Raw genomic sequence first — 144179 nt, 5'->3', positions numbered from 1 at the left:
AATAAGCTAAAATAAAGGTAAAAACCAATAAAAAACTAAAAAAAAAACTGAAAAAACTAAAAAAAGGCAAAAACTACAAAAAAACTAAAAACTAATAAAAAAAGTAAAAAAGCTAAAAAACTAAAAAAAAATAAAAAAACTAAAAAAACTAAAAAAAGGTAAAAAACTAAAAAAATAAAAAATAAAAGAAAACTAAAAAAAAGGAAAAAACTGAAAAATAAGCTAGCATAAAGGTAAAAACCAATAAAAAACTAAAAAGAAAAAAAGGAAAAAACTAAAAAAAATTTTCATCTAAAAAACTAAAAAAAACTAAAAAAGGTAAAAACTAAAAGAACTAAAAAAGAAAAAAATAAATGACGACACTCAAAGAGAAAGCGACCAGGACAAAAGGAATGTTCGATTAGCAATCAACAAAGCACCGGGACACAGGGAGTATAAATGACGACCAGGACATAAGTAAAAAAAAAAATTAACTAAAAAAACTAAAAACTAATAAAAAAAAGTAAAAAAGCTAAAAAACTAAAAAAAAATAAAAAAACTAAAAAAACTAAAAAAAGGTAAAAAACTAAAAAAAATAAAAAATAAAAAAAAACTAAAAAAAAAGGAAAAAACTGAAAAATAAGCTAACATAAAGGTAAAAACCAATAAAAAACTAAAAAGAAAAAAAAGAAAAAACTAAAAAAAATTTTCATCTAAAAAACTAAAAAAAACTAAAAAAGGTAAAAACTAAAAGAACTAAAAAAGAAAAAAATAAATGACGACACTCAAAGAGAAAGCGACCAGGACAAAAGGAATGTTCGATTAGCAATCAACAAAGCACCGGGACACAGGGAGTATAAATGACGACCAGGACATAAGTAAAAAAAAAATTAACAAAACTAAAAAGAAGGTAAAAACTACAAAAAAACTAAAAAGAAAAAAAAACTAAAAACTAATAAAAAAACTAAAAAATCTAAAAATCTAAATAAACTAAAAAAGAAAAAAAAGGAAAAAAATAAAGGAGAAAAACAAAACTAAAAAACGAATGTATATACAGACCGGTACACCGGGATACAAATGACGACCGGGACACAGGGAATATAAATGACGACCGGGACACAGGGACACAACTACAACGGGGACACCGGGGGAAACAGGGGGATATAAATGACGACCGGGACAAAAAAACTAAAAAGAAAAAAAAACTAAAAACTAATAAAAAAACTAAAATATCTAAAAATCTAAATAAGCTAAAAAAGAAAAAAAAGGAAAAAAATAAAGGAGAAAAGCAAAACTAAAAAACGAATGTATATACAAACCGGGACACCGGGATACAAATGACGACCGGGACACAGGGAATATAAATGACGACCGGGACACAGGGACACAACTACAACGGGGACACCGGGGGAAACAGGATGGCGCGTAACGACTTACGCGCGCGGGGGGGCTTGGGGGGGGGCGCGAAGCGCCCCCACCAACTAGGTGTTGGGGTGGCGCGAAGCGCCACCCCAACAGCTAGTATATATATATATATATATATATATATATATATATATATATATATATATATATATATATATATATATATATATATTCACAGGTGGGACATAGGGACACAACTACAATGGCGCGTAACTAATATGGCGCGTAACGACTTACGCGCGCGGGGGGGCTTGGGGGGGGGTTGCGCGAAGCGCCACCCAACAGCTAGTATATATATAAATATATATCTATCTATATTCACAGGTGAGACATAGGGACACAACTACAATGGCGCGTAACTAATATGGCGCGTAACGACTTACGCGCGCGGGGAGGCTTGTTTCATTGTTTCACTAATGAAACAATGAGGTATTGTAAACTGCTTCATTGTTTCACTTATCGTTTGTACCCGTTGCGTAACACTTAATTCTATGTTACAGTGAGTATGGGTTGGCTATACCAACTAGCAAAAGCTACAAACCGCTCTTTACTGAATTTTATTGTACCCTAACAGACGATTATTACTTACAAGTCCCCTGCATGTTTTACCACTGGAACCAAATTGGTCTTACCGTCAAATACACCGGAAACAAATTATAGGTACATCAACTAGCCAAAGTTGCAAACCCTTATTGCCGAAGATAATTACGGTCTAACAGCCAACTGTTGCTTACAAGTCCTCTACTTGTCTCACAATTGGTATCGGCCTATTTTGGTTTCAGTGTGTACCCTACTACTGAAGTTGTCAACCCCTTGAAATTTCAAACTAGCATATCATGATGAAATTTTTTCACTAAAAAATGGATGACATATACTTTGATCAGCTCATCAAGAGCTTTCGATTGCCGTCGAAAAATAAATTCTATCTATCTTAGTTCAAAATTGATTTTTTTTTTTGCCGTAGACCAACTTTCTAACGTCACCACTTAGAAAGGAGCAAAGGATAAGCTCCAATTTCTTTAGCAATGACAGAACTTTTAAAGTTTAAGAGGTACATCTGATAAAATTTCCCTACCTCAATCCCAAGTCCGAAAAAAAAGGATAAACCCAGCCAAAATCACGAACAGAAATGGGTAGAAACAATAGATGGTAACACTTTCGGACCCGTGGGAAAATGCCGCTGTTTTGCTTCTGTCAATTTTTCTGTTTATCACTCAAAGAAGATATATTGGCTGTGGGGCCGGGTAACTGCCGCATATATTTAACACTTATAGATTTTAGCCCATCTTCAATTTGAAAGTGGTGCCTACCTGCTTGCCTGCTAGAACGGAGCTTTCCACTCGAAAGCAGAAACAAGTTTTGATGAAACGAAAGCCCGGCTGCACAACTTCAGATACTCCTTTCTAACATAGGCTATATAACTCCACTTCACTTCGCACACCATAGTCTCTGGCTCGTGGACAAGCAAAAACCATCCTATTTGGCCCAAGGCAAGAGTTCTGCGGAGCTTTCCAAAACGTAATGCCACAGTCATCAATCCGGCCTGAGATCCACACTTTCTGTAAAAACTGCACAGGTTAGACCCTTACCAGTTTCCAGGAATAAGCCGAGATCGGCGGCATAGGAAAAAAAAAACAGGACAAAACCAAAATGTTGCTCTCGCAACACAATAATTAACCCTAAATCTAATCCTAAAGTAAATAATTCTTGGTGTCAATAATTGAAAAGGGCAGCAATAATTGAAAAAATTGACAAATTATTTTTTTATAAAAAGATTGGAAAACAGAAAAAAGGAATGAGAGTGCCAGAAAAAATATTTGGAGCCCGAGGTCCTCCTGACCCCCTTGGATCTGCCAGTTATATGCTACAAGATGCTGATGATTCACTATTAGGCTCATGCGAAGGAGTAGTAGTGCTGCGCTATATCTAATCCTAAAGCAAATAATTCCTGACGCCAGTAACTGAAAAGGTTGCCAATAATTAAAAGACATTGACAAATTTATCTTTAAAATTGAGTAAAAAAAGGAAATGAGGACACCAGAAAAATATTGAAGGCCTGGGTTCCCTCCGGTCCACTTGGATCCGCCAGTGATATGCTACAAGATTTTGGTGACTCACTATTAGGTTCATGCGAAAGGGTAGTGGTCATGCACTCTCTCTCTAATCCTAAAGCGAATAGTTCTTGACGTCTAACATTATGACTCGCATGTTTTGATTGTTTTGGAGTTTCTCCCTACGTGGTAGAGCATGAAATATGTCGCAGTGTAAACAATGGGGAAAGTCGGTATGAAGCCTTTGCTTGCCTGCTCGTATAGGAAGCATCACGGTCACTGCATCTTTTAAAAGATTCAAGTTTGTCCCCTCCCTTAGAAAAGACCTCGACCCAGATTTACTTCAGCGGTTGACAAAACCCCCGACAGCCCAGGGGAAAGGGTTGTAATTTATGTAAGTTTCCCATTGTTAACACATGGTTTTTCTGGAATGGTTGGCCCTAAAAACTCCGGAAGAGGCTAATTAAATTTGAAATCAAAAGTTTTAGCTCCATTTTTAAGGGTCAAAAAAGATCGGAAGGCAATCAGCCCCCCCCCCCTCATAACCGTTTCCCCTAAATGCTTTCGATCAACATTTTGAGACAACCATTTTTTCTAAAATAATATAAAGGTCAAAAGTGTCCTATTTAAGAGTCAAAAGTGATCCCAGACGGTAACTGGCCCACGCTCTTTTTTCCCCAAGTGTATCCGATCAAAGTTTTTAGTTAGACTTTTTTTTTTAAATATTTCAAAGGGGAAGTAACTATCCCTCCAGGATTGACACCACTCTTCATTCTCTGGAGCAAGGGCTCTAAGTTATGAATACTGCCCATTGTTAACATATTAATTATTAACTACACATTTGATAGAAAAGACAGCATGTTTGATCCTGGGTCTCCAGAATAGCTTAGGTTATAAGATGAAACTTTAAGGAAATGGTGAGAGACTGAACGCCATCAAAACATACTATTTAATTGCTTTATGTGACCAAGGGAATATCAGCAATATCGGAAGAACAACTGAGGGTATTGAGTTGAAATTTTCGAGGAATATTGAGGAGAGATGAGACGGCAACCATCCCCCTTGCCCTTTTTGGGTGATTGATCGAAATTTTTGAATTGTCATTTTTGTTGACAAAAGGCCTAATAGCTATACTTACAGGGATGCCATGCCCCCCACCCTGGGGACGGGGGGGGGGCTTCGTTAATAATGCAATTTGCCCATTTGCAGGATTTATCATTAGAAATAGAAAATATATTTGATTCTTTTTGCTGTAGATCTTTTCTATGATTTGGGTATTGTTTAAAGATCTTTTCAGTGAAAATACTCTGGACATAATGATTGGGTACCTGTTTTTTTTTAATTGGAATAAGATTAGCTTGACAATACGGTGGGTACATTTCCCAAGGAGGGGTTTCAGTATAAAGATAAGTATAAGGTGTTCGTTGACATCTTTTCGAGGCCTGCAATTCTAAGATGATTGGACGTTGGGGCTGAAAGGCTTCATTGCAAAAGTTAGTTAATATGCAAATACTTGCTGCCATATGTTCGGGTTTTTGAGAAATATTTATTTCTTTTGAGAGGAGGCTCTTTTTCTTGACAGGAGACAACCCCTTAAGCTTAGACAGAGAAGTGTGCTTGTGCAGTCCTATAGCTATTCAACTGGCAGAAATATGTATCGATTTAAGGATTTTAAAAGTAGGTGAGGGACAATTGGAGAAAAATTAATCCCGTATTCTAATTTGGATCGGTTAGAGCTTTTAAAAATTTGACATGGTCGTCGGATGGCTACCCTTTTTATTTCCAGCTGTTATTTTAGGTATACAGTCTCTGAATGACACTAGATTTCATAGAGTTGCTTTGTTCATGCCAAGACTTTTTGAATCTATCCTTATACCAAGTAAACTTCACATAACTTCAATATGGAATCTCACCAGAGAATATATACCTGTATCAAGTTATACAGGTTTCAAAGCTGCCATCCAGCCAAAGATTTTATTCAAAATGTATATTGTACGGTGTTTTTTCAGCTAAAACAGGCTAAATAATCGTAAACCCAGTAAATTCATAAATGACTCCGTATAGCTGCTGACATAGGGACAAGGTGAAGACACTAGCCTATTTCAAGCCTTTTTTGAGCTCCTTCCAAATATAATAATCATTTCATTTTGAAATTCACTCCCCTCTATGATGGTGGCATATATTGTGATCTAGGATAGACATGTGTTCAAACTTTAAAAAGCACTGAAGCCGGGGGGTTTTACAAAAAAAAACTCTAAAATCACATCACAAATTTGTTTATATTCATTTTTGTTACGTTTTTACGAGTCAGAATAATATTGGGGGGAGGGGGGGTAAAAATTGGATGCATTAACAATTTGAATTAACCTGACGACATTGTTGTGTTAGATACTTGTCCACTACACTTAGTATGTTAGTCAAGATTTTTGAGAGATATAATAGTGATCATGACACTCTGTTCAACTTTGTAAAGAGCAAGTATGTTAAATTCTGCCCAATACACTCGTGGGCCCTCCTTATGATTTGAGGTTAGATGTGAGGTTTGGGGTATGTGAGGGCATTATTTTACCTTAGCTTTATTTTCAAGGAGCTTTTCCTTGACGATGCTCATTCTCCCATGCTTTGTGGTCTGTTTATCTCAGAAGGAATCTGCTACTTCCTTGGTTTAGTCTTTACGAGACAACCATTTTCTTGTTTGTTCTTCATTGGTTTAGCCTTTGCTCCATTTTCTTGTTCGTTCTTCCTTGGTTTCGCCTTTGCTCCATTTTTCAATTTGCTCTTTTTCGATCTTCATTGGTTTAGTCTTTGCTCCATTTTCTTTTTCGTTCTTAATTGATTTAGCCTTTGCTCCATTTTCTTGTTTGTTCTGTAATGCTCTTAGGTCACTCGATTCGCTGTGCCTGAAGGCTGTACTAGCCCAACGGTCAACTGCCTGGCGTGAATCTTTTTCAGGGGTCCTTAACGCTTTTTAAGGCGAGCCCGCCGGCTTCGAAACACCCAGTGCTAGCAGCTGCAGACGTAGATAACTGCAACACCACAGTCGATGCCAAATGCCTAGACAAGTATGCGTTGGTCCTGACTGAGTTCAAACTAAGGAAATCCAAGGTTGTCTTTCAACTACTGTATTAACTGAAAATGCAGTGCAAACACGAGACAAGCAATAATATTTATAAAAACGCTCAACAAAACGTAGAACCTATATCACCTTACTTATGCTATATCCTTTTTAGACGACAAAATGACTTAAGAAAAACAAGCGCTAAGGCTAGAAAACTACTTTTTATACTTTCCCAAGAAACCACATTTTTCCAGCCAGGTACTTTTCTGTGGTTAAATGACGTGCGCCGAATCGGCTAAAACTCGATAAAGATTTATTAATTAGATTTTTGGAAAGGAATGTTTTTTAAGATTTAATCAATAATAGTTTATATTCATTTAGTTATACTTATGACAATACTCCCTCCATACGGAAAAGCCGTCCCTGACTTTTATTCTAAGCATCAATATTATCATTATAGATTTTTTTTTCCAGGGTTATTCGTTTTGTTCGATCTTTTGATCATATGGGTCAATAGATCTCTAATGCTGGAACTATCTCGCAGACAAGTTGGTCTTTTGGTTGATTAGAGATTGGCGAAATAATTAGCAGTTAATCCACAAGTTCATACCATGGATTTATTAGTACCAGTGTCTGCCCAACACTATATGATTTGTTCTCCGTGTATTTGTCTTATGAAATTCGCATGCCCCTTTTGATTGAAATGTCTTTATGGGACACTACCGATGGGGTTTGGTTTGGTTAAATAGCCCTTACAAGACAAATCCACACTTACTCTTGTCTGCGGAAAAAAATCTCTGTTTTCCATACCTAATGTAAAATGAAGGGTACCCGTATATCTTAGTACATATTCCCTAGAAACTATAAAGAAAGAAATTTCAATTTTAGTAAAACAAAATTTAATTGATTTTAGTCTCTTATCCCCATTTACATCTCTTTTTTTCCAAATGAGATCACCACAGAAAAATAGATAGCCTTCTGAATTTATGAATGAATAAGAAAAAGTTACCACAGCAAGGAGATTTCTTAAATTTTACATTAACTTTTAAAGAAATGTATTGTTACATTTGTCCTTTTTATATTCACACTGACTTTACTAGTGTAAAATACTGAACTAAGGAATATCACATTGGAAGTGCGTGACCCGTATTGCCTTTTCCCCGCAATTTAAGAGAACAGGAAACCCCCGCGGGTACCAATACGGCTCTTCTGAATACGTCCACGCTTTCTTCTGCAATGTATTACCAACGGTGAATCTAGTTCCTCTAGTGTATCTCAATAGTTTGACCTAATATTTCTTGTGTCCTTTCCACAAGTTAATCCACAAGTTCATACCATGGATTTATTAGTACCAGTGTCTGCTCAACACTATATGATTTGTTCTCCGCGTATTTGTCTTATGAAATTCGCATGCCCCTTTCGATTGAATCGGATTACTTTTTCAAGTTAAAGGGATTAAATTTGATATTGTTTTGGACTTTTTATTGCGTAATTTGATGCAATAATAGACTTCTACGTGCGGATTATAGCAATTATTATGGCGATCACTCAAGCAAAGTTTGATGAAGGAATGAAACGGCTTCAGGTGTCACTGGATAAAATATTAGCAGAACAGAAAAGTTTTTCGGTCTCAATAGTTGCTCTTCAAGACGAAGTTAGGAAAATATCAGCAGAAAATGCTAATCTACAAGATGAAGCAAAAAAGCTTCGAAATGATTTAGTGCAAGAAAAATTGCGGAATAACAATTTGGAGACTAGGCTTTTGGAAATCGAAGTGAGAGAAAGGAGATTAAATTTTATTGTTCATGGTCTGCCTGCTGAAAAGCATAATCAATCAGTGACTAGCAACGTATTGTCTCTTCTTTCTGACAAATTGCAAGTTACCGAGGACATTTCTCTTACAAAGTGTTATCGCCTTAAGAGAAATAGCAGTTCAAACATTACTAGTAGGAAAACTAGTGTTTGACCGGCCCCTGTTTTTATATCGCTAGACACGGATCGTAGCATTCAGTCGATTCTCAGTGAGGTAAATAAGTTGAAGGGTAGTGGAATTCACATTTGCAGTGATCTCCCACCAAAGCTAAATTTTCTACGGAATGAGTTATTGTCTAAGGGAAAGGAGATGCGTGATTCAGGTTAGGTTCATCTTACACGTATTAAACAAAAAGGGAGCAAATTATCGCTAGAATGTAAAAAGTCTCCGTCTTCACAGTGGATTAAGATTGACTAGTTACGGTGATTAATAATGACATTTCATTTGGTGAGATTACTTTTATTATTTTACAGTATGTAATGTTTCTCTGTTCATACGATTGCATTTTTTTTTCCTCTGTAGGGAAAAAACGTTCCATTTTTTGTCCCTCTGTAGCTTATTATGTGTTTATTTTATGTCCTTTTCTTTCTTTTTTTGTGTGTATTTCTATTTATATGAAGTAATTGAGTGCAATAATTTTTCAGTGTCCGCATTTCATCTTACAATGAATATGTTCCATTTCTCTCTCCTGTTTCTATTTATTTTCAAGCAGTTTCTTTTTCTTTCATTATTTTCGAGTTCTCACTGGTTCAGCTGTTTTTGCTACTTTAAGACTCAGACGGTATGCATTTTGCGAAAGTTTCTGCTAGTTCGGATCATAATTCTGATTTTGTACATTGGATGATAATTGTATTGGGGATAGACTGAGATACCTTGAGTCTAACCCTTTTGATTTTTCCATATTCCAGAGCCAAGATAAATTTTCAGGAAATAAGATAAATGACGGTGGGCTAATTAACTTTCCAAATTGTAAATATAAATTACCTTACTAAGTTTCTGATCTTCCCAGTACCGGTGTTGTGAGAACAGGATTTTTAAATTGTAGGGTTTTTTTTTAGTTCACAGGATGATCTTGTCGATGTAGTTCATAAACTATCTTGTCATGTCGTTGGATTCTGTGAGACTTTTCTTACAGACCTGACTCCTCAGGCTGTTTTTCCTGGATATCAATTTATTTTTAAAAACCGATTGACTAGCCGCCAGGGTGGTTTAGCAGTACTAGTTAAAGAAGGTATCTGTTTTCGACGCATTGCAAATCTGGAAGGTTCTCATGAGGAAATGCTTTTTGAAGTAATGGTGACTGAAATTAGTCTTGGAAAAAAAGATGTTTTTTTTTGCCTAGTATACCGACCGCCTTCTTCTCCAGTCAAATCTTTCCTCTCTAAACTCCATGATTTTTTGCATCAACCCCATTTTCAAAATAAAGATGTAATCCTTTCCGGAGATTTCAATATTGACCTTCTAGAAGCTTCAAATGAATCCTCTGTTGAGTTATTGTCTTCTTGCTTTTCTGCGTGTCTGCTTCCTACTTGCCTGATACCTACAAGAATTTCACCTAGTTCTGCTTCTCTCATTGATAATATTTTTACATCTTTACCTATTCAAGAGAATTTTGCTGTTTTAAGTGATATATCGGATCATTTCCTGCTGGTTTCAGATTTAGCTCTTACTTATAAAATACCACAGGTAAGTAAGGAACGTCAAGGACGGTTAATAAATAAAATAACATTAAAGCACCTGAATGAAAGCCTTGGACTATTGGATTGGCAGGAGGTAATATCCACGGAGGATACAGATATGGCAACTGATAATTTTCTAAGAAATTTCAATTGCTGCCTTGATTCTAGTTGCCCATTTGTTACGATTAAAATTTGCAGAGAAAAATTTCCTATAAGGCCATGGATAACGTCTGGAATTTTGATATCAGTTAAGAAAAAAAATCAGTAATTTAAAAAGCAGTTAAAGAATCCAACTGATTATAATATTAAAAATTTTAGAATTTTCAAAAATAAATTAACCACATTGGTACGTTTGTCGAAACATAGGTATTATAAAGGGTCTTTCGAAGAAGCTCAAAATTCTCCTCGCAAAACGTGGTCTTTAATTAATTATTTTATAAAAAAAGAAAGTAAGTCGAATATTCCTGAAGTTATTAGTTTAGAAGATGGTTCGACTACTAATAAATCGGAGAAAGTGGCTGATATTTTGAATACTTATTTTGCTAAAATAGGAGAGAAAATTGTTTCATCAGTAATGAACCAGTTTGATTCACGTAGTAATAAGCATTTTTCTTCATACTTTCCATCTCCTCAAAGTAATTCAATTTTTCTCGGGCCTATTTCTCATTCTGAAATAACAAAAATAGTTTGTGATCTAAATCCAGGTAATTCAGCGGGAATTGACGGGTCTAGTTATAAAATTGTTAAAGAAATACTGTCTGCAATAATATTACCATTACAGCATATAATTAATCTTTCATTTAAAACTGGAGTTTTCCCATCTGCTTTTAAAGAAGCGCGGATAGTTCCGCTTCACAAAGGTGACTCTCCTGAAAATCCATCAAATTACCGCCCTATTTCTATTCTGTCAGCATTTTCTAAAATACTTGAGAAGGCAATTTATAAGAGGTTTTATGACTTTCTTAAATCGTATAATTTCTTCACAAATTCCCAGTGTGGTTTCCAGTCTGGACACAACACTGAACATGCTATCGTTGCTCTCATCCAATATATTCATGAATGCTTAGATAGAGGTGAAATTCCAGCAACAATATATTTAGATTTTAAAAAAGCATTCGATACAATATCCCATTGTATTCTTTTTAGTAAATTGGATAATTGTGGTGTGCGTGGACCGGCGTTGGATCTAGTTAAATCTTATCTTGATAAGAGAAAGCAACGATTAGATGGAGGCAATTTCCTCTCTTCACCTGTACCTCAGTCTTCGAAGGTTGGGGTACCTCAGGGCTCTGTCCTAGGTCCTCTCCTTTTTTTAATTTATATAAATGATTTTCACCGCGCTTTTACATCCCCGTGTCTCAACACACATTTTGCTGATGATACGGCAGTTTCAATTTCTGAACAGAATGACGAGGAGCTGGAGGCAAAACTGAATACTGTATTTTCCAATGTTCTTGATTGGTGTTCTTCAAATTTTATTGCTTTGAATTTATCAAAAACTAATTTCATAATTTACGGCAGAAAGTCAAATATCTGCCCTCGTATTACCCGAGTTACTTCTTCAAAGTATCTATTATCAATATCTTGTGTGAAAATGATGAAGTACCTTGGACTTGTGATTGACGAAAGCTTATCTTTTAAAACACACATTCAAAATCTACGATTAAAGATGTCAAGGTATGTTGGTTTAATGCGAAGGTTGAAGCTTTGTTTGCCCTACTCTGCTTTACGAAGTATTTATTTTGCTCTGATTCAGACTAATATTAATTATTGTTCTCTGGTATATTTATCTACATTTAAAAGCCATATCAAACCAATACAGATTTTACAAAATAAAGCCCTAAGAATCCTTAAACTTTTTATTCCATCACCTATTGAACTTCCAAATAAGTCTTCTACTGCATCTTTATATACTTATCTAGATATACTTCCAGTCTCTCAACAATTTGCTTTGGGAGCAATTCTTTTCAAAATCAATTATGATATTAAGAAATTACCGCCATATTACCTCCATCAAAGTTTGTTCTCCCAATCACAAGATTTACATAATTATAACACTCGACAAAAAAAGGATATCTACATTGACAAGTATAATACTGAGAGATCTAAATTCGCTCCGTTTGTGTCAATAGCTCGGTGCTGGGATGCTCACAAGACTCTTATTGATAATTTTTCCTCTATCCATTTAATAAAAAGGAAACTTAAATTTCATTTAATTCAGGATTATTTTTAATTAAGTATCTTTTTAGTAAGGCAAAATTTTTGTATGGTTCGTTGCTCTGGGTGATTATGGGCCTCTCAGCTATCTTACAGTATTAATTTATATTTAATAATATGGACATTTTTAATTTCTTCAATAGTATTGAATGATCCTGGGCTAGCTGCTACTTTCATATTATTGTTGTGTTATTGTATCTTTGCCGTCATGTTTATCTTTGTATTGTAGTGTGTTATTATTTTATCTTTGTCTAGGCCTAGTTTTTCGAGCTTGTCTCCCCATGGGCCTATGTCATTTATATATACATGTATGTGCGATTAATAAATAAATGAACTTGAACTTGAAACTTGAACTTGAACTTGAATCCTTGCTTGGAGCGTGCCGGATTATAGCTATGCTGCATCCTTCTTATGTATTTGTATAGCTTTGATAAATAAGTGTCCTACATCTCTATGATCTGAAAAATAGCATGGTTTATATATGATTAAAAGAACAAAAAAATAATAAGTTTATACAAAGAGCTTTCAGATGTTATTATAGCGTAATCTTCCTTACATAATCTTACATAACACATCACATGAAGCGGTAGCCACAAGGTAAAGATTACTCGATACATTAAATATTATTGGATATTTTAAAACATTATTTTTGAACAATACACAAACTTATATATTATTTATGGTATCATCAACCAACCTATCAAGAAACACACAATCTTTGGTTTCTGATTCACCCATTTCATTTTGACACATATTTTTGATTGATGACTCCCCTCCAAATGTTCTTTTCCATACCTGCTCCATAATCATTTTGTCGACTATTCTTTCTAATTTCAGGTGACCTACTTCAGTAATTTTTCCTTCTATCCTACTAAAATTGCAACAACATTATCACTTCGAATGGTGGTTAGCTGTATCTCTCCTTTCTTCGTTTGTTATTGTTAATGATCTACAACGATCTTCCCTAGCATTAAATTAAAAAAAAAAAAAAGTTTTTCAACTGAAAGTAAGGAGCGACATTAAAACTTAAAACGAACAGAAATTACTCCGTGTATGAAAGGGACTGTTCCCTCCTCAATGTCCCGCTCTTTACGCTAAAGTTTGACTCTTTCTCTCAATTCTACTTTGTAACACAGCAAATATCTTTAGCTTAAAGAGCGGGACGTTGAGGAGGGAACAGCCCCTTTCATACACGGAGTAATTTCTATTCGTTTTAAGTTTTAATGTCGCTCCTTACTTTCAGCTGGAAAACTTGTTTTTCAATTTAATTTCCGAACATTTTTGAATTAATGCATGTTTGATTTGGCTCTCTGCAAATGAATAATTAAAACGAAATTTGCATATTAATTTTTTTTTGCCAAATGGCTTTCTCTTAGTTTTGATCAGAAGATTTTGAGAAAAAGGGTGGGGGATAAGGCCTAGTTGACCTCTAATTTTTCGGTTACTTAAAAAGGCAACTAGAATTTCAATTTTTAACGAACTTTTTTATTAGTAAAAAATATACGTTACTTACAAATTAACTTACGTAACGAACTTCTATATTCGTAAATTTTTATTATGTATATGAGGGGGTTTGCCCCCTCCTTAATACCTCGCTCTTTACACTAAAGCTTTAATTTTGTCCCAATACTTTAAGATTGACCCTTGAATCACAAAGGCTGTAGAATAAATAGTTGAAATTACTAAAAATACTTTAGAGTAAAGAGCAAGGTATTTAGGAAAAGATGAGCCCCCCATATGCCTAATAATCCTAATCACCCCAACATCTAGTTGGTGGAGGCGCTTCGTGCCCCCCACCCATGTGCGTAAGTCGTTACGTGCTATATTAGTTACGCGCCATTGTAGTTGTGTCCCTGTGTCCCACCTGTGAATATATATATATATATATATATATATATATATATATATATATATATATATATATATATATATATATATATATATATGTTTTAACTACGTAAAACTTGCGAATATACATACCTCATTATTCTAATGATTGCCCTTGAGCTTTGTTGATGGTGATTGCTAATCGAACATTCCCTGTGTCTCCGTCGTCATTTATATATCCCCCTGTGCCCCCCGGCGTCCCCGTTGTAGTTGTGTCCCTGTGTCCCGGTCGTCATTTATATTCCCTGTGTCCCGGTCGTCATTTGTGTCCCGGTGTCCCAGTCTGTAATTTCTCTTTGTGTGTCCCGGTCGTCATTTATATTCCTTGTGTCCCGGTGTCCCGGTCGTCATTTGTGTCCCGGTGTTCCGGTCTGTAATTTCATCAGTTGACAAATATGACGTCAGTCGACAAACAACTTTATGACGACATACAGCTCAATCCTTATAATGACGTCAGTCGGCAGACACACAAACAAACAACTTATTTTTATATATATAGATTACAATCAATCGTCCGCCCTTGAAATCATTGCAAACGGATCCACTATTGTCTTGAATTTTATTTGCCAAATTTAGATAGCGATCTAATTTTTTTTAGCTCTTCATCTATTCATAAAAAGTCGGTTGTTACCCACACTATAATGTTAGAAAATTGCAAGGAAGGAATTGTTGAAATAAAATCAATGCTATCCCTTCGTACCCCCATACCTTCACTATCAGTAAATACTAATGGAACAGCTGAACTACTTTAAAAAAAACTGATCATAAGTGCATTAGTTAATGCTAAGATGTACTCATTAATTGGTATCACTGGCGATATATGAATCCCCAATGTTGTTGTTTTTGTACTTATACCTCCCTGAAGAAACATTTCATCATTACCCGATATTATGGATGCAATGGTGGATTTTCCAGATCCACGGAGTCCCAAAATAGCAGCAAGTACTGGTGGTTCAGAAAACTTTGCTAGCTCATCCAATCTATTAATCCCATCTTTATGCAGTTCTCCAATTGTTTTATCATATGTAACATTACCCATTATGATTTGGTCGATTGTAATTTCATTTGGGAGGCTGCTTCTCAATGTTAAAATACCACGGGGGTTGTTGGCGTTGAAGAAACTCCATGTCTCGTTTTTACAGATTGGATCTGAAAGCGGAGTGCTTTTGAAGTTATCGTCTAAGGTTATACGAAAGCACACGATGATTTCAACAGAAGGTATTTGAAATCCTTGTTTACTATTTGCTTTGCTGAAGAGTCTTTATACAGAAGCAAATACTGACGCCGTCCTCCTGATTTGACCTAAAATAAAATATTATATGAAAAAAAAAATTCTTTTTTACAATTTGGACTAGCTACTTTCTCCTGGATATTCTAAATGCATCCTTGATACATGTCTTCTTTTTGTATCTTAACAAATAATTATTCTGTCTTGAATTAAGTGTATTGGAATGAGTTGTATCTTAATAGGTGATAGACATGCAAAGTTTGGATTCAACATAATAATTTCATGACTATAATTTGAATTTTAAAACATAAGCTATTTAATGCCTACCCTTTTTTTGACGTTATCCTTGATATATATCTTCTCTTTTGTATCTTCATAAGTGATTATTCTATTTTGTTTTGAATTGAAGTGACTTTGAATGAGTTGCGTCTTAATAGTTTATAGACATGTATAATTTTGTATCAATAAATCCTGTAACCATCTTTGGAATCCTGCTCAGCATGGTTTTCGATAAAATAGGTCTTGTAGTACTCAGCTTCTTGAGGTTATTATGGATTTTGAACGTTTTGCCGATTTAGCTATATCCTTTGACTGCATTTACATCGACTTCTCGAAGGCATTCGACAAAGTCTCAATACCCATCCTTCTTAAAAAATGTGCAGATTATAAATTGGGTAAAAAAAACAATAGCCTTTATTGCTGATTATCTAAATGGATGAACTCAGCAGGTTGTTGCTGGTGAAGCTATGTCATTTTCAATTGATATGTTAAGCGGAGTCCCCTAGGGTAGCTGCCTGGGTCCAATTTTATTTTGTTTATTTATTAATAATCTGACTTCCTCTGTTCAGGATTCTACTGGCAAGATGTTCTCGGATTATGTATAACTTTATCTACCAGAACGAGACCAAAACGATGCGCAACTTTTACAGGGGAATCTTGACTCTCTAACTTATTGGTGCGAATCTAATTCCATGTTCATAAACCCTTCTAAGTGTGTTGTTCTACACTATGCTCGTAAACTCCCACCTGTGCATACTTACCAGCTGTCTGGCATACGAATCCCTTCTAACGAAATAGTGCGTGACCTTGGCGTTTACTTTGATACCCAATTGAAATTTGATAAGCATGTTTCGAAAATTGTAAAGAATGCAAATTATCGTTTATCGTCTATAAGGAGAAGCTTTAGTAGGTTCAACCTTCGTAATTTCTTACTACTATACAAATCAATGGTCCGCCCTCTTCTTGAGTATAATTTTTCTGATTGGTTTCCATTAAGTCTAACGGATGAGCATAGGATAGAAAAGGTTCAGAGAAGGGCCACTTGATTGGTCCCATACCTTCAGCGCCTTTCCTATCCACAGAGACTTTCACTCCCGTCGTTGAAGTTTCGTAGACGTCGCAATGACCTTGTAAATGTGTTTCGTATAATTAAAGCATGGGATGATGTGATCCAAATTTATTTTTTAAATTTAGCCATTATCACTCTACTCGTCAGCATGATTATAAATTATATCCCCCAAAACCACTGAAAAAAATTGGTCAATTATCTTTCGTTAGTAGAGTTGCCGGACCATGGAATGGTTAGCCTTTGGAGGTTGTCGAGGCAGAGAGTGTTCGAATTTTTAAGAGTGCATTAGTAAATACGCATTTTTATTTAGACGCTTTTGTTGTGCAGTTCCGTAATATTTATAAGTTTTTGCTGTTTAGTTTGTCGTTGCCAATTTACTTTAGATTAGTATTATGATTTTGTGTTTTTGTGTTTTTGCGACAAGCATTGATGCTTACCGCTATTTGTAATAATAAATAAAAAATAAATAAATAAACGAAGTTTCATCAGTGCTTTAAGGTTTTGAGTTGCCATTTAGTTTTTGTTATCGTTGAGAGACATCTATATTTCTCATGTATGCTTCATTCACAAAAAGCTCTATTCTGATTTTTGGAGCTTCTGAGGTAAGGAAAATACATATTACGTAAATACGTAAAGAATATCCGCCAGCGTTAATTATTATCCCCAAGTTTGTACAATAACAGCGTTTTAAATGCCCCGGCATGTGTCAATGTTTCTTGTATCTCCAAGAATATAAATGTGTCGCTACTTACATACGCGGACGATCTATTAAATCTAAGTCGGTTTATTAGGGGTCTGCAATCGAATTTCTCGATCCTACGTGATGAATACCGAATAATCGGCCAAGCTCTCAATACTTCTAAATCTGCAGTTCTTTTTTTCAACGATAGTTCTTCTCAGCCTGAACACCTCTTGCTAGGTAGCGAGTCAATTACCAATTCATCTCACGTCGTATATTTGGGTCTGCCCATAGGCCGCAAGCTTAACGAAACTCGTCTACTGCTCGTCAAACACGTCGAGAAAAAGCTCCGCACCGCGTATGGGTCTATTGTCGCCAACAGACTCCTCTTATACAGAAAGTATCTCGCGAATATTATAACGCTGTCGCACTGCTGCATATTCTATATAACACGCCATTTTGCAATTTATTAACTGACACCCAAAAACGCAAGCTCCGGTCCCTTTATTATAGGTTCGCGAAGTTCCTGCTGCGATTCCCCTTGTGGACGAGAAATACTTATATGATAGATAAACACAGGATTGCACACCTTAGTATCGTGGTAAACTGGTTGATTTCTAATTTCTAGGCAAAATGGAACCACCACTGGCTTAAACATTTGTACAATTTTTGATTGTGTATTTTCCATGTTGTGTTTTAAATTTCTCTCCGAATTCTTCTCTTTTTCTTTTATTTTTTTCCTTGTACTCCGTTTTTTTCCATGGGAAAAATACGGGTAGTAAATATTTTACTTACCTACATACTTACTTATATTGGTATATACAAATTTTATTATATTACTACAGGGGTGGATCTAGAACAAAATCCTAAAGGGGGGATTTGACAAGGAAGCCGATAATTGACAAAATTGATAAATTTGTTTAAAAAAAGAGTAAAAAAACACAAAAAAAGGATTAAGGGCACCAGAAAAAATATTGGGAACCCGAGGTCCTCCTGGCCTCTTGGATCCGCCAATTATATGGTACAAGATGCTCATGACTCACTATTAGCCTGATTTGAAGGGGTAGTAGTCCTGCGCCCTATCTAATCCTAAAGCAAATAATTTTGATAAAGCTTAATTTCGTCACAATGTTTCGAAAATGCATATTACTCCATATAGCAAGATTCCCATGATTGCATATTGTTCCTTTGTCATTATCAAATAAAAAAAAAACAAGTTTTTTTTAACTGAAAGTAAGGAGCAAAATTAAAACTTAAAACGAACAGAAATTACTTCGTATATGAAAGGGGCTGCTTCCTCACCAACATCCCGCTCTTGACGCTAAAGTTTGACTCTTTCTCTCAACTCTCCTTTTTAAAACAGTAAAAAACTTTAGCGTAAAGAGCGGGATGTTGGTGAGGAAGCAGCCCCTTGCATATACGAAGTAATTTCTGTTCGTTCTAAGTTTTAATTTTGCTCCTTACTTTCAGTTAAAAAAAACTTGTTTTTTTTTATTTAATTTCTGAACGTTTTTCAATCAATGCATGTTTTGATTTTGGCTCTCCGCAGAGGAATAATTAAAACGAAATTTGCATATTAATTTTTTGTTTTGCTAAATGACTTTCTCATAATTTTGATTGAATGATTTTGAGAAAAAATAGCGGGGGAGGAAGCCTAGTTGCCCTCCGATTTTTTGGTTAATTAAGATAAAGGCAACTAGAACTTTTAATTTTTTACGAATCTTTTTTTTAGTAAAAGATATACGTAACTTATAAATTAGCTTACGTAAAGAAGTTTTGTATTCTCATGTTTTTATTACATATATGAGGGGGTTCGCCCCCTCGTCAGTACCTCGCTCTTTCTACTAAAGCTTAGATTTTGTCCCAATTCATTAAGAATGATCCCTGAATCACCAAAGCCGTAAAATAAATAGTTAAAATTACTAAAAATACTTTAGCGTAAAGAGCAGGGTATTAGGAGAAGGTGAGCTCCTCATATGGGTAATAATTTCTGTTCGTTTTAAGTTTTAATGCTGCTCTTTACTTCCAGCTGAAAAAAACTTTTCAATATTTCTTTTTTCATTGTTTTTTTTTTAATAATGCTAGTAAATCCTGCGCTCCCTTTATGGAAATTATCTTCTACCATGACAAATTCCTCGATGAAAAGCTCCTCCAGCCTATCCCCCTATTCTCAACCCCTCCCCCCAGCCAAAAAATCCTACTGAAAACGCCTACACACTTCCCAATAACCATTACTATATGTAAGTACTGGTCAAATTTTGTAATTTGTAGCCCCTCCCCCAGGGACTGTGGGGGAGTAAGTCATCCCAAAGACATAGTTTTTATGGTTTTCGACTACGCCGAAAACCATAAGGTTTTTCGACTACGCCGAGTGAAATGGCTATCTCAGAATTTTGATCCGTTGACTTTAGGAAAAAATGAGCGTGGGAGGGGGCCTAGATGCCCTCCAATTTTTTGGTCACTTAAAAAGGGCACTAGAACTTTTCATTTCCGTTAGAATGAGCCCTCTTACGACATTCTAGGACCACTTGGTCGATACGATGACCCCTGGGGAAAAAAAAAACAAAAAAAAAACAAACAAATAAACACGCACCCGTGATTTGTCTTCTGGCAAAAAATACAAAAACTCCACATTTTTGTAGATAGGAGCTTGAAACTTCTACAATAGGGTTCTTTGAGACGCTAAATCTGATGGTGTCATTTTCGTTAAGATCCTATGACTTTTAGGGGGTGTTTCCCCCTATTTTCCTAAATAAGGCAAATTTTCTCAGGCTCGTAACTTTTGATGGGTAAGACTAAACTTGATGAAAGTTATATATTTAAAATCAGCATTTAAATGCGATTCTTTTGATGTAGCTATTGATATCAAAACTCAATTTTTTAGAGTTTGGTTACTATTGAGCCGGATCGCTCCTTACTACAGTTCGTTACCACGAACTGTTTGATTACAGAAGCACGTCCATTTTGGTTTTCTAAAATCACCCTTCAGCGAAACTAATAATACTTAAAGTGGGCAGGGTTTTGAAGCCGAGGGAAATGTTGGGGTTGGGCAATATGAATGAATAATGGCATGAAAACAATATGCAATCATCAGAATCCAGCTATATGCAGTAATTCAAAAAAAATAAAAATAAAACTCACAAAAAACTAAAATATCCTCCTTTAGAACATTTAACACAACAGAGATTCTTGCCCTTGACTATCCAAAATTTCTGGCGAAAATAGGGTTGCAATGATGAAACATCATAAAGATAACAAATAAGGCTTAACCAATCAGCAAAAAGTACGCCATAAACATTAACTAACAATGCAACCAATCAGAATACAGACCTCCCCCCGCTGCCCGCGGGGCTCATGGACTAATGCGCTTCGCTCTATAGTAATATTATCTGTAAGCAAAATCGAACGTTTGTTTTGTTCAGAAACAGCTGACTAGTTCAAACTCGAAAATGAAATTGAACCATCTTGAATTTAACATCAATGCATGCGTGAGTTTTGTAATTATCTTTCGACTTCCTACTATACAGAAATTACCAGTGATGACTGGAATTAGTATTTAAAATATAATTTCATTCATATTGTACAACCCCAACCTTTCCCTCGGCTTCAAAACCCTGCCTACTTTACGCATTTTTAGTTTGCCCCATGGAGGAGGCGGGTCAACCAGAAATGGATGCACTTCTAGAATCCACATTTCTAATTGCTGTAGTATGGAAACTGCTGCTTCGCAGCAGAGTTTCCACTTTACACCGCTCCTGACAAAACCAAAGCTTTACCATAATTTTTGACGCCAGTAATTGAAAAGGGCGCCAGTAATTGAAAATATTGACAAATTTATAAAAAAAGAGTGAAAAATAGAAAAAAAGAAATGAGGGTTTCAGAGAAAATATTGGAGCCCGAAGTCCTCCTGGCCCCCTTGGATCTGCCAATTATATGCTACAAGATGCTGATGATTCACTATTAGGCTCATGCGAAGGAGTAGTAGTCCTGCGCTCTGTCTAATCCTAAAGCAAATAATTCTTGACACCAATAATTGAAAAAATTGACAAATTTATTTAATAAAAAAAGTAAAAACAAAAAAAGAATGAGGGCGCTAGAAAAAATATTTGGAGCCCGAGGTCCTCCTGGCCCCCTTGGATCCACCAGTGATATGCTACAAGATGCACATGACTCACTATTAGGCTATTGCAAAGGAGTAGCAGTCCTGCGCTTTATCTAATCCTAAAGCAAGTAATTCTTGACGCCAATAACTGAAAAGGTTGCCAATAATTGAAAAAATTGACAAATTTATCTTTAAAATTGAGTTAAAAAAAAGGAATGAGGACACCAGAAAAATCGTGATGGCCTGGGTTCCTTCCGGTCCCCTTGGATCCGCCAGTGATATGCTACAAGATTTTGATGACTCACTATTAGGTTCATGCGAAAGGGTAGTGGTCATGCACTCTCCGTCTCTCTCTAATCCTAAAGCAAATATTTCTTGATGTCTAACATTATGACTCGCATATTTTGACTGTTCTGGAGCTTCTCCCTACGCGGTAGAGCATGAAATATGTCGGCGGTTACTTCAGCGGTTGACACAACCCCCGACAGGCCAGGGTAAAGGGTTGTAATCTATGTAAGTTTCCCATTGTTAAGGTCAATCTCCTAGGTTGAAAGCTAATTCTATTAAGATAGCATTGAAATACGTACCAAGATTTCCTCCTTTCTCATTGGCTTAATTGCTCTCTTGAGGGTTGTACCAGAATATTTAAACTCTGTTGACTTCCTTGAGATATTACGACCGGATTTAAAGGGAATTTAAATTTTTCACATGTCTAATTGGTAACAGCTGACCATTGGAATTTGGTTGGTTACAAGTCAGATAACCGTTTAGCATTTGAATTTTTGCAATGGGCAGAAAAAAAAACAAGAACAAATAAGGGACAGGAAAACCTGAGACATTGGTAAGTTCTATCTCAACGTTATAGTAGAATATATTACTTTTATTCATTTACAAGTTACATTTTCAAACAGTTCGTGGTAACAAACTGTAGTAAGGAGCGACCAGGCTCAATAGTAACCAAAACTCTAAAAACCGAAGTTTTGGTACAAATAGTTACATCAAAAGAATTGCATTTTAATGCTGATTTTAAATATATAAGTTTCATCAACTTTAGTCTTACCGGTCAAAAGTTACGAGCCTGAGAAACTGTGCATTATTTTAGAAAATAGGCGGAAATACCCTCTAAAAGTCACGGAATATTAACAAAATCACACCATCAGAGTCAGCGTATCCGAGAACCCTACTGTAGAAGTTTCAAGCCCCTATCATAAAAAAGATGAAATTTTGTATTTTTGCCAGAAGACAGAAAACAGGTGCGTATTTGTTTGTTTTGTTGTTGTTTTTTTTCCTCAGGGGTGATCGTATCGACCTAGTTGTCCTAGTATGTCACAAGAGGGTTCATTCTAACATAAATTAAAAGTTCTAGTGTCCTTTTTAAGTGCCCAAAAAATTGGAGGGCACCGAGGCCCCCTCCAACGCACATTTTTCTCCAAGGTCACCGGATCAAAATTTTTAGACAGCCATACTGTTTAACTTAGTCAAAGACCTAATAATTATGTCTTTGGGGATGACTAAATCCACCACAGTTCTCAGGGGAAGGGTGGCAACTTATAAGCTTTGACCATTGTTTACCCATAGTAGTTAATTATGAAGTGTACAGACGTTTTCAGGGGGACTTTTTTGTGTTGGGCTTAGGGTGGGTCGGGGGGGGGGAGGGCAGGTTACGTGGGAGGATCTTTCCATGGAGCAATTTTTCATAAGGGAAAAGAATTCCCATGAAGGGGTCGCAGGATTTTCTAGCATCATTTAAAAAAAGACAATGAGAATTTTTTTTCAACTGGAAGTAATGATCAACATTAAAACTTAAAAACAAACATAAAATATTACTTATATAAGGGGGTTCGTCTCTTCCACAATACCTTGCTCTTTACGCTAAAGTATTTTTAGTAACTCTAACTAGTTATTCTACGGCCTTTGTGATTCAAGGGTCATTCTGAAAGATTTGGGACAAAATTCAAGCTTTAGTATAAAGAACGAGGTATTGACGAGGGGACAAACCCCCTCATATACGTAATAAAAATAAACAAATATATAAGTTCGTTACATAAGTTAATTCGTAAGGTACGTATGTTTGTTACTAACAAAAACGTTTGTAAAAAAAATAAAACAAATCTAGTTGTCTTTTTAAGTAACCAAACATTGGGAGGTAACTAGGCCTCCTCTCCCACCCCCCCCCCCCCCCTTTTTTTTAGCGAAATCGTCCTATCAAAACTATGAGAAAGCCATTTAGCTTGTAATTAACATAAAAATTGCTTCTCCAGACTAAATATCCGTATGATATATGGGTAGGTTATTGCAAAATATATCGTGCGAAGAATACTTTCCGGCAGAATATGCTTCAATCTTTTGAGGATGCCAACTCCACGTGCAACTTTGGTGGAGATAATGTCGCTATGATGCTTCTACGATAGATTAGAAGCATTATGGAAACCGAGGTACCGCAGTGATATAACTTGTAAAAGAGGCTTTTCACCAAATAGAACTTTACTACTTACATCAACAGAATCACCCACTCTACAGAATGTCAGTAAAAATTTGTCTTTACATTCACACTCAGCAAACTTACACTTGTAAACATCTCTAATCTTTTGAGAGTAATAAGAGCTTTTGCAATCAAATTATCTGCGGATTTTGGAAATTTTGTTAGCAATAATGTTAGTAATATATGTATTCTTTAGATAAACGCGCATCATGTTCACTTAAACTAAATAAAGTAAAGGGCCCAGCACAGACATTTTGCTATTTAAAATGTTAGATATTGTCGTATGAGTGTCTACACCCGGAAACTACTTTACCCCATGAAATACAAGGCTATCAAGCATGGACTTTTGATCATAATTATCAAGCTTTTTTTCTATTTGACTAATTCTCTCCTCCAAATTTTAAATATGAAATCTTAGACTACCTAGTAGAGCCTGCTCAATTTTTGCAAACTTTGGATTAAACTCGAGCGTGATTGAATCATAAACCTGGCTGATTATCAGTTCAGTACCTTCTTTATTCAATGAATTTGGGTCATTGAACTTTTCAGAAACTGAAAGTAAATGAAAGTAAGGAGCAGCATTAAAACTTAAAACGAACAGAAATTACTCCGTACATGAAAGGGGCTTTTCCTCCTCAACGCCCCGCTCTTTACGCTAAAGTTCGACTCTTTCTCTTAACTCTTTTTTAAAACAGTAAAAAACTTTAGCGTAAGGAGCGGGGTGTTGAGGAGGAAAAGCTCCTTTCATATACGGAGTAATTTCTGTTCGTTTTAAGTTTTAATGTTGCTCCTTACTTTCATTTAAAAAAACTTTTTTATTTATTTAATTTCTGGACGTTTTTGAATTAATACATGTTTTGATCTTGGCTCTCCGCACATAAATAATTAAAACGAAATTTGTATATTAATTAATTGCAATTAATCGGAAGATTTTGAGAAAAAGGAGCGAGGGAGGAGGTCTAGTTGCCCTCCAAGTTTTTGATTGCTTAAAAAAGCAACTAGAACTTTTATTTTTTACAAACGTCTTCATTGGTAAAAGATATATGTAACTTACGAATTAACTTACGTAACGAACTTCTATATTAGTATGTTTTTATTGTGTATATTAGGGGGTTAAACCCTCGTCGATACCTCACTCTTTACACTAAAGCTCAGATTTTGTCCCAATTCCTTAAGAATGACCTCTGAATCACAAAGGCCGTAGAATAAATAGTTGAAATTACTAAAAATACTTTAGCATAAAGAGTGAGGTATAACGAGAAGGTAAACCCCTCGTATGCCTAATAATTTTTGCTCGTTTTAAGTTTTAATGCTGCTCCTTACTTTCAGTAGAAAAAAACTTATTATATTTATTTTTTCGTTGTTTTTTCAAATAATGCTAGAAAATCCTGCGTCCCCTTCATTGAAATTCTCTTCCCCCATGAGAAGTTTCTTCATGGAAATAGGTGCCCTGGTGCCAACATGGCCTAAGTGCCCTCCAATTTTTTTGGTCACTTAAAAAGGGCACTAGAACTTTTAATTTCCGTTGGAATGAGCCTTTTTGCGACATTCTAGGACCACTCAGTCGATAAGATCACCCTTGGGAAAAACAAAACAAAAAAAACAAATAAACACGCATCCCCGATCTGTCTTCTGGCAAAAAATGTGAAATTCCACATATTTTTAGATAGGAGCTTGAAACTTCTACAATAAGGTAACGGGAACAATAAGGTAACAATAAGGTTCTACGTTAAGATTCTATGACTTTTAGGGGGTGTTTTCCCCTATTTTCTAAGATGAGGCAAATTTTCTCAGACACGTAACTTTCGATGGGTATAACTGGTCTTGATGAAACTTATATATTTAAAATCAGCATTAAAATGCAATTATTTTGATGTAACTACTGGTATCAAAATTCCACTTTATAGAGTTTCGGTTACTATTGAGCCCGGTCGCTTCTTACTACTGTTCGTTACCACGAACTGTTTGATTGGTTATATTTTCCAGAAGATGACTTTTTATTTTCTCCAGCTGGGCTTCAGTTGTAGCTAATTGTTCGTAAATCGGGGCGATACTTGAAGACACCGAGCTAGACCTAATTTATCTCTTGCTTTCAGGGCTTAAAAGGTCTTAGAAAAAGTTTCGTAAATTTCTGTGGTAGTAAAAAGTTTTTGTGGCCCTTTGTATTTACGAAGTGACATATAGTGATTATAAAATCTGTCGGTCTGTCTGTCTGTCTTTACCTGTTTTACTAGTTTAGGCACTTCCAGATAAGCTAGGACGATGAGATTTGGTATCAGGAACCAGACTAGATTAAATTAGAAATAGTCGTTTCCCCAATTCGATCATCTGGGGGAGTGGGGAGAAGGTTAATTCGAAAAATAAGACCGGGATGAAACTTGGTGGTAAAAATGAGCACAAATCCTAGATACGTGATTGACATATTCGGAACGGGTCCGCTCTCTTTAGAGAAGTTGGGGGGAGAGTTTATTCTGAAAAATGAGAAAAATCAGTACCAGACAAGATTAAATTAGAAATAGTCATTTATCCGATTAGACCTTCTGTGGGGGGGGAGTGGAGTGACAGTTAATTCGAAAAAATGAGGTGTTTTTAAGTTACGAAGGAGTGATCGAATCTTAATGAAATCTCATATTTAGAAGGATCTTGCAACTCAGATCTTTTATTTTAGATCTGGCTGAATCCAGTTTCATTGGGGAGAGTTGTGGGGGGGGGGTATCAGAAATCTTGGAAAACGCTCAGAGTGGAGAGGTCAGAATGAAATTTGGTGGCAAGAATAAGCACACATCCAAGATACGTGACTGACATAACTGGACCGGATCCGCACTCTTTGGGAGATTTGGAGGAGGGGGGTAATTCGGAAAAATCAAAAAACGAGGTATTTGTAATTTATGGACGGGTAATCAGCACTCTTATTACAAATCCCAACCAGATCCGGTGAGAGTAGGTGGAGGTGGAGGAGGGAACCGAAAATCTTGGAAAATGATTAGAGTGAAGAGATTGGGATGAAACTTGGTGGGTAGAATAAGCAAATATGGCAGATACGTGATTGACGTAACCGCGGACTGGATTCACTTTCTTTGGGGGAGTTGGGGGGGGGTTAACTCTGAAAAATTAGAAAAAATGAGGCATTTTTAACTTAGGAAAGAGTCATCAGATATCAATGAAATTTGATATTTGGAAGGATATCGTGTCTCATAGTTCTTATTTTAAATTTCGACCGGATCCGGTGACATTGAGGGGAAAATGGGAGGTGAAACCTAAAATCATGGAAAACACTTAGAGCGGGGGGATCGGAATGAAACTTGGTGGTAAAAATAATTGTAAGTCCTAGACGTAACTGGAACGGATCTGCTCTCCTCGGGGGAGTTGGGAGGAGGAGGGTTAATTCTGAAAAATTAAAAAAATAAGGTATTTTCAACTTACGAAGGAGAGATTGGATCTTATTGAAATTTGGTATTTGGAAGGATATCATGTCTCGGAGCTCTTATTTTAAATCTCGACCGGATCCAGTGAAGAGGAAGTTTGGGGGGGGCGACCTAAAATCTTGGAAAACGCTTGGAGTATAGGGGTCGGGATGAAACTTGGTGGTAAAAATAAGTACAAGTCCTAGAAATGGGATTGACATAGCCGGAACGGATCTGCTCTCTTTGGGGGAGTTGGGGGGGGGGTTATTCTATAAAAATATACAAAATTAGGTATTTTAACTTATGAAAGAGTGATCGTACCTTAATGAAATTTCATATTTAGAAGGATCTCAAAATCCAGATCTCTCATTTTAAATCCCTACCAGATCCAGTGTCATTTGGGGGGGGGGACAGGAAATATTGGAAAACGCTTAAAGCGGAGAGATCAGGATGAAACTTGGTGGAAAGAATAAGCACAAGTCCAAGATAGGTGAATGACATAACCGGCTCGGATCCGCTGTCTTTGGTGGAGTTGGGGGGGGGGGGGTAATATGGTAAAATTAGAAAAAATGAGGTATTTGTAACTTGCGAACGGGTGTTCAGATCTTAATGAAATTTGATATCTAGAAGGATCTTGTGCTTTAAAACTCTCATTTTGAATCCTGAGCTGGAGTTGGATCCTGGAGCTGGAGGGGGAAACTGGAATTCTTGGAAAACGTGAAAATCGAGGTATCTTACGAATGGGTGATTGGATCTTAATGAAACTTAATATGCAGAAGAATCTTATGTCTCAGATAATCCATTTTTAATTAGAATTGGATCCAAGGACATAGAGGGCTGGAGGGAAAAACAGAAACCTTGGAAACCGGAAATCTTGGAAAACACTTAGAGTGGAGAGATCGAGGTGAAACTTGATGGGAAGAATAAGCACGAGCTAGAGATACCAGATTGACATTATTGGTACGGATCCGTTCTTTTTGGGGGAGCTGGAAGTTGTTAATTTGGAAAAATTAGGAAAATTGAGGTGTTTTTAACTTAAGAATGGGTGACCAGATCTTAATAAAATTTGATAATTAGGAGAAACTCATGTCTCAGAGCTCTTCTTTCAAATCCCGACCAGATCTGTTGACATTGGGGGGAGTTGGAGGGGGAAACCAGAAATCTTGGAAAACGCTTATAAACGCAGTAGATACGTAATTGACGTAACCGGACTGGATCCGCTTTCTTTGGGGGAGTTAGGTGGTGTGGTTCAGTGCTTTGGTGAGTTTAGTGTTTCTGGACGTGCTAGGATGATGAAAATTGGTAGCCATGTCAGGGAGCTGCACTAATTGACTCGTTACAGTTGTTTTCCCCGATTCTACCATCTGGGGGGCTGAAGGGAAAGGAAAAATTAGAAAAATTGAGGTATTTTTAACTTACGAGTGGGTGATCGGATCTTAATGAATTTTGATATTTAGAAGGACCTCGTGACTCAGAGCTGTTATTTTAAATCCCGACTGGCATTAAGCCTCTTATTTTCCTTTTAAAGCAATCTATTGATTCTTAAAATGTTACTACAGGTCATATCATATGAGATCTTAGCTCTTGTATTTGACGAATAGTATATAAATATAAGTAGTTTCAAAAATTTATTAAATACCCCTAGGGGTTTTCTTCCTCCCTTACCTGTATTTATGACCCCAGGGCAAGGGTGCCCAATGTTTATTATGTACCTTCACGAATATATTACTTTAAATGACATAAATTTAATAGTATATGCATTGCTCCATAAAGCAGAGTATATGATTACCCCGGTTCCAAACCGGGGCAATCAATCATTTATGAACGAGCCTATAAATCATCAACTGTATGAGATGATGGGGAAAAACCAAAATATTCTAAGATACGGCACTATTAGGAATGAAATGAGACCCCGTGGAACTAAAATAGACGAATATCCTACAACTTTAGATTAAAAAAAAATAATGTTCGTATATTTTATAGGCCTACAATCGGCGTTTCCTTACATTTAAGAGCCAATAATGTTTAAAATAATGTATTTTTAAAGAATAACGTTCTTTTTAAAAATAACATTCATACATTTTAAAGGCCTACAATCGATGTTTCTTTACTTTTAAAGGCCAATAATGTTTAAAATAATGTGTTTTTAAGAATAATATTCTTTTTAAGAATAATATTCATTTTTAAAATAATGTTCATACATTTTATAGGCCTACAATCAGTGTTACTTTACTTTTAAAGGCCAATAATGTTTAAAATAATGTGTCTTTAAGGTTATTGTTCTTTTTAAAAATAACGTTCATACATTTTATAGGCGTGCAATCGGTGTTTCTTTACTTTTAAAGGCCAATAATGTTTAAAATGATGTGTTTTTAAGAATAATATTCTTTTTTAAAATAAGGTTCACACATTTTATAGGTCTACAAAGGTGTTTCTTTACTTTTAAAGTCCAATAATGTTATCTGCTTTGTAACAGCTTTGTAACCTAAAAAAGGCAATTCGTATGAAGTGTTAAAAATGATATTGCCTCAAGGTATTGTTGCCAATTATATATGTTTTCAACTTCCTTTTAAATCTGGTCAAAATGCTTAGGAGATGTCAACATTCTTAATGATAATCTGGCAAACCCCTCAAGGAGTGGTTAATCCAATGAGAAAGGAGGAAATCTTGAATACTAAGAATTATTGCTAAAAATCATCCCACATAACTACAAACTAGAGAATCTTTGGGATTATTTATCGGTATAAGATCTACAAAACGACACGAAAATCAAGGCTGTATGATTAGTACAACCCTTTTAAATAGTAAAGGAAGAATATCTTAAATGGCAAATTTTAAAGGAAACTGATGATAAAAAAAAAAATTCACGGCCAAAAATTTTGAAATCTCGTGGCAAATCGAGAGGCTCCTTTACAATTCTCTACGTCTTTTAAAATTAATTTTATTACTACTTTTAAAAATTAGAGGTGTCCCCACTAATTAATTTTTTATGAAGCTCTAAAGAATAAAAATGCAAATTTGCTCGGCCTAATCATGTTAAAGCTTTCAATGAAGCCACAGGAATTTTTTCATCAAAGAATATGCTCGTGTCTGTTGTTAATACGCATTTCACTGCTATAGGAAAATAGCATTGGCTTCAAACATCGGAGATTGACCTTAACATATAGTTTTTCTGGAATGGGTGGCCCTAAAAACTTCGGAGGAGGCTAATTAAATTTGAAATCAAAATTTTTAGCTCCATTTTTTAGGTTCAAAAGTGATCGCAAGGCAATCAGCCCCCCCCTCATAACCTTTTCCACTAAATGCTTTTGATCAAGATTTTGAGACAACCATTTTGTCTAAAATAATATAAACTTTTTCTGGTAGTAGCGGGCACCAAATTAAAAAAAAGAAGGAAAGAAAGAAAAAATGTAGCCTAACAATTATCAAAATTGACTTAAAAGCACGTGGCACCAAAAGGTTTAGGAAAGTTTGGCTTTTCTTTGAAAGGATGGTTGGTTTCGGGAACCAACAAATTCTTATTATTTAAGTTTTTTACGGATGAAAGCGTTGTCAAATTCTACGAGTTTGCTTTTTATCTACTAATGATAAAACTACCACAAATCATCATTAATAAGTAAATAAAATCAAAAATGAACAGAGATTGCAACAGATAGCCTAATCAAAGAGCTAAAATCAAAAGAGTAAAGCTGACAACTACCACGTCTCCTCAAGATTATAACATAATTTTTACTTTATAAAAAAACAAATGAATAACATGCCTACTTTTATGTGTATTCCCTATAGTCTTAAAACTACTTTTTTTTTATTACAATCAAAAAAGTGAAAATATTTAGAGTGTATATTGTTTTTAGGAAAGTGCAAATTATATTCCGGAAAAACAAAATTGTTCTGGATATTTATTCTTTTGAAAAGCATTCTACATGAACTTATACATTTTTAGGCAGTAGTGGGCACCAAATTAAAAAAAGACGAAGGAAAGAGAGAAAAATGTAGCTGAACAATTATCAAAATTGACTTAAAAGCATATATCCCCAAAAACTTTCAGAAAGTTTAGCTTTTCTTCGAAATGATAGTTGGCTTTGGGAACCAACAAATTCTTATTGTTTAAGTTTTGTATGGACGAAAGCGTTGTCAAATTCTCCAAGTTTGCTTTTTATCTACCAAGGATAAAACTACCACAAATCACCATTAAAAAGTAAATGAAACCAAAAACGAACACAAATTGCAATAGATAGCCTAATCAAAGAGCAAAAAATCAAAGGAGTAAAGTTGACAACAACCATGTCTCCTCAAAATTATGACATAATTTGCACTTTACTAAAACAAAACGAATAACAATGTATTACCTACTTTTACATTTACTCTCTATAGTACTAACACTTCTTTATTCATTAAAGTCAAAAAAGTGAAACATTTAAAGTTTATATTTTTTTTGGTGAAGTGCAAATTATTTCCCGGAAAACATAAATGTTTTGGAAATTTAATCCTTTTGAGAAGACTTCCACGTGAACTTATTAAAGTCAAGAAGTGAAAACATCTAAAGGGTGTTTTGTTTTCAGTTTAGTGTAAATTATGTTCTGATCTTGAAAGGGTGTACCAGTTTTCCCATTAACAGATATTATCTTTAAATAATAATAAAAAAAAACAAGTTTCCAGCCAAAATTAAGGAGCAACATCAAACATTAAAACGAACAGATATTATTACGCAAATAAAAGGGGTTGTCTCCTCCTCAAGACCTCGCTCTTTACGCTAAAGTTTTTTATTATTTAATTGTAAAACAAAGCTTATTATTTTAATTAAACGGCCATTGTGTTTCAGGAATCCTTCTTAAAGAATTAGAACAAAAAGTTAAAACATTAGCTTTAAAATTCTTATGGAGGGGGGAACTTATATACGCAATCATTTTTGTTCGTTTTAAGTTTTGATGTGGAGCCTCATTTCCAGTTAAAAAATCTGCTTTTTAATTTAATTTCTGATTGTTTTAAATAATACAGGGAAATCCGGTTCTCTCACATTAGACCTATATTCTTGCAGGTGTGTCAACCCTGCGCATTTCGTGAAAATTTAGGAGAAACTAGAAGAAATAGATTACCCGAGATTCTAATTTTGAAATGGCAGAAGCTCGGACTATTTTGGCGTCAATTGTTGCTCTATTAGTTGCCTTTTCAATAAAGGATTTCTTAACTTCAACACCAGCAAGTGAGCTGTCTAATCTTGATAAGGATTTACCATCTCTGTCTTTAACATCAAGAAGTAGGCCTGCACTCAGATTCCTTTATTGGTAAGCTGTTTAGATTTGATGTGTTAGTAGGCTTCTTGCTACAAGATATGGTGAGATTTCTAAATTTTAGGCTTTTCTATATCTTGAAGGAAGGTAGAGTGAGGAGAATAAGACTTTCAGGAAGAAATGTATATTTAAGTGCACATTATGCCCAGGAAATTGTTTTCAAGCTCCTAGTCTATCTTTATTCTCTCCTTATTTTATGGTTTAGAGCTTGGTCATCTCCCATGTTATGTTTTTGAAGAAAATTAATTAATTTTGGTTTGAGTCTGCTGTTCTTTGATCCTAGGTTTTGAAATAAAAATTCCATTGACCCAGGAAGGATTTTTGGTCAATGTTCCTATTACCTGAAACAATTGTTTAGGGTCATGAAACTATTGTTAATAGATGCTTTTTGACTTTTGGAACATTTTTTCTCTCTTGAAAAACTACTACAAACTCACCATTATAGAGTTATTCCAGCCCAAATATCCTGTATTTACACATATAGAATTGTAATCATTTCCATTTTCTTTGATTGGATATTTGAAATTATGAATCTGTAATAGTTTAGAAACAAATTTGGGCTATATATTTTCACATTAAGGGGGGGGGGGCATAAAGCATAGTGTATATTAAATACATAAACTAACCATTGCTGTATTTAATATATGCTATGCTTTACCCCCCCCCCCTTAATGTGCAAATATATAATAACTCCATAGTGATGAGTTTGCAGTAATTTTGTAAGTTACTTTGTTTACTGTTTACTTTGTAAACAATAGTTTCATGACCCTAAACAATTGTTCAGGTACCTAATATGAACATTGACCAGAATTTCAACCATAATAGGATTAAGCAATGCTGTACCAGATCTTTAAAGGGAAACATAATAAGAAAAAATAACAGTAGACTGCCATCAATTTCCTATCAACTTTGTTTTATATTGGCTAATCTTTGTGTTATAAAAGTGAAATCTTAAGAGATAAATTCTTGCTCAAACAAGGCACAAGGTAAGTATCTTGTGTCTAACACCTATGCTCAGTCCTGACCTATAAGGCTATTAATATTTATAACTTCACATGGCTTAAAATCTTGGCCAAAATAATTTGAATTGTAGGCCTATTTCTAAAACCTTGAGCCAAAGATAAAGAGACTAAATACCCAAAAACTAAGATATAATATTTTTCTTTGTTGGAATTTTGATAGGTATATGTCTGTAATGTATGCATTGTTCTATGCCCATGAGCCCTATAGATAGATATAAACAGCAGAAACATCCCTTATCTCAACCATTAGACAAAGCTGGACTGGGATGCAACTATAATCAGGGTAAAAACAAATTTATTTGAACAATGCCATAACAAGATGATATTTGTTTAGGAAATTTGGTGCTTTGCATTAAAATCAGGTTATTTCAAATATCCTCCTGACCACATACTGTTAGCCATTTGGTTGCCCTAGAAAATCAAATGTAAAACTTAGCAGCAGAAATCCTTGAAATATGTCACTAAAAAGGTATTATTCTTTGTAGTTCCTCTTTTGAAAAAAATTTATAGAAATATTTTAGAAATTCTGCTATAAAAGGTCTAAAATTTCAGCAGTAAAAAATGCCATTTTATTTATTTGCTGGTAAACAAGCAGAAATGGTTTATATTAACAGACTAGTCAGATAGATAAAAAAACTTACCACTAGCATCAGAATTTCATCTTGAATCCAAATATGATTTCATTTCTTGGTAGAATTATGACAGTTCATATGACTGATTTACCAATAAAGCAAACATACCACATGATGCCTTTTTATGTCTTTACAAATATAATAATTGCTTCTACTGCAGCTTCAAATTTAAGCACTTTTGAGCTCTTAAAAATGATGAATTTTCAATTAAAGTATGAGCTATTGCTTATTTTTGACAAAATAATACTATATTTTCTCAGTGTGATGTTTTCTCAGTCATTTCAAAAAAAAATAATAATGACTTTCTAGCACAAACCCCATAAGATTTTGGATCCACCACTTATTTGTGTATTTGTCTTTCAGTTTGCCTCTCAAGCATCTTTGCTGGAAAAAAGACTACTAATAATTTTTAGTATGACATATTTTATAGGAGAGAAGGTGGGTTTAATGAAAAAAAAAAACATAGGACCCTAGTATATAGAGATGATCATTTTTCACAAATTTGCTTCTTGTTTTTAAAAGAAAGTCCACTGTTGCAAGAAAGCCTTCTTTTGGGCTAATAGGACACCCTACTCTTTGAAAAAATAGAAGTAGCAACACCTATATTTATCAATGGCTAAGAAAAAATCCCAATTGCACAACTTTTTCTAGAGGTTATAGGATCTTTCATAGTGTTTTGAACAAAACTTTTTTCTTTTTGTGCAATTTGTGAGAAACCAAGAGGATTCCAATCCTTACAACTGAGAATCTATTCCAAGGTATCCAACTTATACTTTTATTTTTATTTATCTGATTAGTCTGATAAAATGAATCTTATCCAAACAAACTAGATACATATTCTAGAACAGGATGTTCTAGCACAAAACCCATAAGATTTTGGATCCACCACTAATTTGTGTATTTGTCTTTCAATTTGCCTCTCATGCATCTTTGCTGGAAAAAAGACTACTAATAATTTTTAGTATGACATATTTTATAGGAGAGAAGGTGGGTTTAATGAAAAAAAAAATAACATAAGGACCCTAGTATATAGAGATGATCATTTTTCACAAATTTGCTTCTTGTTTTTAAAAGAAAGTCCACTGTTGCAAGAAAGCCTACTTTTGGGCTAATAGGAAACCCTACTCTTTGAAAAAATAGAAGTAGCAACACCTATATTTATCAATGGCTAAGAAAAAATCCCAATTGCACAACTTTTTCCAGAGGTTATAGGATCTTTCATAGTGTTTTGAACAAAACTTTATTCTTTTTGTGCACCATGTGAGAAACCAAGAGGATTCCAATCCTTACAACTGAGAATCTATTCCCAGGTATCCAACTCTTGTTTGTTGTCCTTTTTATTCATTGTGAAGTTAGTTTTATTAGTTTTTATCAGGTTTCTTGTTTTTATTTCTGTAATGTGAAAATCCAGTGGGGCTGTAATATCTATGGTTTTGTTGCAATGAATCAGGTGTTATCTTTATTTTTGTTATATTGTTGTTGTTATTTTGTAGTGGCTATCACTGTTCAATTTATGGTTATTAACTCTAAACTTCTGCTTTTGTACTACATCACATGCTGCCTTGAGTTTCATTGCTACATTATTCTATCATTTTTGTAACAAGACAGGCCTTTGGCTTACTCTATTATTGTTTAAAATAAAAAATAATAATAAACCAATTATTTGTAAGCAAAATTAGATAGTGCAGCTAGGGCTTTGGGTTTGAGGGGAATAAAGAATGTGCTGACAAAATCGGCCAGTGGACCATCAAATGTGGGTACACAAGATAAATGAAGATGTCCAAAGTTCCAAGATGTCTAAGCACTGTGTGTTGACACCTTGCATTTTTTTTGGAGGGGGGGGGGCAGGTCTCCCCTCCTCTTAGCTGCATCCCTGGTGACTGGCACACTGAAAGTATTGTGACTAGTATAGGAGTGTATCACTTCAGTCTCTTTAGTCTTTCTTCAGTCTCTGACCTGTTAAGACAAGTTAAGGCCTTTGAATTAAGTAAGGCTTAAACCTGTGTTGCAAGACTAAATGACGAAATCGAAACAATTTTGTCCTGAATGCAGATTACGGGTTACTTCAAACGCAGTCAAATGTGTTAATTGCAGTTCTTGGTTCCATGCAGGGACTGAAAAGTGTGCTAGGATAGAAATCACTAGTTGGAATAACTCCTGGATGTGCCTAGATTGCTATACTAAGTCTAAGGTAAATTGTACTTCTTCTCCAGTGCTTTCTATCCCCCCATCCAGAACTTCTCAGACACCCCGTACCCCTGTTGAAAGAAGAAGGATTCTTAGCATTCTAAGTGACCTCAGCAGCCCTAAACATTTTCCAGACACTCTGCTCAGCCAGTTTCCTCTATTGACTGAAGAACCAACCGTTTCTAACAAAGCTGGTACTAGTTTGTGTGATCCTACATTTCTCTTCTCCCTCCCCAGCGCCAAGGCTGTTCTGAAGGGAAAACAAATGCATCTTGCCAAACAATTGACTGTAGCATTGATAAATCAGTTCAAATGGTCAATGTCCCTACGCCCCCATCTTACAACAAGATATTACCAAAATCTTGGTTTTACAAGAAAATTTAATGGATGTATTAACTTTCATCTCCTATTTTTGACAATTCACCAAAGCGATCTAGCAAATCAACCTACATATAATTCCATTTTGAATGAGGTTAATAACACTTTCATCTCTGACCATAAAAAAGTGCAATGTCCATAAACCAAATGAATATTGATGAAGGACTTAGAGGATTAAATCCAATTATACCTGTCACAACAAGTGACATAAATGCGGAAATTTTCATTGTACCTCAATCCACCCTTGATACAGCCTAATTATAATGGTAACCTTGATGACCATGTTACAGATGCCCAAAAACGTATGGACATTAACAAGTTGAATAGCCTGCATAATAAGACTGTCTCTTCTGATAATAAACTAAAATGTGCTAATATAATCTTGGCAGGTTCTTGCCAATTAGGAGACAATTGTGTATTTGAACACATTTTTTCTTCAACCAAGCTCCAGCCAAAAAGTGTTTTCGAAAATAGAGTTAGTGTTTTCGAAAATAGAGAAATTACACACAAAAAAAATGAGCTCAGTGATTTTCAACCAAGTGCATCAGCCAAGTTCAAGCAAAAAAGTTCCTACAAAAAAATGTGATATGCAAACATGTTAATCATAATCATTGTAAATTTAGTAAGCAGTGCAAATTTTTACATATATGTCATAATTTTATTTCAGGTAATTGTGGTTCTGTTAAGTGTAGTTTTGACCATGTGAAGCTTTGTCCAGTTTTAGCTTGTAATAACAAATATTGTAGTTTTGCCCATGCACCAAAAGTAGATGATGTTAATTCTCCTCCCTGGGGCCCTGTCCAAAGATAAAAATTGTAAGAGCCACTCATCTTCCTTCCGCCATCCTTTTTTAGTGCACTGCAATCAAGCAAAAATTTCTCATCAAAGTTTATCAGGCACAGCTCAAAAATTGACAAACCCTTCCCAATCCCGAACTCTCCTCCCTTATCCTTTGTTACCTACTCCCCCTCCCCGCATACAGAAGTCCTATTTCCTCCCCTCTCAGTATGCTGCCCTATACCCTCCCTACTCTGCCACAAACCGGCAATTTCTTGACGGACATGAATCACTATTCCCAACCAGCCCCCCTTTCCCAGCACCATACGAAACCCCACCCCCAGCCCATTCGTTTTATCCCTCGTGCCTATTCTGTCAATGTGACTCAAGTCTGAGACTTTTGGCATTCAATAATTGTCTTGTAATGAATCCTAATTGTTCTCCTCGTGGTTCATCCATATCATTGCCTGTCCCCCCATCCCCAAATCTCCAAGAAAAATCCTTCTCTTACTCTAATAATTCATCTATTGATGTTGACTCTAATAATCATCCCATAAAAGTCAAATGTGCTCCATTGTTCTGACTACATTAATCTGGCCCCCACTAAGAATCCCACCACACCCCCTGTACCCATTTGTAACTTAAATAAAGTTAAGTGTAAAAATGGTACATTTGCAGGTTGTTTTAAATTTCCCACACTTTTGTTAAGCATTGCTGAAAGTCTTAATTTTGAAAAAAACTTGATGAATTAGACTCCTTTTCTAAAATATATAGATCAGACATAATCGCTATTACTGAAGTACACGCTCAAAATACACACATGTTAAAAATGAATAATTTCTCCCAGTTTATTAAACTCAGACCCAAAACCAACCCTCTGGGTAAGAAAGGAGGTGGAATTCTTTTCTTTGTCTGTTATGATTTTTATCCTTCAGAAATATTAGTTCCTTGTCTTACTTCCTTTGATGAAATTTTATGGGTTTGTATTCGATCTAAGGTCTTACCATGTCCTTTCAATTTGATTGTCCTATGTTGTTTTTACTACTCTCCTTGGCAGAGAGCAGCTGAAAAAATTAATTTTATTAAAAAATTGCATGGCAGTGCTGACTATGTACTATCTAAGTACCCAAATGCTGGAATTTTCCTCTTAGGTGATGCAAATGAATTAAAACTTGAGTCTACATGTAATACTTTTAGTCTAAAGCAAATTGTAAAAGTCCCTACTACCAAAGGCAATTCTACTCTTGATTTAATATGCACCAATATGTCAAATTTCTACAGACCCGTCACTATTCTTCCCCCTCTTGGAGGTAGTTACCACTTTAGCCTACTCCTATCTCCACCAGCTACAGTCAAACATTCCTTTACAATCACTGAAACCGTCTTTAGACCTCTAATTGACTCAGGACTACAATTTTGGCTCTTGGATCACTAGTGAAAATTGGTCCCCTGTGTACCAAACAAATGTTGTCGACTTCAAAGCTTTGTCCCTCCAAAATTTATTGAGGAGTAATTATGAAGCCCATTTTCTGGTGAAAAAATTAAAATATGCTCTACCAATAAACCTTACATTACTGCGACTTTTAAAAAACTAATAAGGAAAAAAATCAATTTGTTCAAGCAAGGACATATCACACAGGCTAATGATCTAAGAAAGTTCCTGAAGAGAAAATTGAGAAAGGCAGCTTCTGAGTATCACAATAGTAAAGTTAAGGATCTGTATTCTAACAAGCCCAAACAATGGTACAGGAAAATTAAAGAGATTTGCGAAAAAAAAACTGCTGAAGTTAATTTTCATCTCCCTGAGCCCCCTTACAAGATAGCCAACGATTTGAACCTGCATCTTGCGTCCATAGTACAAAGTCTCCCCCCTTTCACTGGCTCAGGTCAGACTATTCCTCCCTCCACCTCTTTCCCCCAAATTTCTCCCTCTGATGTTATAATAACATCCAAAAGCTCAAAAAATCAAGTACTTGCCCATTAGACATCCCAATTGACTTGATTAAAGCCTTTTCAGACACAATTGCTGGACCTTTATATGATACTTTTAACCAAATTACAAAATCTGGTAAATTCCCAAGTTGCTGGAAACTAGGTTTTATAACACCCATCCCTAAGAAATCTTCCAGTCTGACTATAACCGACATGCGTCCTATTACACTCACTCCAGTTTTTTCTAAGCTTTACGAAGGGTTCCTTTGTGACTGGCTTAAAATTAAAATTATACCACGGATTGACATCTGACAGTTTGGTAATTTAAGAAAAACCTCCACCACCCATTACCTTGTACACTTGATTCACACCATCCTAAGTGAACTAGAGAAACCAAATGTTTGGCTAAACCTGGTTTTAGTCGATTTCCTTTGACTTAGATGACCACAATATCCTAATCCGTTTACTACATGAAAACTTTGAAATTGACCCACTTTTAGTAAATATTGTTATATCGTTCCTTTCAAACAGATCACAAGTTGTAAAATACAAAAGTACTTACTCTAACCCCCTCCCTAGGTACTGTGGAATACCTCAAGGAACCTTATTGGGACCACTCTTATTTCCTGTCATGATTAACTAAATTGGCAAGGAATTCTCCCAAAGATGGAAATATGTAGATGACTTGTCGATCCTTGAAGTATTTCATAGGAATATTAAAAGATGTAAAATCCTAAAATAATGTTCGGATTAATCTAAGAATCTAAATATGACAGTAAATCCCACTAAATCACAGATAATGATGATCAACTTCTTGAAATCTACTCCTGTTTTTTTGTGACCCAATCCCATGCGAAATGCTAGTGAAACATGTTAAGCTTCTTGGTGTCACAATTTCTAATGATCTTAAGTGGGACACACATGTTTCCAACATTGTTAAACAAGCAAATGTTTCAGTATCCATTTTTAAGCTGCTAAACAAATTTAATTATCCTAAGATACATTCCCTCCGTGTTTACTTATCCTTTATCAGGCTGTTATTGGAATATGCATGTCCGGTCTGGCAGTCGGAACTTTCAAATGAACTTAGTGACAAAATCGAGTCAGTCCAAAAGCGTTCGCTCAGGATCATTTACAAAGAAGGCAAAATTCCATACTCCTTCCTCCTTTAAGCTGCACGTATTACCACCTTAAGAGAAAGGAGGGAAAAAATTTGCCTGCTTTTCGCTAAATCAGTCATTTCCAATCCCCGTACTGAGGACTTACTCCCTGATTTTCACAATCTCATTAGACTCCAACTCCCCCGGTCAGCCTCCTTAGCAATCCCAACTTACTCTCCGATCCATGCTGTTACAGAGAGGTTTCATAAAAGTTTTATCCCCTTTATTCTGGGACACCTTAAAAATAATAATTCGTAAAAAAAATGATACAAAAAAAAATATTTCGTGATTATGTACTTGCCAAATTCCCCTTTTCCTCTATTGCCGTTTTTGTTTTTGATTTACTGCAATGTTTTTGTAATTTAATTGTTAAGTTTACTGATTTGCCCTTTATTTTTGATGATTTTACTTTTTTAATTTCTTTTTAATTTTAAATGTTTGACTTAATGTACTCATTTGAATTTTTTCTTTTTTTCTAGCTTTTACTGACATATAAAGCGAATTCGGCTCTATAGAGCTTGTGATAGTCTTTTGAAAATAAATATTATCTAATATTATCTTATTGTATCAATATAGTCACTGGAATGCATCCATTGATGAGCTTTATTCGACATTTGGGATCCACCCCAATCTATTGTCCGTAGCATGCTGTAAAACATTCTCTGTAGGATTAATGGATAATTCTGGAAATTATTCTCCAACCAATTTAGCTGATATTTGCCCACCAGAATGATTTGATATGTGAAACTAAAACATGCAGATATAGGCAAAGCTACATCATAGTGACAAAACAGTGTAGCCCATTATAATGAAAAAATTAAAAACATGCTGTAGAATATGCCTTTTAAGTATCAAACGGTTCCCAGTGGACACTAATCCATGAATGATCCACACAATTTAATAGCTATTTATAGAATATACTGAGGATTAGACCTATTTTTGGTAAATAGAAAGTGGAAAGTGATTACTACATTCACTTCTGGCTCTTAAATTTGTTTTTTAAAGATATATTGTGGTTTTATTTTTGTTTTCAGTTACTCCTGAGGTTACAGAAAGGTCTTTGAGCAGTATGCCAACATCCTAGGAGAGAAATACCCTGATATTGTTCTGGAAGGAGATAATTATCCCCCTCCAAACTTCAGGCTTCAAATAGTTAAAATCTTGGTGAGTATCAGTCATGATATTGAAGTATTCAAGTTTCTTAAAAGTAATTATCTCAAAACCATGTTTCTGGTTTACAAATTTTTTCAGTTGAGTGCTCTGATTTTTCTGCGATTTAGTGATTGCTTTGATTAAATTCTATTTGTGTATTTTGAAGCCTGCTGAAACTTGTAAAATTGAACAAATAGGACCTGTAATCAAGCAGATGTGAAAGAAAATAATGAAACAGTAAATTATGTTCTTGAGTATTCTGACTTTGTATTGAGTGCATGCTCGCTTGAACTACTGTTGCTTTTTTAGAAGATGAACAAGAACACCATCAAAGATATGCAATCTTCAAAAACACAATTCCTTGTCTTCCTACAAGATCTAGCCCTTTAGTTGCTATGGCAACTAAAGCCCTTTTCTGACTTCCTATTGAGTCCATGCTCTCTTGAACAACTGTTGCTTTTTTAGAGGAAGTACAAGAACACCACCAAAGAAATAAAATCTTGAAAAATACAGTTCCTTGTCTTCCCACAAGATCTATCTAACAAGAAGAAATGAGAAATTGCTCATTTAGTGTATATTTTCAAAAATATCATTTTCTGCACCCTCAGACAGAATAGTACCCTGTAAAATTGTTTTATATCTTGTTCAGATGCATTCATTGAATGCTGTTTTGCCATTTAATGAAAACAAGAGTGCTGTGGCTTCTCTGGCTCATCCTAGACACCTTTCTAGATTTAGAATTAAGTTGCTCTTAATTGATGGTACACTAATTTGGGAATTTTTTTAAGTTGTGAAATAGGTTGAAGGGTATTTTTTAAAGTTGCAAAATCCTTATAAGGTGATTCTTAAATCTTGCTCAAATGTTAAAAAGATAGGCAATAGCACCTCCCTTTTTTGTAAAATTTTCATCTTTTAGTTTTGTCTGTTATACAATGATCGCCTACCTTCAAACATGTTATGGTGTGAAATCAGGAAGTAAAACACTGTGTAAAGGAAATAGCTGGGTGCCTATATATTTTTGTAAATGAAGGGGAGAAAAATAATGAAATTTACAAGAAATAAAAAATCAAGATAAATTCCATTGATATAAAATATTTGTAAACCTAGCCATTATTAGAAAAAAAGAACAAGTCAGAATTTATTTAATCAGATATGGACAAGCCAGTGCAGTGTTTTCTGATAAACAATCATGGCAATGGGCTCAATATTACAGCAGTGGTTGTGCAGACCAACATTTGAGATTCCTTTGGAGTATCTAATCCTTGGAATTGCTATGGAAATAGCAGTGGTCAAAGACTTTCATATCATAGGTATGGGGAACATATGCGTTCTTATTTTTTTCATATTTCTACTTAAAGCTACAAATGCAAAGTGGCTCAGGAACATGAGAGTTGTAGTGGGAATGCAAAAGTTAGTGATTTGAGCTGCAGTTCGAGAACAATTTCTTGTAAAAATTTATCAGGTTTCCTACACCAATGAAAACAAGTCATGTCAAGTCTCACGTTTAATGAGATCAGTCATTCAAAACTAAGGTAAATAATAGATATTATGCTAATACATGTTATTCATTGAGTCTATGCATTCAAATAGTTGTGAAACAAAGGTACCAGTAAATAGTATTACTCCAGCACATCTGCATAGAACAGGAGACACAGATTCTGGGATTTGAAAAGGAAGTTGTTTGGGGCGACGGCGGGTGCTGAAAAGTGAAAATATTTACGTGAATTATATCACAAATGTAAGATTAGTCTGTGCAATCATGAAACAGTATGAAACTTTCGAGAAAAGGGCTAGGGCATAGACTGGAAAAACATCAGCAAACTCTGGGATACTACTTAAAAATTTATCTTAGGTCTATATATCTGTAGATACAATTACCCCCCCCCCCAAAAAAAAAAATAATTTTGCACTTCAGCCAGTCATCTTAACCAGTCTTGAATATTTGCATTAGTTTCACTTTCAGCTATGATTTCTAATTGTAGTATTTCTGGTCATAACCTTTGTTTATTTACGATCCTGATATTCTTGCAGCTTGCAGCTGTAATTCTTGCAGCTTGCAGCTGTAATTCTTGCAGCTTGCAGCTGTAATTCTTGCAGCTTGCAGCTGTAATTCTTGCATCTTGCAGCTCTAATTCTTGCAGCTGTAATTCTTGCAGCTTGCAGCTGTAATTCTTGCAGCTTGCAGCTGTAATTCTTGCATCTTCCAGCTGTAATTCTTGCAGCTTGCAGCTGTAATTCGTGCAGCTTGGAGCTGTAATTCTTGCAGCTTGCAGCTGTAGTTCTTGCAGCTTGCAGCTGTAATTCTTGCAGCTTGCAGCTGTAATTCTTGCAGCTTGTTTCCCTCAAGGAACTTATTTAATGGCTAATAATATTTTTTTATTCAGGGTTGTCAGAGAAATTGTTCTATTGGGCAATTTTTCCCAAATTTTTCAGGGAGAGACAAAGTTAGAAATATATTTTTACCTGAAAATGGTTTTTTAGTATTTCCAAGTTTTATGACCAAGACTTGTTTGAAAATTTATTTGAACCACTCAATTATAGGAGCATTTTACAATTTTAAAGCTAATTTAGACCGTTTTCTACTTATAATCGAAATAAATATCAATATTCTGGCTAAGTGAATGAATGTATTGGAAAATAATGAACTCAAAATTACAAGCATCTTGTCATTGCGGTGGTAATTATGGCTGACTAGCCATAACTAGTCAGAATATTTGCTAAGTGAAACTAATGCAAATATTCAAGACTGGTTGAGATGACTGGTTTAAGTGCAAAAAACGAATTAAAAAAAATCTAAAATTCTTTTCTTTAATACTGGGTATTCCTCAGCTAGAGGCTACTAAAAGTAAGTTCAAAGCTGTATGCTGGACCAGGCTATGTTTTAGCCATTGGTGACTGTGGAAAATTTTGGGTTATTCCTTGTCTAAGTAGAATGTGAAAAAAACGATTTGATGCATCTTTTAATGTTTTTTTTTGGCAAATTTGCAAATATTATACAAATTTATCGTTTAAAACTACATATATTTTTTTGAGACGAGAAGTTAACTCAATATTAAAGTTGCATTCCCAGTTTCAGTAATAAAGACTAAGGGTTGCCCCCTCTTTGCTATATAATTTGAAATGAAAAAATGGGGTGCAATCAACGACTCGTTCTCTCTAGACCTTATAATAGACAAAGTTAGAAATACATTCTTACCAGAAAAGGGTTTTTTAGTATTTCAAAATTTTATGACTAAGACAAAGATAATTAATTTTTTTTTTGTGTTCTAGGGATTCGGAAAGATGCTGCTCATAATGGCCATTTTAGCAAGTTTGAACCCTTTTGAGTTTTTAGGTGTACAAACACCTAGTTTTTATCAATGGGCTTGTGATAATAAGTTTTATTCATGTTTGATGACCTTTTTTGTATCAAATGCTGTGGAAAGTCAACTCGTTTCAACTGGTGCTTTCGAAATATTTTTGAATGGTAAGAAACCTTCCATATTTACATTTTTAGTAAACAATTGGTGTTGTAACTATGCTTATTTATAACATACGCACTTTAGGAAATACCTTTCTATAAATATCCTGCTTGAGGGGATCCAAAAAGAGCAGCTTTCTATAGCCTTTCCCTATTGGAGTGGGAAATGTCAGGAAGTGGCAACAATTCGACAAGTCAACTGTGATTTATACTTCCAATATATGCTCCACCATACCTTTCAGGTATGGTGGTTCAAAAACGACTCGGTTCAAAAACGAGCTACTGTAAGTCCAAGTTACGGAATGACTTCATTCAAAAATAAGTGTCTAAGCGTCAAAAATAAGTGAGCTATTTCTAAATGCAGCAGTTTTAAAATGCACCATATATACAAGCTAATGATGATTTGCTTTGTCCCAAAATCTAAAACTGGACACAGTTTATGTTGTTATTTCTAAAATAAGTATTAGCTAAGGCTTTTTTACTTAGCCTTGAAATATAAACCCTATTAATTGTTCCCTACGTATTTGACAAAACAACAGTTGGATTCTATGTCCTGAAGGAGAACAAGTCTTACGATTCTTGCTTGTAAGTTATTCTTTGTTGTACAAGAGAAATTGCTGTGGAAATGTAAAGCATGCTAGCGCCTGGGCTATAAAGTTCCGTTGTATTAAATTTATTGATTACTGTTTCCTTGCTATAGGCACTCTCCTACCAAATTTTAAGTGAATGTGGCCACTTCAGTGCTGAAGATTGACGGGGTTTGGAATTTGAGAATGCTTTAAGTATATTCCTTTATGTCCCTTTGGCTCACAATTACTTTCCTCCTAAGTTTGGAAGTGGTCTCAGGGTCTAAGGTCCACTTCGTTCCTACGATTATGCAGATAAAAATTCTTGTAGTCAAAAGGAAAGTATCTTTGAGGGACCACAGGACTATTTTGTTCCTGATACCATACAGATTGAAAAGAAATTTCATGTTTCGTTTCAATCAGTATGCAACCTTTCTAAGAACTTAGAGGCAAGATTGATGGGGATGGTGTTGAAGGGGCAACTGTCCCATTTTGGTTCTCTCAGGGTTGCAACAAAGTCCCTAAAATCAAGTGAACTTCCCTATTGGTTCCTTAAATTGATAAAAATCAATTTTCTTGCTTTGGCTTAAAGCTCATGTCATGAATGCTACCAATACCTGTGAATATGCGGTTTTCCGTATTTTTGTTTCGATTGAGATTCTTGGAGCCTGTTTTGGCCTGTCTAAGAAAGATAAAACTTGTTGTTATGTATGCTACAGCGTTACTGTCTGGACAGAGCAGACAGACTAGTCACGAAGAGGAGTGAATCCCTTTGCCTCTGGAGTCAACAGGCTAATAGGCGACAAGGTTTGGTTGGCTTTGTTAATTACTTAGAAAACTCTTTTCTGAGTGTCTTTTTGTTTCACACAGAGGAAAAATAGAAAATTTAAAAGAATGGATCGAAGTACGAAAATACAGAGGAGGCGGCGTTATAACCAGTTTTTTTTTATGACATTTTGAGCTTATATACATTTCTTGAACTATTAGACTACTTCCTAGCGTATTTTTTTATTTGAATACATTTCTGGTAATAGCCTATATATTTTTCTACTAATTTCTTTTCTTTTTTCAAAGCCTAAGGTTTGCAGTTTCAGTTGGATTAGAATTGAAAAGCGCAATTTCTGGGAGACCTGGCTGGAAGAGAAAGATGCGATTGGATACCAAATGAAAGAGTGGTGTAGAGCCGTTGTTGGAGATCTGTTCTCTTTCTACTGTTCTATCTGTAATTCATCACTTGTCTGCCATAAGGGCTCCTACGCTTTACTGCCTAATACCAGAACAGTTGAACTTAAGAAGAATGTTAATATGAAGCTAACACCAACTCAGCTTCATCTCTCCGCAGCATCCTCCATGGAGAGCGGCAAACCGGAAAAAAGCTACCCATGCACCTAGGTGCTTATGAAGTACAGGATGAAACAACAGTTGCAGAAATTGCGTAAACTCTGAAGAAGATTGAGTCTGATTAGTCTGGGAAGATGACCCTTGATAAAGTTGGCAGAAAGCAGTTGTTGAAAGCGTTAACTTTTATGCATCCCAATAAAGTTTCAAAGCCAGTTTCTGCTCACAGTTTATTATATGTTTCCAGGAAGTTATCCATCGTGACGCAAAAAGACATGTTAGATAATGAGTTTAAGCCAGTCCAGTTATCTGGACTTCTATCGTACCGAGGAAGGATCAACGAATAGTGGAACAACGTGATCCAGGGAAAAAAAAATATCCAAACTTGTCGGAAATTCTGAAGACACTCTGACCATTTCACACGAGTCTGCCAGCCCTCAGTGAATTTCTCCCTTTCTGGACGAGTTCTCAGCGAAGAAAGAGCTTCAATGAATGAGCGAACTTCGAATGAAAAACTGTTTGTGATAGATAGGTTGGGTATTTTGGAGGACGTGCGCAAAATGTTGCTGTCACTGAAGACTTGATAAAACTGGTCAAATCCGCTAGAAAGAGATATGATTTGTACCTAGAGTAGGAAAAAGCCTGGAACGAAAAAACTGAGAAAGAGTGGCATGATTTGGAGGCAAGATAATGGCTGAGAGAGTAGCAGTTCGCTAAAACTTCTTTGAAAAGACAAACAATAGAGACTCTTGAAAAACCTCTCAAAGAAAAAAAGAAGAAGAAGCGTTTGGTTTCAAGGAACAGGTAACAGAGGAGTTACTGAAGAAGCTCATAACTGGATCTAAAAAGGCACTGAAAAGAAGGATAGGGTCGAGATACAGCTAGCGCAGACTATGATGGATGGGATCCAAAGAACCAGCAGCAGTTAGAGTCAAAGAAACAGTTACTGACCACATCTGTGTTCCAGCAGAAGGCAGTGAAAAAAAAATGGAAACAAATAGGTTTTTGCGTGTTCTAGCTACCGTACCTTTATCTCTTTCATCATATTTTGTATCTGATTTTTTTTTTTATTCGAAAGTAAAGCGTTCAGGGAAAAAGAAGGAAAAAGCTCCTCCCATGACATTATGATTCTCAGGTGGTCTCTTTCTTAATTATCATTTGGTCTCTGATCATGGAGAGATGTCTGCAAACGATTATTCCCATTTTCTTTTCTTGGTCAAGTGTCATTTGCTGCTGTGTCACTTGCTTTTTCTTTCAAAGGCTTTCTGAAAACTGAGTTTTGGGGTCCATTTTGCGTCCAGAGTGGTCCCTAGGAAGGTCCCTCTTTTGACTAAAAAAAAGGTTCCTAAGTCCCTATTTTCCACCACTTGAACCTATAGCAGCCTGTGTGCAAGGAGCGAGGAAGAAGGTATTGAAGCATTTAAGGACCAAGTTTGTAATTCTATCAATACGAAGCGAAACTCCTTGTAGGATTCTGCCACAAACAATGTGTAGCATTTCTGCCTCTCTGCCCTAAAATTTTTTGGGGAGTGGGTGTGAGTCAGTTAAAAAGAGAAGAAGAAGAAAAATGTCATGTTTATTAATCTGTAGAGTGAAGTCGGTATCGGCGCTTTAAATTCCTTGCACATCTACATCCCTAATTGGCCAGACTAATATACCTAGTATCTTGAAATTTCTGGGTCAGAGGAATCCAATGCGTTAATAGAAATATTTAATGGTGTTGGAAGCTCTACTTACAAGTTGCAATGGGTACAGAATGGTACTTACTATGCGGAAATTTATTCTCAGAAGTGAAAATTGATCAAGTGCGCAAAAACGAAAAACAGAGATAATTCACAAAGAATATACGTTGCTGTGGTTTATTTTAATTCATTCAGTCATCCGAAAGGAAAAACCATCTAATTTAATGCTTACGATGATGTTTACCACACTATTTGTCCATGCTAAATTAGGTGTATTCTCTTCATAGGAGTTGTGGTCTAGAAAATCCTCACTAAATTTACTTTTCCATAGAACGCTCATTCTAGGAAAGACCTTCTATCCTTGTTAAAGACGAAATTTGGTTTTCCGAACAAAAAACAGTCTTCAACACTCAACTTTTTAACAGATACTAACAAATAACACTTTTTTCGCCTTTCTTAACAAAAGCCTGTTCGAGATTGCGTCACTTAAAAGAAATTAAGAAAAGGTAGAAAGTAATGAATAAATATAAGTAAAAAAATTGGTGAAAACCATTAAGTAATATTTTCTTTTTTCACAGATGTACCTCTGTGGTCCAAGTTACAAACTGGAAGAATTCCACAGCCACCTGAATTATTTCAGATAATTGAAAGTCAGCTAAAGCTTAGCTTTTCCAATGAACAGTTGAGTCCCCCAATGGATCCACCAATTGTGTCGTAATTTACTAAGGTAAAAGTTTTTATATATACTTTTTCAACACTTAATGCTATCGTATCATTGGGTTACTCCCAAGTTTGTATTAACCTGAAAGAAAGCATAAAAACAAACAGTTTTCTTTACTGGTTGTATGGGGGATAAGTACAGGCAGCAGGTGAAAACTTTTCAGCGACTGCTTTGCTTGATGGGATAACGGACGACCAATGAAAGCCGCTGATGGAATAAAAATTTAGGAATACCTTTGCTAACAACTTACGGAATCCCTAATTAACGTTAGCCCTTGCCCAACTAGTGATTTTTTCAGTTAACAAATCATTGACATTGCTAAGAAACAAACTTACTTTTCGAATTAAAGTTTTATCCTGAATTCAAATATAACATTCATTTCCGTCGCAAATTCTTTGTCCCCTCCTCCTTTAATGGTCAGGTTTAATCCGAATTTTATGTATGAAATGAATTTTGCATGTGCTTATTGCTGTTTAATTACTCGTCGGCCCCTCAATCAGTTTGAAGAAAAAAAACCTTGTATAGAAAATTGATTGTGTATCTACAACTTGGATCATAGATTAAACCATTAGGAGGGAGAGGCAAAAGAATTTGCGACGAAAATTGAATGCTATGTTTCGTCTTAGGATGAAATTATAATACTAACAGGAAGTCTGTTTCCAGCTATCTCAATAATCTATGAATTAAAAAAATTATCCAACAACCTTTCGCTATTGAAGCTTCACCATTAGCTTCGTCTCTTACTATCTACTTTAGCCTTAGTTTTTCTTCCAACGTATTTTTACCCTTTTTTGAGGACGTATTACCTTTCTGGGCTGTATTTCCTACCAATATGTGCATCTTCTGCTGGATTGCTAAAAAGCACAATCTTGGGCAGCCTATAATTCTTCATTCTTAAAATGTGAGCTTTTGATATGAGCAATCCTGTCAGTCTAGACTATTCATTGGAAAGTTATCAAAAGTTGTCTCGCTTTTCTTTGTACCCGTTTCTACAGCCTTACGACGATTTAATGTCTTTCGAGATCCTTAGCCTATCTCTTTAACATTTTGTATCACCCCTTTCCCCCTCCCTTCCCGCTTGCTCTCGGTTTTGGTCATATTTCAATGCCTTATTTTTTTATCCCTTTTTTTGGGTCTCAAGATCAGTTACTCAGAAACTGCTTGTATACGAATCTTATCTGCTAAACCAAACTGAAAACCTTTTGGTTAATAATAATAATAATTTATTTATCTCCCACTTCACATAACAGAGGTTAAGTGGAGTAAATACAAAAGAAAACAGCAAAAGTAAAACAAGAAATAAAGGTCACTCACAGAAAAATCATACAGAAAAAAATCACACACAGAATCAAAAATCAAAAAATTTTCAAAATCAAAAAATCACATACAGAAAAAAGACAGAAAAGGCGATGAAAACATACTAGCCTATAAAGTGCTTCAATAGCTAGATTTGCAGATAATTTTTCGAAAACACCAGTAATATCTGTCGCACAATACTTTTTAACCTGTTTTGTATTCCAGTAAGAGTGAGGCAGATATAAAAGGAATTTGCAGTACCGGTAATAGTTTGTGCGAATACGTTTTAGATAACCGGTCAACAGAAGTGGCCGAGTACCAGTACAGAAGAGTACAGAATGATCACCAAAATTTGAGTAAAGCCGAGTTAGCGCTCTTCTCCTATAGTGTCCACGATTTGCCACAATCTTAGAGTAACCGAGCCTCAGCTTATCGCTAATATCTTTGACAGCACGCGACCGAAGAGCATTCATAGAATCGCAAACTGTTATGCCAAGCCAACGAAACGATTCAACTCGGGGAATACTAAAACCACCGCAGTATAGGGATTCTGAACAATTATTACCGTTGAAAACAAGAAACTCGCACTTGTCAATATTTAGGTACAGGCCGATATCGCAGAAAGCAGAAGTAACTGACTTCACTGAACGGGTAAGTCCAGACTCAGTTTGACAAATCAGAAGAAGGTCATCCGCAAAAGCCAGATATGAGATATCAGATGGTCCTAGTAGGCACGTAGTCGATATTTTTGATAATACATCTTCAATACAAGCATTAAAAATATACGGAGAAAGAACTCCCCCTTGTCTTATACCGCAACGAACAGGGATATGACCAAAATAAGAATTATCTAATGACTTAAGGCGAAGGTAAGAATGGAAGTACCAAAGACGATGCACGTGAATTACCGACTGATTTACTCCTCTCTGGCATAACGCTGTCCATGCTTGAGTATGACAAACACCGTCAAATGCTTTAGACAGGTCTAGGGTTGTGAAATGAAATACGCGACGAGTGCGATGGGCATCTTTTAATAAAGGAGTCAAAGCACGGTGAGCATGCTGACAGCCTAGCCCAAATCTAAAACCAAATTGATTATCATCATTTAGAGCAAGCTTAGTGATATAAGCTAGTAGGAGGTGTTCAAAAAGCTTGCTAAGAGTACAGGCTACTGTTATGGGCCTGTAAGAACTACAAGAAACCGGGTCTTTTCCTTTTTTTAGAAGTGACGTGACGCTACCGCATAAGAACGAATCGGGCACACTCGAACTACTAAAACACATTTGAAAAAACAGTTGGAGATGAGATACCAGTTCAAAAGAATTAGAAACAAGATTCGAAACACTAATCCCATCAATATCCAAAGATTTTGATTTTAAACCCTTAATACCTTTAAAAATAGCCGACTTTTCAACTGGAATCACATGTCTCTGACGTAAACGTGACGGCAAATTTTTATCGAGCAAACGTGAGAAACGCTTATGCACTGCATAATTAACTTTCGATAATATTTTTGAATAATGTTCGATCCAAGATGGACGAAGTATAATATCACTAGAACTCGAATCCGGAAATTTGGCAGAATTTATCACTTTTCGGAAAAGTTTCACCGAAGTAACGAACTGCACGAAGATGGCGCTTATATTCGAGTTTTGTCTTTTGTTTTATATTGTACATAGTATCCCGAGAAGGTCGACCACAGGCAGACCAGATTCTTAACCAGAATTTGGCCTTATTCTTGACTTTTTTTCCGCAAAGGATCACATTTCCAGATTGGTTTTTGGGTATCCCGCCTGACACGGGTCAGCGGGACGGCCACATCTTCAGCTTGCTTTATACATGAGATAATGACACGATAATAGCGATTTAAATCGGCACTAGTATTGTCAATTGTGGGGTACGCATTTGTGCAAAGAAGATGGAAAGGGACACGTACGGTGGACACGTAAGAGGCATGTTCGCACTAGACCAATCACATTTTTCAAACCTCTTATGCGAAAGTGATGGTTGGTTCGAGTATATGTCAGAAGTAACCATAATATCGAAATACAGAGGTAAATGATCATAATCTCTCTCATCTTCATCGACATGTACTGCTGAAGTTTGTAATGAATGATAGCAGATACAGTGCTCCAAATTTGAGACAGAATCACTACAGTGGATATATATAAAGCTGAGGTCTTTCGTTAGGACCTTAAATGCTGAGGGTAGACACTGAAAAAGTGCTTCCTTACGTGTCGAGGAAACGGTAATGTCACAGTTTAGGTCGTCTATAAGCACCCACTTCTATCCCAGACGCTCAATACCAGATATGAGAGTCTTTAATTTGTTGGAGGCATTCGCATAACTGGAGAAGGAAAAAACAGATTTTCTATCATGGGGCAAATAGGCGTTGATTAGGATCACGTCTGCAAGCCGGGTTGCAAGATAGTGTTCAGAGGATTGGTAGCAGCTAGGAGACAAATATCTAGGCAAAGATCGCTTAATTATACAGGCAAGACCGCCAGAAGGCCTGCCTCGGGTACGGTGGGCATTCGTGGTGAAAACAGCATGCTGAGAACTCGCCTTAGAAATTTTATTCTGCAATATTTCTAATATTCCTAGCTGCCTCTAAGTTTTCTTTCTAAAAAAAAACATATGCTAGTTCACAGATTATTTTACGAAAATCACTTCATACACCTTTTGCATGATCAAATACGGAACAGTTCAGTTTCCTATCGAACTATTCTTCGAACTTTCATTTTAAGCTCTAACCTTGAAGTCAAAACTGCTTGGCAATCAGCTACCCTTCCTAATTTTCAACTTTCAAGTTTAGGAATCAGTAATTGGTGGTATATGCTCTGCACATCAATAACAGTTCTTCGTCGCACCCTAGTGTCTTTTATTGCTTTCTTGATACATTTCTTCTTTATCTTGTGGTGCGATGTTTGTTCATAGTTATACAGCAAGACAGGCCGAAAATGTCTAAGTGCGAACTACTAATTCAGCTTTTTTTCGTGTCCAAGTCCCCAAATGCTGATCCAAACCTGATGACACAAAAAAACAAACATCGATTTTAATTATTTCTAGCAAGAATTTAAAAGAGATATTCCGCATTATGTTTTGTGAATGGCTGTTGTCCAAGTCTTTTCTTTGGGTGGTTGTAACATAAGTTCTGTTGAAGTGTTCATTTGTTTATGCATTTGTAGGATTTGTGATTTTAGGAAAATGAAACTCTTAGGGTTATGTCTTTTCTGTCATTGAATTTTGTGGCTTTACTCCCTTTCTTTGGGATTATTGGCATGTTCAAGCACACAGGCTCTTTTCAAGGAGTTGTTTTTTCCCTGTGTACAGCAACAACACAGTTTCCTCTTTCAGGATTCAAACACAATATCAAAACAATTTCTTTATCAGTGGTCAAATTCGCTCCTGCGTGAGAACAAAATTTGAAACAACCTGGTCATGCAATGCGGACCATTCTCTTAGCACAAACTGATTCTCACTTTAACTTTGCCTTCTGCTAGAACATTCGTAACTGCTGTAACCTGAGGCTTGAACATGAGAACAATAAATTGGGCCATCCTCCTCCCAGAAAAATACTTTTTGATTCGTAGATTTGTCGTAAAAATGCAGGTAAAAAGTTAGGTACTAAAAACTCTTATTTGAGACTGTTAGCCATAGTCCAATGGAAGTAAAGCTCTTCTTTATAATTCTTTCAGTAACGCCTCCCAACAAACGAAGATTCTTTTGACAATAAAATACAACAAGGGTCAGGTATATACACAATGGCCTTTGGTCTACACCCCTACATATCCTGTAATTTATTTTTATTGCCCTAGAATTTTTGGTTAGTGTGCCTGTTTTATGTGTATCGATAAATTTTGCCCACATCTGTGCCCTCAAATAAGTTTTTTACCCATTCCTGATGAAGGTTGATTTGGCTAGTATAAAAAAAGCTAAATTAAGGAATTTGAGCAGCCTTACCTGATGAAAGATACTGCACAGCTTAAACGGTAAGGTGCACAGATCTAGACCCGAGTGAACTTTAAATATCTAAACTAAATACTTATTCGCTGATACGCAGAAAGATATATTAAAACATTTTGATTAAGGTATTATCATTCTTGGAATAATTTGTTCATAGTATTATACTGCTGGGGTTGATATTGTGTCTTTACCAGTAAAAAAAAAAACAACACAAAACATAAAAATAATTTGAAAGGGGCCAAAAAGGCTCCAGCGGAGGTTCGAACTTAGGAAGTAACTTTGAGCAAAAAAGTACCTTCTCAATTTCTTTCGGAAAATATGATAAATATCGAATCATGATACAGTTCTGTGTAGGCGTTTCTTTTAGATCTTTTTTTTTCTATTTTTCTGCCTCAAGATAAGACAGGAAGTGGATTAAAAGTTTAAATGCACAAAAAAAAGGAAATTAGAAATTAATTTGAACCAATAAAGTATAAGGATATAGCTTTAATAAAGAACAAAAAGAAAGAATCAATAAGGTAGTAGAAAAAGCTATAAGAATGAAGAATAAAACTAACAAGCTAAAAATAAAAAAAATATAGCAAGGGAACGGATTGAAAAATTTAAATGTGCAAAAAAAGGAAAGAGAAGATTAAAGTTGAACCAATCAAACAATAAAGCAGAAAGATGAAACTTTTATGAGAAAGAACAGAAAGAAAGAACCAAGAAAGTAGTAAAAATAAATAAATAAAAGAATGAAACTAACAAGCTAAGAATGCAAAAGATAGAAAGGGATTTGATAGTACGATGAATGTTTAGCGTTATAAGAGTAGTTTGTTATTAATTTTTGCGTGATTTGTCTTCATTAGGCTATTTAGTGAATTTGTGAGGAAAGAATGATAATTCTGATTTTTATTTCAGAAAACCAGGGATCACCAAATAGACTCGAATATTTGGATATTGTAAGCCCATTCTTTATATATATATATTCTGGAATTCAGAGAAACTCCTGTGGTAGTGTACTACTAGGGTTTAATGGTTTTTCGGTTGTTTTTTTTCATGTGTGTAAACGTTGTGTTTTGTTCTTCAAACTTAAGCCTTGGGTTTTGGGGGTTTGTAGAAATTTGATTGAAGTTTGCCTTTCCTCTTATTTTAACCACTTGCTGAGGAAAGTTAACCTTGTTTAAGTTGTCACTGATTTTCAGTTATTGTTTCTTATTCGAAATTTGACCCTGATTTTCTGTTATTATTTCTTGTTAGAAATAAATACAATATACCAAATGTATTACGAGCCTACAGTGATGATAGTATGTTGTATCTTTTTTTAAATGAAATTTTTAAGTCAAAACTGAAACACCCGATTGAGCAAAAGACTTAATCACATTAAGTTCTTTAAATAAAAAATAAATTAAAATTTATTTTTCACAATTTGGTGGTGGTGAATTCTTTTCAATTTCTTTGATGAAAATACCTAACGAGCATTATTTTTCAATAAAATAGCAGAAAAAAGAGGATTTTTCAAAATCCAGAAAAGAGCGGCAAAAGAATCTAGATCGCCTGCCGCCAATTGACGGTACTATTTTGGTGAAAAAATTGTCTAATTTTTAAGCTTATTTCTGAGCTATCTTGCTTTTTGTTTGATATTTTTGTCTACAATAACATTTTTATTGTAAGACGTTAAAAAAAAAAATTAGGAAGCAAAGTACTATAATTTTTGTTTTTAAATTTATATGATAATAACGACGGATAAAAATTGTTAAGGTTTAACGCTATAAGTTCTTAGGCAAATTTTTAATAGAAAAGCTAGAAAGCTTATTTCTTTTTTTCTTCTAAATTTATAAAATAATCTATATGTTAATATGAGAATTGAAGATTTTCAAAGGGTCTAAGCTTTAAGAATTGTTTCGTATCTTCCCTCTGCTGTGTTGTACATTTTGTATGTTTGTTTTAAGCCCAATGTGGATTCAATTTTACTAAATTGCAAGTATTGAGTGCATATGTTCAGTAGCATTTATAAATTTGATTAATTGATTGTTTGTGTTTGGTTGGTTGGCTCTTGAAAATGAAGGGTTTGCAGTAAACGACTTGTCGTGTGCAATCGCCTGATGTAATAATGAGCTTATCAATCTTTGGATTTTTGTCGTTTCTTGTCTGTGGTCATCCATTAAATATTTTGTTCACTTGTATTTAAGTGTTTCGTGTTTTGTTTAGCGTCTTGCTACAGGGTCAGAAAGGATACAATCCAATTGGGAGCAACTCTTTTTTAGACATAGCCAGTTAAAGCCAGTTTTATAAAACAGAAATGGATGCAGAATTTTAAGAGAAGGAATGAGCTAGAAAGAAATGGTATTTTTCCCTTTTTGTGCTTGACAGATTTGCAGGCTAGAATTAACACGACCTTTGTTGTTTGAAGAACGAGCACAGCCCGTTTGAAGCAAAGAAGAAAAAAAAAATGAAAAGTAAAATCAAATAGGCGAGGAAAACGAGGTTAGTGTCAGCCAGTAAAGAAATATGAAGCGAAAATAAGCAGATATTTCGGTAAGAACCTCCACCAAGTCAAGGATCTCGCCAATTCACCAATTGATGAACAGTCTTTCATTTAGCTCATTTATTCTGCCCTGTTTGATATATTGTGTATTTTGCTCTTGTGAGGTTTACTATAAAGGGTTAGATTTTTTTCTGAGCACTGAAGGTGACTTGGCGGAGATACTTGTCGAAACATCGGCTTATTTTCGTTTCAAATTTTTCCACTGGATGACACTAACCTCGTTTTCTATCCTATTTCATTTTATTTTCCATTTTTTTTCTTCTTTTCACAATACGTCATGTATAGCCAGTGTGGTCTTAGAATGTGTTTATTAGCACAGCTCAGCTGTGGTTAAAGACTGTACCCACTGAGGGGGAGAAAAAGCAGGTGAATAAAACTCATTAGCCAACTCTAACTGTCCTGGTAGGGGCAGTCATGTGGTACGAGCAGGGCTTCCGCCACAGTCAGTTCCTTAAGTGCTAAAATTGTCGAAATTCGCGTGCGATTTTCACACAGAGCGATTTCCGGTGCTATATTCAAAGAATTGACTATAATAGGGCTAAAATAGCACGTTCATGCCACAGGTGGCAACCCTGAGTACGAGCAGTGTTGTATCTTCTGCCAAAACCTAGTATCTACCCAAAGAATTGATTTGGAGCTGAGGATAGACCTTTTCTAATCACAACATGATAAGGTCAATGCTAAAGTCAGAATGCACTTTCTGAGATATGACCTAGTTTATATGGGGATAAAAACTAATTTCACCGGTTTTTCACGCCAGAATTATGTATGGATATAGTAAAATTATAAAATACAGTTCTTACCAGTACTGGCCAGCAGCGAATAAAGTGGTAAAGGCGGAAAGAAAACGGACTTTAGGAAACCTTTTGACAAAATCTTGTATCTTCATCTATTTCTTCTATTCCAAAAATCACTAATATATGATTTTCTCGAGAACTTGAAAAATGCAGATACCCCGCTTTGGCAAAGGACAGCCAGGTAGTGATTGTGAGGAGCAGTAATGTTTCAAGTGCTTCCTACAATTGTTGGTAGGCTGTATGTTGTTTGAATCTAAAGTATTATTAATAGGCTTAGAATTTTTATTTAGAACAGATGTTAAATAGCGAAAAAGACCACACTGCCTTTCCATCATAAACAACAAATAACAAGTTGAACAATAGGGAATTTTTTTTCGTAAGACAGGGGAATTCCAAACTTTAAATGAATATTTCGACCCTATGTCCAAGGGCTGTACTCCGTATAAAACAAATGAAAATATAAGAGGGAAACTTACATTAAAAAACGACTTTAAACTAAAAAATTCTAAAACAGCCTTAGCATCAAAACTTCAATGAAATTCAACCAGGACTCTTGCATCATAACTTCGTTGAAGTCATGATGACTTCAAAAATAAAAAAGAAGAAATTTAGTTTAAAAGTCGTATTTTAATGTAAGTTTTTTGTCATTTGTTTTATACGGAGCACAGTGATTGAAAATACGGTCGAAATATTCATTTAAAGTTTGGAATTCCACTGTCTTATAAAAAAATCCCTATTCTTGTACTTGTGATTTTGTTGCTTAAAGCAGATATTCTTTATATATCACTGTGTAACTTATTCTATTGTCGCAAACTGTAGTGTTAGTGATTAACATTTAGTCATGTAGGGACATTCGCTAAATGATTCCTGAAGCACGTACACTAGAGTCGAAAGACGTGCAACATGTATATTTAATTAACGTAAATATTATAACGTAATTTAAGCACGTAAATATACGTGCTGTATATTTAATTTTGGAGGAGGGCCTTACTTCGGACCGTTCACAGAGTAAAATCTTACGTGGATATGAATTCAATAGGGTGTAACATGTCCACTTTTCTACTAAAATGAATTTATCAAACATATATTTTGAGTTTTTAAGTATTAATCTTGATAGAGGTAATGTTAGTAGAAGCAGTAGCTGCGATATGACTAACGCTGGTAGGAGCGTTCGCTGTTGCAGTAGTTGTTTTATTAGTAATAGTAATTGCTGGGATATAAGTAATAGTGATAGTACCAGTTTTAGTTGGACTGGTCGTTGCCATGGTAGGAATAATCTTAATAGGAGTCATAGCCGAAGTAATTACTTCAATAGTTGTTACGGTTTGAATTACTGCAGTAAATTCCACCAATTTTGACGTCTATTACACCATCTATTCAATAGGTGAGATTAAAAATCTTATCGCAAATGAAAATTGAGTGGATTGACAGTTGGTTATCTGTTGTATCTAAAATCAGATTTATTATCACAAAGATCTGCTTACTCGAAAACAATTTGATGTTATGTCCTCAAAACTGGTAAAATACGGTATTTTAGCCTGCAAAACGGTCATGTGAATTCAGTGCATTATTCTCATTATAATGGATGAATATTTCAAACCGTAATAGAAAGATAAATGATAGAAAAATTGTTTATATCGGTTAAAAACAGATGGAGAGGTGCTGGGCGAGGAGATTTTTCCTTTTTGAAGAGGTCAACTGGAATATTTTTCAAGGCCAAATAAACTCTTTCTGTAGGCTGAATAAATTACTATTATGCAATGAGTTCCTAATATTATTATTAGGAACTATTAATATAAATTAAATAAATAATATAAATAAAATATAAATAATTTATATTATAAACATAAATAAATTAATATTATTATTTTTTCCATCGAGTACTTTTAAAATCACTCTAAAGTGATTGTATATTTCGGATGCAGTAATTGGAAAGGTGTTATGTGACACTTTTTACCCAACTGAGAATCTTTATTCTATCACAATCTTTATTCTCCCTCGTTATTAGATGAGGAAGGGGTTGGGAACTCACATCATTGTTCAAAGGGGGTACCAAGTCTGAAAGGTTGAGAGCCCCTGCTACACATGAATGAATGACGTTTCAAGTGTGTATACTCAGTCAAGTCAAGCTTATGAATAGTTTTCTATAATTACCTTCAAATTGTAAAGACCGCCTGTTTGTTTTTAAACAAAGAGTTCACCGCATGACAGTATGATATAAACTTGTAAGTTTATTAAAACTAGCGTTTTGATAGCTCTAAACAGAATAGCAATCTCGTAATTTTTGGCTCTGGGAAAATTACTGTAATAATTACTGTCTGATCTCAGTTTCTGAGTAAAGCGTAAAAAATGCTAAAACGCCAAATGCTAGATGGCGTAGGTGACTTTTTTTTCGAAACTAGCGTCAGTTTCTGCTCTTGCGAGTTGCCCATACTCTTTGGATTGGATCTTGTAACCCCTGATCCATGGTTCGCTGACATGAATGAATCCAATTGTGTATTCTCATCCAGAAGTCGCCTCTTAAATGGGATGGCTCCACCGTTTTTAAACAATGCAAGTTTTTATGGTATTTAACGTTATTATATCTATTAATACTTATTTTAAACGTCATGAATTTGACATTTACAAAATCACTAAAAAATGATTATTAATGTATTCTATCCGGAACTCCGGTTTTTATGCTTTTGGTTTCTAGTTACAAGAGAAACAAGGTATTACGGATTTATCTACCGTCCATTGCTTTGAACAGCTTGATTACCTGTAAGCATCCTACCTACTAATCACAGCAAAGAGCTTGATGGGCTATTCCATGTAGAACAAACCAAACTGGAAAGTCATTGAAGTCATCTCAGATTTTCTTCAGATGTTAATTGGGAATAAGTCTACGTCTTCAGTCAAGGTCAGACTTTTTTTTCTTTTTTCTTTTTCGTCAGTGGTCATAGAATACCAGGAGAAGACTCATCAAAATAAAAATTGAAAATTCTATGTCTTCTATCAACTCTGCCATTTCTTGAGTAGTTCTAAGTCTGTGTTTTCTGTCAATTTTTTTTCTCTTTTTTTGTAAAGTCAGTATAAATAGGCTGAGAATTTAGGGCTATTTTAATCAAAGCCACCCAGAATCCATAGAAGTACATACAATGTAAACGTCAATTTTGACATTCTATCGTTTAGTTATTCCTTTATCCATTGACCTGATATTACGAAAACTGGCCTGAATACATAAAACATATTGCATAAAAACACATAGCAGGCACCTGAATAGGAAACATCTTGTTATCGAGATTAAGAAATTGATAAAAATATGACGCCGACCATAAACCCAAATTTCAGTTTCCATAAGTTTCTAAGGACACGCCTAACAAATCATACATTTCATAGGTACATTATCTAGCACCGTGACTCCCCAGCGTGGGGCGCAGGCCCTACTGGTGGGGCATGACACTATTTTGGTGGGTCATGGGCAGGACGTGCACCCTTCTGCTGACCATACATTAGATCCTTAATTTTGAAAAAAAAACATGTGAATCATGTCACATTCACGCGCATTTAGAGAGCAAAAACGATAGATGGTAGCATTGCAGTAATGTTATACATCATATAAAAAGTATTGAATTCCGACTATATTTTTCATTGGTATAAAACATGCATAGAGGACGACCCAAAAAAATATATCAAGTTAATGGCACTTCAAGCTTTCTTCAGGTGAACATACGTCAAGTTTTGAATAACAAAACATAAATATAATAATGGGGACATCGGGATTTTAGAAATTTCTAGGTGGGGCATGGCCCAAAATTGGTTGGGAACCACCGATTTAGTAGTATGATTGTTTATTCAGTACGTATTAACCACCAAGCTGCCTTTAAGGTAAAAGAGTAAGTTTGTATTTTAAATCAAATCTATAACAATTATAAACAAATTATTTTTTCACAGATATGTTTGATTCACCCTTTCTCGCTTTCTGTAATAAAACGTCCTTAAAAATGTTGTGCGAAAATCTCTTGAAAGAATTGAATATATATAGAAGCTGACTGAATAATTGCTTAACTCTAAGACGTTAGCAATAGCGCGGAACACCTGGAAAATACAGAAACACATTAGTTCAGTTTTAGTTACATTTTTTTAGAAAAACACTTAAATTTGGGATATTTCACGTTATACGTATAGCATTGCATCTAGAGTCTACACAGGGTAACCGGTTTTAAATTGGAAAGAACAAAAAACAAATATATTATTAGGGCTATATATGCGCCCTATGGAAGGGAGGGGGTGCATTGTCACGGTATTTACTATTATGTTGAAAAGAAGCATAAAATAAGGATTTTTATTTCATGTTAGTTTTGTGTAAAGTCTATCACTATTTATGGAATCATCGATAGGTGAGGGCTTTGACATGTCACAAACACGACTTTCAACATAAAAAAGAGCCTAAAATTAGCAACCTAAAAGTGCCTCTTTTTGATCTATCCATAGATCTGGATCTATTCCTTACTCCTATTTTTTCAAAATTGTATGAAGGATTCATTGCAGATTTGCTAAAGGAAAAAATCCTACCTCTTACTGACCTGAAACAATTTGGAAACCTAAAATCAACTTCTACTTCCCACTACCTCGTTTCTCTTATTGACCACATCGGGAAAATCCTCGAAAAACCTAATTCCTGGCTAAACTTAATTTCTATTGACCTTCAGAAAGCCTTTGACCTTGTTAACCACAATATTTTAATTGAGAAACTAGAAAGCGAGTTCAATATCGATCCCTTACTGGTAAAATTGGTTGCCTCATTTTTAACAAATAGATCACAGGTGGTTAAATACCAGAACCATTACTCAAATCCTCTCCCTATCTACAATGGCATACCCCAAGGAACTCTCCTAGGCCCCCTCCTTTTTTCAGTCATGGTTAACAGCCTTGCGAAGGAAGTTCCTGACCGTTGGAAATTTGTTGATAACCTAACGATTGTTGAAAGTTGCTTCAGAAATTTAATAAGCGACCCTATGAGTATTCTCAATGAAATTGGAAGTGAGGCTTTGGACCTAGATATGACCGTAAACCCCTCTAAGTCCATGATAATGCCGATTTGTTTCCTCAAATCCTCGCCCTGTTTTCTCAATCCTATCCCTCCTGAAATTTATGCATCCTCGGTTAAATTACTTGGAGTCACAATTTCGTCAAATTTAAAGTGGGATGTCCACGTTAAAGATATCATCCATAAAGCTAATGCGTCTATCGCCCTCCTTAAGCTCCTAAATAAATATAGCGTCCCCCCTTCTCACTCCTTAAGGTTGTACACGTCGTTTGTCCGTCCGCATCTTGAATATGCTTGTCCAGTTTGGCACCCTGGCATCTCCCGTGAAGAATCAGACAAAATTGAGTCAATACAAAAAAGAGCCTTTCGAATAATTTTCAAAGAAGGCAAGGTGCCTTACTCTCTGCTCCTAAAAAAAGCTAGTTTGGAAACCCTTGAGCGAAGGAGGTCGTCGTTGTGCCTCCATTTTTCAAAAAATACAATTACGAAACCTCGGACGGCAAGTATTTTCCCCAAACGTCACTCACCATCTAGATTACGACAGCCTCGAGCTGTTTCTGAGCCCATCCCAGTTTTGTCCCCCATTCGTTGCGTTACCTCCAGATATAAAAAAACCTTTGTCCCCTTCATCACAGAAAAAATAAATAAAATAGCCAACTAGTTTTGCCTCCCCCCGTTTTTTTTTTCTTTCATGTGAGGTGCTTTAGGTCGTTGTTCGTTTGATTCGTTTGTTCCCACCGATTGTTTATATGTTCTCTTTTAAACCTTTTCAACGCTAATTTTATCTCACTCTTTTAGTTTTGTTTTACGACTTACCCTTTCAACTTTCTGACATATTGCCGTTTAATTTTTCTTTTTTTTGACAAATGAATGGCTTTGCCTTTCTGATTTAGTTGTTTTTGACATTGTTTAACCAGTTTTTTAGTTGTTGTGCTATTTTTATGATGTGTTTTTATTTTTATGGTTTTATGTTTTATTTTTATGGTTAATCCCTCACATAGTTGAAATTTTAAATTAATACCCCCCCCTTTTTTTTTCTCACTCCACTCTTATCTTATAGTTTGAGTGTTTATTTTGCAATTGCAAACTTTGTAATTCTTGCTAGCTACATTTTTGTTTAAATTTGTTTTCCCTGTTTTAACTTTACGAGTTTTTATCGTTTGACTTTTTATTGATTGCAATTTATGATGTTGTACTGACGCTGAAGTGCGAATTCGGCCCTTTTGGGCTTGTGATAGTCGCTTTGTTGAAATAAATATTATCTTATCTTATCTCTTATCTTACACCCTGTCGCAGTTGAACTCCTATGTCGCAGTTCGTACCCACCTGTGGATACGCTGAGTTGCCTGGGGGAGGCCCCTAAAGAACAATAGACTGATAAAGCTTTTTTTGTCTTCAATTAGGAGGCCTGTGTCCCCCTGGATTCTGATAAAATACCTTTTGGGGATATTTCCACTGAAAAATATCTTATCTTTGGTAATTTTTATTGGAAAAACTAAAAAACAAATGAGAAATTTGCTCCCCTGGACATTGAAAAACACATTTTTATCCCCAACACTGCTAGACTTTCATGAATTTTTGGATATTATGTTTCTTATTTCCTCCTTTTCCCTATAAAACGCATCTGTAAAAAACTGCCATTTGTATAATTTATTGTCTTTGCCCTTGGGCAGTAGGAGTTATATCATTCCTGGAGACGTATTTACCGAACCTTTAGGCACAATTGATCATTTTTAACAAAATCCTTATCTCAAAATTTCGACTTGACACCACGGGGAGTTAGAGTGGGTGGCAAAAACAGACAAACAAAGGGGACTAGTCGTCTTCCAATCACTTCTGACATTAAAAGGGACTAAAACTTTAAATCCCGATTTAACGCCCCCCCCCCCCACAAATTTCTTGAACCACACCTTTTGGGATGAAGGAGGAGCGTGTTTAGCTGTGTTGGCCTCAGGTGGCTTGGTGCTGCGGTGAGTTTTTAGTAGTAGTGGTAGTAGTACACCTTCCATATGAAGCTATCGAGGAGAAAACAACACATTGAATGCACGTTGCTCTTTACTAAAATTAAGCCTACAGCGTTGCCTCTGATATTTTCGGGAGGTCTCTGATTTTAAGCTTTAGGTTTTGGTGAAATTTCGGCGGACGCACGGGGTTTTAGAGGAATATCGAGGCCCTATACGGTCAATCATCAATCGACCGATGTGTGCTTCAGTCAACCTTCAATCGACCCTTCAATCAACCCTTGAATGTGGACCAAAGCCAATGCAACATGCGGCTTTTGATCAAAATGATTGAGTCATTCTAACTTTATAAAAATCACCATTAATGCTTGACTCAAGCGTCAAAAAGGTTCCTAGATTGTCAATCGATGTCAATCGATTGTCAATAGATTGTCTAGCTTGTGTCAATCGATTGACAGAATATCCCGATCAAAACGAATGACCAGGGCCTCCTTCTAAAATCGACCTACGTGTGCTTCAATCAACCTTCAATTGACCCTTCAATCTCGACCAAATCAACGTCAACGCTTGACTCAAGTGTCAAACAGGCTCCTAGACAGTCAATCATGCTTGAGTCAATCAATGGACGGAGGCTCTCCATCGAAACGATTGACTGTCTAGGGCCTCCTTAAGAGTTTAAAGCTTTGTATATCTGATACCGAAGTTGATCCTATTTTTTTCTAAGAGACAGGATCACAGAGAGAATAAAACTAAGAAGAGTAGGATTTTCGGAAACTTAACAGGCGGAGAGCAGATTTAAAAATTATAGCGGTTTTAACAGTGCAGTGTCTGGCAATTTCATTGAAAAAGTCGAAAATTTCAAACAAACTTGGATAGATGATATAAAGAGCTTAGGACAGGATTATTGCTACAATTTCTACGAAAGTGATGATTAGTCAGCATCTGTTTTTTCTTTGAAGGCATACGTTAGGCTGGAACTCTTGACAAGTTAAAGTGGCTGGTTCCCTTTAAGCTGGTACACCTACTTGTGACGCAAAGTTTTTTAGTTTATTTTTAACCCTTCAGAGCATTTTTAAGTACCTAAAAGGACAAGTATGCAGTTCAGAGTCGAACAAAATCACTAAACATTAGATGACATACCAGTATGATAATACCAGTCTGACAGAGGATGTATTTCCTGCTCATATATCGTGTTGTCGACTGAAAATTCTGCCGAAAAAAAATACGGTACACTCAAATATAAAGGTAGGCAGGTCACTCCACAAAGTGTGGCTAAACCAAGGCCGTATCCAGGATTTTTATTCTGAAAGGAGGAAACAAGAAAACTTTGAAAACATACCAACAATTTGTTTATATGTATTTTTGTTACTTTTTTACGAGTAAGATAATAATTTCGGAGGGGGAAGGAGGAACCAAACGACTGCACTCCACATGTTTCTACTGTATGTCAGAGGTGAATCTCTAGTATTTTTATCGGGGGGAAGGCAAGAGGAGACCATATCCGAATAGCTGTTCAGGTATCCGAATACCTGAACAGCTTAAACCTATATTGCGGTTTTTCTTTTTAATTTCTGACATTTGTTTTTCGTTCAATTCTTACTTTTTCAACTTAATTAGGTTCTATTACTAATATGATAATATGATAAGGTAATCGCGACCTTGAGTCGCCTCCAGTTGGTAAACACTCTCTATCCATCCCACACATCGTCTATAAAGCTTCGGGTGATATACGTAACTTAAGAATTAACTTACGTAGGGAACTTCTATATTCGTGTGTTTTATTGGGTATATGAGGGGGCTCACCCCTCGTCGATACCTCGCTCTTTACGCTAAAGCTTAAATTTTGTCCCAATTCCTTAAGAATTAGCGTAAAGAGCGGGACGTTGATGAGGAAGTAGCCCCTTTCATATACGAAGTAATCTTTGTTCGTTTTAAGTTTTAATGTCGTTCCTTACTTTCATTTAAAAAAAACTTGTTTTTTTTGTTTAATTTCTGGACGTTTTTTAATTAATACATTTTTTTTTATCTTGGCTCTCCACGCATAAATAATTAAAATAAAATTTGCATATTAATTTTTTTGGGGCTAAATGGCTTTTTCATAGTTTTAATAGGAAGATTTTGAAAAAAAAGGAGCGAGAGAGGAGGCCTAGTTGCTCTCCAATTTTTTGATTACTTAAAAAGGCAACTATAACTTTTAATTTTTACGAACGTTTTCATAAGTAAAAAATATACGTAACTTACGAATTAACTTACGTAGCGAACTTCTATATTCGTATGTTTTTATTCCGTATATGAGGGGGCTCACCCCTCGTCGATACCTCGCTCTTTACGCTAAAGCTTAAATTTTGTCCCAATTCCTTAAGAATGACCACTGAATCACAAAGTCCGTAGAATAAATAGTTGAAATTACTAAAAATACTTTAGCGTAAAGAGTGGGGTATTACGAGGAGGTAAACCCCTCATATGTGTAATAATTTATGTTCGTTTTAAGTTTTAATATTGCTCCTCACTTTTAGTGGAAAAAACTTTTCATATTTATTTTTTCATTGTTGTTTTTAATAATGCTAGAAAATCCTGCGCCCCCTCCATTGAAAGTCTCTTCCCCAATAAAACATTCCTCCATTGAAAGATCCTCCCGCGTAACCCCCCTTCAACTCTCCCCCCAAACCAAAAAATCCCTCTGAAAACGTCTGTACACTTCCCAGTAACCATTACTTTATGTAAACACAGGAAAGAGTTTGTAACTTGCAGCCCCTCCCATGGCGACTTCGGGGAGTAAATCGTCCACAAAGACATAGTTATTAGGTTATTCGACTATGGTGAATAAAATGGCTATCTCAGAATTTTGATCCGGTGACTTTGGGGAAATAATGAGCGTGGGAGGGGGCCTAGGTGGCCTCCAATTTTTTGGGCACTTAGGGCACTAGAACTTTTAATTCCGTTAGAATGAGCCCTTTTGCGACATTCTAGACCACTGAGTCGATATGATCACCCCTGGGGAAAAAAAACAAAAAAAAAACAACAAAAAAAAAACAAATAAACATGCATCCGTGATTTGTCTTCTGGCAAAAAATGCTAAATTCCACATTTTTGTAGATAGGAGCTTGAAACTTCTACAGTAGGGTTCTCTGATACGCTGAATCTGATGGTATGATTTTCGTTAAGATCGTGTGACTTTTAAGAGGTATTTCCCCCTATTTTCTAAAATGAGGCAAATCTTTTCAGGCTCGTAACTTTTGACCGGTAAGACTAATCTTGATGAAACTTCATAAAAATTTCCATTTCCATTTTTTAGAGTTTTGGTTACTATTGAGCCGGGTCGCTCCTTACTACAGTTCGTTACCACGAACTGTTTGAAAGGAGGTGAATGTTCACTTATTCAAAAATCAACCTGAATTCATGGTCATGTAAATGGCGTCTATCTTTTCCCCCATCCTTTAGGAAAAAGTGGGGACACTTTTTCAAAAAGTGTCACTTTTTTGAAAACACTTTTTCAAAATATCATTCATAATCATTCATAATCCTTTAAATGAATAAAAGGAAAAATAAGATGAATTAGTATTTAGAACAGATAACACGAGTGAGAAAACAAATTCACATAAAGTGTTCAATAAAATTTGTTGTTCAGCAATCGTCTTTCAGTGACCAACGACATTGTGGATGAAAACTACCCAAGAATTTCAAATCACTGTTTTTCAAACTTGTTGGGGTAACTTACGTGTTATACCGACCACACCTTAGAAGTGAAGTTAGTTTAATCCTTATGAAATATACCCAAACATGATGAAAATATGATACTGTAGACACAAAATTTCGGAAACTGCTGCGACAAAGAATTATGGAAGTAGGCCGCACAGAATGCATTGTATTAAATACCTAACTTAAACCCAAACCTCCTCTATATATGAAACATTTAATTAGAATATACATACATCGTAGTTTTTTACATCCAAAATAAACAAATGATATCTGATCCCAGAGGGTCAATCCGGTTTCTGTCAGATCTTACACACCGGAAACGTCTTTTAATGACCAACAGCGTTGTGGATGAAAATGATCAATGGTTTTCAAATCAATGTTTGTCAAACTTGTTGGTCAAATTTAGCAGGAAATTTCAAGGTATATTGTTATGCAGGAATTTTTTTTTGCAATTTTAGAAGTACAAAAAAACACACTTAATTTGTCACACAGGTGGTTATATTTATCACACCTGAAACAAGACATGGGAAGGGACGAACTTTTGAATCATATACCCCTTCGCCCTCAAAGGGGCACTAGAAATATTTTGTTGATCAAAACTGAAAATTTGAGAACTCGATAATATAGTGAAAAGCCGCATATACAGTGAAAATTACACTTGTAAATATGAATCTACAGTCAAACAATGTTGAATTGATGGTGAAATTATAGCTGTATGTTTCCAAAAATAATTGAAATTTAAGTTCTCGCAAAAATCATTATTGACAAACAAGTTTGTTCTCGCAAAAATTATTATTGATAAACAAGTTTGTTCTCGCAATTGTTGACCAACATTGTTAAGAAACAATGTATTCACCAGAAAAAACGTATAGCGTAACCTTATTAGGTGCCTTGTGGAGAAGGTTATACCTTTGAGGTGAGGTAGGGTAAATTTTCATCACACCATTCTGTTTTTTTTTCTGTGAAGTACATATACCCTTAAAATTGCAACTGGTGAAAAAATTCACTACAAGAGGTGATCTCAACTAATCGATAAAAATTTATGATCAATTCTGATCAATTCTCAACTGATCAATATCAACTGATTCAACTGATCAATTCCCAACTATAAATAAAATTTAAGGAAGCTTCGGATTGCCCCTTTCGTTTTTAACGTGGCGATTCAAAATTAGGCAAAAAACTTGACACCAACTTACTTGGAAGCCGTAAGATTTTAGTATTCTCTCATGAATCATCAGGCTAAGAATCAGTTGTGGTGCTGTGCAGACCAAAAACAGAACAGAGGTCGATCCAAGAAGCAGCATTAATCTTTGCTCTTGTGAAAGTCTTGTGGTCTCCTCTTGACTTATTGTGCTGAAATCATTACATCTTTAAAAATCATGTAATAAAAGTCATCTGAAATTGAATAACCAAAGAAGCAACAGAGTTGAGTGAGATTTGGACTCTGACACATGCATGCAACTGTGTATGGTGTATAGAAGCTCAGTTTCAAGGTCGCGAACGCCGTTCACCAGTCTCATTTCCGTAAAAAAAGGTTTTGTTTTAGGTAGGCATTTTACAATCCCTACCGGCTGTGCTGATCACCGTTTCATGGCCTTTCAACCAGGAAGCACAATGGGGGTTTGGGGGTAAGCCACCCTGTACCTTCGCATACCTTTCCTGTTTACCTTCCACAGAATTCTCCAGGTACCCATTTAGAATTGGGTCGACTCTGTTTGAGCTTGCAGAGTCACGCCACTGACCCCCTTTTCGAACCAAATAACCAGTTATATCTTTACCAACATTTGCAATGTTTACCAAGTATAGCGATAACCCAAGTATAAATATTTTGGACCACGGCGCTTGAGCAAGGTTAATTCACATGCACATACATGTCGGGGAATAAAAACTGTGCCAGAAGTGTCTTACTTGAATCAGAAAGATTTTAAAATTTTGATTTTACTTGACAATTAGTGGTTTACATTGGCTGTTGGTGATACTTTGAATAAAGGCATAAAATATCTTTTTCCCTTTCAACAACTTTTTCATCAATGGAATAGACATTTGATTAGTATCACTATTTCGGACCAGCGTATTTACGTACTACCAATGCGCGTGCGCGTATTCGGCGTGTACTAGATACCGTACAAGAAGTGCCAAGTTTGAGCCAAAAGCAATGTAAAATGGGTTTTGATTGGGCTTGGCACTTCCTGTGCGGTTTCTAATACATGACGTATACGCGCATGCGCATTGGTAGTACGTAAACGCGATGGTCCGAAATAGTGATACTTGTGGGATTTATTTTTAAATTGACCGTGATACTTTTTGACCACGGTCACCACCTTGAGTTTTAGTGACTTGACTTTGGGAGCCTATAAGTCAAAAGAAACTTTTTCCTGGGCATAACCCACTTTTAAACTAGATGCTCTAAGTTTCATCAAATGATTTTTCTCTGAATTCCCATTCTATGCCGGCTTTTTCTAATATAATTCTGAATTCCTATTACAAATTCCCGAATTTCCTGAGCGACTTAGATAGTCCCTTGTCACATGAATAAAAATTATCTCTTTGGAAATTGCTTATATGTCAGAAATATTCCTCGTTTTGAGAAACTATATCTTCTACGGTTTCATTAAGGTAAAAATATCAGTTCATAATGATATTTCATATTCTTGTTTTACATCAAGAGTTCATAATTACTATCTTATTTATTACAGAAAATTCATCCTAAAATTTTGTCTTACACAATTGTAGCCAAAAATGAGAAGTTTTAGTAACTTGACTCTGAGAACCTAAATATCAAACAATATTTAATCAACTTTAATGCTGAAGCTTATAATTCCGGAAAATATTTTCCTCCTGAATTTCTACGGTTGGACAGTTTTTCCTGATATATTCCCTGAGCATATTTCCTAATTTCCTGGATGACCTAGATAGTCCCTTGTCACATAAATAAGATTTGTCTCGTTGAAAATTGCTTATTTGTCGGAAATATTCCTCGTTTCGAAAAGTTTTATCTTATCCCATTTAATTAAGGTAAAAACATTTATTCAAATTGATATTTTATGCCGATATTTCACATTGTGAGTTCATAAAAAATACGCTTATTAGATATTACATAAAAAACAAGTTTCTTCAACTAAAAGTAATGAGCAAAATTAAAACTTAAAACAAACAGAAATTATTACCTATATGAGGGGTCACCCCCATGACAATACTTCGCTCTTTAGGCTAAAGTTCGAATTTTGTCCAAAATCTTTCAGAATGACTCTTGAATCAAAAAGGCCGCTAAATTAGAATAAATAGCTGTTTTAAATCTACCAAAAAAACTTTAACGTAAACAGCAAGGTATTGATGAGGGGGTGACCCCCTTCAAATGCATAATAATTTCTGTTTGTTTTAAGTTTTAATGTGGCTCCTTGCTTTCAGGTGAAAAACTTGTCTTTTATTTAATTTCTTATTCTTTTTTAGATAATGCTGGGAAATCTGACTTCTGCTCCAAGAAATATTCCCTTCCCCTTTAAAAAATTTCTCCATGGAAAGATCGTCCCATATAACCCTCCTGACCCCCCACCAGAAAAATCCCCCTGAAAACGTCTGTATACTTCCCATTACCAATATTATATGTAAACAATGGGCATACATAATTGCTGCTAAAAATGAGAATTTCCGTTTTAGTGACTATCTTGGGGACCTAAATACCACGCGATACTTAACCTACTTTGACGCTAAAGCTTCTAATTTCTGAAGATTATTTTCTCCTGAATCTCTACTCTTAATAATTTTTTTCTAATAAACTTCTGAATTTTCTGAACACATTTCCTGATTTTCTGAATAGACTTAGATATTTTTTAACTCATATTTTCTGAATTAATTATATAGGGAGCGTGAGGGACAGAAACCTTGTTTTAAGGCAGGGCTGGATAGAGAGGAACTAAAATGGACAATATCAACAAAAGGAAACTTTTGTTGTTGGGGGTAGGGGAAAGCACCGGTATCTGGGAAGGACAAAGCTGGAGTTAAATCTTTACTTTTGCCCGATATGTGGGGATGAGGAGGATCATTTAATCATTTCTTGGGTTTTGTATAGAATTAAATGGTCTAAGGGGAGAAGTTTTTCCGAAGTGGAATACAAGGGATGAATGAGTGGATACAATTTTAAGGGATGGAAATTTTATGGAGATTCGTGAAGATGGGTAAGTTTGTGGGCACAGGTGTGAGCAGGTCAGAATTTATCAATTGGCTTAAATAGTGATTGTTTGTTCCCAATTGGCCCCCTTTTCCTGTGGGCCTAGTGGTGCACAATCCTAGGGGGCTCAATAAACTATAATTGAGCGATTTTTTCTTAGCAAAAACTGGACTGATGAGATTTATCGTCAATGTTCCAGGTCCACTCCTACAAAAGAACAAAATACTGATGACGGAAAAAGAATGATGACTCTAACTGATGTTAGCAAAGTTTTGCGTCATTTTGATGCTGTTGATATGTATCCAAACGTTGACATTTCCTTAAGAAAGGTTCTTAGTGCGTCTATTACAAACTGCACAGGGTAAAGATCCTTCTCCACACCTTCAGTGGTCGAGAAACAACCTTCAAGATCTTCAATCAACCACGACAGATTGACACCATTATCTGTGTTCACTATAGAGGGAAGGTTGACTGAACATATACCGTACTATGACATCATAGACACAGTCACACAATAAAAAGCAACGAGGAAGACTTTATCAAATGGCTTTGAAAATATATAGTCCTCCTTGCAAAATAATATATAATACGTAAATATATTTATGTGTTTCTATCTACCAATGGATTAGATTTATTTCCAATACTTTGTTGGTGCATTTAATTTATTTAATACCCCCAACGTACAAATACTTAACCTCTCGATTATTATCATAAGTTACATTATTTTACGATAAATAAAAATTAGCTACCAAGGCTAGTAGCGTCAAAGCTCCAGCCTTGGGTATGGGACATAGGGAAAATTGGGTATGAGACATAATTTATTTATATTTTACTCTTGATTTAAGGGTGCTTATTCCCTTATGATTTGTATAGTGTTTTTTGCATAGACATGGTCCGTAAAGGCTTTTAGAGTTAAATAATATCAAATATCACTATCAACTCTAATCCCTTGTCATTAAAATAAAATTTGTCTCGCGAACATTACTGTCTCGTCAGAGTAAGTAATTTAATCTTAGTTCAGTTTATTCTTTAATGATTTGTATAGTGATATACTTTGTATATACAGATAGTAAAAACTTTTAGAGTTAAAAACTATCAAATATCAATACCAAAGATAGTCCCTTGTCAAATAAATAAAATTTGTCTTGCGGATATTACTTACTCGGTCATTTCTTTGTTTCAAAAACTGTTATCCCACTTAATTAACTTTTCAAGCAGTTTATGGTAATAAACCATAAGTAAGGAGAGACTCCACCCAATAGTGACCGAAATTCTAAAAAAACAGAATTTTGATAACAGTAGATGCATCAAAAGAATCATTTTTTATGCTGATTCCAAAAATATAAAGTTCATTTAATGCTATCCATCAAAAATTACGAGCCTGAGAAAGTTTGCCCTACCTTTGAAAAATAAAATTCATGGAATCTTACTGAAAACCAATCCATTCGATTCAGTTTATCAGAAAAAAAATTCTGTAGAGGTTTCATGATCCCATGTGCAAAAATGTGGCATTAATTTTTTTTTTGCCAGAAGAAAGATTACGGATGCGTCCTTATTTGTTTGTTCTTCCCAGGAGTGATCGTACCGAATCAATGGTCTCAGAAGACCGGGAGAGGGCTCATTCAAAAGGAAATTAAAAGTTCTAGTGTCCTTTTCAAGTGACCAAAAAGACTGGAGGGCAACTAACCCTTTTCCTATGCCCCTTTTCCCCAATGTCGGCCGATCAAAATTTTGAGATGATCATTTTGTTCAATACAGTTGAAATGTTCAATAGCGATTTCTTTGGGGTTGATGGATTCCCACAGACCCCAGAGAAAGGGCCTCAAGTTGTAAAATTTGCCCATTGTTTACATATAGCATTTGTTATTGGGAAGTTTACGGACATTTTTGGGGGGAATTTTTGCGGGGTTGATTTTCTGTGGGGAATATTTTTTGTTGGGAGGGAAGTTTCTGGGAGTGAGCTTTCAAGGGAAAATTTTACAGAGGGAGGGATATTTTCCAGAATTCTTATACGAAATCCGTTTTATTTGTCTTACTTTCTCTTTATCGACTCAATTTTGCGAGTGGAAATTTTCGTAGGGCACTTTTGTGGGATTGCAATTATCACCAGGAATAATTCTCCTTGGTGAAATTTTCTGTGAGAGCAGCCTTTCATTGTGGGCTACCCCAGTAGCCCCCTCCCCTTTGAACGGCAAAGTCCCTAATCCTATTCCCTTTGAGAAGAGCTTGGCAAACAGTCTTCAAAAATTATCAGAGAAGTGTAACAACATTAGATAAGACTTTAGGAGGGACAACGGCGATTGGTCTCTGGTAGTCGAATCAAGGATTAGGTCTCTATTTTGTCAACTTTTATAGCGGCTCAATATTCTCATTCAGGTCAACACTTTTCTGTAGACAACAATTTCTGACATTACAGAAAAATAGCTTTTTTATGGCACTTGGTATTAACCAAGTGACATATAGCAATCGCAAATTCTGTCGGTCTGTCTATCGGTCCCGGTTTTGCTACTTTAGGCACTTCCAGGTAAGCTAGGACGATGAAATTTGGCAAGCGTATCAGGGACCAGACCAGGTTAAATTATAAATAGTCGTTTTCCCAATTTGACCATCTGGGGGGAGTGGGGGGCCAGTTAATTCGGAAAAAATAGAAAAAATGAAGTATTTTTAACTTATGAGCGGGTGATTGGATCTTAATGAAATTCGATGTTTGGAATGATATTGTGTCTCTGAGCTCTTGTACTAAATCCCGACAAGATCTGATGACATTGGGGGGAGTTGGAGGGGGGAAACCTAAAACTTGGAAAACACTTAGAGTGGAGGGATCGGGATGAAACTTGGTGGGAAAAATAGACACAAGTCCTAGATACATGATTGACATAACCAGAATGGATCCGCTCTCTTTGGGGTAGTTGGGGGAGGGGTTAATTCTGAAAAATTAGAAACAATGAGGTATTTTTAACTTACAAACGGGTGATCGGATCTCAATGAAATTTGATATTTAGAAGGATATCGTGTCTCAAAGGTCTTATTTAAATCTTGACTGGATCTGGTGACATTGGGGAAGTTTGGGGTGGGGGAACCTAAAATCATGGAAAACGCTTAGATTGGAGGGATCGGGATGAAACTTGGTGGGAAAAATAAGCAAAAGTCTTATATACGTGATTTACATAATTGGAACGGATCCGCTCTATTGGGGGGGGGGGGTTAATTCTGAAAAATAAGAAAAAATTACGTATTTTTGACTTACGAAGGAGTGATCGGATCTTCATGAAACTTCATATTTAGAAGGACCTCGTAACTCAGATCTCTTATTTTAAATATCAACCGGATCAAGCGTAATGAGGGGAGGCAGTTGGGGGGAACCGGAAATCTTAGAAAATACTTACAGCGGTGAGATCAGGATGAAACTAGATGGGAAGATTAGAAACCTGTCTAAGATTACGTGACTGACATAACAGGACCGGATTTGCTCTCTTTGGTGGAATTGGGGGGGGGGTAATTTTGAAAATTGAGGTATTTGTAACTTACGAAAGGGTGACCAGATCTTAATGAAATTTGATATTTAGAAGGACCTTGTGCTTTAAAGTTCTAATTTTAAATTCCGACCAGATCCTGTGACATTGGGGGGAGTTGGAGGGGGAAACCAGAATTCTTGGAAAACGTGAAAATTGGGGTATTTTTATCTTATGAATAGATGATCGGATATTAATGAAATTTGATTTTTACAAGGAATTCATGTCTCAGAGCTCTTATTTCAAATCCCGACCAGATGTTTTGACATTGGGGGGAGTTGGAGGGGGAAATCTTGGAAAAACGCTTGGAGTGAAGGAATCCGGATGAAGCTTGCTGGATAGAATTAACAAATGTCCTTGATACGGGATTGATAGAATCGTACTGGATTCGCTCTCTTTGGAGGAGTTGGGGGGAGGGGTTCAGTGATTTGGCGAGTTTGGTGCTTCTGGACGTGCTAGGACGATGAAAATTGGTAGGCGTGTTAGGGAGCTGCACAATTTGACTTGATAAAGTCGTTTTCCCAGATTCGACCATCTGGGGGGCTAAAGGGAGAGGAAAAATTAGAAAAAATTAGGTATTTATAACTTACGAGTGGGTGATCGGATCTTAATGAATTTTGATATTTAGAAGGACATCGTGACTCAGAGCTCTTATTTTAAATCCTTACCGGCATTAAGCCTCTTATTTTCCTTTTTAAATCAATCTATTGATTCATAGAATTTTGTTAGAGCTCATACCATATGATCCCTTGGCTCTTAGCTCTTCTCGCCTCGTCACAAGTGCCATATGAGCTCTTAGCTCTTGTATTTGTCTCCTACGATAATTGACGATATGTTGGCAGAACCAAACCAAATGCTGTTCTTATGAAAATTCTAAACAACATATCGCTTGTTGCTATCGTTTGATACTATTCTGGCTTTTTGTGTTGGCTTAAATGTTGACATTTGTCAAATACGGTGTCAAATATGTCGTTTCTATCGACAGGGATATCGTCTGAGAAAAAAAAGTCGTCAAAAGGCCACATTTAGTTGACAGAGAATGAATTGAACACACTGTCAAAATAAATATGAATCAAACACAAACGTCGTCTATTCTATTGACACGTTACATGAAACGAACAAGGATTAGAACTTTGACGTAAATGACGAATTTACTCTATCTTTAAAATAAAAGAATTTTTGTTTGGTTTCAATTGTTAGATTTTCGTATGGTACCAATGAATATTATGTAAATTTTTTAGATTAAGCAACATGTTCGAACTTTAATGACCATTCAATATATTTATAACTTCCAAAGAGTTTAAAATTGTTCACCAGAATATGACGATTCTTTGCTGACCAAAAGAGAAAAGACAACTTGTTTTATGGCACCAGCGACCGACATTTATCTAAGCACTACTCTCTCGACAGAGACGATTGGAACAGATATTGTCAACATAAATCCAAGTTGAATGCACTAATTCTCTACGCTCTTTTAACAAGACTTGTCAATTGAACGATGCTATAGCTGTCAATACGATGGTGCTAAATCGAGCGGGACTTAAACGGGAGGATTAGTGACACTTATATCGATTACGGAAATGACATCAGTCAGTGGGTGGTAGAATTTCGACTCCAAACTTCTGTCTAAGCTTCTGGAATGCTCGATAATTTTTCAAGGTCACTCTTAGAATTAATGTGAAAGTAAATCAAAAGTTGTTTTTAACCAGCTCATGATTTCTTTTATTTGTCAATAAATTTACAACAAAAATCAACTGCAACATAATCTTCCCCGTATGGCTCCAAAAAGCCTTAATTATCCATAATAAATCAAGTTTCAGACTTTCATTTAAAATAATTTGTATGATTTTTAACTAGGTAATACATTTTTTTCTTCTTTTTTATATAGAGAAATTACGAGAGATCATTTTCTTATCGCTTGCGCACACAGTGTATCTTTTGTGTGAAAAGATGAATCTTTCTTTTATATATTAAAATTTTAAATTGTTTTTAATTCTAATTCGAGCTGTTTGGTTTACGTTTAGGTAATGCAGCACACTCTGCACAAAAAGAATAGGGAAGGGGATATAGTTTGACAAAGATAGGCTTTCTAGAATTTGAAAAAAAGTGTTAGACCTCAGTCTTGTTATTCGAGCCGCACAGGCTCTAATCATCAATCGTAAATTGTTAATTTGAATTATCTTCGATCTAATAATTGAGCACTCTAGAAATGGACTCCTGAGATCAGGGGTTCGAGTCCTGCTGTCACTCGTTATTTGGTTTGAAACAGGGGTCAATGTTTTGACTCTGTAAGCTCAGCCAGAGTCGACCCGGCTCTAAATTGGTACCTGGAGAAATCAGGGGGAAACCACGGGAAGCGTCGGGTGATTTGCCCCCAAGCACGAATTGCGCTCTCAGTCAAAGACATTGAATCAGGAAATCGGTACCTGGGCAACGCAGACCGTTGCTTAGCATGCGAAAATCCGAGGGTCAGAGGTTCGAGTCCTGGTTTCACTGGTCATTTGGTTTAGAGGTTTCAATGGTGTGACCTGCAAGATCCATCATTTTTAATAAGTAAAAGCCATAGGTTTTACCTTCAAAAATCATATAAAAGAAGAACTTACCTAACACTTGGTGTGTCGCTATTGGGATCTTTCTTTAGAAGAGCTGTGTCTGTTGATACTGTATTTAGTCTTTTCGTCATTTTTCTTCTTTTTTCACAAGTCTCTCTGTAAGTTACTATAATACAGCAATTTAGATACGCAACCAATATCATCGGAGTAATCTGAAAAAAATGATGAAGCTAACTGAAGTTATCAGTTTCTTTTTCTCTGGTTTTAGTTTTGAATATACAATTCCTGTTATTTGAGTAGACTTTTAAGCCAATATTAATGTTTTTTTTTTATTTAGGAAATGTATTTGCTGGTCTTTGAAACCCCATAAATTGATATTGAGCGAAGTTGGGAAGTTGAAAAAAAGTTTTCATATGCTTCTTCCAGTAGAAAACTTATTTTGCAAGGCTTCATTTTAATGACATACAGATTTTAAAGGTTATTAAAAGTCACCACCCTCTAGAGGGAGAAGGAGTGGATGTAGATACTTCAAAACACCTGTCCGGGATATCTTTTGGTCTCTGAACGTTTAAGACCCATCCTTGAATGTTTCTTAACCTAACCCCTTTCCAAGACAGTTAATGGTAACTAAACTAGAATTTCACAGTCTCGCGATCCCAATTGTTTATAGATTAAGGATCAGATTCGTTTCCACAATCTTAAGGCAGCATAGCATAGTTGACTTGCTTCTATGAATGAATGAATGAATGAACTTTATTACCCGTAAAGTATAAAAAACACAAAGTACGGAGTATTATAAATAAATATAAATAAATAAACAAAAACAAATACGATAAACAGCGAAGAAAAACAAAATTCAAACTAACAAAAGACAATATGGACTAATCAACCAGTATCTATATGGAAAAAAGGCTGCAGAGGGTCATAAACGTGAATAAAGTTGACAGTCTTTTTACATAAATCATCACTGGAAGACCGAATCCGAGAAGGCACATCTACTAAACCAAATCGAGCAATTATTTTTTTTGTTTCGGTGCCATCTAGGAAGCCGGAGGAGGAATTTGCAATATCTGAAATAAGCCGTACGTAGAGTATGTCGATCTTTCTTACAAAAGATCGTAAGAAATGATATTTCACAATTGCAGCATAGCCTAACAAATACTCACCTATGTCGGTAGTTTAAAGCAATCCAAGCCATTGCTTAAAAATAAAATAAATACTACGCTACCTAAACAATATACCGCGCTTCAGTTTTTTGAAATTTCCAGAATTCCACACTGAACTTTGCAACGTATGTTGTTGTTGCTACATAAGCTTTGTCAAAACACCGAGCATATAAAAACTTTGAAAAGTTTTTAGACTTTCGATTGAAAAAATCAAGCTTTCCCTGAACACTCTGAATTTCCTTATTTTACCCCAGATTACCCTGAATCCCTAGATTCAAAATAAGCGTCCCTAAAAAGTGATTTTTCCCTAAAATAGGGTGATCTCCATAAAAGTAGAACCCCTGCTGCCCCTCCAACTAAACCGTGGCCTTCCGCAGGAATACTACAAATTATGTGCAGAGGAGATAAAACTGAACATTGTGTTGGCAGAAGTTTAAGCTGGCATTTGGACCAAGTGACCGAACCGCCATAGGGTTTGTGCAGTGAGCTTATGAGTGTTGGGGATCATATCTGTTAGTAACAGTAGTCCGGTGTACGTGACGACAATGTACCACCTGATCTCTTTCATACTTCTCAGGAGCGTTGTTTGGACCACGTCTATGGTATCACTAATGGAAGCAGCAGTCGACGAAATCTCAGAACCATATAGGAGGACCATACCGTGAACCATAGAGTACCATTACGTGGTGTTGTAGATCTGCATTTTTGTTTTCGTTCGGTGACAACACTGAACGGCATAGTCATGTTATAAATGATAGGTCATTGCAAATGCGCGACTGAACTTAAGTTTCAACTGAGCTCTTATCCGTGATCACAGATCCGAGGTAGGTAAGTGACGACGATTTCGAAGGTCTGCCATGATGTGTTGAATGCTCATGAGTAGGCCATGTCACTTTTTGGTTGAACTATCATTATTTTTGTCTTCTGCTAACTAATATGTAGTCTTACTTTCAGGGCTTCATCCGAGAGTGTGTGAAGGGTTTTTTCAAGTTCAATTGTAGAAATGCATATCAGGGAAATATTATTTTTGTAGTGGCTATTGGCTAAAACTCTGTCGCAATATTTCAGTCCAAAGGGCTGAAGTATAGTTGCGGTTCGATCCATAAAAAAGTCAGTCACCGCGTTGAATAGTTCAGGAGCAGCAGCATAGATTTGCCGTACACCGGTAAATATATTTAACAGATACCCTCAACGACCATAAGCCAGAACGGAGCTTTTCGTACCAGTGTAGAGTGCATTAAACAGGCAACAGTATTTTTCCGGGAGGCTATTTCGTTTTAGTATCAGCCAGAGAGACTCACTATCGACCGAGTCGAAGGTCGCTTTAAAGTCAACAGAGGCAATGTGTGCTGTAAGCTGGAACTCACAGGCTTTCTCAATGACCTGGTGTACAGTGGAGATCTGCTCGGTAGTAGATGCGTTGGCCATGAGAACTGTATGCTGAATTTACAATGAGATTTTACCAATACCGAGATTTAGCAGGCGCTAAATTCAGCCAATAAGAATTTTTCTTGGATTTTTTTTACTGGCCAATCGCAAAGCTCTATGTAAAATCCAATTGGCTCCCATTAGTGCTAGCTGAATCTCGGTGCTCTATACTGGTCCGAAAAGCTCCGTTCTGTTTATTTTTTGTCGAGGGTCTTGTTAAATATAAATATCCTTGTAAGGGAAAGCTCTGCTGCAACCCCTAAACAATTCAACGCAGTGATTGACTATTTCATGGATCGAAACATGACTATACTTCAGCCCTTTTGACTGAAATATGGCGACGGAATTTTAGCCGATAGCGACTTCACAAATTATATTGCCCTGATATGTATTTTTGCAGCTGAACTTGAAACACCCTTAAGAGACTCTCGGATGAGGCCCTAAAAGTAAGACGACATAATAGTTGGCAGAAGACAAAAATAATGATCGTTAAAGTGACAAGTAACACGGCCAACTCACCAGCATTCAACACATCAGGACAGACTGTCGAAATCGTCATCACTTAATTACCTCTGATCTGTCATCACGGATAACAGCTCTGTTGAAACTTAAGTTCAGTTGTATGTTAGCAAAACAGCATTATTTTTGACATGACTATGCCGTTCGGTATGGTAAAAGCCCAACATCAGCAAAAAAACGAAAATGCGGATTTACAACACCACGGTAATTAAAGTCCTCCTCTACGGTCCTGAGACCTCGTCGGCTGCTGTTTTTGTTCGTGATGCCATAGACGTGACCCAAACCACATTCCTAAGAAGCATTAAAGGAATCAGGTGGTACGAGTTCGTCTCGAACACTGGACTACTGGCACTAATATATATGATCTCCAACACTCATCAGCTCGTTGCACAAACCCTTGGGTGGTTCGGTCATTCGGTCCACATGCCAGCTCAAACATCCACCAGCACACTATTCAGCTTTGATTCGTCTGCACATGGCTGGAAGTATCCCTGTAAAAGGCCACGGTTTAGTTAGAGGGACAGTAGGGTTTTGAGTTCTTAAGAGATAATCCTATTTTAGGGAAAAGTCATTTTTTTGGGACACTTATTTGAATCTAGGGATTCGGGGTAGTCTGGGATAAATTAACGATATTCAGAGAAAGTTCGATTTTTTCAAATGAAAAACTGAAAAATTCTCAAAGATTGTATATACTCAATTTTTTGAAAAAGCTTATGTAGCAACGACCGTTGTTGCTACATAATGTTGCTAAGATCAGCGTGAAATTGCCAACATTTCAAAAACTGAAGCGCGGTATATTGTTTAGGTAGCATAGTATTTATTTTATTTTATAAGCAATGGCTTTGGTTGGTGTGAATTATTGACATTGTTGTTTTATGGGGAGTGTTTGTTAGGCAATGCAGCAATCGCAGAGTAGAAGCAAGTCAACTTGCTTCTACTCTTCTGCTTCTATAGAGCAAGCAGCTCGGTTTGCGTTAGGACTGGGGAAACAAATTTGATCCTTAATCTATAAACAGTAGGGATCGCGAGATTGTAAACTCTAGTTTAGCTACTATTCACTGTTTTGAAAAGGGGTTAGGTTTGGAAAATGAAACTTTCAAGGATAGGTGTTTACTTTCAGAGACCAATGGATCTCCCGTATAGGTATTTTGAAGTACCTACATCCACTCTTTCTCCCTCTAAAGGGTAGTGACTTTTGATAACCTTTAAAATCTTTATATTATTAAAGTGAAATATTCCAAAATAGATCTACTCCTTAAAGAAGTACATGAAAACTGTTTTTAAGTTCAAAACTTTGCTCAATCCTAATTTATTGGGTTTCAAAGATCCGTATATACAATTTCTAAAAAAAAAACAACCCATTAATATGGGTTAAAATTCTACTCTAATAACAGGAATTGTATTTTCAGAACTAAAACCAGAGAAAAAAAGCGGATAACTGAAAATTCAAGTTCAATATTGTTTTGTTAAAATTGCAATACGTATGGATCTACGAAGAAGGCAAATTTCTAGGACTTAGAAATCAGAAGAGGCCAAGCATTGAAGCTTGACAATACCTTCACAGACCATGGTTTTGTTCCTGGATATATTACTGGAAGTTTCATTTTCCTAAGCTAACCTCTTTCCAAGATAACAAAAAAAGCTAAACTAAAATTTCACCTCTCAAGATTTCATCTCCACAAATTCAGAGTTTACAGCAAAATCAGTATATATTGCAAGTGACAAAGCTGAAGTTGTTACAGTCAGGATACAAAAAGCTGACCCTGGGCAATCAGGGAACACAATATTTGTTCTATGTTCAAAAAGAAACTAGTACCGATGCCTCTCTGCTTTTAAGTGGTGCCATAGCCGCAACTCTTTTCTTCCATTATTATTTAAGATCACGAAGAAGTTTAACGGAGGTTTCGTCAACACGCAGGTGTTATTAATTTATTTTAAGACCCAGGTGTTTGTTATAGAATAGGGAATGTTTTCTAGAAGACGCAGGTATCTGTTACATAATAGAATGTGTTTTTTCTTTGATTGTTTAAAAATCTAAGGGGCCCATGAAAAAACCTTCACGACTCCTCAATTAGAAACATGGTCTAAATTGATCATAATCCGATATCTGACTCGCACACATAGCCTTTTTTGTCTAGAAACAAAGGATTCCCCCGCTCTTTCTAGGAACAGAACCGTTATACAGTCTAGACGTCTATTGATTTTCTAGGAACCAAGGCAGGACAGCGGACAAACGAAAGATTTCCCACTATTTTCAGGAGCGGAGGCGTCAAGGGAACCTCTTCTGATTTTCTATGAACAATGGCTTGATATTCTTCTATCAAGAGCAGGTAATTTTCTATTGTTCTTGGGGGTATAAAACAGGGTAACAGAATGAAACTTTCACCAGTCCTACGTTGAATCTGGAACGTGACACATCCAGATTTGAAAAACTGGATGCTTCTATAAATCTGAAAAAGAACTGGATTTCGGCATATCAGTGTCTTTATAGACACCCCCTTCCCTACCAAAAAATGGGACATTATACACAAAATTGAGCTACTATAGCTCTATGTATCGAGTAGCAAGTAAAACCCCACCCTTTCCCCATAAAGAAGCCCCATCACTGATAAATTGATCGCGTTTAACGCTTCAAAATGTATATTCTTTTAATGTTTCTGTTATCTCAATGTGCCTTTCGCTAACCTGACAGACCGGTTAAAATCAGATCCGTCAGATATTTGGAATAACAGCTGGTGCTACGGCAATTGTGTAAAAGGGTATATTCTTGCCATCTGTTAAATTTGAACACTCTAATAGCAATTAAGTCTGGCAAACGGTTTCACAATAAAGATGCTTTTTATGATCAAACTGATGGACTTTTATTTACACTAAATCCTTTATTTTTGGAGGGGAGACTTACTTTTTATATAAAAATTTTGACTACTTCCATTTTAAGGAGTCAACATCTATTCACTAAAGAGGGCAAATAAATTATTATTTGCTAGTAAATTACCGAAAAGGGGACGTTTTTATAATAGCTGCATTCTATGGTCAATTGTGTTTTTACACAAATTGAAATTTAGCGTGAAATGGTTACATAAATATAACTTATCTATGCGTTAAATGAGGGTTCTGGCAAAATTTTTCCCTATAGTAAATAAACAAAATAGGTAAACAAGGAACATTTTGACTATAATGAATTATTTTGAGAGAGCCCCACTCCCTTAATAGGGCCGGGTGTAACCCTAGGCTTCTGACTAAAAGTTTGCAGATTGTTCGACTTTTTCCTCTAAAGTAGCCTGTCATTATAACTGTTTCTCATAACAAGTTGCCTCTCATAAACAATGTATCCTAAATTCCCCAAACACTTCTAGTTTAGCTACTTTTCTGCTATCGAGTAAACATGGATAGGTTGGGGAAATGAGACTTTAAGAGACGGTAAAATGGACTAAACTATGTCCTGGGAAGGTGTTTTAAAGCACCTAGCAGGCCTATATTGTCACTTTTTAAGGAAATAACTGCGAATCAGTGTACTTGGGTGCAACCAAAACTCTGTGCTCTCATTTCATTGCTTCATTGTTCTCTAGATTTTAATTTTTTGGCCTGGAATTGAGGCTCTTATAACCTCACTAAAATTCTCTGACATAGGAATGATTGCATATTCTTAAAACAAAACCTTAAATCTTTTTTTCTTTACCTTTCTTTGAAAAAATTTCTTTTATTATTTTCATTTATTTTCCTTGCTGGGCTTGAAAACTACTTCGAAATCTAACAATTTAAGTTTGAGAGGCGGAAGGTTTTTTGATTGATATAGAAGGGATGGGTGTACTATGGACGAGTTAGCTTTAAGTGGGGATGTGTTGGAAATAAGATGTAATTTTAACTGGTTTACTCAATGAAAAACTAAAATGTTATTTCTTTACAAGTAAAATTCGGACCAGTTCCCCCCCCCCCTCCAAAGAAGGCAAGGGCTGTGATAGCAGCGAGAACATAGCCACTTCTTTACAACCCCAGTCCCGTGGCAAAATTCCTGAACCTTTAAGACCTGCGTTCCACATAAGAGGCGAGAATGCGCCCCCTTCAGTCTTCCAGCATGGAGACGACTTGGTCTCCATGCAAGATGGAGCTGCCAATCCTAAGGTAAGTGCAAATCACTGATGTTTCCCGAAAAACATTTCAGTAGGGGAAAACAAGTAGGATAACTGGGACCATGTTCGCTAACTTTGAGATGAGGTTTGATAGTATTGTACCATCCTAAAACAAAAGTTTCCCTTCTGCCTAATAAAGTGCTCCTCTTGATAGTTTTTGAGGGGCTTTGAGGGATCCCCCTCCAAGAAACTAGATTTTTACCGTACTTTAACGCTAGAAACCTAATGTATTTCGGTTTGCTGAATCCATTCTTATAGTGATTAATTCTATGTTTGTTAATAAGGAGTTTTTAACATCCGGCTTTCTAGGGGGTAATTTTAAGTTTCACATTTGATATTTTTGAAGAATTGATATTGTTTAAGTATATGAACAATATTTTGGTAGCAGTCTACTGTTGAAAGGTGACCATAGACCATACCTCTAAGAAGTGGGATTCAAAACCGTAATCCTTATATTAATAATGGGTTTCTTTTCAAATTCTTTTTCATCTTTAGATCATAAATGCTTCAAGGAAAAACAATTGTCACTGTTTTATCAAGTCGAACCTGAAATGCAAGCGATTGAGGGAGCTGAGTACGAACCGGATTGGATCAAACAGTTACTGGTGTTTTTTTATTTATTTATTTATTTTATTTCTAACCCGTCATACATTACAAAGTAAACAGAGACGGAGTATACAGACAAAACGACAAAAAAAAAAGGAATATGAGAAAAAAAAAAAAAAAAAAAAAAAAAAAAAAAAAAAACATCACAACAATGGAATAATTTATAAAGAACATTCGATGAAGTACTGAACCGCTTTTGCATACATACAACTTTAAATATCACTGTACAGGAATACATACATACATACATGCATATTTATTTCCCATATAAAAAAAAAAAAAAAAAAAAAAAACTCACTACAAAAGAATACACAACACACAAGAAAAATAAAGAACACATGAGTATCTAACTACAAAAAACAAAAAACTTATTGCCTCAAAATAATTGCCCAAGGATGAGTAACAATATTAGAGTTATATCTGGCGATCTGGGCTAATATTGCTTCATTAGGGTTGATGATCCCATACCGACTTGTCACAATACGGTTACTTGTCCATGGTGGAAGCCGTAAGAGGTACTTTGCATATTTATAATATGTAGACCGCAATTTTTTCTTATCTTCCTTTTGGAAAATCCTATACAGATAATGAGGTAGTGCCATTGCATTATATAGATGGGCCAAAATCCGCCGATCAAACTGACGCTTATAAACTACAACACGGCTATACGCTAAAGAGATCCGCTTCTGCAGATGATTCTGCAAAAGATGACGTGTTTCAAGCATAGACCGACCAATAGGGATCCCCAAATAAACTATGTGTTCGGCAAGCCGAACAGTAGCACCACCCAGCCTAACATCAACAGCAGACCCTTGCTTAGCATTAAATAACAACACATCAGATTTCTTTTCGTTAAACTGAAGGCCTATTTTTCCATATTCTACTTGAAGCTGGATAAAATTCTCCTCTAAACCGTGAAGGAGGCGGCTCAAATTAAGTATATCGTCTGCATAGCTTATTAACGATAGATCAATTCCTCTCAGAATGTATGTCAGATTTGACTTAGATTGTGGTTTAACGATACTGTTATTAAATGCGGTAGGTGATGTCAATGCACCCTGCCTTACACCTTTTTCAACGGGGAGTACCGGGTTATTTGTCAGGTTTGGTGTTATTGGTAGCTTAAGCCTAGCTTTTAAATTTTTATACATATCATATAAAGGGTTTAACATAATTGGATCAACACCTACTAGGCCCATATCTAAAATAATCTGTTCATGAATTAGTGAATCAAAGGCCCTTCTGACATCATGTGCAGCGAGAGCTATGCTCTCACCGCTTTTCTCAGCGGCCCCGACAATGGATGTCAACACTCCCTCCGTAAGTATTTTAAGACTCTTTGAAGTTTTGTAATAGCTGAGACGTAAAGACGGCACTCTACCCAAATTTATGTTTTAATTTCTGTTCTTAAATTCTTAGCTCGTAGTATGGGGCGAACAAATATGAATGGCCACTTTGGGTCATTTTACAAAATAATTTCTGGCTCTTAAATTCGTAGCTCGCAGTTTGGTATCAAAACATAGGATAGGTCACTTTGGGTACATGTATGGAATAATTTCAGGATCTTATACCTTTAGTTGATAGTGTGGTCTCAAAACATCTGAGGGGTCACTTTTCCCTCTCAAAAAAGTTACTTATGATGTATTCTTTTATAATGTTCCTTTTTAGCCTAATATAAATTCTTTTTCAGAATGAAATCAAAAGTGTTTCAATGGGCTTACAAGCTCTTACTGTGTTTTAGATTCATATACCAAAATATCTCCAGGGGCCTAAGACCTTTGTATGAAAATAAGTCCTTAATGAAGTTTGCAGCATGTCCCAGAGAAAAGTGAACTTGGGGGGAAGTTTAGTGTGGGGGTGAACCTAGTTAATTTAGCTTCCCTATCTTTGATTTAGATGGGTTTATAGCTGTTCTCGATAAGGACTAAGAACGGGTTGGCAAACTAACAGCAAGCGAAGTCGATAACGTACTCACAACACAAAGTGACATTGATGAGGAGGGAGCAGGAAAAAGTGGAAGTGGTTCATCCCCTATATGACAGATTTTTATTTAGCCGATTCTGCTTTGCACAAAATTTATGCTTTTAGGGCTGAGTTTGGATGCTCTTTCAAGTGGTAGTATTCATATGGATCCGTTTGACATAGTCCACTCCTATGTCAGCAACATTCGAATCCTTCTTGAAAAACAGAATCTGGAGGAGGATGGTAGAACAATGTTGAGGCACCATCACTCAAAAAATATCTTTTAAATGATAAGTCGGGTGAGGTATTCTTGTATTACCTGCAAACCGAGATGCAGACGGTTCTCCTGAGGTGATATCCTGTAACACTTAAGGGGATTGACATTTTTGACGAGGATTAATGAGCGATTGGATTGACTTAAAGATAAAAAGGAGGTTTTATGGTTGCTATGGTTGTAATCATTAACATAGCCAATCAGTCAATTTCACGGCTGCCCAACGTAAATTTTCCAATGACTCTTAACACCAGAGGATGATAGAGGTTGGGTTTGTAAGGAGAAATTAGTTGCGGGTAGTTGGGAAATTTCAGTCCGCGACCTTGATCATTTAAGCAATCCAATCAGAAGAAAATAGCTTTCGGGGGATGGCACATAAATCTTATTATTCAAAAGGTAAGCAGTAATATTTTCTACTGGTTAAAATACGAAAATCACATTTATGATTTGAAATTCATATCACCAGTGTTGGCACGTTGGCAGAAAGGTGAAGTTGCAGATAGCGCATGGGTAGATGGATCTTTCACATGAAACATCATACCCAAATCCTCTGAGAAGCTGCTGCTCTTAGAATTCAAATGGAAGACCGTTGAAAATGATAATACTTACTGGAATAACTTTTTTTCAAAATTGCTCTAGTTTTTCCCCGAATCCCTAAGTCTAATGATTAAAGTACGAAAAAGCAATGGTTTTAAATGTTTTCCCTCCTTAAAAAAGCACTTTCCGGATTATGAAATGTATAATCTATTTACGAGTAAGGCAATATACCCATATGAGTACTACAACTCTGCTTTGAGGCTATGTGAGGCAAAATTGTCACCCATCCAAGCATTTTATGATTTACCTCACGATCTGCAATGCACCACTGCCAATTATGAATTTGCTCAAAAAGTTTGAGCTAAGGGAGAGTGTTAAAATGGAGACAAATATTGTAAATGTACTTGACAATTGATTTATTGACATTGCTGTATACTAATTGTAAAATAAACACATAGAATTTACGAGGAATTTGGGAAGGATTTTGGTTTTTATTTTTTAACTCCTTATCTGGTGATAGATTTAATTCTTAAAATCACAAAACCAAAAATGGGCCTGATTACCAACGTGGATCAGCACATTTGTAGAGAGATCTATGCCAGGGAATATTTTTTCTACAGGGTTGGTATCCTGGAAACTGACCCGACTGGAAAACGCACCTGTGAAAATTCGAATATGGTTCTATTGTATATGAACTCCCTTTATCCGTCAGCAATGGCTCAATACTCTTTGCCGTGTGGTAATTACAAACGGCTGGATAATCCATGTGATTCAAGTTTCTCCAAAATTTCCACCATTGAGGAGTATGGGCCCCAATGATGGTTTTTCAAAATTGATGGTGAAATACAGTGGAACTGCATGAATAAAGAAAGGACGTTGTTTTCCCGTTTATAAACAGACCGGTACCCAAGAAATCATTCAGTCTCTACAATATTTCCTTAGCAGAGGACGGGGGCATGCACCGGACACCTTCAAAACAAAAGTGTATTGCCGACCTTTACTCGAAACCGAATATTATTGTAGATCAAACTCTTTTGCGGTTGGATGCTAGCCAGCGGTGTTAGGGTCACAAAGATTAATAGAGCCCTCCAATTTGATCAAAGCCATGTATGATCCGACTCTATCCGAGCGATCTGAGTTTCATATCGTTCATGATTCCAATCTGGTCCTTTTGCATTGTGTAAGCTCCAGTGGCTGGGGGAAGGGTAAGTTCAAGTTTATTGTAGGGATACAGATTCATTATTGTTAAAATTTAAAGCTGACAATTTATTAGACGATTTGGAAAATGGTGAGCAAACTAGCTCTCGGATGGACTACACCAACTGGGATGAGTCCAGTTACCTGGTGCTAGTAAAATGCCTGACCCCAAATAAGTTGCTATTTTTAAAATCTGAGACGGGTTGCGACTTGGTATAAAATGGTGTGTTTGCTGGTCCAAAGCTGCACTACGAGAAAACGCACAGTGAGGATATCAAGAAAGTCTGCAAAGGCGTGCCTTCACGCTATGTTAAGTAAAATTTTGACATGATTATTTGTAGGAACTTTGTTGAGAATAATTCAATTCTAAGAGCAAATGCCATGACGATTCGCTTTTTAAAATATAAAAGTCATGCAGCAACAGTTGAAAAAATGCCATGTCACCCATATCGAACAAAATCTATGAGCACTCGTCAGGTGTGAAAGTACTACCACACGGTTATTACCTTGATTCAGATCAAGACAAATGTCTAGAGTACAGACAGCGTTTCGGTCTGGAGAAAGTTCAACAGTTGGAGGGAAGAGGGCCCAGTTTCTTTATCTATAGAGTCTCTATCCCAACAATATCTATCCCGACAGTCTCCAGCTCAGTGGTGTGTTTTTATGGACCTTTTATTTATATTTATGTCTTTATTTTTTTGCCCAAGGCGGAATCATTGTTTTAAAAGTGCATAATATTATACTATTTTATGCTTATTGCAGTCGCACTGGCTCACCTCGGACCGCTATGGGTGCCGTTCCCCTTTAGGCTGCCACATCTTCCAGCAGGCTCACCCTCTCCGTGGGTGGCGCTTTTTTGAATTGGATTTTAATGTTGTTGATCACTGCCTCTGTAAACATTTTCTTGTTATTATTTTATGTAAATATGTTTTCAGTCTGTAGTACAGTTATTCGCATTAAAGAAAAATGTATTTTAATTTGTGTCTTTTAGTATTTATTAAACAGATTGAGGCTGGGTTCATTTATTTGTCTTTTGACACTAAGAAGAGTAATATGTATCAATTTAAAACTCTATTCAAATCATTTCTTGGCTGTTCTTCAATGTCTGGCAAAACAACACTTTTAACGAAAATAATTCACAATCGTGACAAAATGTTTTTAGAAAATTTGAAAAATATCTATTAATATTAATATCTATTAATATTATTGGACCAAACTCATGGTTGATTATTGATGAATTACCTGAGTCTATTGAAGAATGGTCTCAAGACATGTTACTGTTATTCACGGTCTGGTCTCATCCCGAAAAAATATCTGTAACCACTGTTCTCCGTAATCTCTTTCATCAAAGCAAATATCTGAGAACGCTTTCTTTGAATTGCACTTACCATATCATCTATGGGTTTTTTGTGGTTCAAGTTTTCTTATAACTTTTAAAGAACAAATACATTCCGGTGAACCGAAATTTTTGACTCTCGGCATACAATCAAGTTACAAATAACCCCTGTGGTTACATTCTATTGGATATCAATCAAAACGCACCCGAATAGTTAAATTTCGTCAATGATATTTTGAGAATGAAATTACCCTATATCTGCCCATGAATAGTGATAAATGGTCATTAGTTGCCTTCATATTACTGAAGAAACTACATGAAAACAGAAATTTATTTTCCGTCCTAGTTAACTCGAAACCGCGGCCTAGGAAAGCTAAACTTAAACATGGCCTTGACAATGAATTCATTAATCTCCTATCTTAGCAATGTTAAATTTAACTGAAGACAATATTCAACTGCTAGAAGTACTTAAGCAACGGACAAAGCAACATTTTTCACTTGTACGGGCCCTGTCTTGTAAAAATAAAGGAAAAGATTTTTAAAGAAAACAGTATATTCAAGCGGGTGGGAGATTCTTTTCATTGCTACTGCCAATAATCGTGGGACTTTTAAAACAATTTTCTTTAGAAAAATGGCTAAACCTTCCAAAATCACGCCAATAGAACTCGATCTTTCACAAAAAGAACATTTTGAAGATACGGTAGGCCAAGATGCATCTTTCAACCACCAAAGAAAGTTGAATTTTTGATCCTCTTGGCCTATCGTATACTTTCTACACGCCTCACATCAAAAAACTTCAAAAAAATTCTTGAGCAAAGAGGAAAATCTATTATTTGAAATTGGAAGCGAGTACAAGGTTTATCAACCAAAAGCTGTGGCTTTCATGCACTGTTAACTTTTATTTTTCGATATATTGGATATACTTACAGTGAATTTCTCAGCATTTAAGTAGATAATTGTCGATTGAACGACTGTCTAGCTTAAAATGTTCTTTAGTACCTGTTTAATATAAATTTTAGAGCCCTAAGATTAAAATGCTTTAAAAATCTTTATGACTTTGTTTATGAATAAAACTTGTATGTACAAAAGTCTGTGTCCATTAGATTTGATTTTCCGCGTATAGCTAGCCATCAGTAGCGATCAGTGGTGGCAGCTCATGAGGATTCAGCTTGTATTCGTATTGGCATGCAAAGTCGGGATTATATTTTCTACAATTTAATGTAAATTAATTTTTATATATCTCTTCGTAAATTCAATAATGCTATTATGATTAATAATAAAAAAGTTACATGTTTCAACTTGCTTATTAGAAGCAATGTCACACACGAAACTCTCATATGAAGGATCACTTACTGTAACAGCCAAATAAAAATCAGTGGGCTTAAAATTATAGTAGGCAGTATCTTGACAGCGATTTTGTAAAACCAAACACTCTTATTGTTCCAGCAATAGAAGCGTGGACCAGGTTCTTCCTCCCAAAACAATTTAAAACCACGACGATACCAGTCTCTTTAAAATAAAGTGAAATCACGTTTAGGGTTTTTTGTAATCATGCCAGTGAAAGAATCTTCCCATTGATCACATTTATCATAGTGACAATTGGATCATAGAAAACCTCTCGGGGGAGAGTCACAAATCGCTTCAAGAGAGGAATTACAGTCTTTAATTTGTACTGCAAATCCTCTATGCAACTTATATGGATTGCATAATCTACAGTTTTTATTATTATCCTCAATAATAGTACAATTGTGAAATGACGACCAGCTGCCCAATGTGTACAAACAAAATGGACATGTGTAAAACATTTTTCACTGTTGACTGTCTCACTGCCAAAAAGAAACTGACTCACGATCAATGAAATCAATGTCTTCTAGGAGGATGAGTAATCAATTGTCGTCACACATCAAATCAATTAAACGTGTTTGGACAAGATTTTTTTACATTGACTTATTTCTTGTTGCCTTGAAAAATTGTTGTCTTAAATGATCCTGGGCCACGACCTAAAAGTTTCATACAGTGATTCAAAGATGGAAAATCATTTCTCATTATATCGTCAAGCATTTTTTTAGAAAGTATTTTTCTTCAAAGATATAACTCCTAAAAATCTTCATCCAGAATCAAACATTTTTCCAAAGTCACTTGATTCCACATGATTTTTTGTTTCTCAAATCGAGACTTTTTAATGTTGACACTCTCACTACCGATTATAGACTAACAATCAATGTAGATTTTTTCTCGCCAGTAACAATATCACTCCTTTTTATTAATTAAATCACGGTTCTATGAATGTGTCCGTGGGTAAACTATCATTGGCACTAGTAACATTTGTATGGGGTTCTTTCTCATTTATCCATCTTTAATATCCTTTTTGATAATGTCTGTTATTGCCCTTTTTTTTACCAGTGATTTCTCTGTCTGTTACCATATTATTTTTACATAGGTAACAGTTTCTAGATGAGTATGCTTTTCTTCTTTTTACCTTTCATTGAGTGGTAATAATAGGAGGATGAAAAGTAGCATGCTACTACAGTTTCAAGTAGTAGCATGCTACTAGCAGCAGTAGCAAGAACTTGGCTTTAGTCATCAACTAATAGTTTTATGTTTGCATTCTCTTTGAGCGTATCTGTAAATGCTACTCTCACATATCCACTTCTACAACGCTTTAATTTTCTCGGTACTCCAAAGTAATTTAACTCCTTAGTGTCATGACAATACAGCATACATATCCAATAATATTACCACTAGCACTTATTTCATAATTCAAGTATCTCTCTTTTCTCTACATTCAATACTACTACAACACTATCATCTACACACGCATTCTTGGAATATTACCTCTTTACTTTTTAAAATAAGATGTAGATGTTTATTTTTCCGATGTAGAAATAATACTGAAGCAAATCGTAAGATCCAACTATTCATGCAAGATTACGTCACCCTCAATAAATTTAACATTCCCTATTACGTAACAAACACCTGCATCTTGAAGAAAATTAATAACACCTGTGTCTTGAGGGAATTGGCGTTAAAATTCTTCGTGATCTTAAATTATTAATGAAGAAGAGAGTAGCAGCTATGGCACCCCTTACAAGTAGAGAGGCGTCACTACTGCTACTAGAGTTTCATTTAGTGTCGGTAATTTAAGAGGAATTAAGTAAAGTGAAATTACGATTTCGACAGATGCTAGTTTCATTTAATATGGTAGTAATTAAAATTTAACCGTCATTAAGTCAAGTGATATTGAAATCATAGTCTCATCCAAGGCAAAATATGCCTTTTTCTAGGGAGAAAAATATTGAGAAATCAGAGCTAAAGACGACGAATCTTAAGGAAAATTGAAATGAAAATAGGGAAAATTGAAATTGAAAAGTGGAAGCGCTGAGGGACAACCTTGCCTAGTACCTCTCAATGACCGGTACTGATCCACAAGAAGCAGTCACGCTTGCACAAGACTGCTTCGATTAGAGGCAAAGAGTCACGTGTCTCTCTACACTGGACCACCAAAAGGAGCATTAATTAATTCAACAATTAACTGGGGAAATATCTTCGAAATGGTGTACAATCTACCGCGTGCCATGCTGGGGCCCGGCGGCGAAGCTGCGAAGACCCAGCTAGTATATTTATATTTATATATATATATATATATATATATATATATATATATATATATATATATATATAGAGATTAATATTATATATAAGAGATATATATAAGAGAATGGGTTCCCTTTCTCTATATCTCCATTTCAAAAATGTTAAGAATTCTCTCCCCCCTTACATTGCCGTTAAATGGTGCTGACTCAAGTCTAACTCTTAAATATTTCATTCCTTCGAAAAAGTATCTTCTTTCAACGAAGTTTTATTTTGTATATCGCTCAAGTAAACTAAATTTTATACAGTTTAGTCAGCTATTTAAACATTTTCAAACTGTCAGTAGAGACAGTGTAATTTATAATCCTGATATTATAAGAGCAAGAGCGTACCAATGTTTAAAAGTACCTCTTGCCTAATTTGTAATTTATAATAGCAGTTAAAAAAGAACACCAAAAAGGCAGATATTACGTTATGTCAGAGATAAGGCCAAAAACAGAACACGACGAAACGTTTGAACCTTCATTCCTATTCACCTATACTTTGAATTTATGTTGTCTCTTTTTCTAAATACTAAAAATAAACATAGGAACTTTTTTACATTAGCTATCATTTTGGGATACACACATTCTCTTTTATTACAATAACAGTTACAAAAAAACTTTCTTGACAAAATCTTTCTATTTCTCTTTGTTGAAACATAAGAAATGAGGAGTGATCTGAACGTTAATTTCCGACTACGAAATTCACCCATCGCAGGAAGCCGACTACCGTGTTTTCACGTAAAAAACAGAAATGTATCTAAAACTGATAAACAAAGATAAAATAGATTACCACTATTGCAACTAAATCAAATTCTGCATCACACAGGGAAAAATATGACTGCTGATGCAAGTTTAATGTTGTAACTGCAATGGAAAACAAAATTTCCATATTTAGCTTACAGAAAGCAGCTCTGAAACACCTGACTCTTAATTTTTTTTTATTATATTGTCTATAATCTCCAATGTTTTCCTTGTAATATGTTTGTTTATGTATGTTTTGTTGAATGTGTCCCCTCTCTCAAAAATATACTTCCTGAACTTGCTGTATAAAGGTACTTTTTTTGGTCAGACTTTTCAAACATATTTGGTAAAGAAGAAAATCTGGAATCGAAAATAACAACCAACATATCTGCTAAAAATAAAAAAAAAATTATGTGAAAACTTTTATATTACATTCTCCATTTTTTTTAGTACATTACTAAATTCGGTTTTTGATGTAGAAGCCAATCGTCATTTTCTAATTTCAGTTATTGACAAAAAAAGTGGCCGATTTCAAATCTTCTGCCTGTAAACTTAATCACAATTGGTCTTCTTTGTTCCTATGAGTGTATAGATTACTTATTTATGCTGATTGTATAATTTTTCGATTATGAGCTTTTCCTTTTTTCTTTTATTCCCTCTGCTTTTTTTCCTTATGTTGTACTCTGTCATTTAGGGTCTCTGCTCTGTGCCTTTTTCTGTTTGATAGTTAATACATAAATCAAAGTAAATTGAATTGAATTATTAACAACTATTTATTTGGCATTGTTTTCTTTTAAAAATGACAAACAGAAATATTTGATCTATTCTAAAAGTTGAAAATTCCAAAAAGACTGCAGTCTTAGTCCTTTTTTTAAATCATTGGTATAGTAATGCTACTGAGTTTGTAGTTATACTTCATATACAGATAAAAATAATAATACATTATTAATAATTATTAATTGCTTATTATTATCTTTATTCGTTAAGATAATTAGCAGAGACTTTCATTATGCTATTTCTCTACCATTTCAGTTATGTTTCAACTGTTGATCAAAATAATCATCAGCAGTAACTGACTTCTGGAACAATCCCTGTGTTGGTCAGAATTCATAGGTTAAAAATTGGATTATCAAATGAGTGTATAGCCAATATTATAATTATCAGGTATGTACCTTAAACACCTACCTTAAAAATTGCCTCCAAAATCCATAAGTATACCGCCCATGCAATTGAATTGGAAAACGTGGGGTGCTCTTGAATGCGATACAAGGTTCTATTGTCACCACCTTCCTCAATACATGTCACAACGTGAGCTCTTAAAAGATATGGTGAGTAGATCAACAGTGAAAAAATTGTGAGTAGGCTACAAACCATGCTTGGAGCTTTCTTGCTGATCAGGTATCGACCTTGGCCAACCTGGCAAACTGCAACGTACCTTTCAACAGTTAGGGCAACAAGCATAAGCACCGCAACACCTATAAAAATATCAAAAGCTGTTTTAGTGACATTGAAAAAAAGTGGTTTTGACAAATTTTGGCAAAGATCATATTTAAAATATGAAAAAAAATCATATTTTTAAAGTGAAACAAGAAAAAAAATCGGTTACGTACTTTTACTTTTCCGTTCAAAAACTGGAAACATATCAAAGCAGACATAATAATGGAAAAAAAATTAAACAAGTAAATTGAAAACACTTGTAGTTATAGGTTTTTTGTAACAATTTTCATTTGAAAATAGCCCTTTGAAAATAGTAGCAATTACATCTTGCAATCTAAACACTTCTTTGTTGTATTTGAAGCAACATATCAGCTCCAAGACTGCGAACTAAAATCAAGCACACTCAAAGACGAATAAAAAGTTACCTTAGGGCTCAATATTGGGGTTTGTTGTTAATCTAAATGACCTTGTAAATTACTTGAATAACAAATTACAATTCAGTAACAACTTTTGCGGATAATATTATAATAGTGATAAAAAGGAAATAGCACTCAGTGCGGAGAGAAAAAAAAAAAACAGAAAATTGACGAAATTGGTTGACTGAAGGTTCAATTATAACTCTTTATAACCAAATCTATAGAAAACAGAACGTGAATTTCATAAAAGGTATCCAGAAAAAATCAGAAGCAGATTTAGAAAAGTAATATTTTTATAAAAGGTATTCTTGTAAAAATTTTAATCCTAAATATACCCAGTGTTTTTTTTATTGATCACTTGTTAAGACTTCAAAAGGATCTTAATTGCTGTGTTATCGGAGCAAGGCTTGGATTTTGCCCCTTATTTGCTCCTTAAATTTCCTTCAATTCTTCTTGCAATTAAATAAAAAATTTTTTTTTTTTTTTTTACTGAAAGTAAGGAGAAACATTAAAACTTAAAACGAACAGAAATTACTTCGTATATGGGGCTGCTTCCTCATCAACGCCCCACTCTTTACGCTAAAGTTTGACTCTTTCTCTCAGCTCTTCTTTTTAAAACAGTAAAAAGCTTTAATGTAAAGAGCGGGGCGTTGATGAGGAAGCAGCCCCTTTCATATACGAAGTAATTTCTGTTCATTTTAAGTTTTAATGTCGCTCCTTACTTTCAGTTAAAAAAAATTGTTTTTTATTTGATTTCTGAACGTTTTTGAATCAATGCATGTTTTGATTTTGGCTCTCCGCAGAGGAATAATTAAAACGAAATTTGTATATTTATTTTTTTGGCTAAGTGGCTTTCTCATAGTTTTGATCGAATGATTTTGAGAAAAAAAGAGCGGGGGAGGAAGCTTAGTTGCCCTCCGATTTTTTGGTTACTTTAAAAGGCAAATAGAATTTTCAATTTTTTACGGATGTTTTTATTAGTAAAAGATATACGTAACTTATAAACTAGCTTATGTAGCGAACTTTTGTGTTCTCATATTTTTATTACATATATGAGGGGGTTCACCCCCTCGTCAGTACCTCACTCTTTACACTAAAGCTTAAATTTTGTCCCAATTCATTAAGAATGACCCCTGGATCACAAAAGCCGTAGAATAAATAGTTGAAATTACTAAAAATACTTTAGCGTAAAGAGCGAGGTATCAGGAGGAGGTAAGCCCCTCATATGCGTAATAATTCTTGTTTGTTTTAATTTTTAATGCTGCCCCTTACTTTTAGATGAAAAAACTTTTTCATATTTATTTTTTCATTGTTTTTTTTTAATAATGCTAGAAAATCCTGCGCTCCCTTCATAGAAATTTTCTTCCCCCATGACAGATTCCTCGATGGAAAGTTCCCCCAACATATCCCCCTCTTCTCAGCCCCTCCCCCCAAACAAAAAATCCCCCTGAAAACATAACTTGTAGCCCCTCCCACGGGGACTGTGGGGGAGTAAGTCGTCGCCAAAGACATAGTTATAAGGTTTTTCGACTACGCTAAATAAAATGGCTATCTCAGAATTTTGATCCTTTGACTTTGGGAATATAATTAGCATGGGAGGGGGCCTAGGTGCCCTCCAATTTTTTTGGTCACTTAAAAAGGACACTAGAACTTTTCATTTCCGTTAGAATGAGCCCTATCGCAATATTCTAGGACCACTGGGTTGATACAATCACCCCTGGGAAAAAACAACAAAAAAACAAACAAATAAACACGCATCCGTGATCTGCCTTCTGGCAAAAAATACAAAATTACACATTTTTGTAGATAGGAGCTTGAAAATTCTACAATAGGGTTCTATGATACGCTGAATCTGATGGTGTAATTTTCGTCAAGATTCTATGACTTTTTGGGGGTGTTTTCCCCTATTTTCTTAAATAAGGCAAATTTTCTCAGGCTCTTACCTTTTATGGGTAAGACTAAACTTGATGAAACTTATATATTTAAAATAAGCATTAAAATGCGATTCTTTTGATGTAGCTATTGGTATCAAAATTCCATTTTTAGAGTTTTGGTTACTATTGAGCCGGGTCGCTCCTTACTACAGTTTGTTACCACGAACTGTTTGATTTCTCTTATAAGCCTAGTGTCAGCGGCTTTTAAGAAAAATTAAGGCTTTTAAGAAAAACAGTTTTACCTCAGTCCTTATTCATGAGATTTTGAGAAATTACACAACTGGATTTTTATAGTCTATGTCAGGGGCGAACAAATGAAATTGTTTCATATAGATATGCTTTCTCTGAGCTACTTTCTTTCTTTTTGTTACCAATTTCGACTCGAGAGCTCCATTCAAGAAAGCCAGTAAGCAGATATCAACATGAAATTGAAGTTAAAACAAAACAAAAGCTCTCAGGATCTGATAGGATTACTTGACCCAACCATCAGAATATTTTCTTTGGCAAATAAGTGCAAAACCGAGAGGTTCAAAGAAGGACTATTTTTCAACGAATCCACGGGTGCTGCTATCTACTGTTATAAGTCGTTTTTGTTTGTGATTTCGGTTGAAATTGTTCTTTCAACTTTTGCATCTTGATTGAGGGAGAGAAATGACATTACCCGTGCCTCACTAGAATTTTGACTCCATAGACCCTGGGATTGAGCCGTCCTGGCCGAATGGGTCGGTGCGCTGGATTCGGGATCCCTTGTCTGAGAGGACGCTGGTTCGAATCCCAGTGTACCCAATTCTTCAGTTTGGGACGGGGGTCAGTGGCGTGACTCTGTAAGCTTAGCCAGAGTCGACCCAGCTCTAAATGGGTACCTGGAGAAATCTGGGGAAGATAAACAGGAAGGGTGTGCGAAAGCACAGGATGGCTGGCACGGATGCGTGTTTATTTGTTGTTTTTTTTTCAGGGTGATCGTATCGAACCAGTGGTCATAGGATATCGCGTGAGGGCTCATTCAAACGGAAATTAAAATTTCTAGTGCTCTTTTTTAATTGACCCAAAAATTAGATGGCGACTAGCCCCCTACCACATTCATTTTTTCCCTAAAGTCACCCGATCAAAATTTTGAGATAGTAATTTGTGAAGTATAGCCGAAACCTATAATATCTATGTTTTTGAGGATGACTTAATCCCCCACAGTCTTCGAGAGAAGGGCTAAAAGTTATAAGCTTTGCCCAGTATTTACATATAGTATTGGTCATTGGGAAGTGTACGGACGTTTTCAGGGGGGATTTTTCCTGGTGGGGACGGGGGAGGGTGTTACGTGGGAGTATTTTTCCACAGAGGAATATTTCATGGGGGAAGGGAATTTTCTGTGAAGGGGATCCCGTATTTCCCAGCATTATTAAAAAACGATCAGAAATTAAATAAAAAAAAAGTTTTTTCAACTGAAGGTAAGGAGCAACATTAAAACTTGAAAATAACAGATATTATTATTTATATGAGGGGTTTTCCCCCTTGTCAATACTTCCTCTTTACGCTAAAGTTTTTTATGACTTTCAAAAATGCTATTTATTCTAATTAGACGGCCTTTGTGATTCAGGGGTAATTCTTAAAGAATTGGAACAAAATTTGAACTTTAGCGTAAAGAGCGAGGTATTGACGAAGGGGAGAGCCCCCTCACGTACCTAATAATTTCTGTTCGTTTTAAGTTTCAATGTTGCTCCTTACTCTCAGTTGAAAAACTCGTTTTTTAATATAACTATGAAAAAGAGGAAATTATCCTTTCAACTTCTTCCGAATGGTTTCCCTATATTTATTAAAAAGAAAACCTACCAATAAAGGCATTTCCCAAGTAGAGTTCCAACCGCGTATGGAAAAATGCTTGAACATAGGATTCCCAAGGCCCGACTTCATTATGCAGTAAGATCCTTCCTGCAAATGGCACAGCAAAAAACATGGCGCACAAAGCACCAGCGGCGTAACCTTTAACAATATAAATATTAGTTAGCAGTTTGATGATTCCAACTCTCTTCGAAAAAAATAGGAGCAATAATTGTGTTTTTTTTTTTCGAAAGCAGCTCAATATTTTTCGGAAAAATTGATACCTTGGGATACTCTCGCACAAAAAAAAAAATTTAGACAGGTGAGAAAGCTGAGAAAATTCGTTAAGAGCCTTAATTCTTGTTTTTAACAATGACGTCATGTACTATGCTAGTATAACATAAAAGCATTTCTTGTGTCATCATATAAGCTTTTTTTTATATGATGTCATGCATAGCATAAATAAGTTTGTTGAATTTACAACGCACCAATTATTTGTATAAGGAAAAATTGATATTTTGGGATATTCTCGCGTAAAAAAGATCTAGATAGGTCAGAAGTCTGAGAAAATTCGTTAAGAGCCATAATTTTGGTTTTTGCAAATGATCTCATGTATTATGTTAGTACATCATATAAGAATTTTCTTATAAGACTTCATGTATAGCAAAAATAAGATTGTTGAGTCTCCAACACATCAATTATTTGTATAGCATAATGTCTGTTGGAAGGCCCAAAAAACGAATATTTTCAGTTGTAGTTACTATAAATACTGGTTCTTTGGAACCAACACCTGAACTATCAAACGTGATAAGATGTGAAAATCGACAACCTGGACCATCAGTTGCGACAACACTAATACAGGCAACTAAAGCAAAGGCCATTGCTAGATTTTATGAAGTAATCAAAACCCAAAAACGTTCCAAAATGAAAAAAAAAAGAGCAAAGATACCGGCGGTTAGAAGATATGCGACAACGACAATTAGAGTGTGTAGAAAAAAAAATGAAGAGCGAAGAAACACAAGGTTAGAATACATACGACACTGAGTAAGTGAGCGAGTCAAAAATGAAAATGAAGAGCAAAGACGAAGGCGGTTAAAAGAAAAGCGGCGGCGTTTCAAAATTGAAAATGAAGAGCAGAGACACACGCTGTTAGATGAGATGTGACACCGAGCATGTGAGCAAGTCAAAAATGAAAATGAAAAGCAAAGACACATGCGGTTAGAAGACATGCAACACCGAACATGTTAGCGAGTCAAAGAAAATCAACTTGGTCAGCGAGAATCAAAACGTTTCAGAATTGAGAATGATAGAGATGATGATTGGGTTTGGCATTTTGACATTGATAAGGTCATCCTACCATGCCTTTGCTAAAAAAACAAAGTTTGGCGATATATTTGTCATAATGACAAAAGACAAGCCGAGGTAAAATGAACTAAACAACTTGAAAATGATAGCAATTATTATTAGGTTTTGGATTTTGACATGGATAAGGTTCTCAATGCCTATTTTACGTTTGAAAATCAAAAACCCGGACTAGATAAATCGTTGGAAGAAAAAGAAGTTTATCTTCAATAACTGCAGTTGGAAGACATTCAATAATTGTCTTCGATATTTCTTCAATAATGACAAAAGGCAAACAGAGGAAAAAGAAGAGCCTTTGTCCCACCGTCTGAACAATTAAAAGAAACAAAATTTAGGCGATTTGTCTTTCGTAATGACAAAACACAAGCCGAGGCAAAAGTTAAAGGTCCAATAAAAAAACGTAATTTTACAAAGGCACTTCATATAGAAGGAGCTGCCATAGAAACTTCGAAAAGGGCCATTGCGATTGAAAATTGAAAGAACTAGTGTCATTTTTAATAGTCAAAAGTGGTTGGAGGGCATTCAACCCCCCTCCCATGCCCATCATTTTCCCACTCACATTCAATCAACATTTTTAGATAGCTATTTTATTCAGCGTAGTCAAAATGTTTGGAAAATATGTCTTTCATGACGAACCCCCTCCCTAGCCTTCAACAAAAGGGTTGTAAGTTATACCCCGAGGGTATATAAGGTTTTTATAGAAAGCATGGTCGTATAAACTTTGGAGCGGGCTCATTGGACTGAAAATTAGAATTTCCAGTGCCCTTTCTAAAAGTCGAAGTGATGGGAGGGTAGCCACCCTCCCCACGTCGTATTTTCGCCAAAAGCATCCAATAGAAATTTTGAGAAAGCCATTTGTCCAAAAATAGTCAAAATATCATATAACAAGGTCTTTGGGGCTTACAGAATCCCAAAAAAGAGTCAGGGGGTAAGGGTTGTAAGTTATGCCCCAGGGGCATAAAGGTCCTTATGGAAGGGGTGGTCTTGTGAACTTTAGAAGTGGCCCGTTTGATTGGAGATGTGTAGTTCTAGTTACCTCATAAGAGTCAAAAGTGATGGAGAGCAACTAGCCCCCCTCCCTGACATCCTCTTTTCTCGAAACGCATTCAATTGAAATTGCGAGATAGCCATTTTGTTACTTATAGTCCAAACATCATATAACAATGTCTATAGGGAGGAGACAGCCTCCGAAACCCAGGGACAAGGGTTGTAAGTTACGCCTTGGGATATATAAGGTTCTTATGGAACGTATGGTCGTATATAACTTTGGATCAGAAGGAGCTCATTTGATTGGAAGTCGGAAGTTTTAGTGCCCTTTTAAAGAGTCAAAATTGTATGGAGGGCAATCAGCCCCCCCCCCCAAAGCCTGTCATTCCCCAAAGAACATCCGATCAAAATTTTAAGAGAACTATTTTGTTCAGCATTGTTGAAAGGTCCGGTAATTATGTCTTAGTTGATGTCAACCTCTCGACAGTCCTCAGAGTAAGGACTTAAGTTAGGCAGGCAATTCGTTTATTATTTACATGCAGTTTATGTTATTGAGAAAGGTATGCTTGTTTGAACTTTACTTTCCAAGAAGAAAAAGAACATGCAGGTGAGCCTTTCAGAGAGAGGTGGAGAGGGATCTGTTGAACTAAGTCAAAAGACTTCATGTGTATACGGATTGGCAAAAGCGCGTAGCTCAGAAATAATCAAGTATATTAATTTGGAAAATTCAGAAAATAATGAGGAAGACGATCAAAGAGGCAATATTTGCATGCTACCAATACTACTACAACTACCGCCACTACTACTACCACACTACCCTATTTAAAATATTGAGGGGAAGTTGGAACTAAATCAAAAGACGCTATGTGCATGTATATTATCAAAAAAGCGTATCTCAAGAATCGATTTGGATATTAAGTTGGATCTTCTAGAGAATGCTTCAAGAGGAAGATCATCTGACCAAAAGGCAATATATGCACGCTACTGTTAATGTTACATTTTTTATTGCAATTACATTTAAGGCTAAGAGCATTGAGATGAAAATTTCAGGAAGTATATGAACGAACAGGCTATCAAAAGGACACATCACAAATGTCATCGCAATGGCTAATTGTATTAAGTTGAAGCTTCTAGGACATGATGAGAGGGATGTTCTACTGACCCATATGCAATAGGGTAATATTACTGCTGCTACTAGCACTACCGCTATTGCTATTAACACTATTACTAGTAATATGAATACTACTACACTGACTGATATTACAACTATACCTAAGGGTATGAAGGTGACATTTTCAAGGAATTTTGAGGGGGAAATGCCAACTGAATCGCATCACGCTGTCTGTAGGTTGTCAAAAGGGTGTAACAGTAATATCTTAGAAAAAGTTTGGTGTATGAAGTTGAAACTAACACGACTTGTTGTAAGGGATGTTGAACGAACCAAAAGAAAATATTAGCATTTTAATCCTACTGCTTCTACTCATGCTACTACCACTGATACTGTTATTACTACTACTATTGCTACTAATACCACTAAAGCATATACTACTACTATTAATTCTATTGCTACTACTGCTGCTACTGTTATGAAAACTAAGGATATTAAGGTGAAAAATTTGGGATATATAGAAACTATAGGAAACTAAATAAAAACACACTATGTCTACACAGATTGTCAAGCGGACGCATCAGATATGCTTTGGGAACAGTTGATGGTATTAAGCCTGAACTTTCTGCGTGTATTGAAGGGTATGTTGAGGAAATCAAAGGTGCTATGCGTATGCTGCAACTAATGCTGCTACAACTATTGCTATTACGTATGCTAAGGGTATTAAGATGAAGCTTTTAAGGAACGCTTTGGCGGATGCTTGACTAAATCAAAACAAGCTATGAGCATGTAGACTTTCGAAAAGGTGACAAAACAATATCTCAAGAACAACTTATATTATTAAGTTAGACATTTAAGGGTAAGTTATGGGGAATGTTGAACTAGCCAGAAGGCACTATGCATATAATTTTAATGCTACCACTACAGCTACTGGAACTAATGACACTAATGATATTAAGGTGAAACTTTTAGGGAACGTTTAGGGCGACTTTTAATTAAACGAAAAAACTGTATGCATGCAGGTTTTCAAAAGGGCATTTAATTTATATCACAGGTAGCACCACTCTTTAATTGCTAGAAATATTATTGAAACTGTAAAGGATTAATTCGATTCAAGATTAAAAGTTCTAGGGCCTTTTTTAAGAGTCAAAAGAGGGAGGGCAAGCAGCCCTTCTTCCAAGCCCATTCATTTTTCAAACATCCATTCAAAATTTGAAGATAGCTATTTTTCTCAGCCTAGTAGAATGATCCAGTAACTATGTTTCTAGGGATATTGGATATGTCAACCCCCACAATTATTTAATTGGCCTATTAGGCTTTAGAACTAAATCGAACGACACTTTGTGAATGGTTGCCAATAAGAACCTTCAGGAATATATCGAGAACGACTGGGGATATTAAGTTGAAACTTCCGGGGCTACTACTATTACTACTTTTGCAGTTACAATTTAAATAAATCAAAAAAGTGTAAGTGTTTCTGCGTTGTCAAAGAGTATAGCTAGAATTTTTTGGAAATGATATTATGTTTTATTTTTTAGGTCAACTTGAGAAGGTATAAAATTAAATTAAACAATACTATTTGTGTCAGGATCAAACATTGGTGACAAAGTTTCTCCAACATACAAATAGAATACAACATCAAAAAAGACTATGCCAGTAAAAAACGAACATAAATCATTTCAAAATGTTTGTCCACAAAACAAGTTGTTCAAATAGAAGTGGACAGCTCCATTAAGCCAAAAATGACCAGAAATAAATTCAAATAACCTTCGAAGCGTAAAACTATTACAAATCACCATCAATTATTAATTGAAACTCAAAACGAACAGAAATTACAATAACTAGCCGAGTCCAACTCAAAACGAGCAAAAATTAAAATTACTAGGACTGACAATCCCCATGCCTTCTTAAGACCAGAGCATAATTTGCACCTTACTGAGCAAAAAAAAAACAAATAACCTTGGATTGTCAGTTTATTATACACATACCGATATTAATTCCTTAAAGTTTTAATGATTTTTTATTTATTAAAGTAAAAAGTGTGAAAACGTTTAAAAAGTGTTTTGTTTTCAGTAAAGTGCAAATTATATTCTGGTCTTGAGAAGACATGTGGATTGTCAGCCGTACTCATGGAAAGTTTTGCTCGTTTTGAATTAGACTCGGTTTTTATTGTATACCTGTTCGTTTTGGGTTTCATTTATTTGTTAATGGTGATTTTTTGGTAGTCTTGTGCTTGGAAGATTATTTGACTTTATTTCTACTCATTTTCACTTTAATACAGTTCTTTACTTCCATTTAAAAACTTGTTTTGTGGAAAAAGTGTTTTTAAATTAAAAAGCATAATATATCGATATTGTGATCTTTATCATTTTTTAGCACGTTTCGTCTTATATTAGAGTCTAATATACTCTTAGAAGATAGAAAGTATTAAGTTTATTTCTGTTGTTTTATTTATTTTCTCATATAACTCTCTTTCCTTCGTGCCTCTTTCTTTCTGTCTCTCATCCCCTCTCTCTATTTCTTTCTCTATCGCTGAGTTTCCTTTCTTCTTTTTCTTTGTTTCGTCGTGTATTAGAGTCTAATGCACTCTTAGAAGATAGAAAGTATTAAGTTTATTTTTGTTTTTCAATTTGCTTTCTCATGTAACTCCCTTTCCTTCGCGCCTCTTTCTTTCTGTCTCTCATCCCCTAACTCTTTCTTTCTCTATCATTGTGTCTCCTTTCGTCTTTTTTTGTTTATCTTAAACCCTGTCTGTATAGTATTAACCATATATAGAGTGCTCTTGGAACACAAACATTGGCTGGTTATATTTGAACTTCTCTATTTAGCTGCACAATAAGTAATAAAGTCAAACATAAAACCACCAGGAAGTATTATAGACAAGAATGATGTTTCCAAATGCCCAAACTAAATCCATCTTATTCTAAAATGAAATAGTGATGTAAAAAATTTGATCAGTTCCTAACCATATTTCCATGAAAGAAACACTTCGGGAGAAAAATTATTTGTGATAATTAATTAATTCATTTTTATTTTATAGAATTCGTATTTATTTAAAAGTTTTTAATTTTTCAAGTTTTATTTATACAAAAAATAGCTGGCTAAACATGACTTTCAATATAAGCAATCTATATAGCTTCTAGTGCAGAGTAAAACACTATCAAACGTATTGGGTGTTTGAGGGTTCATTATATTTAAATTGATGGTTTCGAATATAGGCTCCATTTCTTCATTCATTGTAATTTCTTTCCCTTTACAGTTTGACACCCTGTCTTATAATATCTTCGTAAATTCAAGAAAATGTTCATTATTGAAAATTGTAACTCCTTACAAGAATATATGACCACCTTCACCCTAAAAATTATCTCCCAATTATTAAAGTGTGTTCCTAATTCCCAATAATTTGAAATCAATCTGCTTTGTCTTAAGAATATTGCTTTCAATACTACCACTCGCATATTGAAAATTGCCCCGTATATGCTAAACATTAATATTAATAACGCTTTTTGACTTGTAGACAAACATCGTGTATGTACCAAGGGGGCCGCTGATTGAGACAACCTTCCCACATCCCTCTCACTTGATATTACTCCTTTTTTCTAACACAGAAAATTACCTTATCAATTTTGATGTTCTTCTGCCCCGCTAGCAACAATGAAAAAAAAACTGAAAAAAAGAGGACAATTCTGTGCTTACCATGCCAAAAATGGTTATTTTCCTTGTTGTTAAAGCCAGAGGACTGTAAGTTTCATCTATTGTGTTTCTGGCGATGGCCAACTCCAATGGTGTATATTTTACTTCGATTCGATTTGTTTTCAAAATGACTAGCTTTGGCTTACTATTGACCGAGAACTTTTTTTCAACAAAAATTTGTTTTTTAAAATCAGTAAACTAAAATTTTCTGAACTGAAAAAATGACGTAGATAAGTCACAACTTTTGGAAAATAATTTACAACATTGATGTTTGAAAAGCGTATTTCGTGTCAATGACGGCACATTTACATGCATTTAATGGACAATTTTCATCATTGCATTGCAGTGTAACATAAAACGTTCCATATTTTTAATGAAGCAAAGAACATCTTGACGAATTACAAAAGAAAATAAAACGCAAAGAAATCTGTGGTTAGAAGATAAGCTAGATTATGCTAAAAATCTGTCTTGAACAATGTGTAATTTGCACAATTTAGGACAGATAACCCCTGAGGATGCAGCCTGATGTCAACCCGGAGGCATACTTAAATTAGACTTTTGAAATCTTTCAGCAAAATGTCTATTTCATTTTGTTTAGTATCATGGGGTTGGGGAGGGGGTAGATAGCAGAAAAAATACGCGAGGGAGTCTGGTTGACTTTTGATCACTTTCGACCCTTAAAAATGGCGCTAGAAATTTCAATTTCTAATCAACTATGCCCCATCCTAAGTTTCAACGACTACGTCTTACGTACTAAGTGACAGGAAATAGAAAGGTTTCACTAGAATTTTTCTGTTGTCCCCTCCCCAAACGTCTTTTAATCAATTCTTCTTTTTCTATTTTTAATTCTGCATTGGGGTCCCCCTAACCCGAGAACTTTGGGATATAAGTTTCTAGCGGAAAAAGATCTTCGGCTATTTTTTGGGTGCCATTACTTTTGGAGGACCATATATGTCCAACACAAAATATGTAGTTATTTGACCCGTGGAACAACGCTTGAGACTTCGAACAACCCCTGAACCGCCCTGGAGACAACCCAAGATCGACTATCCCCCCTTTTGCTCTTTAACAAGGGCTATGTAATAAAACATCTCTGTAAACAACTGGCAATTTGCATAGTTTACGACCTCTCCCCCAACAATGCCGGAGGTATAAATATTGGATTTTCAGCTACTGAGACAAAATTGGTATTTGAAAATGTGATCAGTTGTTTTGAGGGGGTTACGAAGCGAAGGAAGTAAAAAAGGCATGAGACGTGGGCTGGTTACCCGTCAATCACTTTCGACTCTTAAAAACGGCATAACAGTGCCCAATTTCTAATAGAATAAGCCCCCTCCCAAACCTCTACGACAACTCTTTCCGTAAGAAAAACCTGGAGAAAAACAAACAATGAAATAAATATATGAAACATGGAAGACACATGACTTTACTTTGGCAGCGCCATGGCTATAATGATTATAATCTTGTTCCCTCTATAGAGAAAACAGTTTTGCAACAAGAAAAAAAAATAGTTTGGGAAAGAACGACTGGATATGTGGACAAGAAGATTGATTCTTGAAGTATAGAAACAAACTTTTAGAAGTATAATAGTCATTAGTGGTTTGAATTTCAAGAAAAAGCTCTGATTTCTGGATGAATGATTGTCTGAACTGGGATTTCTGCTGCATCAGCATTGAGTAGGCCATAAACCATCATATCAACAGAAAGAACCAATTACTCAAAACTTCATGATAAGGCTCGGAAAATGTTTGCATCCAGCTAAACTCAATCCAACTAAACTAAGCTTTGCCCAAGTTACTACTATTGTAAGAACTGGGGTTTCAGTTGATGGGTAGGGGCAGGGTTGCTTTGCCCGCCCCTAGACTCCCCTTTTACCTAGGCATTAAAAACTTTTTGTGTGTTATCATCAACAAAATTAAAAAAGAAGACAAACTTGCCTGCGCCTTGATATTGAAAAACTACATTTTACCCTCCCCCAAAATTTGTACGAATTGACACCACTGTGTGAATGCGGATTATATTATTAAGGGCCCCAAACCTTGAAATTTGACTATTAGATATTTGCTTGTTCAGAAACCTATTATTTGAAAATTATTTAAGCCTTATAATCATTAAACTGTTGCATCGACAAGACGGAGCAATTTCAATAGGTTTCATGAATGTAGTTCATAATACATGTTCATTATTTTGACCGGCATTCTTGCCAGTCTAGAGAAAACTGTTTGCCTTAAGGAATGAGTGTTCGTTAAGACAATTTGTAAAGCATTTTTTCTCATCTGACAATCAAACTATTATATTTCTTCCGATATCACAGGCAAAGAAACGACATAGCGTATCTTTGACGACCGGTCTACGTATGTTAAAAACAATTATTTATTTCTCCGCAACCAAGCTGTTGCTGGGATATATCTAGCTTGGTTAGTTCAGTAATTTAGGAAGCCTATTGGTTTGTTTTTTGGCGGCTCAAAAGTTTTTTTAATGCATTGTTATATGATTAAGACTACATTGCCGAATAACGTTGAAGTACGATGATGCCGATGTAACACTAGTGGCCCCGTAATTTTCAACTCAATACCCCCAGTCGTCCTAGAGATATTACTGAGGTGCCTTATTGGCAACCATACACACAGTGTCTTTTGATTTAGTTTTAAAGCAACAAATCTAAAATCCCTAGAAACACAGTTAATGGACCGTTCTACAAGGCTCAACAAAATGTTTCAAACTAACAGTTCCAAATTAATATACTCAGTCATTCCTGTCTTATATCCTTTTGATAATCCGTATGCACATTATGCGTTTTTCTTCTGAAAATCTAAAAAGCTCACCTGAATGTCCTTTGTCTTTTTGGAAAGTAACGTTCAAAATACATATCCTTCTCAGAGGCACGTAGTAGCGTTGCCTATAGTAAAGGCCATAAGGCTCCAAAACAAAAACTCTGGGGTTCACACAGACCCCCAGAATCCGTAAGAAAGTGTTTTAAGTTATGCCCCAGGGGTATATACTTTTTATGGAAGGGCTGGTCGTACAAACTTTGGAAGGGGCTCATTATATTGGAAATTGAAATTTCTAGTTTCTCTTTTTAAGAGTCAAAATGGACCGGAGGACAACTATCCCCCCTGTCCTCTTTTCCTCAAATGCATTTGATCGAATTTTTTAGATAGTCATTTTGTTCAAAATAGACCAAAGATCATGTAACAAAAATTCCGGGGCTGACAAAACCCTCTAGAGCCCGGGGACAAGCGTTGTCAGATATATCCCAGGAGCATATAAGGTTTTTATGGGAAGGGTTTTAAAATATTTCAAACCTTGACCCCCACCCCACAAAAATGTATTAACAACATTTTACACCAAAAATTAAGGGAACTGACTCCGGCCTCTCCCGCTATGATCCGCCCCCTCAAAAAACGACTTTTGAAACATTGTAAGGTTTTTTTGGGGTTGGTTTTAAAATAGTTCATAGTTAAGATAAGCTCGGCCCCCACCTAGCTAAAAAAATAATTAATGTTATTTATTCCAAAACTTTTGGGAGCTGACCCCTGGCCCTCCATTTCTCAATCCCCCCAGAAAAAATTTCAATCATATATGATGAAAGCTGACCCCTGGCCCTTCCTCCATGGCCTGACTCCCCTCACCTCAAAAACAGAAAAAAAACTAATTAACGATATTACATTCAAAAAATCATGGGAGCACACCCCTAACCCTCCCTCCATGGCTCGACTCCCTCTGCCCCCCCCCCAAAAAAAAAACAACAACATATTAAAAATATTTATGCCAAAAACTATCGGAGCTGACACCTGGTCATCCCTCAATGGTCCGACACTCCCTCCCCCAAAAGAGCTTATTAACGATTCTTTATCCACAAAGTCATGGGAGCTGACCCCTGACCCTCGCTCCATTGCTCGATTCCCTCTCCTCCGAAAAACAGCAACTTATTAACGTTATTTTATTCCAAAAATCATGGGAGCTGACCCCTGGCCCTCCATCCACGGCCCGCCCCGCTATAAAAAAGAGGAAAAACTTATTAACGATGTTGTATTCCAAAAATTATGAGAGCTGATCCCTGGCTCTCCTTGAAATTCAATCTTATAAACATATGCTGCAATTTTTCCAAATATCTGTCTTTTATCAATATTAAATAAAAAAAACAAGTTTTTTCAACTGAAAGTAAGGAGTGACATCAAAACTTAAAACGCACAGAAATTACTTCGTATATGAAAGAGGCTGCTTCCTCATCAACGCCCCGCTCTTTCCGCTAAAGTTTGACTCTTTCTCTCAATTCTTCTTTCTAAACCAGTAAAAAACTTTAGCGTAAAGAGCGGGGCGTTGATGAGGAAGCAGCCTCTTTCATATACGAAGTAATTTCTGTGCGTTTTAAGTTTTGATGTCACTCCTTACTTTCAGTTGAAAAAACTTGTTTTTTTTATTTAATTTCTGAACGTTTTTGAATCAATGCATGTTTTGATTTTGGCTCTCCGCAGAGGAATAATCAAAACGAAATTTGCATATTTTTATTTTTGGCTCAATGGCTTTCTCATAATTTTGATCGAATGATTTTGAGAAAAAAAGAGCGGGGGACGAAGCCTAGTTGCCCCCCGATTTTTTGGTTAATTAAAAAGGCAACTAGAACTTTTAATTTTTTACGAATCTTTTTATTGGTAAAAGATTTACGTAACTTATAAATTAGCTTAGGTAAAGAACTTTTGTATTCTCATGTTTTTATTACATATATGAGGGGATTCGCCCCATTGTCAGTACCTCGCTCTTTACACTAAAGCTTAAATTTTATCCCAATTCATTAAGAATGACCCCCTGAATCACAAAAGCCGTAGAATAAGTAGTTGAAATTACCGAAAATACTTTAGCGTAAAGAGCGAGGTATTAGAAGGAGGTGAGCCCCTCATTTGGGTAATAATTTCTGTTTGTTTTAAGTTTTATTGCTGTTCCTTACTTCCAGCTGAAAAAGCTTTTTCACTTTTATTTTTTAATTGTTTTTTTTTGTAAATAATGCTAGTAAATCCTGCTCTCCCTTCATGGAAATTTTCTTCTCCCATTACAAATTCTCGAAGGAAAGTTTCCCCAGCATATCCCCCTCTTCTCAACCCCCCCCCAAACCAAAAAAATCCTCCTGAAAACGCCTGTATACTTCCCAATAACCATTACTATATGTAAGCACAGGTCAAAGTTTGTAACTTGTTGCCCCTCCCAGGGGGACTGTGGGGGAGTAAGTCGTCCCCAAAGACATAGTTATAAGGTTTTTCGACTACGCTGAATAAAATGGCTATCTCAGAATTTTGATCCGTTGACTTTGGGAAAATAATTAGCGTGGGAGGGGGCCTAGGTGCCCTCCAATTTTTTTGGTCACTTAAAAAGGGCGCTAGAACTTTTCATTTCCGTTAGAATGAGCCCCCTTGGAACATTCTAGGACAACTGGGTCGATACGATCACCCCTGGAAAAAAAAAAAAAAAAAAAAAAAAAAAAAAAAAAAAAAAAAAAAAAAAAAAAAAAACAAATAAACACGCATCCGTGATCTGCCTTCTGGCAAAAAATGCAAAATTCCACATTTTTGTAGATAGGAGTTCGAAACTTCTCCAGTAGGGTTCTCTGATACGCTGAATCTGATGGTGTGATTTTCGTTAAGATTCTATGACTTTTAGGTGGCGTTTCCCCCTATTTTCTAAAATAACGCAAATTTTCTCAGGCTCGTAACTTTTGATGGGTAAGACTAAACTTGATGAAACTTATATATTTAAAACCAGCATTAAAATGTGATTGTTTTGATGTAGCTATTGGTATCAAAATTCCATTTTTTAGAGTTTTGGTTACTATTGAGCCGGGTCGCTCCTTACTACAGTTCGTTACCACGAACTGTTTGATCATTGATTGTTTATGTATAGTGTATGATTTTGTGTGACTGTGTATGATTGTGCATGCATATTTATTGTACATAATTGTGTGGACATAATTGTGTATGTATGTATTTATAAATTTTTATTCGAAAATTGCTCCGTATTATTTTTGAAAAATTGGCCTCGTAAGATTTTCTAGTCAGACAAAACAATTTAGATAGGACACGAGCTTGAGAAAATTCGTCAAGAGCCTTAAGTTTGGGAAAAAGAGCACATTTTAAGAGCATTCAAGCGCCGTTTTCGTCTCAGGAGTGGTTGCATCTTTTTTAGTGTCTACATCGGAGCCGAAATTGCACAAGAAACACGGCTAAACTGTTCAGAATGAACAACCTAGACGCCCCAGACCATCAAATGTGACAAAAATAATCCAAGCAGCCAATGCAAAGGGCATTAACAAAATATCTGAAATAATGATAAACAAAAATGAGAAAAAAAATCGGTTAGACTATGACAGCAAGTACAAGGAAATAAGCGGTTAGAAGATAAGCGGCAGCGAGAATCACAGCACGTCAAGATGAAAGGGAAGAATAGAGCTTAAGAGACACGGGAAAGCGAGAATCAGAATGTGTCAAAACTGAAAGTGAAGAACAAAGACCTGTACTGTAGGAAAACAGACGATAGCGAGAATCAGAACGAGCCAAAAATGACAGTAAAGAAGAAAGAAATGTTACATAAACCACTGAAATTTTAGACCACAACATCACTGCAATTTTTGACGCCGAAAAACTGTGGGGTGAAACCCAATGCAAACTTATAGAGATGCAATTAACTACAAAATTGTTAATTAAAAGTCATTGGGACTCTTCAGGGTTGTACATATTCACCGTGAAGTCTTCAATTTTTTCGAGGAAAGAGTAGCCAATTAAGGTGACTCATTTAGAGGTTGCTGTTTTCTTGGTTGGATTGCATAGCTACCTCCCAAAATTTTCAAATTAATTGGTTTGGCCTTTTATAAGACGTCACTTGCTCTCCAAAGATTTCCACAATCAAATCCGAAACTCGAACACATGTGTTGCTTGAGCCTCATTCAACGCAAGCGATGATCGAGTCACCAATAGTCATAATGTTTTCAGCTTCAAAGTAGCTGTACAAATTTCTTACAAAATGAATTTAGCAGCACATCCATCACAAACTCCTGAAGATTATTCTGTACCACTTTTATATAGCCAAATGTACTTTTTAGACACCAATAGACCCGCTGAAGAACACCTTGCACATTCTTTAAATGATTAGATCTCTCGTAACCTAAATCAAAAGCTAACCTAAATCAAACCTAACTAAAAAAATACGAGCCTGAGAAAATAACCTCTTTTTTTTAATGGGTGAAACACCCCAAAGTCAAGCTATCTTAACTAAAATCACACCACTAGGTTCACCATAGCGGCGAATTCGACTTCAGAGGTTTATAGCTGCTAATTCGATGAAAAGATGGGGAATATGTATTTTTTGCCAGGATAAAGATCGCAGATGAGCATTTATTTGTTTTCAAACTTAGTCCAAGATGAATGGGAGTGGGCCCATCAGAAAATAAACCGAAAGTTCTAGTGTCCTTTTTTAAGAGTCGAAAAGTGATTTGGTTGGAGCAGGCACGTACGCATGAATTTTTTTCGGGGGGGGGGGGGCAAAACCTTCGAAACAGCAGATATAAAATAGCACGTTTTTTATTTAGTAGTGCAAAAAGCACGTATATCGGAAAATACAGATTTAACTTTAATCTGTTGTATTGTAGCAGACGGGGGAAGAAGACTGAAGCCTAAAAAGAACGTTTTAGGCTTAGGTTATGTTCATAGCGATTTAGAACCAGTGATTAATCTATTACATCCCACTGAAAGGGAAATTTTTGGGTTAACAGTGCAATATGGGTGCTGCGGGGGGTAGTTCTTCTATTGCAAAAACGTAGATTTTAATGAAAAATGACAGTTTCCAAAATTGATCCATTAAAAACTGTACTTTATCCTGAAAAGGGGGGGCAAAAGCCCTAATATCAAGGATAATTCCATTTTGCTGTAGAAAGCAAACTCTCTTTACAAAAAAAATAACAATATAATTGCTAATTACTTCAAAGAGGGTAAAAAGTTAGACAGAAAATGGATTAATAATTGGGCAGTTACTTGAGCGGATAATTGCATGCTGTAAAATCCCCCAAAAAAGGCTTCACACATGTATCTAGATTCTTAATAAATGTCCTATTTTTGCCAGAAAGCCCAAGAAATCATGAGGAAATTAAACATTTCACAAAATTTTGTTTGGGGGGGGGGGCGGGCCCGAAGGCCCCCCCCCTGCGTACAAGCCAGGGGTTGAGTAACATCTGATGTTTTTTAAACAACCGTTTCTTGGTATCTATTACGCATTATTAATTAAATAATGTCATGACATAATGCTCTTGTCATGACTTAGCGACAGTGTCATGGAAAAGTGGTGTCTTCTTTCATTTATTGCGTCAAACTACGATTCTTCCTAAAGAGTCCCAAGCTTCTATCGATTGAAAATTCTAGATAGCCAATCGATTTAATAGTATTTAAACTCAAAATCATATTTGCCAAGTTTTTTCTTAAAACCAGCGTTATATATAAACTACGTTTAATTGTTTAAGACACTTTCTAGTTTTAGCACTTTCTTTAATAATTAATAATGCTCATGTAGATGCAACTTTCTAGTTTTAGCACTTTCTTTAATAGTTAATAATGCTCATGTAGATGCAACTTTCTAGTTTTAGCACTTTCTTTAATAATTAATAATGCTCATGTAGATGCAACTTTCTAGTTTTAGCACTTTCTTTAATAATTAATAATGCTCATGTAGATGCAACTTTCTAGTTTTAGCACTTTCTTTAATAATTAATAATGCTCATGTAGATGCAACTTTCTAGTTTTAGCACTTTCTTTAATAATTAATAATGCTCAATAGTCATGATAAACAAGAAACTGTCTCTAGATCAACAGGGAAATAGACAGGAGCTGGAATCGTGTCACAAGATCAAAGGCAGAAACTTAAGAAGAAAAATATTGATGTTGAACTAAACATATATGAAAAGTCTAATGCTGTCAAATTGAGCATAAACAAAAAACAGACGCAAACAGTATGAGAAATCAGCAGCTCTAAAAAAAAGTCAAGTTTAGAATACTCTAGTTGCATTTAGTCACTCCTTACTTATAGATTAAATAAAAAAAACTGATTTTTTTTAGCTGAAAGTAAGGAGCGACATTAAAACTTAAAACGAACAGAAATTACTCCGTATATGAAATGGGTTGCCCCCTCTGCAATCCCTCGCTCTTTACGCTAAAGCTTTTAATTGTTTTAAAAAGTAGAATTGTGGCAAAGAGTCAAACTTTAGCGTAAAGAGCGAGGGATTGCAGAGGGGACAACCCATTTCATATACGGAGTAATTTCTGTTCGTTTTAAGTTTTAATGTCGCTCCTTACTTTCAGCTAAAAAAAATCAGTTTTTTTTATTTAATTTCTGAACGTTTTTGAATTAATGCGTGTTTGGTTTTGGCTCTCCGCACATAAATTATTAAAATGAAATTTATATATTAATTCTTTTTTGGCTAAATGGCTTTCTCTTAGTTTTGATCAGACAATTTTGAGAAATAAGGGGTGGAGAAGGAGGCCTAGTTGCCCTCCAATTTTTCGGTTACTTAAAAAGGCTACTAGAACTTTTAATTTTTAACGAACGTTTTTATTAGTAAAAAATATACGTAACTTAAGAATTAACTTACGTAACAAACTTTCATAACCTTATATTTTTATTATGTATACGAGGGGGTTTGTACCCTCGTTAATACCTCGCTCTTTACACTAAATCTTAACTTTTCTCCCAATTCTTTAAGAATGACCCCTGAATCAGAAAGGCCGTAGAATAAATAGTTGAAATTACTAAAAATACTTTAGCATAAAGAGCAAGGTATTTATCTCCTCCTAAATACCTCGCTCTTTATGCTAAAGTATTTTTAGAACCCCTCATATGCGTAATAATCTCTGTTCGTTTTAAGTTTCAATGCTACTTCTTCTTTTCATTTGAAAAAAAGTTTTCATGTTTATTTTTCATTGTTTTCTTATAGTAATGCTAGAGAATCCTGCGCCCTTTTCATTGAATTTTTCATCCCCCATGACAGATTTCTCCAAGGAAAGATCCTCCAACATAGCCCCCTCTCCTCAGCCCCACCCCCAAACAAAATAAAATCCCCCTGAAAACGTCTGTACATTTCCCAATAACCATTACTATATGTAAACACTGGTCAAAGTTTGTAACTTGCAGCCCCTCCCCCAGGGAATTGTGGGGGAGTAAGACATCCCCAAAGACATAGTTATTATGGTTTTTGACTATGCTGAACAAAATGGACATCTCAAAATTTTGATCCGTTGACTTTGAGAAAGAAATGAGCGTGGGAGGGGGCCTAGATGCCCTCCAATTTTTTTGGTCACTTAAAAAGGGCACTAGAACTTTTCATTTCCGTTAGAATGAGCCCTCTTGCGACATTCTAGGACCACTTAGTCGATACGATGACCCCTGGGGAAAAAAACAAAAAACAAAAAAACAAAAAAACAAATAAACACGCACCCGTGATTTGTCTTCTGGCAAAAAATACAAAATTCCACATTTTTGTAGATAGGAGCTTAAAACTTCTACAGTAGGGTTCTCTGATACTCTGAATCTGATGGTGTCATTTTCGTTAAGATCCTACGACTTTTAGGGGATGTTTCCCCCTATTTTCCTAAATAAGGCAAATTTTCTCAGGCTCGTAATTTTTTATGGGTAGAACTAAACTTGATGAAACTTATATATTTGAAATCAGCATTAAAATGCAATTCTTTTGATGTAGCTATTGATATCAAAATTCAATTTTTTAGAGTTTTGGTTACTATTGAGCCGGGTCGCTCCTTACTACAGTTCGTTACCACGAACTGTTTGATAAGAAAAAGCCCAAGGCTTTTTCCTGTGTTTGATATATCAAACAGTTCGTGGTAACGAACTGTAGTAAGGAGCGACCCGGCTCAATAGTAAACGAAACTCTAAAAAACGTAATTTGATACTAAAAGATACATCAAAAGAATTGGATTTTCATGCTGATTTTAAATATACAAGTTTCATCAAATTTAATCTTTGTCATCAAAAGCTACGAGCCTGAGAAAATTTGCCTTATTTTGGAAAATAGGGGGAAACACCCCCTAAAAGCCATATAATCTTAACGAAAATCACATCATCGCATTCAGCGTATTAGAGAACTCTATTGCAAAAATTTGAAGATCCTATCTACAAAAACGTGGAATTTCGTATTTTTGGCCAGAAGACAGATCACGGGTGCGTGTTTGTTTGTTTTTTTTTCCCAGGGGCCATCGTATCGACCAATGGTCCTAGAATGTCGCAAGAGGGCTCTTTCTAACGGAAATGAAAAGTTCTAGTGCCCTTTTTAAGTGACCAAAAATATTGAAGGGCACCTAAGCCCCCTACCACGCTCATTTTTACCCAAAATCAACGGATCAAAATTTTGAGATAGCCATTTTGTTCAACATAGTCGAAAACCATAATAACTATGTCTTTTGGGATGACTTACTCCCCAGAGTCCCCGGAGGAGGGGCTTCAAGTTACGTGACCAAAAATATTGAAGGGCACCTAAACCCCCTCCCACGCTCATTTTTACCCAAAATCAACGGATCAAAATTTTGAGATAGCCATTTTGTTCAGCATAGTCGAAAACCATAATAACTATGTCTTTTGGGATGACTTACTCCCCACAGTCCCCGGAGGAGGGGCTTCAAGTTACAAACTTTGACCATTGCTTACATACAGTAATGGTTATTGGGAAATGTACAGACGTTTTCAGGGGGATTTCTTGGTTGGGGGGGGGGGGGTTGAGGGGAGGGGGCTATGTGGGAGGATCTTTCCTTGGAGGAATATGTCACGGGGGAAGAGAAATTCAATGAAAAGGGCGCAGGATTTTCTAGCATTGCTATAAAAAAAAAACAATGAAAAAATAAACATGAAAATATTTTTCAATTGAAAGTAAGGACTAGCATTAAGACTTAAAACTAAAAGAGATTATTAAGCATATGACGGGTTCCTCTCCTCCTAAATACCTCGCTCTTTATGCTGAAGTATCTTTAGTAATTTCAACTATTTATTCTACGGCCTTTCTGAATCAGGGGTCATTCTTAAAGAATTGGGACAAAACTTAAGCTTTAGCGTAAAGAGCGAGGTATTAACGAGGGGACAAACACCCTCATATACAAAATAAAAATATAAGAATATAGAAGTTTGTTACGTAAGTTAATTCTTAAGTTACGTATATTTTTTACTAATAAAAACGTTCATTAAAAATTAAACGTTTTAGCTGCCTTTTTAAGTAACCGACAAATTAGAGGGCAACTAGGCCTCCTTCAATTTACAAGGATTTTTGTCTAGTAAAAATGTTGTTAATTGGGGGGTTCCCCAAGGATCCGTACTGGGTCCGACTCTGTTTTTAATTTTTATTAATGATCTACCGCATGTTGTGAAAGCTCTGCCCAGAATTGACGACTTTGTTGACAATGGTACGAGTAAGACCCAGCTTACTATGCCCTTATTTGCTGATGATACAACCTTGGTGTGTGTTGCCCCTACAGAAGAACTGCTCATGTCAACGATAAATGCAGCAATGAGCAGGATATGTACATGGCTTAAAATAAACCACCTTGACCTGAATATAGATAAGTCAAATTTTGTTATGTTCTCTCGATCTCCGAATTTTTACCCTTGGTTTACGGAAATAATTTCGGAGCGGGGAATTATTAAACGAACAAGATTCACCAAATACCTCGGAATCAATGTTGATGAAACCCTATCATTTAAAGATCATGTGAAGTCAGTTTCGAAAATATTGTCACGTAACTTAGGTATGATGCGCAAATTAAAACATATTTCCCCCCCAAATGTTCTACGATTGTTATATTTTTCCCTGATTCAACCGTACATTTTGTATTGCTCGTCGATTTGGCTTGGTACTTTCCCTTCGATAGTTCATCCAATCCGTGTGATCCAGAATAATGCTGTCCGAGTTTTTTGTGGTGTTGGGAATCAGGAGTCTTTGAGGTCTATGTATAGTGATTTAAATATAATGCCTGCAGCTGGATTACGTGATTTTTATACGTTGATTTTTATATATAGGTATTACAGAGGTAGCCTTCCCGATTGTTTTACAGGAATATTTTGTGAGAGGTCTGATGTTCACCACCACAATACTCGGATACGAGGTAATACTGAGGTTCCTCGATTAGTTTCAAGTAGGTCTTCTTTTTCACTTATTTACAGAGCTTCAAAACTTTGGAATAAACTGAGTATAGATATCAAGGAAAAAGGTAGCCTTGACCAGTTTAAGTCTGATTTACGTGTGGAGTTGCTCGGTAGGTATGATTTTGAAACTGATTAACTAATATAAATTTTACATAGCTTATTCATTTGTAATATTTATGTATTTTTTTTTGTTTTTTTGCTGTTGTCTTGGGGTCACGCAAGGGAGTGTATTGTTTACGTTTTTTTGTTTTTTGTTGAAATTAGTATATGGTCTCATTCTCCATAACTTCTTATTCTCCATATTGTCTCTTTTTTTTTCTTTGAATTTAGCACAGCCTCGCAAGCTTCGCTTATGTTGTGCTATTGATTAAGAAATGTTTTTTTCTAATAAAATTGTTCTACTACTACTACTACTACTACTACTACTACTACTACTACTACTACTTAAGTTACGCATATTTTTTACTAATAAAAACGTTCGTTAAAAATTAAAAGTTCTAGTTGCCTATTTCAGTAACCGAAAAATTGAAGGGCAACTAGGCCTCCTTCCCCAACCCTTATTTCTCGAAATCGCCTAATCAAAATTAAGAGAAAGCCATTTAGCCAAAAAAAGAAAAAGAATTAATATGCAAATTTAATTTTAATAACTTATGTGCGGAGAGCCAAAATCAAACATGCATTAATTCAAAAACGTTCAGAAATTAAATAAAAAAACTAGTTTTTTAACTGAAAGTAAGGAGCAACATTATAAATTAAAACGAACAGAAATTACTCCGTGTATGAAAGGGGCTGTTCCCTTCTCAACGCCCTGCTCTTTACGCTAAAGTTTTTTACTGTTTAATAAAGTAGAATTGAGAGAAAGAGTCAAGCTTTAGCGTATAGAATGGGACGTTGAGAAGGGAACAGCCCCTTTCATACACTGAGTAATTTCTGTTCGTTTTAAGTTTTAATGTCGCTACTTACTTTCAGTTAAAAAAACTAGTTTTTTATTTAATTACTTTAAAAAGCAGCTTGGGTAAAAGTGATTGTACTAAAATTAGATAGTTTTTGACTAATCAAAAATATGAAGTGAAACCATCATGGAAAATGATATAAGAACTTACTTGGTGACTGCGACTGAAAATTAATACGACATAGAGCTAAGATTGAACATAAAAGAGGTGCACCAAAAGAAGTTACAAAGAAAAAAGAGTATACACTTAAATATGAACCATTCTGCTTTTTTTTGCTCAGTTTCAGAATTTCAAATATATCTACATTGTATTTGCTATTATTTGTTAGTCGTCTATTTTATGTAAGTTACATTAGTAAAAACGAATCAAAAAGAGATTTAATGAAAAAACAAGAGCTAAGAGCTCATATGGCACTTGTGACGAGGCGAGAAGAGCTAAGAGCAGAGATCATATGGTATGAACTCTAACGAAATTCTATGAATCAAAAGATTGATTTAAAAAGGAAAATAAGAGGCTTAATGCCGGTCAGGATTTAAAATAAGAGCTCTGAGTCACGATGTTCTTCTAAATATCAAAAATTCATTAAGATCCGATCACCCACTCGTAAGTTATAAATACCTAATTTCTTCTAATTTTTCCTCTCCCTTTAGCCCCCCAGATGGTCGAATCTGGGAAAACGACTTTATCAAGTCAAATTGTGCAGCTCCCTGACACGCCTATCAATTTTCATCGTCCTAGCACGTCCAGATGAACCAAACTCGCCAAATCACTGAACCCCTCCCCCCAACTCCCCCAAAGAGAGCAAATCCAGTACGATTCTGTCAATCACGTATCAAGGACATTTGTTTATTCTATCCACCAAGCTTCATCCCGATTCCTACACTCCAAGTATTTTTCCAAGATTTCCCCCTCCAACTCCCCCCAATTTCAAACGATCTGGTCGGGATTTGAAATAAGAGCTCTGAGACATGAATTCTTTCTAAAAATCAAACTTCATTAAGATCCGATCATGTATTCGTAAGATAAAAATACCCCAATTTTCACGTTTTTCAAGAATTCCGGTTTCCCCCTCCAACTCCCCCCAACATCACAGGATCTGGTCGGAATTTAAAATAAGAACTTCAAAGCACAAGATCCTTCTAAATATCAAATTTCATTAAGATCTGGTCACCCTTTCGTAAGTTACAAATACCTCAATTTTCAAAATTAGCCCCCCCCCTCCAATTCCACCAAAGAGAGCAGATCTGGTCCGGCTATGTCAGTCACGTATCTTAGACAGGTGTTTATTCTTCCCATCCAGTTTCATCCTGATCTCACCGCTTTAAGTATTTTCTAAGATTTCCGGCTCCCCCCAACTGCCCCCCCCCAATTACGCTTGATCCGATTGAGATTTAAAATAAGAGATCTGAGTTACGAGGTCCTTCTAAATATGAAGTTTCATGAAGATCCAATCGCTCCTTCGTAAGTTAAAAATACGTCATTTTTTCTTATTTTTCAGAATTACCCCCCCCCCCAATAGATCGGATCCGTTCCAATTATGTAAATCACGTATGTAAGACTTCTGCATATTTTTCTCACCAAGTTTCATCCCGATCCCTCCAATCTAAGCGTTTTCCATGATTTTAGGTTCCCCCACCCCAAACTTCCCCCAACGTCACCAGATCCAGTCAGGATTTAAATTAGAGCTTTGAGACATGATATCCTTCTAAATATCAAATTTCATTGAGATCCGATAACCCGTTCGTAAGTTAAAAATACCTCATTTTTTCTAATTTTTCAGAATTAACCCCTCCCCCAACTACCCCAAAGAGAGTGGATCCGTTCCAGTTATGTCAATCATGTATCTAGGACTCGTGATTATTTTTCCACCAAGTTTCATCCCAATCCCTCCACTCTAAGTGTTTTTCAAGTTTCAGGTTCCCCCCCCCCCATGTCACCAGATCTGTTCGGGTTTAAAATAAGAGCTCTAAGCCACGACATCCTTCTAAATAGCGAATTTCATTGAGATCTGATCACCTGTTCGTAAGTTAAAAATACCTCATTTTTTCTAATTTTTCAGAAATACCCCCCCCCCCCCTAACTATCCCAAAGAGAGTGGATCCGTTCCGTTTATGTCAATCATGTATCTAGCACTTGTGTTTATTTTTCCCACCAAGTTTCATCCCGATCCCTCCACTCTAAGTGTTTTCCAAGTTTTAGGTTTCCCCCTCCCAACTCCCCCCCCCCCAATATCATTAGATCCGGTCGGAATTTAAAATAAGAGCTCTAAGACACGATATCCTTCTAAACATCAAATTTCATTGAGATCCGATCACCCGTTCGTAAGCTAAAAATACCTCATTTTAATTTTTCAGAATTACCCCCCTCCCTCCCCCAACTACCCCAAAGAGAGCGGATCCGTTCCGATTATGTCAATCATGTATCTGGGACTTGTGCTTATTTTTCCCATCAAGTTTCATCCCGATCCCTCCACTCTAAGTGTTTTCCAAGATTTTAGGTTTCCCCCCTCCAACTCCCCCCAATGTCATCAGATCCTGTCGGGATTTAAAATAAGAGCTCTGAGACACAATATCATTCCAAACATCAAATTTCATTAAGATTCCATCACCCATTCACAAGTTAAAAATACTTCATTTTTTCTATTTTTTCCGAATTATCCGGCCCCCACTCCCCCCCAGGTGGTCAAATTGCGAAAACGACTATTTCTAATTTAAGCTGGTCAAAAGCCACTCCCCCAAGCTGGTAAAATACCTCATAATATTTTACAGTTTATTTTACATTCTGATTATTATCTCAAGACTGGCACGTACACAGGGGGGGGGGGCCTTCGGGCCCGCCCCCCCCCCCGAAATTTTGTGAAATGTTTAATTTCCCCATGGTTTCTTGGCATTTCTGGCAAAAGTAGGACGTTTATTAGGAATCTAGATACATATGTGAAGCCTTTTTTTGGGGATTTTACAGCATGCAATTATCCGGTCAAGTTGCTGCCCAATTATTAACCCATTTTCTGTCTAACTTTTTACCACCCTCTTTGAAGTAATTAGCGATTGTACTTTTTTTTCGTAAAGAGAGTTTGCTTTCCACAACAAAATAGAACTATCCTTGATATTAGGGCGTTTATCCCGCCTTTTCAGGATAAAGTACAGTAATCAATGGATCAATTTTGGAAACTATCATTTTTCATTAAAATCGATGTTTTCCCAATAGAAGGACTACCCCCCACAGCACCCATATTGCATTGTTAACCCTAAAATTTCCCTTTTAGTGGGATATAATAGATTAATCACTGGTTCTAAATCGCTATGAACATAACCTGAGCCTAAAACGTACTTTTGAGGCTTCAGTCTTCTTCCCCCCATCCGCTACAATACTACAGATTAAAGTTAACCTGTATTTTCCGATATACGTTCTTTTTACATTTATTTAGTTACTAAATAAAAAAAGTACTACTTTATATATGCTGTTTTGAAGGTTTTGCCCCCCCCCCCGAAAAAATTCCTGCGTACGTGCCTGCCTCAAGATGAGGATAAAAACCAAAATGAGTAAAAAAGAAAGAAAAATTCTGCTATCAAAGATTAAACTGTTTTAAACTCAGTCTATTTATAAGTGGGCTCATAAATTTTCTCTGTTCAATCTCCTCAACAAAGAACAGATGATCATTGCAACAGAATCAGAACCAATAATGGATCTTCAAAGGATGATCAATAAAACAGTTCTTCGTAAGTCAGTTTGAATAAATCTATTTCAAACTGAACTTAAGAAATTTTCTCTGTGCTCAATCATTTGATAAAAGAGCAGATCATCATTGCATTATAATCAGAACCAACAATAAATCTTCAATGGATAATCAACATAACTGTTTTTGTGTAGTGAGTTTTGAAGTCTATTTTTAGCTGAAATTAAATTTTTCCCTACGCTCAATCACATGACCGAAGAACAGATAACCATTGCATTATAATCAGAACCAACAATAAATCTTCAATGGATAATCAACATAACTGTTTTTTGTAAGTCATTTTGACTAAGTCAAACCGTTGCCAAGTTAATGCCAGAACTTAAGCAAGTCAAATAACTGAACTTAAGAATTTTCTGTATGCTCAATCATATAATGAAAGAGGAGATGATCATTGCATTATGATCAGAACTAACAATTTGTCTTCAATAGATAATAGGTTGAACTGATTTTCAGAAGTCAGTTTGACTAAGTTTAGTTCAAACTGAACCTTAAACATTTTCTCTATGTTCAATGAGATGATAAAAGATCAGATGATGATTTCATTGAAATCAGGTCCAACAATGAATCTTATTTCAAAATTTTCTCAGCTCTTGGCTCCTTAGACTTGCTGAAATTGGCCTCTAAGGTGTTCATTATTTTTTTACAGATGCTAATCTATTCCAACAGATATCTTGCTGGACTGATGACGGAATGACCAAAGGGGGAAATGACATCGTTATTTTGCTTTTCGGAAACAAGAGAGTCGTCAGAATAAGAGGCAACTTACCGCTAAATAAGGAGAGAGAGGCTACAAAAACTCAATGGTACGAAACTCTTCATTAACACAACACCTACAACAGGATGTAACAGTAACCAAGAATTTTTCAACCAGGAATATTTCGGGAAATATATGTCCCTTTTTTTTCTTCAAAACCTTTTTTTTATTTTTGTTTTATTATCTACTGGACTGTAGCTACCGCTATGGCCCCGATAATTGACCAAAATTGGCTTTCGTAAAAATGACAAATTTCGTTAAAATAGACACGATTAAATTTTTTTGATTTACCCATGCATATTAATTTTCTCATGAAATTTAAAATTATTTAGTACAACGTCTTAATTTGAACGGACAACTTTTTAATGTAGATTTATCTTTACCAGGACTTTCAAATTTAATATGAAGCTCCACGAAAACCGAGTCAGCTGAAAACTGAATCCTTAAAGATGAATTCAATAACTAAATAAGCCTCTAGTCATATGATTATTTTTGTAGATGAGACCAATGATTCCTATCGTTTTCACAGGTACTTAAAATGAGCTATCGAATAAAATTATCTCATCAGTAGACATTTTTATGATAATCCAGCCACAACGAAGCCAACTAACCAGCTGAGGAAACTACCAGACGAAAATGGAAAGGACGCAGCAAATCACAAGAATGAAACATCTTTTCAAAATGATGAAAAACGATCTATAAGTGACGATCTTGTGAAACACCGAAAAGTTTTGAGAATAAACACTTGACCATTCACACCGGTAAAAAGACGGTTTTATTTTAAGGTGATTCTCCGAGGTTTGAAGCAAATTCTATTTCCTATAGCATTGAAATACGCAACGAGATTTTCTCCTTTCTCATTGGCTTAATTGCTCTCTTGAGGGTTGTACCAGAATATTTAAATACTGTTGTTTATTACGATCGGATTTAAAGGGAATTTAAATTTTTTTCACATGTCTAATTGGTAACAGCTGACCATTGAAATTTGGTTGGTTACAAGTCAGATAACAGTTTAGCATTTGAATTTTCACAATGGGCAGAAAAAAAATAAGAACAAATAAAGGATGGGAAAACCTGAGACATTGGTAAGTTCTATTCCAACGTTATTGTAGATTATATTACTTTTATTCATGTACAAGTTACATTTTCAAACAGTTCGTGGTAACGAACTGTAGTAAGGAGCGAAGGGGCTCAATAGTAACCAAAACACTAAAAAACGAAGTTTTGATACAAATAGTTACATCAAAAGAATTGCATTTTAATGCTGATTTTAAATATATAAGTTTCATCAAGTTTAGTCTTACCGGTCAAAAGTTACGAGCCTGAGAAAATGTGCCTTATTTTAGAAAATAGGCGGAAATACCCTCTAAAAGTCACATAATCTTAACAAAATCACACCATCAGATTCAGCGTATCCGAGAACCCTACTGTAGAAGTTTCAAGCCCCTATCATAAAAAAGGTGGAATTTTGTATTTTTGCCAGAAGACAGATAACGGGTGCGTATTTTTTGTTTTTTCTTTGTTGTTTTTTTCCTCAGGGGTGATTGTATCGACCTAGTTGTCCTAGAATGTCGCAAGAGGGTTCATTCTAACGTAAATTAAAAGTTCTAGTGTCCTTTTTAAGTGACCGAAAAACTGGAGGGCACCGAGGCCCCCTCCAACGCAAAGTTTTCTCCAAGGTCACCGGATCAAAATTTTGAGATAACCATTCTGTTTAACTCAGTCAAAAATCTAATAAATATGTCTTTGGGGATGACTAAATCCACCTCAGTTCCCGGGGGAGGGGCGGCAACTTATAAACTTAGACCATTGTTTACACATAGTAGTTGTTAATTATGAAGTGTACAGAGGTTTTCAGGGGGACTTTTTTGTGTTGGGGTTAGGGTGGGTCGGGGGGGGGGGGCAGGTTACGTGGGAGGATCTTTCCATGGAGGAATTTTTCATGAGGGAAGAGAATTTCCATGAAGGGGTCGCAGGATTTTCTAGCATCATTTATAAAAAGACAATGAGAAAATATTTTTTTTCAAATGGAAGTAATGATCAACATTAAAACTTAAAACGAGCATAAAATATTACTTAAATAAGGGGGTTTGTCTCTTCCACAATACCTTGCTCTTTACGCTAAAGTATTTTTAGTAACTTCAATTAGTTATTCTACGGCCTTTGTGATTCAAGGGTCATTCTGAAAGATTTGGGACAAAATTCAAGCTTTAGTGTAAAGAACGAGGTATTGACGAGGGGGCAAACTCCCTCATATACGTAATAAAAATACACACATATATAAGTTTGTTACATAAGCTAATTCGTAAGGTACGTATGTTTATTACTAACAAAAACGTTTGTAAAAATATAATAAAAAAAAATCTAGTTGTATTTTTAAGTAACCAAACATTTGGAGGTAACTAGGCCTCCTTCCCCCCCCCCTTTTTTTTAGCGAAATCGTCCGATCAAAACTATGAGAAAGCCATTTAGCTTGTAATTAACATAAAATTGCTTCTCCAAACTAAACATCCGTATGATATATGGGTAGATTATAGCAAAATATATCGTGCAGAGTACATTCCGGCAGAATATGCTTCAATCTTTTGAGGATGCCAACTCCACGTGCAACTTTGGTGGAGATAATGTCGCTATGATGCTTCCACGATAGATTTGAATCAATATGGAAGCCGAGGTACCGCAGCTTTTCACCTAATAGAACTTTACTACTTATATCAACAGAATCACCCACTCTACAAAATGTCAGTAAGAATTTTTCTTTACATTCACACACAGCAAACTTAAACTTGTAAACATCTCTAATCTTTTGAGAGTAATATGAGCTTTTACTATTAAATCATCTGCGGATTTTGCAAATACTGTTAGCAATATATGTATCCTTTAGATAAACGCGCGTCTTGTTCACATAAACTGAATAAAGTAAAGGGCCCAGCACAGACATTTTGCTATTTATAATGTTAGATATTGTCGTATGAGTGTCTACACCAGGTAACTACTTTACCCCATGAAATACAAGGCTATCAAGCATGGACTCCTGATCATAATTATCAAGCTTTTTTTCTATTCTACTAATCCTCTCCTCCAAATTTTCAATTTGAAATCTCAGACTAACAAGAGCCTGCTCGATTTTGCAAACTTTGGATTAAACTTGAGCGTGATTGAATCATAAACCTGGCTGATTATCAGTTCAATACCTTCTTTGTTCAATGAATTTGGGTCATTGGGTCATTGGGTCATTGGACGGTTAATTCGAAAAAATGAGGTATTTTTAAGTTACGAAGGAGTGATCGAATCTTAATGAAATCTCATATTTAGAAGGATCTTGCAACTCAGATCTTTTATTTTAGATCTGGCTGAATCCAGTTTCATTGGGAGGAATTGTGGGGGGGACCGGAAATCTTGGAAACGCTTAGAGTGGAAAGGTCACGATGAAATTTGGTGGGAAGAATAAGCACACATCCAAGATACGTGACTGACATAACTGGACCGGATCCTCACTCTTTGGGAGAGTTGGGGGGGGGGTAATTCTGAAAAATTAGAAATATGAGGTATTTGTAATTTATGAACTGGTGATCAGATCTTAATGAAACTTGATATTTAGAAGGATCTTGTGCTTCAGCACTCTTATTACGAATACCGACCAGATCCGGTGACAGTAGGCGGAGTTGGATGGGGAAACCGAAAATCTTGGAAAATGATTAGAGTGAAGAGATCGGGATGAAACTTGGTGGGTAGAATAAACAAATATCGTAGATACGTGATTGACGTAACCGGACTGGATCCGCTCTCTTTGGGGGAGTTAGGGGGGTATAGTGCTTTGGCGATTTCGGTGCTTCTGGACGTGCTAGGACAATAAAGATTGGCAGGCATGTCAGGGACCTGCACAAACTGACTTGATAAAGTCGTTTTCCCCGATTTGACCATCTGAGGGGGGCTGAAGGGAGAGGAAAAATTAAAAAAATGAGGTATGTTTAACTTACCAGTGGGTGATCAGATCTTAAGGAAATTTGATATTTAGAAGGACCTGGTGTCTTAGAGCTCTTATTTTAAACCCCGACCGGCATTAATTATCTGATTTTCCTTTTCAATCAATCCATTGATTCTTAGAATTTTGCTAGAGCTCATACCATATGAGCTCTTGGTTCTTCCGACCTCGTCATAAGTGCCATATGAGCTCTTAGCTCTTGTTTTTTTTTTCAGGAAGAAAAACTTGCCCGAACAAGAAAGTTTACCAGAACAAGAAAAATTTCCAGTGTCTCCAAATTGTTCCAGGCTTTCCGAAACTCCGAATCCGGCTTTAACTATTATAGATGATTCTACGGTTAGTAAAAATGCGCCATCTGGTAGCTCTTGCGATTTTGGTTCGCCAGGAGAACACTTTGGAATCGATTTGTCTGGAATTCCAGATGTAAATTGTATAGTCAACTTGCGTCATCTGCTTAGTGAGTTTATAGAAGCAATAAAACATCAGTTCAATTGCAAGGACGGGAAATCAAAGCTTTGCGTGAAAGAAATTAAAAACACTGGACTCCAAACAAAGCTCGTCGTTATCTGCCAAGACTGTGGCTGGAAAAAGCGAGTAGAAGGTGAGCCGGAAGCCCCCCTCACTACTGTAAAAGAATACCTAACAAATTTCAGTGAACAGATATTAGGTAACAAAAAAGAGAAGATCAGCAATTTACGAGGCAACGTGAACGTGAAAGCTGTATGGGGTATCATGGGGACCGGAGGAGGCTACGCATCTTTGAACGAATTATTAAGTGTATTGGGAATAAAAAATATGAATCCGAAAACGTTTATGAATTTAGAACGCTTAGTTGGTAACGCATGGATGGATGCACTATCAGATGTCTTAGAAGAAAATGGTCGTGAATCCTTGAAATTAGCCATTCATGAGGACAGGTTTATCAACGATTTTTTCTGGACTAAGGTCATCTGTGATGGTGGCTGGAATAAACGCAGCAAAGGACACGATTATACTGCAAAAGGTTGTGTTGGGGTAATCATTGATGCCTTTACGAAAAAATTATTATATGTAGGAATAAGAAATAAATATTGTTACCTCTGCTTCAGCTCAAAGAAGGCAAACCAGAAAGTGAAAGATCATGTTTGCTTTATGAACTACAATGGTCCCTCGAAGAGCATGGAAACCGACATTCTTGTTGAAGGTTTTCGCCAAAGTGAAGCCATGCATAACCTTCAGTATTTACAATACATCGGAGACGGCGATTCTAGTGTTTTTTACAAGCTAAGACAAAGTGTTTCATACGTATCATATATCCAAAAAGAAGAATGTGCCAATCACGTGACCAAGAACTATACAAAATACCTCCATAATGTTGTGAAGACAAAAAAAGGGATGCACAGCAAATTTCTTTCAAATGACATAATTCTAAAGCTAACCAAAAATCTACGAGGTGCAATAAAAAAGAACTCGGCTGATGGTGGGTCTGCCGAAAATCTAAGACAACTCTTACGAAGAGGCCCAGAGCATGTGTTTGGTAATCATAAAGAGTGTGATTCTGGCTGTGCCAAAAAGAATGGGGTCTTAGAAACTGTGGAGAACCGCTATAATAACCTTCCGAAAACTATTTTGGAGGATGTAAAAGCTGGCGTGGAAAATATTTGTAAAAAAGCGGACTTATTAAGAAACGGTGCAACGACCAATCTTGCCGAGAATTATATGTCTGTTGCAGTGAAATTCGTAGGCGGAAAACAAATAAGCCGCTCGAAACGATGGTCATACCATGCTAGGATAAGTGGAGCAAGCCTATCCTACTCCTTGGGCCCGAAATGGCAATCTTCTACATGGAAAAAAACATTTGGCTACAGTCCTTGCAAAATAACAAAAGAATACACGGTGAAAACTTCTAATCTTCGGAAACGGACAAAAACAAATCTGAAAAGATATTACGCAACCATGGGTGGGAGATATATGGCCAAAAAGAAAGAGAATCGGAGTTTGCCTAAAGGCGATCAAAATTACGGACCAAATTGCAACAAGCCTGATATGAATCCAGAGGAATTTGAAATCGCAAAGGCTGATTATGTTGCAAAAAATATGAATCTGGATGGAGCCAAACTGCAGGAGATCTACGTAAACACAATGGGGCAAAATGATAACTGGATATTTGAGAGGAGCAAAAGGATTACTGCCACTTATTTTCATAGAATAGCTTCTCGCAAAAAAAATACTCCAACCGCACCCATAGTCAAGAATATCCGAATTAATTCTAATTTCAAATCTATTCCAATGCTTAGGGGAATTCAACTGGAGGCTATTGCACTGACGGCGTACGAGCAGAGAGAGGGAGTATCATTAATAAAAGGAGATCAAATGGGACTACTCATTCATCCAAATATCCAGTTTCTTGGAGCTTCTCTTGATGGTCGCTTAGAAAACGGCACACCAGTTGAAGTGAAGACTGTCCATAATATTCCCAGAGGAATGACCATAAGGGAAGTGGCATCCCAAAAAGGATTGGTAAAGAATTTTTTCCTATGGTCACACAATTCAAAATTGGAGTTAAAGAAAAATCACAAATACTATGCTCAAATTCAAGGTCAGCTAGAAATCACCAATCATGAAGAATGTCACTTGGTGGTATATCACCATGAGCATGATGTGGAAATTTTAACTATTCCGAGATCAAAAGAATATTTTTTGTCCATATTACCAAAGCTTCAGGAGTTTTGGAGCGATTGTTTACTTCCGGAGATATTAGACTCGCGATTGATTAGGAACATGCCACTTAGAGAGCCTGCCTTAGTCCGGGCTGCAGCAAATCGCGGAATGAAACGGACTTTGGAGCCAGAAGACAGTGGATGTGAGAAAATTACTTGGTCCGACACTGAAAGTGAATATTGAAAGTGGATTTTTCATTGACATGCGAATAGTATAGAGATTGTTTAGGGGTCATAATGTATTAGTAGCAGTATTGTTAACCTTAACCTATTAGGGTTGTTTGAATAGTAGACTATTATAGGTTAACTATTAGTGTTGGTGAATAGCATATAAATATTAGTAAGTAAATTCTATTTGAAAAATTTCAGCATTCTGTCGAAGTCCAAACCATGTTGATAAGTAAACTCTAATTACGTTGAGATTTAGTTGCTACTTTAGGCACTTCCAGGTAAGCTAGGACAGCTAAATTTGGCAGGCGTATCAGGGAGCGGACCAGATTAAATTGGAAATAGTCATTTTCCAGATCTGACCATCTGGAGGGGGTAGGGGCTGGTTAATTCAGAAAAATAATATTTTTTCGGGGGCCGGTAATATTTCAGAAAAATTTCGGTTAATAGAAAAATGAAATATTTTTAACTGACGAACGGGTGACGGGATCTTAACGAAATTTGATGTTTGGAAAAATGTTGCGTCTCAGAGCTCTTATTTCAAATCCCAACTGAATCCGGTGATATTGGGGGAATTGAGGGGGGAACCTAAAATCTTGGAAAACGCTTAGAGTCGAGAGATCAGGATGAAACCTGATGGGAAAAGTAAGCAAAAGTCATAGATACGCAATTGACATAACTAGAACGGATCCGCTCTCTTTGGGGGAGTTGGGGGGTTAATTCTGAAAAATAGAAAAAATGAGGTATTTTTAACTTAGGAAAGAGTCATCAGACCCCGATGAAATTTGATGTTTGGAAGGATATCGTGTCTCATAGCTCTTATTTTAAATTCCGACCGGATTCGGTGACATTGGGGGAGAGATGGGAGGGGGAACCTAAAATCATGGAAAAGGCTTAGAGTGGAGGGATCGGGATGAAACCTGGTGGTAAAAATAATCGTAAGTCCTAGATATGAGGTTGACATAACTGGAACGGATCTGCTCTCTTCGGGGGAGTTGGGAGGAGGATTGTTAATTCTGAAAAATTAAAAAAAAAGGTATTTTCGAGTGACGAAGGAGAGATTGGATCTTATAGAAATTTGATATTTGGAAGGATATCACGTCTCAGAGCTCTTATTTTAAATCCCGACCGGATCCGGTGAAGAGGAAGTTGGGGGGGGGCCTAAAATCTTGGAAAATGCTTAGAGTACAGGGGTCGGGATGAAACTTGGTGGTAAAACTAAGTACAAGTCCTAGAAACGGGATTGACATAACTGGAACAGATCTGTTCTGTTTGGGGGAGTTGGGGAGGGAGGGTTAATGCTAAAAAATAGAAAAAATTAGGTATTTTAACTTATGAAAGAGTGATCGTACCTTTATGAAATTTCATATTTAGAAGGACCTCGAAACTCAGATCTCTCATTTTAAATCCCTACCAGATTCAGTGTCATTAGGAGGGGGACCGGCATTACTGGTACGGATCCGTTCTCTTTGAGGGAGCTAGAAGTTGTTAATTTGGGAAAATTAGAAAAATTGAGGTTTTTTTAACTTAAGAATGGATGACCAGACCTTAATAAAATTTTATAATTAGAAGAAACTCAGGTCTCAGAGCTCTTCTTTCAAATCCCGACCAGATCTTTTGACATTGAGGGGGAATTGGAGGGGGAAACTGGAAATCTTGGAAAACGCTTATAAACGGCGTAGATACGTAATTGACGTAACTGGACTGGATCCGTTTTCTTTGGGGGAGTTAGGTGGTGTGGTTCAGTGTTTTGGTGAGTTTAGTGCTTCTGGACGTGCTAGGACGATAAAAATTGGTAGGCATGTCAGGTAGCTGCACTAATTGACTTGTTACAGTTGTTTTCCCCGATTCGACCATCTTGAGGGCTGAAGGGAGAGGAAAAATTTGAAAAATTGAGGTATTTTTAACTTACGAGTGGGTGATCGGATCTGAATGAATTCTGATATTTAGAAGTACCTTGTATCTCAAAGCTCTTATTTTAAATCCCGACCAGCATTAAGCCTCTGATTTTCCTTTTAAAGCAATCTATTGATTCTTAGAATTTTGCTAGAGCTCATATCATATGAGCTCTTGGCTCTTCTTGACCTTGTCACAAGTGCCGTTTGAGCTCTTAGCTCTTGTTTTTGATGAATAGTATATAAATATAAGTAGTTTCAAAAATTTATTAAATACTCCTAAGGGGTTTCCTTCCTCCCTTACCTGTATTTATGACCCCAGGGCAAGGGTGCCTAATGTTTATTATGTACCTTCAGGAGCATATCACTTTAAATGATATTAATTTAATAAGTATATGCATTACTCCGTAAAGCAAAGTATATGATTACCCCGGTTCCAAACCGGGGTAATCAGTCATTTATGAACGAGCTTATAAATCATCAACTATATGAGATGACGGGGAAAAACCAAAATATTCTAAGATACGGCACTATTAGGAATGAAATGAGACCCCGTGGAACTAAAATGGACGAATATCCTACAACTTTAGATTTAAAAAAATAATGTTCGTATATTTTATAGGCCTACAATCGGCGTTTCTTTACTTTTAAGAGCCAATAATGTCTAAAATAATGTGTTTTAAAGAATAACGTTCTTTTTAAAAATAATATTCATACATTTTATAGGCCTACAATCGATGTTTCTTTACTTTTAAAGGCCAATATTGTTTAAAATAATGTGTTTTTAAGAATAATGTTCTTTTTAAAAATAATGTTCATACATTTTATAGGTCTACAATCAGTGTTTCTTTACTTTTAAAGGCCAATAATGTTTAAAATGATGTGTTTTTAAGAATAATATTCTTTTTAAAAATAATGTTCATACATTTTATAGGCCTACAATCGGTGTTTCTTTACTTGTAAAGCCAAACTGTTATCTGCTTTGTAACCTAACAAATTCCAATTCGTATGGTGTTAAAATGATATTGCCTCAAGGTGTTGTTGCCAATTATACATGTTTTCAGCTTCCTTTTAAATCTGGTCTTAATGCTAAGGAGATGTCAACATTCTTAATGACATTCTGGCAAACCCCTCAAGGAGTGCTTAAGCCAATGAGAAAGGAGGAAATCTTGAATACTAAGAATTATTGCTAAAAATCATCTGTTATAACTACAAAATTAACAATCTTTGGGATTATTTGTCGGTATAAGATCTACAAAACGACACAAAAATCAAGGCTATATGATTAGTAAAACCCTTTTAAACAGTAAAGGAAGAATATCTTAAATGGCAAATTTTAAAGGAAACTGATGATAATAAAAAAAAAAATTCACGGCTAAAATTTTTGAAATCTTGTGGCAAATGGAGAGGCTACTTTACAATTCTCTACGTCTTCTAAAAGTAATTTTATTGCTACTTTTAAACATTAGAGGTGTCCCCACTAATTAATTTTTTATGAAGCTCTAAAGAAAAAAAATGCAAATTTGTTCGGCCTATTCATGTCAAAGCTTTCAATGAAGCCACAGTAATTTTTTCATCAAAGAATCTGCTCGTGTCTGTTGTTAATACGCATTACACTGCTATAGGAAAATAGCATTGGCTTCAAACCTCGGAGAATCACCTTAAGGGGATTAATTGAAAAGTACGGACCAGGAAAATATAAGTTATATGTTGCATTTTTGAACTTAAAAAAAACGTTCGATAATGTTAATAGAGTACTGCTTAAAAAAGCCTAGATGATGTGGGGCTACCTTCTTGTTTCATTCGTTTGGTTGTAAATGTGAATTTTGAGATTAATGCAATAGTAACAGTACGTGGGTCAGGTCTTTCGAGACTTTTTAAAGTTCAGAAAGGAGTAAAGCAGGGAAGCGCCTTGTCACCTCGACCTTTTGGTCTTTTTATTAATGACATTGTTGAATTTCTAGAAATTAGGTAATAAAACTTAAAAAAAATTAACAGCTTTTTAAAATTAAAAAGCTCCTGGATTTAACAGATGAGTATCTAAAGAGGAAGTGCCTGTAGGTAAATGTTCAGAAATCAAAACTGATTATATTTACCAAAAGGAATATTAAATCTGAAAGTAAATTTTAGTTTAAGGGGGAGGAGATACAAGTTGTGGATAAAATTAAGCATCCGGATATATTTTTCAAAGTAATGGAAGATGGAATTCACATATAAAGGAAACGTTAAACCGGGGAAGAGAAGCAATATTTATAATTTTCCGGAACAATGCAATAGGGATAAAAAATTTGACGTTACATAAAAGAGTTATTATCGAGAATAATGCCCGTTCTAGATTTCATAGCAGAGATTTGGGGACATGAGAGAGCGGCTCAGCTAGAGAATATTCAATTAGGGTACTTTAAGAGATTGTTAGGGCTTCATAGAACAACTCATTCCTGGTTTTTAAAGGGCGATCTAGGTAAATGGTCACTAATAAATTACAGACTAGTCTCAATGATGAAATTTTGGTTGAGAGTCGTCCAATTACCGATTGACAGGTTGCTTAAGGCAGCTTATGAAAATCTAATCTCGCAGGGAAAAAAAGATCATGACCAGAAAAATAAAAGATATTTTAGACAAAACAGGGTTTTCGTTTGTTTGGAATGAAGGTAGAGGACCAATGGACATAAATGCAAATTGGGAGAATGGGATTAAGATAGTACTAGAGAATTAAATGATTAAAAAATAGAGTGAGGAGATAAAAAAAAATCAGAAACTTTAAAGTTTTATAAGTATGTTAGGGTGGTTTATGGGCCTAAGTTCTACTTTAAGCTGAATTTACCAGCTAGATATTTGACGTTGTGGATGCATCTCACGGCTTACTGCCTGCCAATTAGTGCAAGATTTATAAAATATTCTAAAGAAAGATGTTCCAATGGAGACAGATATACTTGCTCGCTTTGCAGAGTGAAAGAGGATTATTTAGTGCATTGCTTAAGCCGGTGCCAGGGGCTTTTTACGATAAGGCAAAGGATATTTGGAAATAATGAGTTGATACTTCCAAGTGTCTTAAATAATGCTTCGCCTCAGTTTATTTACAGAGTAGCAAGATATCTGGAAATCTTGTTAAATAAAAAAAAAAAATCTCAGTATAAGGTAAAAGTAATGTTTTATTTATATCTTTTTCCGAGCATTAAGTGTTCTTTTCAAGAAGCTTTTTTTCAAGTATTAAGTACTAGTGTTATGTTACTGTAGTGTTTCATTTAGGTGTTTTATGATGATCGCTGATCAAAACTTAAGTTATTTGTGTCTTTCGTTTATGTTATTGCACGGTGTTCATGGCTGTATATTTGGCTTTTAAATACACTTATACATCTATCTATAGGTTCCCTTTGTTTTAAACTAACCTCTCGTAAACTCTTTGAAATTTTGACGCATACAAAGAACGGTTACCACGAATAGTTTAATCGAGGTCTTTACTTTTCTTTGAAAAGTTTCTATTTTGTTTTAATAATTGCATGTAGAGACCAAACCAGATCAACTATTTTAGCAGAATATAACCGCATATTTAGTAATTCACTCGGGATTAAAACATTTATTATACGGAGCACTGCCTAAAGTGACTGTAAAGTCCAATGTCGTATTCTTTACCTTTTTTAAATTTTATTTTCTTAGTCCTTCATCCATGAAGATATGGGTTCGAGGCCTGGTGTCGCTGGTTATTTGGTTGGCAGCAACGACTCTGCAAATAAAAGAAGACAGATTGCCAAAGATCAAACCTTTTGGCCATACGAAAACTAGTCATTCCCCTAACGAGGATGGGGAGACGTCATATCGAAGTATTTAAGAAAAAGTGGAACATCATGAAGGGGGTAAGTAATGAACCTCTGAAAAGATGGGGGTGGAAGAGCAGGGTGTACAGCTGTGTTGACCTTCGGTGGCCTGGTGCTTTATTGAGTTCTTAGTACTAGTAGTAAAATACTTAACTATAACTGTTGGGCTAATGCTAAAGTTATATATCACCAATATTATTCCAACTCGGTAATGAAAAAGAAGTTAATTAAAAAGAACAGGTTTTGCATTGAGAAGTAAATAGCCAAGTTTTGAAACTTAACAAGTTTTGAAGTTTTAACAAGTGTCATTCCTGCTTTACTGGAAAAAGAAATGTTTGAGCAATTTTTTTTTTTTGGTGGTATTCCAAGATATTATTCTCTTGTCAGTACATTTAATTTAATCAGTTTCATTGATATATCCTATAATAAATTCTCATCTATATTTTCCTCTTAATAAATTCATTCTTTTCTTAAGCATAGACTAAACTCAACTCACCTCTCATATACACGTAGGCTGGTCCTTTCATCGAGGGCCTTGTTAGAACAACTAAGTTCAAGAGGTTTCCCATAATTCCAAGGCCACATATAGCTGGGAGGATAATACCATAACTAAAGTATTTCAAACGAGCCATTTTTATGTCTCTATTCATAATATCAGTTGAATTCCAACATAATTCTGAATGAGAGCTTGTGCTTGCATCATAAAAAGAAACGATCCGTCCATCAATAAGCGCATTGTCAATATCCATTTTATAGTAGAGGCTACGACACTAAATTGCTACCCTTTCAAATAGATAATTTAGCAGTATTTTACGCACTTATTGAGACAAACACTGGTTTGAATTACGTTTAAAGTTGGTGTTGCTTTTTTTGTGCCCTTGAGACTAGCACCTGTTCCCGCATAAGCTATATTCCATCTCTCAGAGAAACTTTGCTTCATTCGGTTTAAATTCTTCTACTTCTGTCTCTAGCCTAGAAATGCTCAAAAGTGTCTAATCTCCAAGTTGTGTTTCCACAGTTGGAAGTATAAAGCCTACTGTTCAGAATGTATGCTAATAGCATTAACTGGTAATAGCTTTGTAGCCCACATTTCTCGGAAGTAGGTCAGTACAGTGTAAAAGCTTAAGAGTACCGCAAGGGTGTAATTTGACACACACACACAGGGTGGGCCAATATTTACATAGATAACATTATGTTTAAAAATCCGTTTTTCTACGAATTATTCTTCTGTTTCTTTAGGTAGGAGAAAAGCAATTGCTAAAAGGATAAAACTTGAGACAAGGTCGTTTTTTTTAGGATGATTTCTAGTGTGTTTACAACATTAACTTCAAAAAGTATTTTTGAATGAAAAAGTTTTTCAAAAGAAAGTAAAGAGTTGTAGTAAAATCTGAGACGAGCATAAATAAAGTCTTGTAATAATTCCAACTTGAAACAAATAGAATTTACAAGAAATTAATAGAAACAATCAACGTTCTGGTTGTAGAGCGAAGCAGATCTATTGGCAATAATAAATTTAAAGCAAACATAAATAAAGTGGACAAACAAATACAATAAAAAATTGAAATGTTCAGGAGATTTTTGTATTAACTTATTTTCGAAAATATTATATCGGCTGACTTACACAAATAGAAATATAAAGCAATGACACTCTAAAATGCCCACCCAATACAGATTAAAAGAATTACTATAGAACAAAATAGAGCAAATTTCTACTTCTAGGGGGGGGGGGGAAGTATCAACTCATCAGATGACAAAAATTGTAAGCGTATCCAAATCAAAAATAAAACACACATTAAGCATTACAGAAACAATACTACCTTTTTTGTTAGTTTCTTCTTAAAAGTATTTTTTTAAACCTCGATGAAATTTAACTTTAAGTGTATTTAAAGAGTAGATAAAACATTTAAATGTGGCTTAGAACAAAGTGTCCTCAAACAACTGACGCACACTAATCTATTATATAAGAAGTTTGTGTTACCTTGTTAGACTTTATTTCGAACAGGAATTAATAACAAAATTTACATCAAACATAAACATACCGGATTCTGCTATAAGAGAATGAATAAATTTTAAAGCGAACATAAATAAAGTAGACAAAGAAACACAAAAAACTGAAAATTCAAAAAAGTTTTTCGGGGGAGGAAGGTTGGTTGGTTGACATTAATTTTCTTATGCTTTATACCTCTTTGCTTGGTGGAACATGCACACGGGAGGAGCATAATCTCCAGGTTTTGGATTTTTTTTTTTTGTGTGTGATTGTCCCTCTCCGGATCATTTACCGGTTGGTCTCTCCTCTCTTAAAATTATTGATTTCACCTTTTTTCTGTTTATAATAATAGCAGATTGTCAAAATTTATAGAAAAAAATTGAACCCTTTCAAATCGGAATACTGAGCCTCAATGGGGGTCAGTGGCGCTGCCTAAGTAAAGAGCCACAAGTTTCCTATACATTATTTATTTAATTGCTGTTTTACCTCCTTGCCACATCGTCTCGAAAGGTTGATTGTAAGAACTTGGGAGCGAACTCATTCGATTGGAAATTGGAATGTCTTTTAAGAGCCCGTTGTCTTTTGAGTACTGATTCAGAGGTCATGGTGTTAAAACCTATTATGTTTGAATTTAAACCTATCATCAGTTCGCAAAGGATTATAGTTTCGTTACAGTAAAGCGTGTAGAATGCAAACCCTGAATCTGGAAAATCGAATCGAAAAAATCGAAGTTAAGCTTGACGATATAAATCAAGAAAATATCTTGGACAGTCTTGTTTTCAGCGGTCTGAAACAAAAGTTAGGAGTTGACCTTAAACCGACTTGGCTTAATGTCCTATCGATACAGACAGGTGTTACTAGTATGTCTTCTGGCAAATTATCAAGTGTTTTCTGGTTTAGAATGAGTGGGCCTCATACTGCTAAAGTTGCTCGAAAAGTTTTCTCAAGAAGTCTAAACTAGCTGGTTCGGGTAGTTTTGTGTCAGAATCCCTTACAAGGCGACGTCTTGATTTGTTAAATGTCACAAGGGATCGGTTTGGTGTCAAACATGTATGGACTGACCGCGGTAACATACTAGTAAAGTCACCAGGTGAACCAGCTGCGCAGTAAAATAGGATCTCTTAGTGAATGCATTTGAAATAGTATTTGTGTTGTTTTTTCGTCGTTTTTTTCTTTCTCTTGTATTACTTTTTTTGGCCCTTTTTCTTACTACTTTTTCATTGTTTTTGTTATTTTCATAATTATTCTCAAAATCTGTCTATTCTCAGTCCTGCATTTTCTTTTCTTACTTTTTTTCGTTTCATTTAGAGAGAGAGTTGTTTGGTTCGTGTATTTTTTGCTATTTTTGTTCATTTCATTATAACCTCAAAAATTGTTGATTCTCAGTCTTGCATTTCTTTTCTTTTTTGTCTTTACTTATTATGTGTTCTTGTCAATTTTTATACACCGATGCTGCTTATTTGTTTTGTTTGTGTCTTCTTTCTTGTATTTTGCTGGAAAATTTGCTGGCATTACCTATCCCTGATACTGAATTTACGATTATCTCCAAGCTATCATGGCGTATTCAAGCAAAG

At 35.7% G+C, this 144179-nt stretch overlaps 2 protein-coding genes across 2 annotated transcripts; one reads left to right on the top strand and one right to left on the bottom strand.

Moving 5' to 3' along the window:
* The first annotated feature begins 32467 nt into the window (after positions 1-32467).
* LOC136036792 (thioredoxin reductase-like selenoprotein T homolog CG3887) lies at positions 32468-57077 on the top strand. The gene is given in 5 exon segments (XM_065719120.1): positions 32468-32637; positions 41766-41895; positions 45154-45349; positions 49508-49656; positions 55813-57077. Coding segments are annotated over 4 exon segments (636 nt in total). The 3' UTR covers positions 49648-49656; positions 55813-57077.
* A 4995-nt stretch (positions 57078-62072) lies between these two features.
* LOC136037244 (probable G-protein coupled receptor B0563.6) lies at positions 62073-141636 on the bottom strand. The gene is made up of 6 exons (XM_065719859.1): positions 141115-141636; positions 102300-102449; positions 97874-98163; positions 79209-79369; positions 70122-70278; positions 62073-62313 (listed from the first exon to the last, which is right to left on the bottom strand). Exons 1-6 carry the CDS (start codon positions 141365-141367, stop codon positions 62164-62166), a joined length of 1161 nt encoding a protein of 386 aa, XP_065575931.1. The 5' UTR covers positions 141368-141636; the 3' UTR covers positions 62073-62163.
* Positions 141637-144179: the final 2543 nt, after the last annotated feature.

This window comes from Artemia franciscana, chromosome 16 (assembly GCF_032884065.1).
Source record: "Artemia franciscana chromosome 16, ASM3288406v1, whole genome shotgun sequence".
In the NCBI taxonomy this organism is placed as follows: Eukaryota; Metazoa; Arthropoda; class Branchiopoda; order Anostraca; family Artemiidae; genus Artemia; species Artemia franciscana.
Note: the sequence above shows the minus strand (reverse complement) of the source record. Positions and strands in the feature narration are given on the sequence as shown.

Coding starts and splice junctions, on each gene's coding strand:
- LOC136037244 (XM_065719859.1), bottom strand. CDS start 141,367: ATGGATATTGACAATGCGCTTATTGATGGACGGATCGTTTCTTTTTAT. Junction 102,450..141,114: donor AGCCTACGTGTATATGAGAG/GTGAGTTGAGTT, acceptor ATATTGTTAAAG/GTTACGCCGCTGGTGCTTTG. Junction 70,279..79,208: donor AGCGACACACCAAGTGTTAG/GTAAGTTCTTCT, acceptor TAATGATTTCAG/CACAATAAGTCAAGAGGAGA.